The following is a 121,896-nucleotide window of genomic DNA, read 5'->3' as shown; positions in this document are numbered from 1 at the left end:
TAAATTGTCCTGCTTAGAGGGGGGCAACTCTTGGGCGAGGGTCGTGTGCTACCTCCGGAGGTAGCGTTCGAGACGTGAGAAAATTTGCAGCTTTACATTAGTTTTATTGCTGTAATCTCAGAATGTTTAATACCTCTCGAGAATCTCCTTAAATCTCCTGAAACATTTTAGTCTACTGTATGTGGAGGCTATCCCCCTCTTTTTCAGTCAGAGCTTTTCATTATACCATACCTTAGACATAGGCCCATGTAGCTTTACCTTCTAATAATTACTTTTATACCCTTGTCGAACAGGATATTTATTGGCTATTCATAAGATGTTTAGTATTTTAATTGAATCATGCCAAAAATGTTGATCAATGCCACATGAGATACAATCACCCAGACTGATGGCTGGATTTCATTTATGAATGAACCCCTGTTCAATTTGGTGCAAAGTAATCAGTTATATAATATGGGAACCTGAACAATGATTTGGATTTGGAGAGCTTATTGACATTAGTAGAGGAAAAGTTAATGAAAGCAAGTTATTCATTCTTAAGTTGCTTGCTTAGTAAATGTTACAGGCATCCATTTCCACTACCTGTACATAATAAATACATATTTTTTGTGTCTTGAGTGCATGATTAAATACATCCGTTTAAAAATCTGGAGAAATCTGGAGAGAAATGTATTACTGCAGTGACTGCAAAACTAGAACGCAAGATAATGTAAAAAATAAAGACCATGGAGAAAACGGCCAGCATTTGGTTTTCAGTGATAATTTAATTATACAAAGGTTCATTCAAACATACAGAAAAAGGGCTTTCAATTCTTTGCTCTGACTTTGTCTCATAAATGTGCTGCTGTAGAACTCTAGCACCAAGTCATCCATTCACCACTCTGACCCCTGAAAACTTCAAAGAAAGAAAAATCTACCATACCAACAAAAAAAAGCAAACGTATCACTCATTACTACATACATGACATCCAATTGTAAATGAAAGATAAAAATGGGGATGTGTCCCAAATGGTATTGTACCCTATTCCCTATATAGTAAGGGAACTATAAAAGGGAATTGGGGGCGATTTGAAACGCAACCAGGGAGATTAGAGGGGAGTGTATTCATTTGTTTTTAAGACGTTTGTCATTACCATGCTTCATAAAGTTTCAAGAGCACATGCAATTGATCCAAGATATTTCCAAATGCTGTTACCTAGGCAGATCAACCATGACAAGAGGTGTGGTTCTGGACAATGATACTGCTGTGACATTTTCATAGTACACAGTCATCCCTGGGGCGTAAAATGAGTGTGCTGTTGTTTGTTGTCCTACTCCCCCCTATGTAAAGTGAATATTTGAAAAAGGTAATCTCGGTAGCCAGGTTGTCAAAGTCTTCACTAGTTGCAGATGGAAATATAACAAATACAAGATGAAAAGTAATGTAGCCTTCCAGGCATGAAATTGAAGCATAAAGACAACTGGCCATAGTAAAAGAAGCGATAGTTAACTACTCAGTGCATAGAGATTAACCAGTTAGTGCAAGTAACTTAAAAGGTCTTGAACAGTCAAAATCATGTTTTTCATGAAATTGAATGATATTTGGATGAAACCAGATCAAGGTACGATGACCAAAGTATGAAAAATGACTGTTGCTTTTACAATGATAAAGTTTGATCATAAAGTTACTGGTCCGCTCCCCCATGTCAAACACTTGGATTCATTATTAAGAGGACATCACTAACTCTAATTTTAATACACTAATGGTAACATGATACTGTCTTCCATAATTTAAAAATAGGTACCACCTTCAAACCAACATCGGCAAAAGTGTGTTTGGAGGGGCTTAGTTTATATAGCTAGATAGCTACTCTACTGGTGCCAACATTTTACTGTAGGGTGTCAGCAAATATAATTAAAAGTCTACCCTAATCATCTGTGGAAAAGACACATGTTTCCCCATTCATCTGTGTCTGGTGTTACTGGCTAGCTAGGTCTTCACCCAGCATGGAACAAAAGAGGGGGAAGGGTCATTTAAAACGCCAACACAGTTGTCAAGCCAACACATCCGTCATTGCTGCTGTGAACCCCATCACAAGAGACATGCCAAAACAAATATCATTGATGCAATTTCAATGTGGTTCGATTTGCTTTATGTATCACCAAGTTAGCTTGAGATAATTGTATTGCAAAGCCGATCACTGCATCCAAGTCGCTTGACATAGGCATTGGGAAGAGCTGTCAGTCAAGGCTAGTTGTCGGTCATGAATAAAAAGCACCCTGCCCACTCAGCCTGTCTTTTCAAACTTCCTGGTAGTTAGCCATGAGAGAAAAAGTACTTTTCAGAATAACTGCTCAGAACCCTTCACACATTCTTCACATAGACTTTTGAGGGAGTAATGAATTGACTGCTGGTACAAACAAATACTTTAACAAACGAGTTGTTTAACATTTTAATGTCTGAGCAAGAGGAGACTAATTGTGAATTCAGAATTTTCTCTCAACAGTTTATTCCAAAGCCCAGGATCATTAGCAAAACATTAATCAAGCTGTGCCTTTGTCAAAGCAAATAAAGATCTTTGGGCAAAATAAGCAAAGATGCTTCAAAACAACATAGCTCTACATTCTGCAAATACATTCAACTCAAGACAATAAAAGCCAGAAACGTCATGGCTTTGCAACGTGGACTTTTGCAATCTTACAGAACAAATGAAAACAAATTGAACCTACAGGGTGCTGATACAAATCTACTTTCCATGTATTGACCCTGATATAGAGGATCCTTTGAGTAAATGTTAGTTAATGTTTTTTGTGTTTTGTTTTTACAGGACTGGGCAACTCCAATTTTGATAAAGAACTCCCTCTAGTGGATAGATATACTGTAGCTCAACTTTCAGAGTAACATAATCAAAGTGAAGCTACAGCAAATAGTGAACAGGAAATGCATGTGAATGAGCTGTTCTTCATTTGATGTTACCAGAAAACATCAACAACAATACATGCATATCAGGCTGCTGAATTTGTGGAATTACTCTCCTGTCCCTGAAAAGTATACACTGTGAAATTAGGATAAAAAAGTAAGAAGAGAACAGATTATATATTTTTAAGTCAGTTTAGGAACTAGAGGATCAGTACGCAAAATAAATGGCTTTTCCTCCCTAATCTGTCTCTTTCAGGTTGCACAACACACGCAAACACACACATCCACGCAAACAGACACACACTACTCCTTTCATCACGGTAGTCTCAACTGCATTCAGACACGACAACTAAAATCAAAAAATAAAGATCAGAAAAAAAAACTTCTCATCGCTTTTAAAAAGATTTGTAGCACTCTCATTTTTAACTTAGCATTCACACATGCATACACTGGATGTGGGATGTTGTTGGTTGAGTCGTTTGCTGGGACAGAACAGAGCAGCTATGTCTTCTGGTTTCTGTTTGTTTTGTGGTAAAGTGGAGGTGGGACTTTGCATAAGTGTTTATATGAATCTCAGGATACTCCACCAGCCACAGGTAATCCTCCCTCATTAGTTGATGTGAATCCAGGAACACAGTGCTGCCTGGCTGTGACGATGTTTCCCATGTCTTAGGACTGCCCAAAAGGATAGGGTCCGTGAATACCCTGTGGGGGAAAATAAAGAAACATCTTGTGGATATAGAAAAATATTAATAAATACAAAGTTTTGGTTATACTGATGAACTATAGTATATTAAACATTGAAGTGTATCCCTAAGAAGTTTATTGTTGCTCCATATAGGCCTTACCTGGCTATAAGTCACTACTGATAAGTTGCTTTGGAGACCGTTTGTTGCTATATTCACAGAGTTTTGTGACAGTCCATTTTGCTCTTGCTGCATTTGGTCCGGACCACCCTCCCAGGTGTCCGCGGGGTCCTTGAGACCGCTGTCGTCACGGTGACTGTTTTCGTTGCCACCGGCGTGTTTCTGTGGAGAGGCGAAGGGGTTGTAGTCTCCCTCCACGTTGCGGGCAGGCTGGGTGTTAAACTCAGCCTGGAAGGAAGACAGCTGCTGCGTCACACCCAGGAGGCCTCCCACCTCCACGCTGAGGATCACCCAGATCATATCTACAGTGGGGAGAGAAGAATGTTAACACTCCACCGGGGGAAAGGTTTTAGAAAACTACACCTAGTAGAAGCATTAGACCTTCAATGTATTCAAGTGATGAAAGCATTGCCTTTGGTGGATTCAACCTTAGACTGCGGTAACACGTTACATCAAGGTATACTTTCTAGAGGATGTGAAAAAGGTTTGAGTGGTTTAAACAAATACATTTATAGGTGGTTTATTAAATCGGTGCTAAACAGTTATAACAGTTGACTGCTAAATAAAGTTTCTCACCCCCATAGAAGAGTCCTGTGGCTGTGCTCATCCTCCACTGGCCCTGGTACATGCCAGGAGCCGCTGGGCTACGCATCTGCACACTGACATCAGCCATCTCCTGGGGGTCTAATGAGCGCACCATCACCATGTTCACATGACCAAATTGGTCCCCTCCAACATACTTCAGACATACCCCGGGGGGCCATGACTCTGCTCCTGTGAGAGACAAACAAACAAATTACACATGATGAAATTGATAAACCATTACCTCAATTGCCAGCCGCAGTAACGATCAGTAGCTTGTTAGGTTGTGATTTTAGTCACAGCGCCTAAAGGGTCTTTTCACTTCAACCAACCTGTGTTCTGTATCCTCCACGTCTTAGTGAAGGGCGTGTCAGGGGGAACAGACTCCCCCTCACCGATCGTCACATCCCCAACAAAAGACATGCATGGTGCATTGATGTTGGGGCTTTCAAAGTCATAGTAGGCTCCGATGGCTGCTTGTAAGTTCCTATGAGAGACGTAAAAATGGGGGAAAGAAATGGATATCAGTTAGTAGAACACAACTATCCCTGTTTTGGTGCAAAGGGTGGAGGTTGAAAAGAGGGGGAAATCAAGCAAATATATCATATTTAAAATAAAGGAAGGCTTGTTTGAAGAAAACTTAACCCGTTACACACATACCCCTATACGGGTTGAAAGTGGCAGATTTGGGAATATAAGTGCCTGAATTCAGCCTGGTCCCAGAGACTAGACGTAACATAGTAAACCCGGTAGACTAAAAGTATACTGGACAAAAATATAAAACACAACAATTTCAACGATTTTACTGAGTTACAGTTCAAATAAGGAAATCAGTCAATTGAAACAAATTCATTAGGCCCTAATCTATGGATTTCACATGACTGGGAATACAGATATGTATCTGTTGGTCACAGATTTTTTTTAAACACAAAAAAAAGAGGGGCGTGGATCTGAAAAACAGTTTGTATTTGGTGTGACCACCATTTGCCTCATGCAGCGAGACACATTTCCTTCACAGAGTTGATTAGGCTGTTGATTGTGGCTTGTGGAATGTTGTCCCACTCCTCCTCAATGGCTAGAAGGCCAACATCCCGGAGTCGCCTCTTCACTGTTGATGTCGAGACTGGTGTTTTGCGGGTACTATATAATGAAGCTACCAGTTGAGTACTTTTGAGGAGTCCGTTTCTCAAACTAGACTCCCTAATGTACTTGTCCTCTTGCTCAGTTGTGCACCGGGGCCTCCCACTCCTTTTTCTATTCTGGTTTGAGACAGTTTGCGCTGTTCTGTGAAGGGAGTAGTACACAGCGTTGTATGAGATCTTCAGTTTCTTGGCAATTTCTCGCATGGAATAGCCTTCATTTCTCAGAACAAGAATAGACTGACGAGTTTCAGAAGAAAGTTCTTTGTTTCTGTCCATTTTGAGCCTGTAATCGAACCCACAAATGTCGATGCTCCAGATACTCAACAAGTCAAAAGGCCAGTTTTATCGCTTCTTTAAAACCAGAACAACAGTTTTCAGCTGTGCTAATTGCAAAAGGGTTTTCTAATGACCAATTAGCCTTTTATATATGCGTATATATGTATGTATATGTTTTTGCTTTGTCATTATAGGGTATTGTGTGTAAATTGATGAAAATATATATATACACACACACACATATATATATATATATACATATACACACACACATACATACATATATACACACACATACATACATACATACACACACACACACATATATACACACACACACACACACACACATACACACACACATACACACACACACACACACACACACACACACACATACACACACACACACACACACACACACACACACACACACACACACACACACACACACACACACACACACACACACACACACACACACACACACACACACACACACACACACACACACACACACACACACACACACACACAGAGAGAGAGAGATTTTTTAAAATATAATTTCTTCGCTTCAGGCCCCCCTCATGCTCAAGGCAAAAAACATATGTCTGTTTAAGCAAGGGATATTGGCCTTTTTCATCAATTTACACACAATACCCTATAATGACAAAGCAAAAACATATACATACATATATACACATATATATATGTCAATATATATATGTAAGTCAATGTATTGGAGGGGCCATCACAAATCCCTGATCTTAATCCCATAGAACATTTTTGGCTAGAACTGAAAAAGTGTGCATGAGAAAGGAGGCCTACAAACCTGACTCAGTTACACCAGCTCTGTCAGGGGGAATGAGCCAAAATCCCCCCAACTTATTGTGGGAAGCTTGTGGAAGGCTACCCGAAAGATTTTGACCCAAGTTAAACAATTTAAAAGGAAATTAATATGTAAATATGCTTTTCTTGTTTTAGTTCCTAAAACGGCACAGCTAAGAGAGCTAAAAAAGAAAAGAACCTCATAGTTGAATACTCTTTGATTCACAAGTGCATTGAAATTACTCAGGAACTGTGCACACTTTGGGAGAGGTGTGTGGCCATTTGGACACCAGTTAGTCCTCTCACTCAAACCTTTGTAATTTTTTTGTCTTGCGTTGCACAGTTTTGTTTTTGCGTCTTTTACAGTCGGTTTTGTACACCAGCTTCAAACAGCTGAAAATACAACATTTTTGGTTATTGAAAATATATATTTCACAGCGGTTAAGATGGCACAATGATTCTCTACACATTGCTTGTTTTGTCATATAAACTGAAATTAGTCAAACTATCCATATTTTTGCAACTATGAAATGGCAGAACGATTTCTGCATATTGCAACTTTAATCTACAGACTAAACCCTGTCTTAAATTTTAATAAGACCCCTTGAAGTACATAAAAAAATATTTGATGAAAAACGTAAAATTTGGCCTACTGCTATTAGCCCATACAAACACATTGAATAGTAAATTCACAACATTTAACAGATGTCCCCCCCCCCCCAAAAAAAAAAAAATTCTAAAAAGGAAGTTTATCTGAAAGATAAGAAAGATCAGCTTTGAATGTATTATTATTATTATTTCTACATGTATTTAATATTGGCACTAAAAACACTCTTCATATATACACTTTCATTCATTTTTTAAAACTGGTACCGGGGGGACTTCAGACGACTTTTGTGATGCCTATGGGCGTCCTAGAGCAAAACATGTACAGTACTAGTCAAAAATGTGGACACACCTACTCATTCCAGGGTTTCTCTTTATTTTGACTATTTTCTACCTTAACAGTGAAGACATCAAAACTATTAAATAACACATGGAATCATGTAGTGACCAAATATTAAGTGTTAAACATCAAAATATATTTAATATTTGAGATTCTTCAAAGTAGCCACTCTTTACCTTGATGACAGCTATGCACACTCTTGGCATTCTCACAATCAGCTTCACCTGGAATGCTTTTCCAACAGTCTTGAAGGAGTTCCCACATATGCTGAGCACTTGTTGGCTGCTTTTCTTTTTCCATGGTTCACGATGGGAACCACACATGCGGTGATCATCCGTTCACCTACTCTGCGTCTCACAAAGACACGGCAGTTGGAACAAAAAATCTCACATTTGGAATCATCAAAACAAAAAGGGCAGATTTCCACCGGTCCAATGTCCATTGCTCGTGTTTCTTGGCACAAGGAAGTCTCTTGTTCTTATTGGTGTCCTTTAGTAGTGGTTTCTTAAACTGCAATTTGACCATGAAGGAAGGCCTGATTCACGCAGTCTCCCCTGAACAGTTGATTTTGAGATGTGTCTGTTACTTGAACTCTATGAAGCATTTATTTGGGCTGCAATCTGACGTGCAATTAACTCTAATGAATTTGTCCTCTGCAGCAGAGGTAACTCTGGATCTTTCTTTTCTTTGGCGGTCCTCACGAGAGTCAGTTTCATCATAGCGCTTGATGGTTTTGGCGACTGCACTTGAAGAAACTTTCAAAGTTCTTGACATTTTCCAGATTGACTGACCATGTCTAAAAGTAAAGTATTTTACCATATAGGGCTATCTTCTGTATGCCACCTCAACTGATTGTCTCAAATGCATTAAGAAATTCCACAAATGAACTTTTAAGAAGGCACACCTGTTAATTGAAATGCATTCCAGGTGACTACCTCATGAAGCTGTTTCAGAGAATGCCAAGAGTGTGCAATGCTGTCATCAAGGCAAAAAGGTTACTACTTTGAAGAATCTAAGACATATTTTGATTTGTTTAACACTTTCTTTGGTTACTACATGATTCCATGTGTTATTTAATAGTTTTGATTGTAGAATAAAAGTGAAGACATCAATGTAGAAAATATAAAAATAAAGAAAAACCCTTGAATGAGTAGGTGTCCAAACTTTTGACTGGTACTGTACGTGTTTGTGAGAGTCTCGCCTTTGCACAGAGGTGTATTAGTGTGTAGCCCAAACTGTTCGGACACTACAGACAGATGCTTGGGACTCTACAATGGAGCCAAGCCAAGCCCACTGTACAGTGGAGCCAAGCCCACTGTAGAGCAAAACTGAGAACACCATCGTGTTAGTGAGAGTCAAATCAAATGTATTTATATAGCCCTGCTTACATCAGCTGATATATCAAAGTGCTGTACAGAAACCCAGCCTAAAGCAATGCAGGTGCAGAAGGACGGTGGATAGGAAATACTCCCTAGAAAGGCCCAAACCTAGGAAGAAACCTAGAGAGGAACCAGGCTATAAGGGGTAGCCAGTCCTCTTCTGGCTGTGCCGGGTGGAGATTATAACAGAACATGCCAAGATGTTCAAATGCTCATAAATGACCAGCATGGTCAAATAATAATTTATTTGATTAATTTTTTATTTAATTTTACCTTTATTTAACTAGGCAAGTCAGTTAAGAACAAATTCTTATTTTCAATGACGGCCTAGGAACAGTGGGTTAACTGCCTGGTCAGGGGCAGAACGGCAGATTTGTACCTTGTCAGCTCGGGGGTTTGAACTTACAACCTTCCGGTTACTAGTCCAACTACCTACTACTAGTCCAACTCTCTAACCACTAGGCTACCCTGCCGCCCCAATAATAATCACAGTAGTTGTTGAGGGTGCAACAAGTCAGCACCTCAGGAGTAAATGTCAGTTGGCTTTTCATAGCCGATCATTGAGAGTATCTCTACTGCTCCTGCAGTCTCTAGAGAGTTGAAAACAGTAGGTCTGGGACAGGTAGCACGTCCGGTGAACAGGTCAGGGTTCCATAGTCACAGGCAGAACAGTTGAAACAGTCATCTTTCCATAGAGAGGTTTTTCTAGGCCAAACCATTCGGACGCTACAGACGATTTAGTGAGAAGACTGATTTCCGGGATGTCTCATGGTCTGACAAACACCACTCTAGCTGTCACCTTTCACCGCAGATGCGCAGACGATCATTGAGAGTATCTCTACTGAGACACATCCAATGCAAAAAACGATATATCTAGTTTAAACTGATGGATTTTTAAATGGGGACTGTTTTATTATGCAGGGGCATGGACATCGACTATAGGGGGGTTTTAAAGGACCAATCTTGAGGAACTGGCCAAAAACAGAGTGCGTGGAGATGATTTATGAATAACCTATGCTCCTCATGGAATAAAATGGTTTAAGTCAAGTCAGTAAGTCAAAGGTGCAATCTTGTGCCTTTAATTTAAAATTTCCACTGCCGTGGTAACTTGTATTTCTTCTTGGATCCCTCCCCCTGACACACTCTGATAAGGACAGGGAGCCAAGCCCACTGAAGCCAAGTCCACTGATCCACCACCCCTAAAGGCTTTTACTAACTAACAAGCTGGTCAACAGGAATTACATTCTCTGAGAAGGTTTTTTAGTCCCTTTCAAAATGTTCCTTGCTCATACAATTTGGCCAGATGTATTTTAGTGGACATTGACCTTTAGAATTATGCATGTTCCTCAGAGCAACACTACAGAAATGCTGCAAGCTGAATGTACAGCAATATAACTACTGTCATATGTGAGTGCAGCAGTTCCACATTTTAGACAGTGCAAATACATAGTCTCACGTGATTGCAAATCAAGGCCTTCGAATGCCCATTTGCCACGATGCAGTAGTATGTTGTTAGTTAACTAGCCATAGTCAATAGCGACGCAAAACTGTACAAATGTAATAGTCAATGAATGGGGTTATAACGTTCACAACCATGGAAGATAAACTGTCCAGTAACATTATTAAGGACGAACGACTGCGAAATATGATGCGTTTTGTGTAAATAGTTGCATTAATAAACAAATTGTGAAACGTTTCCACGGCAGAACACTGCTGTGTGAGGGCAAACCTTCCACCTGCAACATTGCTGCATGTGAAACTTGAACTGCACAGCATGCTGACTGCAGCACGTGCCCATGATCTAAAGGAGGATCTTGGAACCATAGAGATCCTATTCAAGTACTATGTCATAACCCCTCAAAGTTCCAGAATGGTATGAAAATGGAAGCCATTGTGGTGGTCAGGGAGAAATCCAAACCAGTCTAATTGGAATGAATGGCAGTAGAGGCATTGGAGATGCATTTCCTGCTTTACTTACGCAGGAAAATAAAGGCATGTGATAGAGTGTGTGCAATATAATTATTGTCACCCTAAAATAATTGTATAAACTATTTATAGGTCTAACTTTGACATCTAAAATATATGTAGATAGACCATAAATGGAGTAATCCTTAAGGTCCAAGGAAGATATATATTATTTTCAAAGGTAGACTGGCTCTGGCAGAAAACACTCAAATCTAAATGTGAAACGATTCTCAATTGTGATACGGTTCAAGAAACAAAACCCCATACTTTCATATCACATAAATATAATTTCACAAATGCTAAATATACACTTACAGTTCACGGTCGTAACCGGCTTTATCACAGTTGCAACCAACATTATTTTTCAGGAAAACAGGTTTCTAGTGGCCTTCTGTTACACACAGGTGTTCGGAGCATGCTAGATAATTAGTCATCACAGGTGGTCCCTCTGTCTTCCGTAAACATGCGCTGTAACATGGGGATATGGCCATGTGGGAACACTAACTCTATAAAGTGGTGTATCAATTTAAACTTTTGAAAATTATTTATTGCTGATATGAAAGGTCCTTATGCTTCCAAATGATCAGAACAAGCCGCGGCTCTTAACAAAACTCCTCTGTACAGAAGACGTCTTCATCCAATGACTCCTCTAGTGTCTAAGCCTGGGGGAGGGTTCCACTTAACTAACATATGGAATTGTTTTAAGATGGCGACACCAAAGATCATTTTGCTATTTGATTTTGACACCTTAGGTATAAAAAAATAAAACATTTATGAAATACTGAATTTGGCCTTATTGCTATTAGCCCATAGAAATGCATTGAACAACAGATTAATACGTGGAAAAATAGCTAGTCCCAAGAAATATTAAAAAAGGAAGTTGTCTGTCCTTTATCTGAAAGATAAGAAAGACCAGGAAACTACTTTAAAAAATGTATACATATTTAACCCGCTTTTTTTAGGCACTAAACTACCATATATACTTCCATTATTTTTCTTGTATAGGGCTATCTTCAGGCGAGTCTTGTGGGTGTCTTTGAGCAACCGACATGAACGTCTTCATGAAAACTCCTTTCCATAGATGGGTCATAATAGTTTGTAGGCTAAACTATTATGTTGTGTTATCATATTTTGCCTACTCCAATGTTTGTAGAATGCATAGTGGCATTTGAAAAAGGGAATCCGGAGACACTACTGGGCACAAGGGACATTTAAATGTAGTTGTAGATGCATGATACATTTGGAATTCCATGATCAGAACTCTATAATTAGAATACTAAAGCTGCATGAACTGTCAAGTCTAGACACAGCCTTAAATCAACAATATGTAACTTTTTGGGCAACTACCAAATTCACATAAAAAAGTGGGTTATAGATCTGTCATTCTCATTGAAAGCAAGTCCAAGAAGCGGAAGATCTGTTCCATGTACGCTATTTCTATGCCACCCATTCTTAAGTTTAGTTTTTGGGGGTATTTTACTTTTGGCTATGAGCACCAGTTTCAAACAGCTGAATTGAAAAAAAAAAATGTTGGTTATGAAAAAATATTTCACAGCGGTTTAAATGATACAATGATTCTCTACATAGTGACTGGTTCTTTTGTTACATATACTGAAATTTGGCTAACTATTAGCATTTTAGCAACCAGGAAATGGCAGAGCAATTTCTGCATATTACACCTTTAAACTGGCTGGCTAACAAACATGCTGTGCATATAACAATAAGATAGTGTAAAACAATGAATTTTATCACAGCACTGGCAGACCATGGCTGATCTATACTCTCCCTAACCACCTGATCTTTTATACTGTCATAATAACAAATCATGCATTGAACCTTATTGTGACCTAGGTCATAATAACAATGATGTTCCTTCTAGTACTCTAATTCTATGCTTGGAACCTTGTTGGGACCCAGGCCGTGGTCTTGTGATGCCTGGACACTTTCATGTGGAAATAAATGTATTGCTGAAAAAGAAAATCAGAGTGGACAAACAAGCCTCATTGGTTGTATTTGCCTAGCTAGATATGATGACTACTCTTGCTAAAGATGCGTTAATTCAACGTTACCTCAATACCCTCTCCAGACATTATAATTAGTCTGACGGTAACATAGCTGTACAAAATAAAGATATGCAATTTACACGTTCCACAATAACGTTATAGAATGATCGTTAATAGACCCACACCTGTCAATGATTTTTCATTGAAGGAAGGACTATCCTGGCTGTAGCTAATTAGCCAGTTAGCTAGCTAGCAATCCAAATGACAATCCGATTAATTACATTTTACATCTAAGAATAGACGCAAAAAATAATATTTTTTGCTCGTTGAATTGTAAATAAAAAAGAAAATCACAAACAAATTGTTGGCTGACTATCCGTCATACAGCTAACTAACTAGCTCAATCCTCTACCTAGCTATCTAAGTTAGCATTAGCAAACACAGAGAGGCCACAAGTCCCCGAGCTCACCAATTGGTCATGTCCAGGAAGAAGGCGCATCCAGCGGGGTTCAGTTGAAACCCAAGCAGTCTCTGAAACTCGGCTATGAGGATGTCTTTATCAGTGGTGCCCATGCAGCTGAATTTCTGCATAAGCTCCGGGTCCAGATCCAATTCCATGCCCTCCATTGCGGATTTCCCTGACAAGGGACAGGGTACCTTTCCTAATTTAGTCCGAGGCCTCAACCTGTCATAAAAAAACTAAACAACAACCCAAATGCGCATGACAGTGACAAATCTACGACTGATGCCGCGTTCAAACCAACAGGGAACTCGGAAATCTCCGAGGTCAGTGAGTTCAAAACAACCGGGAACTCGGGGAAAAAACGAGCTCCTACTGGGATTTTTGTTTATTTAAAACGGTCATCAAACTCGGAATTCCACATCGGGGACTTGGGCCTCTTTCTATCGCTCAGACTTTCCGACCTGAAGATCACTGATGTCATGTTTTGACCTCGTATTTTGCCGAATTCCTAATTGCTTTGAACGCGGCATAATGGTGCGTTCAAGACAACTGAGAATTCCGAACAAACAAGACTTCAAATCATGACGTCAGTGATTTTCACGTCGGAAAGTCGAAACTCTACGAAGGTTCCCGAGTTGGAATTCTCCGAGTTGGAATTCTCCGAGTTGGAATTCTCCGAGTTGGAATTCTCCGAGTTGGAATTTTCCGAGTTGGAATTTTCCGAGTTGGAATTTTCCGAGTTGGAATTCCGAGTTGGATGACCGTTCAAAATATGTTTCCCAGTTGGAGCTCGTTTTTCCCCCCAGAGATCCCAGTTACCGTGAACGAATTGCATTTGGAAGTCGGATATTTCCGAGTTTCCAGTTGTTTTGATCGCAGCATACGTCAACCCATGGCCAATTCACGAGGGTCGATGTAGCGACATAATCTGCCAACTCGGAGGTCACACCTAAAACGGTCAACTATTTGTTTTAGTTTTCGCAATAGATCAATTAATCTGTAATTAAGCTGCAACCATCAAACAACAGGTGGTGAACACAACAGATAAACGCTATATTTTGTCATCGAGTCCGCGCTGCGCCAGCTCAGGCCGACCCTCTTGAACTAAACCACGGTTGGCGTTTCAGGTCGCCTACATTGCAGACGTGTTGCGCATTATCATATCTCAGAATAACTTTTTGCACTACAAAATGATTTCTTATGAATGCATACAGTACTCACAATGTAATGCCAAATGGTCAATTCAGAAATGTGTCATACAATTTATAAGACATTGATTCTCAGATTCTGTACCCGAATTTGTATTATCTGCAATACCGATAGTGGAGGGAGGTGGCGCTGCAGTTATTATGCGGACCCTAACGAGGACGCGTCTCCTCTCATCTTAAAGCAGTCGTTGTTTACTTAGACTTCCGGTAAAGGGAAAGGGGTTTTCAACGTTTGGTGTAAGCTAGGCTGATCGAAATGCCGAAGTAAGTGTTTTATCTTGTGTCTCTCAGTTGCATATTTAATCTATTTTGAAGATATTTTACCTTAATGAACACTGGACATGTATATCTAATGGAAGTTAGTTAGCTAATTCAATCGGCTTCAGCCAGAGCTTCAACCCTATTGGCTGTGAAGGAAGTGTAGCATCATTCATAGCGTTCCTGGTTTGCTCCCTGATCTTACATTGATTTGGTTTTATTATGACAGCTGAAGTATATACTCTGGTTTTGCCTACACTGATCAAGTTGATCTAGTGCTCAATGTCTGTTTATCCATCAGGTTTTATTGTGACTACTGTGACACTTACCTAACTCATGACTCGGTAAGTCTGCACAACATTGGTAGTAGAAGTGTTTACTGATTGCATGTGGTTGATTCTGTCTTGAAGCCGCATATGATGAGTTTCTTCTCTAGCCTTACTGTATATTCAGATTGTTGCAAGGTCAACATTGTGTCCAGTGTACATTGATGACTGTAATGTGTTTGGTAGCCCTCTGTGAGGAAAACACACTGCAGTGGCCGCAAACACAAAGAAAATGTAAAAGACTATTACCAGAAATGGATGGAAGAACAAGCACAGAGCCTCATTGACAAAACAAGTGAGTAACACAAGAAAAATACATACTTTGACCTGTCTTTGTTACCTTGACGTGTTTCGGCCACGATAACCATCCTAGGTGAAAAGGGGCCGGAGGGCTAATATGTCAGGTGTTCTAACACATTTTGTTTCTCTTAGCTGCTGCCTTCCAACAAGGGAAGATGCCCCCAACACCATTCCCAGGAGCCCCACCTCCAGGGGGTGCCATGATCCCTCCACCAAACCTCCGTAAGTGCACAAGTGCCATGTAACTTTTCTGCGAAAAGCACATCCAGGCTCGACCAAATTCCTCAGTTGGAGAGTAAATCTTACCACTCGTTTACAAAAATGACATAATATACAAATATTTTTGCTACTAATAAAGGTCTGAGTTACCTAGTAGTGGTTGTTGTTAATGATGTTTTACGAATAGATGGCCCACCACGTCCAGGGATGCTACCAACACCGCAGATGGGTGGTCCTCCAATGATGCCCATGATGGGTGGAATGGGACCACCCCCACCTGGAATGATGGGTGGTCCAGGTAGGATAACCTCAAACTGTTATTTCTGTAATGTACAGTGCATTCAGAAAGTAGTCAGACCCCTTGACTTTTTCCAACATTTTGTTATGTTACAGCCTTATTATAAAATCTATTAAATAAAACATTTTTCTCAGCAATCTACACACAATACCTCATAATGGCGAAGCTAAAATGGAAATATCACATTTGCATAAGTATTCAGACCCTTTACTCAGTACTTTGTTGAAGCAACTTCGGCAGCGATTACAGCCTCGAGTCTTATTGGGTATGACGCTACAAGCTTGGCACACCTGTATTCTTCTCTTCAGATCCTTTCAAGCTCTGCCAGGTTGGATGGCGAGCATCGCGGCACAGCTATTTTCAGGTCTCTCCAGAGATGTTACATCGGGTTTTAGTCCTGGCTCTGGCTGGGCCACTTGAGGACATTGAGACTTGTCCCGAAGCCACTCCTGCATTGTCTTCGCTGTCTGCTTAGGGTCGTTGTCTTGTTGGAAGGTGAACATTTGCCCCAGTCTGAGATCCTGAGCACTCTGGAGCAGGTTTTCATCAAGGATCTCTCTGTATTTTGCTCCGTTCATTTTTGCCTCAAACCTGACTACTCTCCCAGTCCCTGCCTCTGATAAACATCCCCACAGCATGCTTCACCCTACGGTGAAGGAATGGCTTCCATCTGGCAACTTTACCATAAAGGCCTGATTGGTGGAGTGCTGCAGAGATGGTGGTCTTTCTTGAAGGTTCTCCCATCTCCACAGAGAAACTCTGGAGCTCTGTCAGTGACCATCGGGTTCTTTGTCACCTCACTGACCAAAGCCCGTCTCCCCCAATTGCTCAATTTGGTAGGGCGGCCAGCTCTAGGAGAAGTCTTGGTGGTTCCAAACTGCTTCCATTTAAGAATGATGGAGGCCACTGTGTTCTTTGGGACCTTCAATGCTGCAGAAATGTTTTGGTACCCTTCCCCAGATCTGTGCAATCCTGTCTCATGGCTTGGGTTTTTTTCTCTGACGTGCTGTCAACTGTGGGACCTTCTATACAGTACCAGTCAAAAGTTAGGAGACACCTACTCATTCAAGGGTTTTTCTTTATTTTTACTATTTTCTACATTGTAGAATAATAGTGAAGACATAAAAACTATGAAATAAAACATGGAATCATGTAGTAACCAAAAAAAGTGTTAATCATATCAAAATACATTTTACATATGAGATTCTTCAAAGTAGCCACCCTTTGCCTTGATGACAGCTTCGCACATTCTTGGCATTCTCTGAACCAGCTTCATGAGGTAGTCACCTGGAATGCATTTCAATTAACAGGTGTGCCTGGTTAATTTGTGGAATTTCTTTCCTTAATACATTTGAGCCAAATCAGTTGTTGTGACAAGGTAGGGGTGGTATACAGAAGATAGCCCTATTTGGTAAAAGACCAAGTCCATATTATGGAAAGAACAGCTGAAATAAGCAAAGAGAAATGACAGTCATCATTACTTTAAGACATGAAGGTCAGTCAATGCAGAAAATGTCAAGAACTTTGAAAGTTTCTAAAAGTGCAGTCGCAAAAACCATCAAGCGCTATGAAGAAGCTGCCTCTCATGACGACCGCCACAGGAAAGGAAGACCCAGAGTTAGCTCTGCTGTATAGGATACTTCATTAGGTTGGTAACTCTCAAATTGCAGCCCAAATAAATGCTTCCGAGTTCAAGTAACAGACACATCTCAAAATCGACTGTTCAGAGGAGACTGCGTGAATCAGGCCTTCCTTCATGGTCAAATTGCTGCAAGGAAACCACTACTAAAGGACACCAATAAGAAGAGACTTGCTTGGGCCAAGAAACACAAGCAATGGACATTAGACCGGTGGAAATTTGTCCTTTTGGTCTGAGTCCAAATGTGAGATTTTTGGTTCCAACCGCCGTGTCTTTGTGAGATGCAGATTAGGTGAACGGATGATCTTTGCATGTGTGGTTCCCACTGTGAAGCATGGAAGAGGTGGTGTTGGGGTGCTTTGTTGGTGATTTATTTAGAATTCAAGGCACACTGAACCAACATGGCTACCACAGCATTCTGCAGCGAAATACCATCCCATCTGGTTTGCGCTTAGTGGGACGATCTGTTTGTTTTTCAACAGCCTGGGGCTAGGCTGTGTAAGGGCTATTTGACCAAGAAGAATAGTGATGGAGTGCTGCATCAGATGACCTGGCCTCCACAATCACCAGACCTCAACCCAATTGAGATAGTTTGGGATGAGTTGGACTGCAGAGTGAAGGAAAAGCAGCCAAGAAGTGCTCAGCATGTGTGCGAACTCCTTCAAGAATGTTAGAATATAATTCCTGATGAAGCTGGTTGAGAGACTGCCAAGCGTATGCAAAGTTGCCATCAAGGCAAAGGATAGCTTCTTTGAAAAATCTAAAATAAATAAAAATATAACTTTTTGGGGGGGTTCATGATTCCATGTGTTATTTCATAGTTTTGATGTCTTTACTATTCATTTGACATTGTAGAAAATAGTAAGAATAAAGGAAAACCCTTGAATGAGTAGGTGTCCAAACTTTTGACTGGTAGTGTAGACAGATGTGTGCCTTTTCCAAATCATGTCCAATCAATGGGGCGGCAGGGTAGCCTAGTGGTTAGAGCGTTGGACTAGTAACCGAAAGGTTGCAAGTTCGAATCACCGAGCTGACAAGGTACAAATCTGTCGTTCTGCCCCTGAACAGGTAGTTAACCCACTGTTCCTGGGCCATCATTGAAAATAAGAATTTGTTCTTAACTGATTTGCCTAGTAAAATAAAGGTAAAATAAAAATTGAATTTACCACAGGTGAACTCCAAGTTGTAGAAAAATCTTAAGGATGATTAATGAAACAGGAAGCACCTGAGCACAATTTCAAGTCTCATAGCAAAGAGTCTGAATACTTATGTAAATAGGGTATTTGTTTTTTATTTTTAATACATTTGCAAACATTTCTAAAATCCTGTTTTCGCATTGTCATTATGGGGTATTGTGTGTAGAATGAGGGAAAACAATTATTTAATACATTTTAGAATAAGGCTGTAACATTACAACATTTGGGAAAAAGTCGAGGGTTCTGCATAATTTCTGAATGCACTGTACATACATAAACTCAAACAAGTGACGAATGTGCTTCGGAGTTTGCCAGTATTGAGAAAACATACCATCTAAAACCAAAATACTATCATCTGATAACAGGAATGACTCAAACCATAACCTGTAAATGCTTTCTTTCCTTCATTCTCAGGTATGCGACCTCCAATGGGTGGCCGAATGCAGATGATGCCTGGACATCACATGATGCGACCTCCCGGTCATCCAATGATGATGCGGCCAATGATGGCACGGCCAGACCGATAAACTCTCCCCTCCTCCCTCAAACACACACTGTGGGTTTGTTCCACATGATCACTAAATCTTAGGTTCTCACTTCTCCCCTAAAGTAATTTGATTAGGGAAATCTATGGTTGATTAAGTTGGTCTAAAGCATTTAATGAAGTCGCTGACAAGTGCCAAGGTCCCTTATATTTAGCCACTTGATCGTAGAAACATTGTTAATTTTATGTCAAACTACCAAGTAGATTTGAAGGTGCGTAAGAGATTCCGTGGAACTAACCTTTTGGCAAATCCCTCCCCACTCTACATCTGTCTCTAGGACTTAACTTTACATAATACTTTTGGTCATCTTGCCTTTGCTGTCCTCCCACCCATTTTCCCTGGATGGATTTCATTTTTATTATGCTACAGCTTTTATAATAATCCCCTCTGCTTATTCCAATTTTCCCTGCCCATCCTTGTTAGTTTGGTGTCTTGGCACATGCTAAAGACAAAACAGGAACATATGAGGAGGTTGTTGAATGTGTTTTTGTCATTCACATAGAGGTGTATTAAGGTCTGTTTTTAGTTGGCAGTACCATTCGGATGAAGCATTGTATCAACTGTTTTTAAAAAAAATTTTTAAAACAATTTTTATGAGCTGATGCTATTGACTGTGCATTTATTTTATGACGGTCTATTAAACGAAAATGATAACTTATTTGTCTGGTCGATAAGGTTTTCCGTCTCTTTGAACAGTTATATTTTATATATTTTGCTGTTTGTTATAAATTCAGCAGATGGCACTATAACGCAATATCTTATGGGAAAAATACAATTACACAAATTACCCATGGTGAATAAGGGTAGTTTTTCATTTCGCTGAAGATGAGGTGGAGTGGAATGTGAACAGAATATGTCTATACGCTAGCTAGCTACAAATAAATAGTTTAGCTAGGTTATTCTCACCAACACCGCAATGGCAGGAATAATCAAAAAGCAAATATTGAAACATTTGTCCAGGTAAGAAAGATTGCTAGCTTGGCTTGACTAACGTTAGCTAGCCATCTGCTTTATGGGCCAGCTTGGTGTAATACTAGGTAGGCATGTAAAACAAAAGATGTCCAGATAGAAGGATATTCATGATTTGTTACATAGCCCACTAGTTGTGTTTTGTGTTGGATAAATCCGCTGGCAATCTCTCAAGCTAGTAGTGCAACACCAAGCAAAGCTGATGCTTAGTCTCGCGTGCGAACAGACGTTTTCGCGGAATATTTTATTCATGTCAGTCACCTTACATAATGAACCAATACTGCCGACTGTAAATAAACGAATCCAGCATGTTACCATTTCTCAAGAGTGTGACTGTGTAATAGAGCATGAATGGACTGGAACCTATTATATTTAACGTTACCTTCAAGTGTTATGCTTGGACCTCATCACCGTCAGTCATGTAACAGACATGCAGACTTTTCAGGACCGGCCAGCAGTGAGTGTCTATGGACAGGACAGCAGTCATTTATAGGCACAGTATAAGCTCCTGAATGGGGCTTAAACAATTGTGTACAAAATGTTTTTTTAAAATTATTTTAGAAAAGATTACCGAGTTCCGGACCTGTAGTTACAGCCATGAGTGGAGCCACTCCGTATTGAGAACAATGAAGCTCAGGTGGCTTCAGGACTATTCATAAATTCCTGTCCCTCGTTAGAGTCAGGTTATGAGAGCAATTGCTGACTGGGTGTCATTTCAAGTCAGCGATGAACGGCCATCAGCCCTTCCTTCAGTGTAATTTGTCCTCACTTACAGTGGTTTGAATAACTTGGCGTTACACCTCACAAGGATCTCACCATGAGATCATGAGAATTAAAATCAGTTGGTGTGCCTGCCTGCTGGAGTGTAGTGCTGCTGTGCTATTTTGAGAAGATGGTCCAATTTTGGGCTTTTGTTGACAGATGAGGATGTGAATTTTACATGTTTGTGTACTCCCGTTATTTCTCTCTCTTGTACTCAAATAATAAGAAAATAGGTGTGTCTTGACCACCATTTGCCTCATGCAGCGCGACACATCTCCTTCTCATAGAGTTAATCAGGCTGTTGATTTTGGGCTGTGGAATGTTATCCCACTCTTCAATGGCTGTGTGAAGTTGCTGGATATTGGATGGAACTGGAATACACTGTCATACACGTTGATCCTGAGCATCTCAAACATGCTCAATGAGGGACATGTCTAGTGAGTATGCAGGCCATGGAAGAACTGGGACATTTTCAGCTTCCAGGAATTATGTAGGGATCCTTGACATGGGGTTGTGCAATATCATGCTGAAACATGAAGTGATAGTGGCGGATGAATGACACGACAATGGACCTCGGGATCCCATCACGGCATCTCTGCATTCAAATTGCCATCGATAAAATGCAATTGTGTTCATTGTCCATAGCTTATGCCTGCCCATACCATACCCCACTGCGCTGCTCTACCTTCTTAAAAGCATTATCAACAAGACAGGTCCTACAGGTTCTAGTTTTGTCACACCATCCAGGGAAAATGCAGCAGCTACTCTTTCTGGGGTCTGGCATAATTAAGGCAGTTATACAATTTAAAAAACATTACAATACATTCATAACATATTTCACAACACACTAATTGAAGTGTGTGTCCTCAGGCCCCTATTCCACCACATATCAACAACACAAAATCTATGTGTGTGTGTATAGTGCCTATGTTATTGTGTGTGTATGCATGTGTCTGTGCCTGTTTGTGTTGCTTCACAGTACCCGCTGTTCCATAAGGTGTATTTTTATCTGTTTTGTAATATCTGATTCTACTGCTTGCATCTGTTACCTGATGTGGAATAGAGTTCCATGTACAGTCGTGGCCAAAAGTTTTGAGAATGACACAAATATAAATGTTCACATAGTCTGCTGCCTCAGTTTGTATGATGGCAATTTGCATATACTCCAGAATGTTATGAAGAGTGATCAGATGAATTGCAATTAATTGCAAAGTCCCTCTTTGCAATGCAAATGAACTGAATCCCCCAAAAACATTTCCACTGCATTTCAGCCCTGCCACAAAAGGACCAGCTGACATCATGTCAGTGATTCTCTCATTAACACAGGTGTGAGTGTTGATGAGGAGAAGGCTGGAGATCACTCTGTCATGCTGTTTGAGTTCAAATAAAAAATCAAATTGAATTATATAGCCCTTCTTACATCAACTGATGACACAAATTGCCGTACAAAAACCCAGCCTAAAACCCCAAACAGCAAGCAATGCAGGTATAGAAGTACAGACTGAAGGCTTCAAAAGGAGGGTGGTGCTTGGAATCATTGTTCTTCCTCTGTCAACCATGGTTACCTGCAAGGAAACACGTGCCGTCATCATTGCTTTGCACAAAAAGGGCTTCACAGGCAAGGATATTGCTGCCAGTAAGATTGCACCTAAATCAACCATTTATCGCATCATCAAGAACTTCAAGGAGAGCAGTTAAATTGTTGTGAAGAAGGTTTCAGGACGCCCAAGAAAGTCCAGTAAGTGCCAGGACCGTCTCCTAAATTTGATTCAGCTGCGGGATCGGGGCTCCACCAGTACAGAGCTTGCTCAGGAATGGCAGCAGGCAGGTGTGAGTGCTAGAGGTTGACAGATTTATGATTTTTCAATGCCGATACCGATTATTGGAGGACTAAAAAAAAAAGCTGATTCCGATGAATTAAATATATATTTTATTTGTATTTTAATAATGACAATTACAACAATACTGAATTAACACTTATTTCAACTTAATATAATACATCAATAAAATCAATTTATAATAATAATAATAATATATGCCATTTAGCAGACGCTTTTATCCAAAGCGACTTACAGTCATGTGTGCATACATTCTACGTATGGGTGGTCCCGGGGATCGAACCCACTACCCTGGCGTTACAAGCACCATGCTCTACCAACTGAGCTACACAGGACAGGACCCAAATAAATAATGAAACCTGTTCAATTTGGTTTAAATAATGCAAAAACAAAGTGTTGGAGAAGAAATTAAAAGTGCAATATGTGCCATGTAAAAAAAACTAACTTTTAAGTTCCTTGCTCAGAACATGAGAACATATGAAAGCTGGTGATTCCTTTTAACAAGAGTCTTCAATATTCCAAGGTAAGAGGTCTTTGGTTGAAGTTAATATAGTATTTATTGGACTATTTCTCTCTATACCATTTTGTATTTCATATACCTTTGACTATTGGATGTTTTTATAGGCACTTTAGTATTGCCAGTGTAACAGTATAGCTTCCGTTCCTCTCCTTGCCCCTACCTGGGCTCGAACCAGGAACACATCGACAACAGCCACCCTCGAAACATCGTTACCCATCGCTCCACAAAAGTCGCGGCCCTTGCAGGGCAAGGGGAACAACTACTTCAAGGTCTCAGAGCGAGTGACGTCACCGATTGAAACGCTATCAGTGCGCACCCCGCTAACTAGCTAGCCATTTCACATCAGTTACACCAGCGTAATCTCGGGAGTTGATAGGCTTGAAGTCATAAACATCTCAATGCTTGAAGCACAGCGAAGAGCTGCTAGCAAATGTTTGAATGAATGCTTGCGAGCCTACTGCTGCCTACCACCGCTCAGTCAGACTGCTCTATCAAATTTCAGACTTAATTATAACATATACTAACACACAAATACGAGCCTTAGTTTCTGTATTTGACCATATTAATGACCTATCATTTTGAAAATAAAACGTTTATTCTTTCAATGAAATACGGAACCGTTCCGTATTTTAACTAATGGGTGGCATCCATAAGTCTAAATATTCCTGTTACATTGCACAACCTTCAATGTTATGTAATAATTACGTAACATTCTGGCAAATTCGTTTGCAACGAGCCAGGAGGCCCAAACTGTTGCATTTACCCTGACTTTGCGTGCAATGAACGCAAGAGAAGTGACACAATTTCCTGCTAACCTGGATTTCTTTTAACTAAATATGCAGGTTTAAAAATATGTACTTTTGTGTATTGAATTCAAGAAAGACATTGATGTTTATGGTAAGGTACATTCGTGCAACGATTGTGCTTTTTTTTCTCGCAAATACGCTTTTGATAAGTCATCCCCTGTTTGGCGAAGTTCGTCTTCACACAGTTCGCAACGAGCCAGGTGGCCCAAAATGCTGCATATAGCAAGAGAAATGACTGCACAGAACGCAAGAGAAATGACACAATTTCCCTAGTTAAAAGAAATGCATGTTAGCAGGAAAAATGAACTAAATATGCAGGTTTAAAAAATATATATTTGTGTATTGATTTTAAGAAAGGCGTTGATGTTTATGGTTAGGTACACATTGGTGCAACGACAGTGCTTTTTCGCGAATGCACTTGTTAAATAACAGTTTGGCGAAGTAGGCTATGATTCAATGATAAATTAACAGGCACCGCATCGATTATATGCAACGCAGGACAAGCTAGATAACTACACATGGTTGATGATATTACTAGTTTAACTAGTGATTATGTTAAGATTGATTGTTTTTTAAGATACGTTAAATAGCACCTTACCTTGGCTCCTTGCTGCACTTGCATAACAGGTAGTCAGCCTGCCATGCAGTCTCCTCGTGGAGTGCAATGTAATCAGCCATAATCGGTGTCCAACAATGGAGATTACCGATTGTTATGAAAACTTGAAATCGGCTCTAATTAATCGGTCGACCTCTTGTGAGTGCATCTGCACGCACAGTGAGGCAAATACTTTGAGGATGGCCTGGTGTCAAGAAGAGCAGCAAAGAAGCCACTTCTCTCCAGGAAAACATCAAGGACAGACTGATATTCTGCAAAAGGTACAGGGATTGGACTGCTGAGAAGTGGGGTAAAGTCATTTTCTCTGATGAATCCCCTTTCCGATTGTTTGGGGCATTTGTAAAAAGCTTGTCTGGAGAAGACAAGGTGAGCACTACCATCAGTCCTATGTCATGCCAACAGTAAAGCATCCTGAGACCATTCATGTGTGGGGTTGCTTCTCAGCCAAGGGAGTGGGCTCACTCACAATTATGCCTAAGAACACAGCCATGAATAAAGTATGGTACCAGCACATCCTCCGAGAGCAACTTCTCCCAACCATCCAGGAAGAGTTTGGTGATGAACAATGCCTTTTCCAGCATGATGGAGCACCTTGCCATAAGGCAAAAGTGATAACTAAGTGGCTTGGGGAACAAAACATCAATATTTTGGGTCCATGGCCAGGAAACTCCCCAGACCTTAATCCCATTGAGAACTTGTGGTCAATCCTCAAGAGGCGGGTGGACAAACAAAACCCCACAAATTCTGACAAACTCCAAGCATTGATTATGCAAGAATGGGCTGCCATCAGTCAGGGTGTGGCCCAAAAGTTAATTGACAGCATGCCAGGGCGGATTGCAGAGGTCTTGGAAAAAAAGGGTCAACACTGCAAATATTGACTCTTTGCGTCAACTTCATGTAATTGTCAATTAAAGCCTTTGACACTCATGAAATGCTTGTAATTATACTCCAGACTTCCATAGTAACATCTGACAAAAATATTTAGAGACACTGAAGCAGCAAACTTTGTGGAAGTTAATATTTGTGTCATTCTCAAAAGTTTTGGCCACGACTGTTGTCATGGCTCTATGTAGTACTGTGCACCTCCTATAGTCTGTTCTGGATATGGGGACTGTGAAGAGACCTCTGGTGGCATGTCTTGTGGGGTATATTTACATTTACATTTACATTTAAGTCATTTATATATATGAGTGTTTGAGATTTGTGGTAGTTGTTTAAACAGACAGCTCGGTGCTTTCAACATGTCAATACCGCTCACAAATACTAGTGGTGAAGTCGATCTCTCCTCCACTTTGAGCCAGGATAGATTGACATTAAAGTCTGCTCTCTGTGTACATCCAAGGGCTAGCCATGCAGCCCTGTTCTGAGCCAATTGCAGTTTTACTAAGTCCCTCCTTGTAGCACCTGACCACATGTCTGAACAGTTGTCCAGGTACGACAAAACTAGAGCCTGTAGGACCTGCCTTGTTGATAGTGCAGTTAAGAAGGTAGAGGAGCGCTTTATTATGGACAGACTTCTCCCCATCTTAGCATTGTATTGTCCCTAATACAATGATTTTAGATTGAAATATTTAGGACTAACTTATTCCTTGCCACCCATTCTGAATCTGAGGCTCTTTGCTAAGTGACATTACTCAATGCCAGTGGCATGTCGTTAATAAAGTTTGAAAAAAGTAAGGGGCCTAGACAGCTGCCCTGGGGAATTCCTGAATCTACCTGGATAATGTTGCAGAGGCTTCCATTAAAGAACACCCTCTGTGTTCTGTTAAACAGGTAACTCTTTATCCACAATAAAGCAGGGGATGTAGAGCCATAACACATGAGTTTTTCCAGCAGTAGACTCAGATCGATAATGTCAAAAGCAGCGCTAAAGTCTAACAAAACAGCCCTCACATTCTTTTTATCATCAATTTCTCTCAGCCAATCATCAGTCATTTGTGTAAGTGCTGTGCTTGTTGAATGTCCTTCCCTATAAGCGTCTTGAAAGTATTTTGTTAATTTGTTTACTGTAAAATAGCATTGTATCTGATCAAAGACAATTTTTCCCAGAATTTTACTAAGGGTTGATATAACAGTCTGATTTTTGAGCCAGTAAATGGGGCTTTACTATTCGTAGGTAGTGGAATTACTTTTGCTTCCCTCCAGGCATGAGGGCACACACTTTCTAGTAGGCTTAAATTGAAGATATGGCAAATAGGAGTGGCACTATCATCTGCTATTATCCTCAGTAATTTTCCATCAAAGATGTCAAGTCCTCGGTAGTTTGTCATTGTTGATAGACAACAATAATTTTCACCTCTTCCACACTCACTTTACATAATTCAAAATTACAATTTTTGTCTTTCATAATTTGGTCAGATATACTTGGATGTGTAGTGTCAGCGTTTGTTGCTGGTATGTCATGCTTAAGTTTGCTAGTCTTGCCAATGAAAAAAATCATTAAAGTACTTGGCAATATCAGTCAGTTGGAGGCGGCTCATGGTAGAGAAATTTAACATTCAGTTCTCTGGTGACAGCTACGGTGGAGATTGCTGCAGTTAGCATGCCAATTGCACGCTCCCTCAAAGCTTGCAAGCTCACTAACAGGGATGTAAACCGATGTGTGCACATAATGTGAGAGAAATAAGCTTTTTGTGCATATGGAACATTTCTTGGATCTTTTATTTCAGCTCATGAAACATGGGACCAACACTTTACTTGTTGAGTTCATATTTTTGTTCAGTACATGTTTAGGAGGGGGTTATAGCGTAGCCTAACCAATTCTAAATGGCACTAGCAGTTCGCAAAGTAGCTTAAGCTGATTTGTTTCAAAACTGCAGCTCGTTGTTGGAACACATTTTCTTACTTCAGTCAACCAGTCCATTTTGTAAAAAAAAAAAAAGAAGTAATTTCGCAAGGAATGTAGCTTGTGTATCCCATCAGTTAGATACGTTTTTATATGCATTTATTTATGTAGGCCTAACGGGAGCTTGTGTGCACTCAGCATGCGTGTGGAGCGAGCGTTCAGAACGCAATTGAGTGAATGAGACACTGAGGGGAAAGGGAATTTAGGGAGAAGAACAGTGTGATGCTTGGAATAAATTAGAGACGGTTACACATACTGTCGTGGTTGTGTGTATCAGACAATAGCCATAGGGAAGGCTAGGCTGCATCCCACTTATTGAAGCTACTACGTAGGCTTACAAAGTCATCTGTCTTTAAATGTAGCCTACGGTTGCACACCTTTTGCATTTAGAGTTACGTAGAAGCGTCAATCTTTTGTTTGCAGCAATACCGGTTTAGGTCTAACTCTGACAGTTCTCTCTCTTCTTGCATGCCTGGCAATTACTCTCACTCTGTCAGTAAGGGCAGGGTTTTTGTGGTGAAATTAGTTGAGATCTCACTCTGCTCCGCTGTATGGGGCAAAGGCTAAGAGGCATTGGCCTAACTCCAGTATGTCAGTTTGACACATGTTTTGCTTTGCTCTGTTGCTCCAATTGTGGTGACTGTTAAATAAATCATATTGTTCACTAGATAGGAGGTAACAGAGCAAATTCACAAGGGCATTGAGAGCATACTGTAGCCTCAATTGCATTCTGACAAATGGTAAATATCCTAACCTTTTTTCCCTGTTATGGGACAAAATTAGAATTATGGCTTATTCGTTGATTTTGTCTTTGGTAATTAGGCTGAAGAGCTCCGGGTCTTCTATCCAACTGACGCTTCTCCCTCCTTGTACTATGACATTCGGCTATCATTATCAACACTGACTATCAGCTGTGGAACACCATTGCCTAAGTCAAGACCTGCAACCCTACATTTTGTTTTGTTTTTCAAGCTTCTTTGAGATTCTCATTGTAACGAAAAGCGGGAAATAAAATACATCTGTTATTGGTGATTGTATTCAGCCTTTGGTTTGGCTTAGGGCTTTATTTCGCCAGAGACACAATATTGCTTTGGATTGTAGCTTCTTCAAGACTGCGAGTGCATTAGTATGACACATGGTCTGCATTAGGTATGACTGTTTCATTCCCCCTCCTTGCATAAACTATAATAAGGACTTGTCAGAAAACATAACTCTCTTGGAGTGTTAGCACACGAGAAACTGTGCTAGAATAGAATAGCTAGCCTTGCCGTTTCAGTGCTGCAAGTGTTTGGAAGATGCAGACATCATGTTTGAGTTTGTCCTCTAGGTCAGTTCCATGTTACCCACTCAGCAACTCCCTGGCCCTGCGGAACTGCCCAACCCAGTCAGCTGTCTTGTGGCACTGTTTTGTTGGCCAAACCGAGTGGTCAACATCAGTGCTCAATTCTGTTATGTCCAATTTCCACCCAATCCATTCCTTAACTCTCACTCAATCATGGTCTTTCTCTGGGAAGAATGACAGAATCAAAATCACCAGGCTCTACCAAGCGCTGGACACATCACCGTTAGTGACAGGCTCTGTTACTGATATGACCGGGTGCCCTGTTTTGGTTGTGCATATCATATAAAATATTGGCCTAAAATTGACCAAATCTAGGCCCTATGTTGTGGCAAAAGATCGGTAGAAAGGGATATGACAAGTGTTAAACCTTGGCTATATCAAAATGTTGCTTTTTTTTGACCACTCCACGTTCCTCAGCAATTTTCCTTGTCTTCAACCCCATTGGACATGAGACTATTGAAAACACTGACTAGCACTGTACTGAAACCGGCTAAACAGCATCCTTTCCAGCTCCTCATGAGTTGTTCTGGAGTATTTCGATTTTGAGAAGAGGGAGGATTGACATACTTCCCTGGATTTTACATGGGGCCTGTGAGCAACAAGCATCAAGTGAAACACTCGAGTTGTGTTCAAAGCTTAACCCTCAGGTAGTTTGTGTGGACTTCATGGTGGACTCCCACACACTGTAGTACTAATGGTTAATGGGGTGCTCAGCAGTGTGTGACTGGTTGGCTTCCCTCTGTTTGAGAGAATGCCCTGAAGTCGACGTCTATTATGAAGGGATTTGAGAGACTAGTTAAGGAAAATATCTCCTCCATCTTACCTGACACCCTAGATCCACAACAATTTGCATACCACCCCAACAGATTAATTGATGACGCAATAGCCATTGCACTGCACACTGCCCTAACCCACCTGGACATACCTATCTAAGAATGCTGTTCATCGACTACAGCTCAGCCTTCAACACCATAGTGCCCCGCCAAGCTCATCACTAAGCTCAGGGTCCTGGGTCTGAACCCCTCCATGTGAAACTGGGTCCTGAACTTCCTGACGGGCTGACCCCAGGTGGTGAAGGTAGGCAACACCTCTGCCACGCTGATCCTCAACACGGTAGCCCCACAGGAGTGCATGCTCAGCCCCCTCCTGTACTTCCTGTTCACCCATGACGGCGTAGCCATGCACATCTCCAACTCAATCATCAACTTTGCTGACGACATTGTTGGCCTGATTACCAACAACGATGAGACGGCTTACAGGGAGGAGGTGAGAGCCCTGGCAGAGTGGTGCCAGGAAAATAACCTCTCCTTCAATGTCAACAAAAGGAAGGAGCTGATTGTGGACTACAGGAGACAGCAGAGAGAGCACGCCAAAAGCTCCCAAGTTCTTTTGCGTGGACTTCACTGAGGACCTGAAATTATCCCATCACACCTACAGTGTGGTGAAGAAGGCACAACAGCGCCTCTTCAACCTCAGGAAGCTGAAGAAATTTTACTTGGCCCCTAAGACCCTCACAAACTTATACAAATCCACCATTGAGAGCATTCTGTCCGGATGTATCATCGCCTGGTATGGCATTTGCATTGTCCTCAACCGCAGAGCTCCCCAGAGAGTGGTGCGGTCAGCTGCTAAACTGTGTACGCAGCCATTAAAATTTGAGTTAGCATAGGATCTCTGCAGGCTATGAGCACATCTGTGAGTGATCACTGTCCATGATGTGCCTTGATCCTGGTTGATGGACAAGGGAAGCTCACTTTGCTATGATGACAGCTCACTTTGGAACTAAAACCTGGTTTTACGCAGCATATTTCATACTGACTGGTGGATGGCTTGAAACCTTTTTAAAAATATTTTTTAAAATCAAAGACATATCACTTTTCCAGGATACATTTTGTTCTGCCTTTCATTCATAGCCAGGCCATTATGTGTTGAATAAGCCCTCGAATTGTTGTACCTCAAAACAATGCTAATCCCCAAAACACTGCTGTGGCCTAGTTTTAATGAATACCCTGATGGTTTGTATGGTGTTCGACTACAGCCTATTTATTCTTTTCACCGGAATACATTAAAATGCACGGCATTGTTAAAAGGGTTGGATCCCCAGCTAGGACGTGTTGGAGGCTGTGTTTTGAATACCTTTTTTTCCCTCTTCTCATTATTGATCTGGGTTCATGTACATCAAAGCTACTGAGAGTGCAGGCTTTTGTCCAGCCCTGCTATAAAGGATGGAACAAAATCATGCATACCCAGTAGCTCTAATATAATAATATAATTTATTCAACTTTTAAAGTGCTATTCATTAGATAAAGAAATCTCAAAGCGCTGTAAAGCAACAACAAAAAGCAAGATATTTAAAAACAAGATCATTAATCATCATGTGTAGCTCAAGAGACTGAAGTTTGAGAAAGTTCATGGCTTGATTGAGGTCAGCGGAGGGAGGAGGTAGTCAAAGGGGAGACGTGTAGGGTAACAGTCTATTTTCAGACATGGACATTTCATTATGGGTTGCTAAAGTGGTCTTGTGGAATGAAAGTAGGCCTTTAACCTAATAAAAACAGTTCTGTAAGAATGGGGTTTGTGCAGTAGGCCTAATGCATTATCACAGTTTATTGACTATATGCCTGGCGTGCCAATATTGTTCTTCTCGGACCATGTTTATTATATTTCAAAATTCAAGCTTTGATTACAAAATATATCAGTTGGTGTAGCACTTGCGAGGCACAGATGAGCATAAATTGCAATAATGTGCTTTTTTATTTTACTGGACTGCTGGTACCTGCATCTGATGGTCATCAAATCAAATCAAATGTATTTATATAGCCCTTCGTACATCAGCTGATATCTCAAAGTGCTGTACAGAAACCCAGCCTAAAACCCCAAACAGCAAGCAATGCAGGTGTAGAAGCACGGTGGCTAGGAAAAACTCCCTAGAAAGGTCAAAACCTAGGAAGAAACCTAGAGGAACCAGGCTATGTGGGGTGGCCAGTCCTCTTCTGGCTGTGCCGGGTGGAGATAACAGAACATGGCCAAGATGTTCAAATGTTCATAAATGACCAGCATGGTCGAATAATAACAAGGCAGAACAGTTGAAACTGGAGCAGCAGCACAGTCAGGTGGACTGGGGACAGCAAGGAGTCATCATGTCAGGTCGTCCTGGGGCACGGTCCTTGGGCTCAGGTCCTCAGAAAGAGAGAAAGAAAGAGAGAATTAGAGAGAGCATATGTGGGGTGGCCAGTCCTCTTCTGGCTGTGCCGGGTGGAGATTATAACAGAACATGGCCAAGATGTTCAAATGTTCATAAATGACCAGCATGGTCAAATAATAGTAAGGCAGAACAGTTGAAACTGGAGCAGCAGCATGGCCAGGTGGACTGGGGACAGCAAGGAGTCATCATGTCAGGTAGTCCTGGGGCATGGTCCTAGGGCTCAGGTCCTCCGAGAGAGAGAAAGAAAGGAGAGAATTAGAGAACGCACACTTAGATTCACACAGGACACCGAATAGGACAGGAGAAGTACTCCAGATATAACAAACTGACCCTAGCCCCCGACACAAACTACTGCAGCATAAATACTGGAGGCTGGGACAGGAGGGGTCAGGAGACACTGTCATGGTGCTTTCAAGACAACTGGGAACACAGAAAAAAACAAGGTCAAATCATGACGTCAGTGATCTACAGATCGGCATGTCGGAGCTCTAGAAAGATGCCAGAGTTTCCGACTCTCATGGTCCCTGTTCTGTCCTTCCTTACCTCCGGTGAGACTGACCAGAGAGAGGGGACACCGTCTTCCACCTGATGGCAAAACTCAAGTCGCACCGCATCTGCCTCTTGCATAAATTCCTGTTGTTCCTATGACCAGAGAAAGTGAAAAATTCCTCCAAGTTAAAATAAACATAATAATAAAAGCACATGGCTATCGATACACTTAGCTACTCATTCATTGTAGCTTCAGCACGAGTGGAAATAGGGATTTTATAATAGTGTTGAATTTAAACACTGATAGTGCTGAATAAAACAATTCAACATGAGCGCACTCATAAAAACAGCATCTCTTTGCTGTATTCTTTGGCAATCTGTCTGTGGTCATGGTTTTAAAAGTTAATAAATCTTACGTAGGCTAGTATTAAACTGCTGTGGCCAGGGTCGTGGATGCTTCGTAGGTGATTTGGATGATTGGCCAGCGCACTTTAGCCAATTAAATGGATTTTCATTTCGATTTCATTTAACTTTTTTGGGATAGGGGGCAGTATTCGGAAGTTAGGATGACTGAGGTGCCCAAAGTAAACTGCCTGTTACTCAGGCCGAGAAGCTAGGATATGCATATAATTGGTAGATTTGTATAGAAAACACCAAAGTTTCCAAAACTGTTAAAATAATGTCTGAGTATAACAGAACTGATATGGTACGCGAAAAACTGAGGAAAATCCATCCAGGAAGTGGGATATTTTTGATCTGGGTACTTTTATATTGAATGCCTATACAGTATGTAATGGGTTAGGACCCAGATTGCAGTTCCTATGGCTTCGACTATATGTCAACAGTCTTTAGACATTGTTTCAGGCTTGTTTTCGGAATAATGTTTTGTAAGTGGACTGTAGAATGAAGCAGAGCTGGTTTGCGCGCGTGACCGATTGCGCGCTCTTCGTTGTATTTCCTTTCTATTGAATACGTTATTGTCCAGTTGAAATATTATAGATTATTTAGACAATAGACAACCTGAAGATTAATTATAAACATTGTTTGACATGTTTCGACGAACTTTACTGGTACTATTAGGATGTATTCGTCTGCACGTTGTGACCGCCTTTGAGCCATGGATTACTGAACAAAACGCGCCAACAAAATAAAGAGGGACTTTATCGAACTAAACAAACATTTATTGTTTAACAGGGACTCTTGTGACTGCAACCAGATGAAGATCAAAGGGAAGTGATTAATTTTATCGATATTTCTGACTTTCGTGACTCCTCTACTTGGCTTGAAAATGTTTGTATGCTTTTGTAAGCAGGGCGCTGTCCTCAGATAATCGCATGGTATGCTTTCGCCGTAAAGCCTTTTTGAAATTTGACACAGCGGCTGGATTAACAAGAAGTTCATCTTTAAGCCGATGTATAACACTTGTATCTTTTATGAATGTTTATAATGAGTATTTCTGTATTTTGAATTTGGTGCGCTGCAATTTCACCGGATGTTGTCATGGTGGGTCGCTAGCGGAACGCCTATCCCTATAACAAAATAGTCCAAACTGGTGAAGTGAAATGAGAAAAAAAAAATCTAAAAAATAAAACACGGAAAAGTGGTGTGTGCATATGCATTTACCCCCTTTGCTATGAAGCCCCTAAATAAGATCTGGTGCAACCAATTACCTTCAAAGTCATATAATTAATGAAATAGATTGCACACAGGTGGACTTTAAGTGTCACATCATCCGCCACATGATCTCAGTATATATTCTGTTCTGAAAGGCCCCAGAGTCTGCAACACCACTAAACAAGGGGCACCACCAAGCAAGCGGCACCATGAAGACCAAGGAACTCTCCAAACAGGTCAGGGACAAAGTTGTGGAGAAGTAAAGCAATGATGATGACATGTGTTTCCTTGCAGGTAACCATGGTTGACCGAGGAAGAACAATGATTCCAAGCACCATCTTCCTTTTGAAGCTTTCAGTTTGTACTTCTACACCTGCATTGCTTGCTGTTTGGGGTTTTAGGCTGGGTTTCTGTACGGCATTTTGTGGCATCAGCTGATGTAAGAAGGGTTATATAATTAAATTGGATTTGATTTGTTATTTGAACTCAGTCAATATGACAGAGTGATCTCCAGCCTTATCATCGTCAATATTCACACCTGTGTTAATGAGAATCACAGACATGATGTCAGCTGGTCCTTTTGTGGCAGGGCTGAAATGCAGTGGAAATGTTTTTTTGGGGGGATTCAGTTCATGGCAAAGAGGGACTTTGCAATTAATTGCAATTCATCTGATCACTCTTCATAACATTCTGGAGTATATGCAAATTGCCATCATACAAATTGAGGCAGCAGACTTTGAAAATTAATATTTGTGTCATTCTCAAAACTTTTATCATGGGAGAGTGGAAGGGAGTGTAATGTGGCCAAATGTTTTTATTCATGTAGGTTACGCTGTTCTGCAAAATCATCCTGTTGTCCCCCATTTGGGTATTTTACATTACATACATTTACATTTAAGTCATTTAGCAGACGCTCTTATCCAGAGCGACTTACAAATTGGTGCATTCACCCTATGACATCCAGTGGAACAGTCACTTTACAATAGTGCATCTAAAACTTAAGGGGGGGTGAGAGGGATTACTTATCCTATCCTAGGTATTCCTTAAAGAGGTGGGGTTTCAGGTGTCTCCGGAAGGTGGTGATTGACTCCGCTGTCCTGGCGTCGTGAGGGAGTTTGTTCCACCATTGGGGGGCCAGGGCAGCGAACAGTTTTGACTGGGCTGAGCGGGAGCTGTACTTCCTCAGTGGTAGGGAGGCGAGCAGGCCAGAGGTGGATGAACGCAGTGCCCTTGTTTGGGTGTAGGGCCTGATCAGAGCCTGGAGGTACTGAGGTGCCGTTCCCCTCACAGCTCCGTAGGCAAGCACCATGGTCTTGTAGCGGATGCGAGCTTCAACTGGAAGCCAGTGGAGAGAACGGAGGAGCGGGGTGACGTGAGAGAACTTGGGAAGGTTGAACACCAGACGGGCTGCGGCGTTCTGGATGAGTTGAAGGGGTTTAATGGCACAGGCAGGGAGCCCAGCCAACAGCGAGTTGCAGTAATCCAGACGGGAGATGACAAGTGCCTGGATTAGGACCTGCTCCGCTTCCTGTGTGAGGCAGGGTCGTACTCTGCGGATGTTGTAGAGCATGAACCTACAGGAACGGGCCACCGCCTTGATGTTGGTTGAGAACGACAGGGTGTTGTCCAGGATCACGCCAAGGTTCTTGGCGCTCTGGGAGGAGGACACAATGGAGTTGTCAACCGTGATGGCGAGATCATGGAACGGGCAGTCCTTCCCCGGGAGGAAGAGCAGCTCCGTCTTGCCGAGGTTCAGCTTGAGGTGGTGATCCGTCATCCACACTGATATGTCTGCCAGACATGCAGAGATGCGATTCGCCACCTGGTCATCAGAAGGGGGAAAGGAGAAGATTAATTGTGTGTCGTCTGCATAGCAATGATAAGAGAGACCATGTGAGGTTATGACAGAGCCAAGTGACTTGGTGTATAGCGAGAATAGGAGAGGGCCAAGAACAGAGCCCTGGGGGACACCAGTGGTGAGAGCGCGTGGTGAGGAGACAGATTCTCGCCACGCCACCTGGTAGGAGCGACCTGTCAGGTAGGACGCAATCCAAGCGTGGGCCGCGCCGGAGATGCCCAACTCGGAGAGGGTGGAGAGGAGGATCTGATGGTTCACAGTATCGAAGGCAGCCGATAGATCTATAAGGATGAGAGCAGAGGAGAGAGAGTTAGCTTTAGCAGTGCGGAGCGCCTCTGTGATACAGAGGAGAGCAGTCTCAGTTGAATGACTAGTCTTGAAACCTGACTGATTTGGATCAAGAAGGTCATTCAGAGAGAGATAGCGGGAGAGCTGGCCAAGGACGGCACGTTCAAGAGTTTTGGAGAGAAAAGAAAGAAGGGATACTGGTCTGTAATTGTTGACATCGGAGGGATCGAGTGTAGGTTTTTTCAGAAGGGGTGCAACTCTCGCTCTCTTGAAGACGGAAGGGACGTAGCCAGCGGTCAGGGATGAGTTGATGAGCGAGGTGAGGTAAGGGAGAAGGTCTCCGGAAATGGTCTGGAGAAGAGAGGAGGGGATAGGGTCAAGCGGGCAGGTTGTTGGGCGGCCGGCCGTCACAAGACGCGAGATTTCATCTGGAGAGAGAGGGGAGAAAGAGGTCAGAGCACAGGGTAGGGCAGTGTGAGCAGAACCAGCGGTGTCGTTAGCAAACCAGGATCGGATGTCGTCGACCTTCTTTTCAAAATGGTTGACGAAGTCATCTGCAGAGAGGGAGGAGGGGGGGGAGGGGGAGGAGGATTCAGGAGGGAGGAGAAGGTGGCAAAGAGCTTCCTAGGGTTAGAGGCAGATGCTTGGAATTTAGCGTGGTAGAAAGTGGCTTTAGCAGCAGAGACAGAGGAGGAAAATGTAGAGAGGAGGGAGTGAAAGGATGCCAGGTCCGCAGGGAGGCGAGTTTTCCTCCATTTCCGCTCGGCTGCCCGGAGCCCTGTTCTGTGAGCTTGCAATGAGTCATCGAGCCACGGAGCGGGAGGTGAGGACCGAGTCGGCCTGGAGGATAGGGGACATAGAGAGTCAAGGGATGCAGAGAGGGAGGAGAGGAAGGTTGAGGAGGCAGAATCAGGAGATAGGTGGGAGAAGGTTTGAGCGGAGGGAAGAGATGATAGGATGGAAGAGGAGAGAGTAGCGGGGGAGAGAGAGCGAAGGTTGGGACGGCGCGATACCATCCGAGTAGGGGCAGTGTGGGAGGTGTTGGATGAGAGCGAGAGGGAAAAGGATACAAGGTAGTGGTCGGAGACTTGGAGGGGAGTTGCAATGAGGTTAGTGGAAGAACAGCATCTAGTAAAGATGAGGTCGAGCGTATTGCCTGCCTTGTGAGTAGGGGGAAGGTGAGAGGGTGAGGTCAAAAGGAGAGGAGTGGAAAGAAGGAGGCAGAGAGGAATGAGTCAAAGGTAGACGTGGGGAGGTTAAAGTCGCCCAGAACTGTGAGAGGTGAGCCGTCCTCAGGAAAGGAGCTTATCAAGGCATCAAGCTCATTGATGAACTCTCCGAGGAACCTGGAGGGCGATAAATGATAAGGATGTTAAGCTTGAAAGGGCTAGTAACTGTGACAGCATGGAATTCAAAGGAGGCGATAGACAGATGGGTAAGGGGAGAAAGAGAGAATGACCACTTGGGAGAGATGAGGATCCCGGTGCCACCACCCCGCTGACCAGACGCTCTCGGTGTGTGCGAGAACACGTGGGCGGACGAAGAGAGAGCAGTAGGAGTAGCAGTGTTGTCTGTGGTGATCCATGTTTCCGTCAGTGCCAAGAAGTCGAGGGACTGGAGGGAGGCATAGGCTGAGATGAACTCTGCCTTGTTGACCGCAGATTGGCAGTTCCAGAGGCTACCGGAGACCTGGAACTCCACGTGGGTCGTGCGCGCTGGGACCACCAGAGTAGGGTGGCCGCGGCCACGCGGTGTGGAGCGTTTGTATGGTCTGTGCAGAGAGGAGAGAACAGAGATAAACAGACACATAGTTGACAGGCTACAGAAGAGGCTACGCTAATGCAAAGGAGATTGGAATGACAAGTGGACTACACGTCTCGAATGTTCAGAAAGTTAAGCTACGTAGCAAGAATCTTATTGACTAAAATGATTAAAATGATACAGTACTGCTGAAGTAGGCCAGCTGGCAGTGGGTGCGTTGTTGACACTACACTAATCAAGTCGTTCCGTTGAGTGTAATAGTTTCTGCAGTGTTGCTATTCGGGGGCTAGCTGGCTAGCTAGCAGTGTTGTTTACGTTACGTTGCGTTGCGTTAAAAGAACGACAATAGCTGGCTAGCTAACCTAGAAAATCGCTCTAGACTACACAATTATCTTTGATACAAAGACGGCTATGTAGCTAGCTATGTAGCTAGCTACGATCAAACAAATCAAACCGTTGTACTGTAATGAAATGAAGTGAAAATGTGATACTACCTGTGAATGCGACCGGGTTGTGAGTCAATTCGGTAGACGTTGGCTAGCTGTTGGCTAGCTGTTGGCTAGCTAGCAGAGTCTCCTACGTTAAGGACGACAAATAGCTGGCTAGCTAACCTCGGTAAATTAAGATAATCACTCTAAGACTACACACTCTAAACCTAAACAACACAATTATCTTGGATACGATGATACGAAGACAGCAAAGACAGCTATGTAGCTAGCTAACACTACACTAATCAATTCGTTCAGTTGAGTGTAATAGTTTCTCCAGTGCAGCTAATCAGTGGACGTTAGCTAGCTGGGTAGTGAAGACTACGTTAGGACGGCGAAATACGATAATTACGCAATTATCTTTGATACAAAGACGGCTATGTAGCTAGCTGAGAAGAAATTGCTAAGATTAGACAAATCAAACCGTTGTGCTATAATGAAATATAATGAAAAAGTTATACTACCCGCGGGAGCGGAGTGCAGATGCGACCACTCGCTCCAACCGGAACCGGGGGCAGATGTGGACACACTTGAGCCGACCCCAAAACATGTCCGAGGAGAGATCGAATCGTCGGGTTGGGTCTGTATCTGACCCAAATGGATTCAAGATATAAACAAAATGCAGCTTTATTGCCGCACAATCCAGGTAAATTGTTTTGACTAGCCTGGCAGTGAACTTTACACCAGAAAATGCATGTATCTAAAATAGGCTAATTGATTTGTGATCTGTAGTTCGATATTGAATATTTGAGTAGGATGATTTGTTTAGGATCAACGCCAGACTGAGAGCAGCGAATAGTTGTATCCTAATATTTTGTAGGTCTATTCTTTTACTGAGCAACATTACAATATAGCATATTTAACTGTTTTTATCAGCACTGATTTAAACTAAAGGTAGGATATAGTCTGACCAGAAAGCTCAAAATCAATTCAGAAAGTATTCACACCCATTGACTTTTACCACTTTTGTTTTTACAGCCTGAATTTTAAAATTAATTATATAGAGATTCTGTGCCACTGATTTACTAAACACTATACCCCATAATGTCAAAGTGGAATTATGTTTTTAGAAATGTTCACAAATTCATTCAAATGAAAAGCTGAAGTATTTTGAGTCAAGAAGAGGGAAGATAATAAAAGTTGACAGAAGTAAGAAAAGGTAGACCTACTAATTAGTGTTTTTACTGATATTAAGTTTGTTTATGAATTATTAAGTGATTCAAACACGGAATTATTTTGATTTAATCAGTAACGAAATTACAGAAATCAGTAATGGAATTATTGCAATTGGCTACAATGGGAAATCCATAGTAGTCACAAACCACAGTTGGGTGACCTGCTACTGTCATATCTTCCACTGGCATACTGTTATGTTCAGCTCATAACAGTTTTCTTTCTGTCTTCTTGTGGTAAAAGCAAGGCTGTAAAAACAGTCTAGACAACCCTTCACTCCCCCTTGCTCTCTCTGTCGCTCTTTCTCTTCTCTCACTCTTCTCGCTGTCCAGTTAATGTCACCTCTCCCGACTCTTACTGACACCTACCATGACACCTACCCTCTTAACATTTACTCCAACAAGCATCCTTTCCCACAGAACCAATCAGAGGTTTGTTTCACAAGTTTGGACAGCACAATTCAGTACAGGAGAGTACAGAACAGTAAAGGAAACAAAAGTTGAATACAGTAGCGCACACGAGTAAAGTACAGTATAATGTACTTTACTGAACATATTTACTGTACTGTGCTCTACTGGGATGTCCAGATCTCAGACACAGATGGCTATGATTGGTTTAAATTTGGTCTGGTCCGGGCCAACCAAATGTGGTCGTGTTTACGGGCGGAGCTCATTAGAATAATATCCAGTGTTTAGAAAAATACACAAATATGCAAAATAAGGATATTGTATATTTGTACCTATTCAGGATACATCACCATGAAGAGAATTCCATTCATATTCATAATTATGCATTTGTGTATAGTACAGATCAGGGACCCATAATGACCCATAATGTAATTCCGTTCATGGCATAGCTGACACCCCATTCTTTCTGCAGACATCTTTGAATCAGAATTCAGAGCAGATATGTAACCGTTTCTGGAAAATGCGGTCGCATAAAAAACCTGAGGGAGATTTTACTTCAATTCTGTTCCCAAACTTTGCATCTGCACAGTTCTTCCAGTAAATGTGTTAATTGTATGGTTTGTTAAACTTTGAAATCAATGGTTTTTGTTTGGCATACATTTTAAAGTGAGAAATCTGTCAAAGCATGATTTAATTTCCGTGGAATTGCCCTACAGCTGACGACTGATAACAGGCATGTTCCTGTGCTGGCCGGCTAATTAAAATATTGTTGGACTTCGGTTTATGCTCTGTTATACTGGTATCTCAGCTTTCCAAATGTAGCCCTCTCATTAATAAAGTCAGGCTGTTGGAACTTGCTATATACCAAAGGCTGCACTTGGCTTATTAGGCTACTGGACGAGCCCCTGACATCATTTTGAACCAGTGTTTCACTTGTCTCAGTAGCATTACAATATGTTAACCAGACAATGGACTGGTGAGTCAGACCTCTCGTGTATTGGCATTTATCTCTGTTACCACCAGTCAAAACCCAAGCAACACCAGCCTTTGTGTTGGGGTCTGAAATGTCAGGTTTTAGTTTTAATGAGTGTGCAATAAAAGGTCATAATTGTCAGTCATGGTGAGTGTGGTAGATTGGAACACTTAACTGGTCTGTTTGTTGCCACATACTGGTAATCATAGTTTCAGAAAACGTTACAGCTAGCCTACTCCTCACCACTGCCGTTTCACTGTGTGGTTTTGCTCTGGCAAATGGCTCAGCAGTTAATTTGAATCTGTAGTGGAGCGTAAGGTCAATGAAGCCAGATGGAGAGCTATGGTGGGACTCTGGCCAAGACACTGACTGTTACTACAGCCTGGGATTCAATTAGACCTACAGCATGAACCTCACAATTACATCTCACTGCCAAAAGCCGACCGTGGTCAGACTAGCATCTCATTTCAATCAGTGTCTCACATAGCTTCCTAAACCTTGTAAACCACACAAACATATGTAGAAATTGGTGAACGCAGCAATATGTCTGGTTTACGTCACACACGCAACACACATCTCAGTGGTTTCCTTAACTAACCTCTCTCCCATTCCTTTGTATGAAGGTTCACCAAGAACCTGTCCCCAGACAAGATCAACCTCAGCACGCTGAAGGGCGAGGGTCAGCTGTCCAACCTGGAGCTGGATGAGGAGGTGCTGCAGAACATGCTGGACCTTCCCACCTGGTTGGCTGTCACCCGGGTCTACTGCAACAAGGCTGCAATCAGGGTGAGACAACTGTTCTTCTGATAATAAACCATGTCAAATCCACATCAATCATTCCCTAGGGCTGTGGCGGTCATGACATTTTGCCATTTTGTGGCGGTTATTGTCATGCAAAATACTGCCAGTCTCACTGTAATTGACCATTACTTAACATAAACACGTTTAGAATCTCCAGGCCTCCACACTAGATGTCAACCGATTATGATTTTTCAATGCCGATACCGATTATTGGAGGATCAAAAAAAAGCAGATTAAATCAACCGATTTTTATATATGTGCGTGTAATTAATGACAACAACAATAACTTTTATTTTAACTTAATATAATACATAAATAGAATCTATTTAGTCTCAAATAAATAGTGCAAAAACAGTGTTGGAGAACAAAGTAAAAGTGCAATATGTGCCATGCAAAAAAAGCTAGAGTTTAAGTTCCTTGCTCAGAACATAAAAGCTGGTGGTTCCTTTTAACATGAGTCTTCAATATTCCCAGGTAAGAAGTTTTAGGTTGTAGTTATTATATGACTATTTCTCTCTATACCATTTGTATTTCATATACCTTTGACTATTGGATGTTCTAATAGGCACTTTAGTATTGCCAGCCTAATCTTGGGAGTTGATAGGCTTGAAGTCATTAACAGCGCTGTGCATCCCAGCATTGCTAAGTGCTGCTATTTGAATGAATGCTTATGACCCTGCTGCTGCCTTCCACCGCTCAATCAGACTGCTATCAAATCATATACTTAATTATAACATAGTAAACACACAGAAAAGAGAAAAGGCAAAGCAGGAAAAACCGCTGGTAGGCTTGGACATACAAGACAAACTGGCACAGAGAGACAGGAAACACAGGGATAAATACACTGGGGAAAACAAGCGACAACTGGAAGGGGTGGAGACAATAACGAGGACAGGTGAAACAGATCAGCGTGTGACAATCCACCCAGGGGCGCCACCTGGCGTCCTACCTTGGTGGTCCAGGGTGTCGGCGGTGAAAGTTGGCGATGAGAGCTGGATCCAGGATGTCTCTAGCAGGAGCCCAGCACCTCTCCACCGGGGCAAAACCCTCCCAGTCAACCAGGTACTGCTCCGTGGTCACCTAGGAGACATCTCACCCTGTATGCCGGGGGGGGGGACAGAGGACAAAATAACTGAGACACTGGTTTAATTCTAGACACAGGGTGAATATGGAGGGTACGGGGTAGCAAGAGATCGACAGCAGTGGAACTCAGGTGATGGGAAAGGGACCAATAAAATGGGGGCACAGTTTGCGGAACTTTACCCGAAGGGGCAGGTCCCGTGTGGACAGCCATGCCATCTGCCCAATGCGGTAGCGGGGAGCTGGGATCCAGCGACGGTCCGCTTGTTGACGATACCTGGAGTTGGTCTGTGGAGGCTCGAGCACTTCGAAAGGGGAGAGTCCCATGTCAGAACTGGGGAGAGTGTTCTGGGCATACTCCACCCAGACCAGTTGACGGCTCCAGGTACGGTTGATTGAGACCAGGCACCTTAAGGTGGTGTCCAGGTCTTGGTTGGCTCCTCCAACTGACCGTCAGTTCGGGGATGGAATCCGGATGACAGGCTGGCCGACGACCCAGTGCAGAATGTCTTCCGGAACTGAAACGAGAACCCCGATCGGAGACCATGTCTACCGGGAGTCCATGGATCTGGAAGACATGCTGCACCATAAGCTGGGCCTCCTCCTTGGCAGAAGGTAGTTTGGGGAGAGGGATGGGCAGCCTTGGAGAACTGGTCGACTACCGTCAGAATGACAGTGTTGCCATCAGACGGAGGGAGCCCAGTGACAAAGTCCAGAGATATGAGACCAGGGACGATGAGGAACCGGTAGTGGCTGCAGGAGGCCTGAAGGAGCTTGCCGTGGTGTCTTGTCTTGAGCCTACACTGTGCATGCGCTGACAAAGGCAGAGAGACGTCAGGGACCATTATGGGCCACCAGAAATGTTGTTGAAGGCAGGCTAGTGTATGACAGGTCAGCCTGGAGGAATGAGCCCATTCCAGGACCTGGGACCGGACTGGATTAGGGACAAACAGACGGTCAGCCGGCTCCCCCCTTCCGGTCCAGGCTGGGAGCGTTGTGCCTCACGGACCAGGTTCTTAATAACCCAATCCACAGTGGCAGCAAGGCATGAGGTAGGGAGAATGGTTTCAGAGGTCAAGGGTGTGGCAGAGGAACTGTATAGACGGGAGGGCGTCAGGCTTCACATTCTTAGACCCTGGGCGGTAGGAGATGTCGAAGTTAAATATGGTGAACAGGAGGGCCCACCGGGCCTGCCTCGAGTTGAGGCGCTTAGCTGTACGGAGATTTTCCAGGTTATGGTTTGTCTAGATCAGGAAAGGCTGTTCTGCTCCTTCCAGCCAGTGCCTCCACTCTTCCAACACCGTCTTCATCTCCTGGAGTTCTCGGTTGCCAACATTGTAGTTTCTTTCAGCAGGATTGAGACGATGGGACAGGAAGGCACAGGGATGAAGCTTCTGGTCCTGGGCAGATCGCTGGGACAGGATAGCCCCCACTCCAACATCTGAAGCATCAACTTCCACCACAAATTGACGCGAGGGCTCAGGATGGATGAGGATGGGTGCTGTTGTGAACCGATGCTTCAGGTCCACAAAGGCTTTGTCGGCAGGTGGAGACAAACATATATCATTGCATGCGTGACAGAAGAGCACAATATGTACAAAAAATATTTTTACCATGCTCTTGACACTCCTCAGCTCGGCAAAAAAAAACTATAAGAATGATGGTGGGGCGGCCAGTGGCACTGTATCCCCCTACTGCGGATTCAATCTTTAAGGTCATAATTTGCGGGCCAAAGGAAGATTAACGTGAAAGCAGTAAAGCACTGCCAGGCAAAACCTATGGTGAGCGGTTTGACAAGACCATGTTATTGTGGTTTCACCGTGTAGCCTTTAGCTCCATCAATGAAAGCCACAGAGGGCATAAGCTACCCATGCTCCCTGGTAGCAGTCCAGAGATAAGCAGCACTGTTATCTGATAACACTGAGATCAGTGCACATGTCTCTAGACCCACTGCTATCTCAAGATAACAGAGTGAGAAACAGCGTGGAAGAACACAAAAGGTCAGAGGCTAGCAACAGCACCAGCCACAGCCCTGAATAGCCTGTTTCCGGAGATGTGGACTAGATCCGAGGAGATGAGCTCTGTGTGGGTTGCATCTGTAGGGCCCTGGTGTCCCTTTTATCTTCAGTATTACTAGTTTGAAGCCAGTCTCGGTCAGATATTAGTCTGTAAGGAGAGGTCTTACTTGTGTTTCTTGGTGTAAGCTCTCTTTTGCACAGTGAATGATAAACATTCCAGTAGAACAGTGCTGAGGAAAGTGTTTGTGCATGACTGGTCCCTGCTGTTTTGTCTCCCTTAGATACAGTGGACAAAGTTGAAGACCAGCCCTATTTGCCTGGTATGAATTCTGCCCTTTGTTCTATTTCCTCCATCAGTTTGTTGACTTTCCTCTTTTTCTTTCTCTCGCTCTCCATCTGTCCCTCTCCCTTTCTTTCTCTTGTAACAGATTGTATTGGTTTCATGTTGTTATACTGCTATCAGGGTGTGGCCTCAGGCTGTAGCCTACAATGTTGACCCATGGTATCCTTGCAGTTCCTGGACAAAGTAGAAGTGGAGATGAGAACGTGTGAGGAGCCCCGCGCCCCAAATGGCCCCTCCCCTATTGCCATCACTGCTGGCCAGAGGTACGCCTTATCTGTTCTCTGTTTGGAAACTTTTGAGGGATTTTACTGTTCATGCTCTTTACCAGTGAAAGGATAGGTACATAGTTATCTGCAATTGTTCATATGTTGTTAGTAATAATGTGATAAAGTCTACATTCTCATCAAATGTTCTATTCCTATGTCTTTCTGCAGTGAGTATGGCTTTGCTGAGAAGGTGGTGGAGGGTATGTCAGTCATCATCAACTCTATCACCATCAAGGTGCAGTCCCGTGCCTTCCACGCCTCCTTCGAGCTCTGGCAGCTCCAGGGTAACAGTCTCAACCCCAAATGGCAGAAGACTGACCTTCGCTACACCCGCATCACGGACCCAAAAAGAGGAGAGGTACGCTCATATGATTGAATTAACACGGTTATATTGCATTTATGTAAATACCCCCCCCCTGTGTTCACCTTCCTTCCTGTCAAGCCACAGTATATATTGTACAGCATGTCCAGATTACATGATACCTAGAGAGGAACCAGGCTATGTGGGGTGGCCAGTCCTCTTCTGGATGTGCCGGGTGGAGATTATAACAGAACATGGCCAAGATGTTCAAATGTTCATAAATGACAAGCATGGTCGAATAGTAATAAGGCAGAACAGTTGAAACTGGAGCAGCAGCACGGTCAGGTGGACTGGGGACAGCAAGGAGTCATCATGTCAGGTAGTCCTGGGGCATGGTCCTAGGGCTCAGGTCCTCAGAGAGAGAGAAAGAAAGAGAGAAGGAGAGAATTAGAGAACGCACACTTAGATTCACACAGGACACCGAATAGGACAGGAGAAGTACTCCAGATATAACAAACTGACCCTAGCCCCCCAACACATAAACTACTGCAGCATAAATACTGGAGGCTGAGACAGGAGGGGTCAGGAGACACCGTGGCCCCATCCGAGGACACCCCCGGACAGGGCCAAACAGGAAGGATAAAACCCCACCCACTTTTCCAAAGCACAGCTCCCATACCACAGTTAGTACAACATGTCCAGGTTACATGGTACAGCATGTCCAGGTTACATGGTACAGCATGTCCATGTTATATGGTACAGCATGTCCAGGTTACATGGTACAGTTAGTACAGCATATCCAGGTTACATGGTACAGTTAGTACCGCATGTCCGGGTTACATGTTACAGTTAGTACAGCATATCTAGGTTACATGGTACAGTTAGTACAGCATGTCCAGGTTACATGGTACAGTTAGCACATCATGTCCAGGTAACATGGTACAGTTAGTACATCATGTCCAGGTAACATGGTACAGCATGTCCAGGTTACATGGTACAGCATGTCCAGGTTACATGGTACAGCATGTCCAGGTTACATGGTACAGTTAGTACAGCATGTCCAGGTTACATGGTACAGTTAGTACAGCATGTCCAGGTTACATGGTACAGTTAGTACAGCATGTCCAGGTTACATGGTACAGTTAGTACAGCATGTCCAGGTTACATGGTACAGTTAGTACAGCATGTCCAGGTTACATGGTACAGTTAGCACATCATGTCCAGGTAACATGGTACAGTTAGCACAGTGTCCAGGTACATGGTAAAGCATGTCCAGGTTAACATGGTACAGCATGTCCAGGTTACATGGTACAGCATGTCCAGGTTACATGGTACAGCATGTCCAGGTTACATGGTACATCATGTCCAGGTTACATGGTACAGTTAGTACAGCATGTCCAGGTTACATGGTACAGTTAGTACAGCATGTCCAGGTTACATGGTACAGTTAGTACAGCATGTCCAGGTTACATGGTACAGCATGTCCAGGTTACATGGTACAGTTAGTACAGCATGTCCAGGTTACATGGTACAGCATGTCCAGGTTACATGGTACAGTTAGTACAGCATGTCCATGTTACATGGTACAGTTAGTACAGCATATCTAGGTTACATGGTACAGTTAGTACAGCATGTCCAGGTTACACGGTACAGTTAGTACAGCATGTTCAGGTTACATGGTACTGTTAGTACAGCATGTCCAGGTTACATGGTACAGTTAGTACAGCATGTCCAGGTTACATGGTACAGTTAGTACATCATGTCCAAGTAACATGGTACAGTTAGCACAGTATGTCCAGGTTACATGGTAAAGCATGTCCAGGTTACATGGTACAGTTAGTACAGCATGTCCAGGTTACATGGTACAGTTAGTACAGCATATCTAGGTTACATGGTACAGTTAGTACATCATGTCCAGGTTACATGGTACAGTTAGTACAGCATGTCCAGGTAACATGGTACAGTTAGTACAGCATGTCCAGGTTACATGGTACAGTTAGTACAGCATGTCCAGTTTACATGGTACAGCATGTCCAGGTTTCATGGTACAGTTAGTACAGCATGTCCAGGTTACATGGTACAGCATGTCCAGGTTACATGGGACAGTTAGTACAGCATGTCCATGTTACATGGTACAGTTAGTACAGCATGTCCAGGTTACATGGCACAGTTAGTACAGCATGTCCAGGTTACATGGTACAGTTAGTACAGCATGTCCAGGTTACATGGTACAGCATGTCCAGGTTACATGGTACAGTTAGTACAGCATGTCCAGGTTACATGGTACAGTTAGTACAGCATGTCCAGGTTACATGGTACAGTTAGTACAGCATGTCCAGGTTACATGGTACAGTTAGTACAGCATGTCCAGGTTACATGGTCCAATGTTGTTAAGTACAGCATGTCCAGGTTACATGGTACAGCATGTCCAGGTTACATGGTACAGTTAGTACAGCATGTCCAGGTTACGTGATACAGTTAGTACAGCATGTCCAGGTTACACAGGTACATGTCCAGGTTATAAATGCACCTGCACTGTGATAGTCTCAGAGGTCCGTTAAAAGCGCAGAGAGCATGGTACAGCTAGTACAGCATGTCCAGGTTACATGGTACAGTTAGTACAGCATATCCAGGTTACATGGTACAGTTAGTACAGCATGTCCAGGTTACATGGTACAGCATGTCCAGGTTACATGGTACAGTTAGTACAGCATGTCCAGGTTACATGGTACAGCATGTCCAGGTTACATGGTACAGTTAGTACAGCATGTCCAGGTTACACGGTACAGTTAGTACAGCATGTCCAGGTTACACGGTACAGTTAGTACAGCATATCTAGGTTACATGGTACAGTTAGTATAGCATGTCCAGGTTACACAATAAAGTTAGTATATCATGACCAGGTTACACGGTACAGTTATATTTTTTTGCCCCTCTAAATGAGATCCCGTAATCAAGTTATCAGGAAATGCATATGCGTAAGCCTCAGAGATTACCTCTTTTACATGGTCTCCCTGTTTGTCTCGTAAAGACAAAGATTGTTTGGCCAGTTTACTTCAGGCTCCTCCTACACACTGGTTCCCTAATATGTATATTGTGTCTGTCTGTCCAACCTCCCAGGTGTTGACGTTTAAGGAGATCAACTGGCAGAGTCTGCGTATCGAGGCTGATGCCATAGAGAGTGAGGACCAGGACCTGAACAGTACCCCACTACGCCTCATCACCAACCAGGGACGCATCCGCATTGCCTTGAAGCGCAGGGTAAGACTGGGCCATGGGGGTGGGGTTTTCTTGATGTGACTTTTCCCCAACAACTTCCCCATGTTACAGTTTCTGAAATGCAACCATTCTCATGGTGTATCATACGTACAGTGCCTTGCGAAAGTATTCGGCCCCCTTGAACTTTGCGACCTTTTGCCACATTTCAGGCTTCAAACATAAAGATATAAAGCTGTATTTTTTTGTGAAGAATCAACAACAAGTGGGACACAATCATGAAGTGGAGACGACATTTATTGATATTTCAAACTTTTTTAACAAATCAAAAACTGAAAAATTGGGTGTGAAAGAATCCACGCGAAACGCCTCTCGTTCCAGTTACTGGAGGCAGCAAGAGTGCGAAACTCTATAGAGTAAAATTATTCAGCCCCTTTACTTTCAGTGCAGCAAACTCTCCTCCAGATAGTTCAGTGAGGATCTCTGAATGATCCAATGTTGACCTAAATGACTAATGATGATAAATACAATCCACCTGTGTGTAATCAAGTCTCCGTATAAATGCACCTGCACTGTGATAGTCTCAGAGGTCCGTTAAAAGCGCAGAGAGCATCTTGAAGAACAAGGAACACACCAGGTCACTGGGTCCATTCTTGGTCGGATCCTGTTATGTGAATGAGGACCCAAAAGTTTCAAAACAGAGTCTTTATTCCAGTAAAGGAAATTTGGACAAATACAAAAACAAAGATTTCCACTCGTAGTGAAGCAGACTTTAAACATCCCAAGGCACCGAGCACTGTGCACCTAATATCTGAAATGGAAGGAGTATCAGACCAGCACGGTGAACAAATCTAGGATCCGAAGACCTAGGGACTCTAATCCCAAGATCTAAACTTTCAGCTGGAAGCAGGACAAGGAGAAGACTGAAAAAGGAACGAACCTCAGAGATGACAAGCCAAAACATGACAAAGGCCCATGATCACTCTGGATGAACTGCAGAGATCTACAGCTGAGGTGGGAGACTCTGTCCATAGGACAACAATCAGTCGTATATTGCACATATCTGGCCTTTATGGAAGAGTGGCAAGAAGAAAGCCATTTCTTAAAGATATCCATAAAAAGTGTTGTTTAAAGTTTGCCACAAGCCACCTGGGAGACACACCAAACATGTGGAAGAAGGTGCTCTGGTCAGATGAAACCAAAATTGAACTTTTTGGCAACAATGCAAAACGTTATGTTTGGCTTAAAAGCAACACAGCTCATCACCCTGAACACACCATCCCCACTGTCAAACATGGTGGTGGCAGCATCATGGTTTGGGCCTGCTTTTCTTCAGCAGGGACAGGGAAGGTGGTTAAAATTGATGGGAAGATGGATGGAGCCAAATACAGGACCATTCTGGAAGAAAACCTGATGGAGTCTGCAAAAGACCTGAGACTGGGACGGAGATTTGTCTTCCAACAAGACAATGATCCAAAACATAAAGCAAAATCTACAATGGAATGGTTCAAAAATAAACATATCCATGTGTTAGAATGGCCAAGTCAAAGTCCAGACCTGAATCCAATTGAGAATCTGTGGAAAGAACTGAAAACTGCTGTTCACAAATGCTCTCCATCCAACCTCACTGAGCTCAAGCTGTTTTGCAAGGAGGAATGGGAAAAAATTTCAGTCTCTCGATGTGCAAAACTGATAGACACATACCCCAAGCGACTTATAGCTGTAATCGCAGCAAAAGGTGGCGCTACAAAGTATTAACTTAAGGGGGCTGAATAATTTTGCACGCCCAATTTTTCAATTTTTCGATTTGTTAAAAAAGTTTGAAATATCCAATCAATGTCGTTCCACTTCATGATTGTGTCCCACTTGTTGTTGATTCTTCACAAAAAAATACAGTTTTATATCTTTATGTTTGAAGCCTGAAATGTGGCAAAAGGTCACAAAGTTCAAGGGGGCCAAATACTGTCGCAAGGCACTGTAAATAAACAAACAACATTGTGTCATTGACTAAGCAGTAAAATGATTGTCTTATGATGACTAACCAGGTTTCTCCTCTGTTTAATCATACCCCAGCTGAAGGACTGTAACGTGCTGGCCTCTAAACTACTCTTCATCCTGGATGACCTGCTGTGGGTGCTGACGGACTCTCAGCTCAAAGCTGTCATCCACTACGCCAAGTCCCTGAGCGAGGCTATGGAGAAGTCTGCCCAGCAGAGGAAGAGCTTGGCCGCAAAGTCCCTACAAGTACCATCATTCTGCCTTCCACTTATGTGTTAGAAACAGTACAGAGTCTGCAGCCCACACTTATATTGTACTGCAGTTCAAGTCTAACTATATTACTGAACTGCTGTCTATCTACTCACTCAAACATTTTGTATAGATATTATAATAGCCTGTGTACTAATTGCAGTCATATTGTTGATATTATTCTCTCTGTGTTAGACTGCACCACCTTCCCCTGGTATACACGCTCTATCGACAAACCCTCCACCCTCTCCCAGTGGTGGAGTCCCCAGTACCCTGGACCAGTACTTTGATCAACACGATGTCAAAGAGTCCTCCTACCACACCTTCATCTCTCGTCTAGACCTGCACATATGCAACGACATTTCCTCAGCAGACCCCGGTTAGTCCCACAGACACCCCAAAGATATGTCATGCACAGAGTTAGACTATAACCTATGCCCCTCAAACTCATCTCTGGACCTTGAAGCCAGTTCTACTGTGTGTTTTCATTGTTTCCCTCTAATCAGGGACTGATTTTGAACTGGGACACCAGGTGGGTACAATTAATTATCAGGTAGAACAGAAAACCAGCAGGCTCCAGACCTCGTAGGTTAAGAGTTGAATAGCCCTAACCTATGACCTTTGTAGCTTTTCTGCCTGAAGTGATCTTATCTCTCATTTCTGGTTGTCTTTAATTTAGCCAATTAGTGGGTGAAAACACGCTTTGGTAATGAAATTGCATTTCCTATTGTTATAAAATAAAAATGTGATGCTGCTTCTCGCAGCGACTTTTTAGGATTTTACACGGTGGTGTGGTCAAATCAAACTTTATTTGTCACATGCGCTTACTACAACAAGTGTAGACTTTACAGTGAAATGCTTACTTACAAGCCCTTAACCAACACTGCAGTTCAAGAAGAAGAAAATATTTACCAAGTAGACTAAAATAAAAAGTAATAATAAAAAGTAACACAATAAGAATAACAATAATGAGGCTATTTACAGGGGGCACCGGTACTGAGTCAGTATGCGGGGGTACAGGCTAGTTGAGGTAATCTGTACATGTAGGTGGGGGCAAAGTGACTATGCATAGGTAACAAACAAACAGCAAGTCGCAGCAGTGTACAAAAGGGAGGGGGGTCAATGTAAATTGTCTGGTGGCGATTTAATGAATTGTTCTGCAGTCTTACGGCTTAGCGGTGGAAGCTGTTGAGAAGCATTTTGATCCTAGACTTGGCACTTGGGTACTGGTGGTCTTCTGCAAATTTGTTTCCACGGGTGGCAAAAAGCTAAATTAACATGAAACAAGCTGAATTAAATGCAAAACGCTTTGAAAATAAACAGCTTGCAGTATGTTCAGTGCGCCGCTGACATTTCAGAGAGACGCTCGTTTTTAAGAGATATCTATATAGGGAAAGCGAATACTAAAATATTAAAATACTGAATTTCATTTCTCTAAATCAATAACGGTCTTACCTCTATATTCTTTTATGTCCTCCGGATTGGATAAGATGATGAATTCAACGGTGAGCCTGTCAGTTTGCCTTATTTCTCTCACAGCATCCAGCCTAGCTGCCCTTTTCCAGATTGTTGACCACTTTTTTTTCTCTGGCCTCCATTGATTTAGTCACCCTAATATTGGCCATCCTGCTAGGGTAAAAAAAAACTCCAATAACCTTTGAACAGATTATGATAGAGCAGGGATTCCCAAACTTTTTTGGGAACCCCTGCTCGAATGCGGCATTAATGCGCAGAGGGAGACGGCAGGGTATTCCCTTTGAGTCAGGAACCAAAACTCCTCCGTAGTGACCCGTGAATGCATTGTCTGCAGCATTTGGTCACATCACAGCTCGACCAGCTGTTCGATTTCACTTACCGGCATGTCAACTGAGCCAGGATCACAGTCAAACGGATTGGGTAGTAGGTCCCAAAGTGTTCTTCCAAGCGTTGGATGTGAAACCACTTGTTTGGGACACTCACTGATGCTGTTTTCTGTTATTTTCTTTTCAATACAGAAAGTCAACCAAGTCTGTATTTTTTACATCCTTTGTGAATGACAACAGTTCCTCTCTCAATGTGAAAAATGTTTCAAACACTCCCCCTGGATAACCACTAAGCCTCGGTTTGAAATAGGAGACACATTCATAACTAGAGTGCAGAGGCCTGCCCGCCGTCCCGGCATAGAGCCTCATCTGTGCAAAAGCCCACCATTCGACCCCATATGGAATCTGTTTTTCGTCAATATAGCCACGCAGCACACTGAACATCCCCTATGCCGTTTCATGCTCGGGAATCGTAAGACAGAACATTATGTCCTCATGAATAGCTTCCCCCAACATGTATAGCAAACAAGTCAATGCATGGGCATCTCTGCCCTCACAGCTGATGGCCATTTGGAGAGCATAATCTCTCCGTATCCCAGTCTGCTGTCCCCACATGCTTCAAGATGGCCACCATTATTAATGTACCCAAGAAAGCTAAGGTAACTGAACTAAATTATGATCTCCCTGTAGCACTCACTTCTGTCATCATGAAGTGCTTTGAGAGACTAGTCAAGGATCATATCACCTCTACCTTATCTTACCTTACCTTACCTTACCTCTACTAGACCCACTTCAGTTTGCTTATTGCCCCAATAGATCCAAAAACGATGCCATCGCACTGCACAATGCCCTATCATATCTGGACTAGAGGAATACCTATGTAAGAATGCTGTTGATTGACTATAGCTCGGCATTTAACACCATAGTACCATCCAAGCACATCATCAGTACTCCCTGTTCACCCATGATTGCGTGGCCACGCACGCCTCCAACTCAATCAAGTTTGCAGACGACACAACAGTAGTAGGCTTGATTACTCACAATGACGAGACAGCCTACAGGGTGGAGGCTCTGGGAGTGTGGTGCCAGGAAAATTACCTCTCACTCAACGTCAACAAAACAAAGGGGATGATCGTAGACTTCAGGAAACAGCAGAGGGAGCAACCCCCTATCCACATCGACGGAACCACAGTGGAGGTGGAAAGCTTCAAGTTTCTACACATCACTGACAAACTGTAATGGTCCAACCACAAATACAGTGTGGCGAAGAAGGCGCAACAGCGCCTCTTCAACCTCAGGAGGCTGAAGAAATTTGTCGAGGCACCTAATTTTGGAGAAATGTCCTCTGGTCTGATGAAATAAAAATAGAACTGTTTGGCCATAATGACCATCGCTATGTTTGGAGGAAAAAGGGGGAGGCTTGCAAGCCGAAGAACACAATCCCAACCGCGAAGCATGGGGGTGGCAGCATCATGTTGTGGGGGTGTTTTGCTGCAGGAAGGACTGGTGTACTTCACAAAATTGATGGCATCATGAGGGAGGAAATGATGTGGATATATTGAAGCAACAGCTCAAGACATTGGTCAGGAAGTTAAAGCTTGGTCGCAAATGGGTCTTCCAAATGGACAATGACCCCAAGAATACTTCCGAAGTAGTGGCAAAATTGGACAACAAAGTCAAGGTATTGGAGTGGCCATCACAAAGCCCTGACTTCAACCCCATAGAAAATGTGTGGGCAGAACTGAAAAAGCGTGTGCGAGCAAGGAGGCCTACTCAGTTACACCAGCTCTGTCAGGAGGAATGGGCCAAAATTCAACCAACTTATTGTGGGAAGCTTATGGAAGGCGACCTGAAACATTTGACCCAAGATAAACAATTATAAGGCAATGCTACCAAATACTAATTGAGTATATGTAAACTTCTGACCCACTGGGAATGTGATGAAAGAAATAAAAGCTTAACTAAATCACTCTCTACTATTATTCTGACATTTCACATCTTAAAATAAAGTGATTATCCTAACTGACCTAAAACAGGGAATTTTTACTGGGATTAAATGTCAGGACTAAAATGTATTTAAATGTATTTGGCTGTAAGGTGTATGTAAACTTCCATCTTCAACTGTACATAGACTTTAAATCACTGGCCACTTTAATAAATGGAACACTAGTCACTTTAATAATGTTTACATATTTTGCATTTCTCATCTCATATGTATATACTATATTCTATTCTACGGTGTCTTAGTTTATTCCGCTCTGACATTGCTCGTCCATATATTTATATATTCTTAATTCCATTCCTTTACTTAGATTTATGTGTGTTGTTGTGAAATGGTTAGATATGACTTGTTAAATATTACTGCACTGTACTGTTGGAGCTTCAAACACAAGCATTTCTCCACTCCCGCAATAACATCTGCTAAACATGTGTACGTGACTGATACATTTTGATTTGATTTGATCAACGTCTCTGTAATAATGTATAGCGGGTATAGCCATTCACTGTGGGAATGATTCAAGTGCAACGGTCAGGAGCGGCCTTTTCCATTGATCTAAGGGGCTCTCTCGTTTAATTTTATCTTTTAGATTTTAAGAATTTTCATTTAGATTTTTAAGGTTAACCACATTACAATGATTTTGAGATACAAAGACGATGTTTATATATTTTTATTCTTCGGGATTTTGAAAATTCTCCCGCGATCCCATTTTTTGGTTTTCTTAGAGGAGTATTTGCACAAAAATCCACCCTCTAATTATGGTCTTGATGATGAAAGTTTGTGGTCAGAGTTGTCAGAGGTGAACAAAGCTTTTGACCTCTGACTTCTCATGTCACACAGATGAGCCTCCTCCTCCATGCCCCCATGGTGCAATGCAGCTGACCTTCCGCAAGCTTGGTTTTGACTACTACCCCATCCACAGGCCTGGTGAGTGTCGTTCCCCCGATCGGTCAAGAGACTTGTGCTACTATTTGTTATAATTAGAGCTCACGTTTATTCACTGCTGTCCACCACATTCTTTGTTAGTGCTCCCACTGAAATATCAACCTACATTCAGACTTCTAGTAAACCTCCTCTCCATTAATTCATGCGAACTAATAGCCTTTTTGTACATAGTCCCCCCATTTTAAGGGACCAAAAGTATTGGGACAAATTAACTTATGTGTATTAAAGTAGTCAAAAGTTAAGTATTAATACTCATATTCATAGCACACAATGACTGCATCAATCTTGTGACTCATACATTTGTTGGAAACATTTGCTATTTGTTTTGGTTATAATCCTGAATGAATCGTGAATAATGATGAGTGAGAAAGTTAGACGCACACATATCATACACCCCCCCAACAAAAAAATACTAACCTACCCTGTTATTGTAATGTTGAGAGGTTAGCATGTCTTGGGTGTATGATATTTGTGCGTCTAATTCAGGCTTATCCGTAATCATTGTAACATGATTCCTAGTATATGAAACCTCAACCTTCTATTAAGCCTCCTCTCCATTCATTCATGCAAACTAATAGCCTGGATGGCGAAGGATGCCCATTGCTATTATTCTCAGTGGAATTATTTGACTGTAGAATGTGGAGCACCTCAATTCCTTCTCGAACTCTCCACATCACTTCATCGGAACTACTGGTCTGTTACACAATTATGGAAAACACATTTTAAGGGAGATTGGATTGGTTTGCTTGAGCAAGCATGCTAAATCCCAGATCAAATAGTAAAAAACAAAGCTTTGGAAAAAAATACTTTAAGTTGATGTATATAACTGGGATGTTATATACAGGTGAATATATTTTTATTAGGGTGAGGGATGGAATCTTTTCAACAATAACCCTGGTGATGCAGTGAACCCTATTGTATAACCTTAATGTATGACTTTGTATGATATGACCTGCAGGTGATGGCTGTCGGCATTGGGAGCGTCACTGTGGGGCGATGGATGCCCGGGCCCAGTGGGCTGGTATACTACTGCAGGAGTTCCAGAGGAGGGTGGACGCATCAGGGATCCCTGGGCCAGACTCTAAGGTCCCCAATCAGGCCAAGGACTTCCCTGCCAAGAGGACCCAGGGTGAGACTTACTACAACACACTGCCAGGTCCTCTTACTGTAGTAGGAATCTACAAAAGTATGTGGACACCCCTTCAAATTAGTGGATTCGGCTATTTCGGCCACACCCGTTGCTGACTGGTGTATAAAATCGACCACACAGCCATGCAATCTCCATAGATAAACATTGGCAGTAGAATGGCTTTACTGAAGAGCTCAGTGACTTTCAATGTGGCACTGTCATAGGATGCCACCTTTCCAACAAGTCAATTGGTCACATTTCTGCCCTGCTAGAGCTGCCCCGGTCAACTGTCAACTGTAAGTGTTGTTATTGTGAAGTAGAAACATCTAGGAGCAACAATGGCTCAGCCGTGACATGGTAGGCCACATAAGCTCACAGAACGGGACCCCAAGTACTGATACATGTAGGGCATAAAATTGTCTGTCCTCGGTTGCAACACTCACTACCGAGTTCCAAACTGCCTCTGGAAGCAAATTTGGGTTTGGCGGATGCCAGAAGAACACTACCTGTCCGAATGCATAGTGCCAACCGTAAAGTATGGTGGAGGAGGTATAATGGTCTGGGGCTGTTTGTTATGGTTCGGGCTAGGCCCCTTAGTTACAGCGAAGGGAAATCTTAACGCTACAGCATACAATGACATTCTAGATAATTCTGCTCTTCCAACTTTGTGGCAACAGTTTGGGGTAGGCCCTTTTCTATTTCAGCATGAAAAGTCCATACAGAAATGGTTTCTCAAGATCGGTGTGGAAGAACTTGACTGGCCTACAAAGAGCCCTGACCTCAACTCCATCGAACACCTTTGGGATGAATTGGAACGCCGACTGCGAGCCAGGCCTAATCGCCAAACATCAGTGCCCGACCTCACTAATGTTCTTGTGACTGAATGAAAGCAAGTCCCTGCAGCAATGTTCCAACATCTAGTGGAAAGCCTTCTCGGAAGAGTGGTGGCTGTTATAGCAGCACAGGGGGGGACCAACTCCATATTAATGCCCATGATTTTGGAATGAGATGCTCAACGAGCAAGTGCCCACATGCTTTTGGTAATGTAGTGTACCTAGTGATGAGAATAAATTGTTATTTTCAAGTCACGGATACTGACGCTAAAAGCTTGACTTATGATATACACAGATGGACAACCCAACCCCAAGGCCAGCCCTCCTGAAAGGGAGCAGATCTCCAAGAGGACCTCAATAGCACAACCTCTCCCGTTGAATCCTCTTAAGAGGCTCCGCTCCAGCTGTGTGGTGGTACGAATGGATGACCTGGATATACATCAGGTGAGACAGGACTACCTATGTACATCTCTCCGTTAGGCTTCCTCTGACATTGTTTTCTGTAATGGTGGCAGTCAAAGTATGCTATTCATTCTAAAAGGCTATCAATGGCAAGGACAGAAGACATGGAATGCAGCTGGTTGCACAGAATCGAGACATGTTGAAGACAGGAAAGCCATGTGAAGAAAATGAAATACTCTCTATGCACTTACATTAATTCCTAACCTGGTAATGTAGTCTTAGTTATATCATAGTAAGAGGGGAAACCCTTTTCTCCTCACCACGCTTGAGTGCCCTAAAGCTTGTCAGCTGTGATGTAGAAAAACCCCTGCCAACACAAATAGAGCTAAGCAGTTCCTACTTTCACAGCCATAGAGGAAATCAGATATAATATGCAGCAAGCCATGATAAGGGGTATTTTGGGCTTGAGTTGGTGGTAATTCCCCTTTTCTCTGTAAATAATCAAAAATGTAAGACCTTTTGTAGTTTCATTTCATGAGATGGGATATGCAGTGAGCACCAGAGGTATTGGGACAGTGACAGTGTTTTGTTGTTTTGGCTCTGTACTCCAGCACTTTGGATTTGAAAGGATACACTGACTGAGGTTAAAGTGCAGACTGTCAGCTTTAATTTGAGGGTTTACTATTTTCATCCATATCGGGTGAACCGTTTAATAATTACAGCACTTTTGGTACATAGTCCTCCCATTTTAGGGGACCAAAAGTATTGGGACAAATTCACTTGTGTGTATTAAAGTAGTCAAAAGTTAAGTATTTGGTCCCGTATTCATAGCTTGCAATGATTACATCAAGCTTGTGACTACAAATTTGTTGGATGCATTTGCTGTATGTTTTGGTTGTGTGTTTTATTTATTGTGCCCAATATAAATTAATGATAAATAATGTATTTTGTCATTTCATTCACTTTTATTGTAAATAAGAATATAATATGTTTCTTAACACTTCTACATTGTTGTAGATGCCACCATGATTACGGATAATCCTGAATGAATCGTGAATAATAATGAGTGAGAAAGTTAGACGTAGAAATATCATACTCCCAATACATGCTAACCTTTCACCATTACAATAACAGGGGAGGTTAGCATACCTCTAAGACATGCTAACCTTTCACCATTACAATAATAGGGGAGGTTAGCATACCTCTAAGACATGCTAACCTCTCACCATTACAATAACAGGGGAGGTTAGCATTTTTGGGGGTATGACATTTATGGGTCTGTAACTTTCACCCTTATAATTTTTCTCGATTCATTCAGGATTATCCGTAACCATGGTGGCATCCACATTAATGTAGAAGTGTATAGAAACTACTTTAATACACATATGTGAATTTGTTCAATACTTTTGGTCCCCTAAAATGGGAGGACTATGTACAAAAAGTGCTGTCATTTCTAAACGGGGAAAATACCCTCAAATTAAAGCTGACAGTCTGCACTTTAACCTCAGTCATTGTATAATTTCATCCACAGAGCCAAAACAACAACAAAATTGGTCACTGTCCCAATATATTTGGAGCTTACTGTAGTTAATACTGCATTAAGTTCCTTTTACACTACTTTCACTCTGACCGTCAGAAAACTCATCATTACTTTTAAGTTTTTGTGTGAGAAAAGCACTTCAGAAATCAAATTCACATGAATCATTATTACCATCCCTTACCCTCACACAGGTGTCTACAGGGGGATGCCACAGCAAGAAGACCCCGTCCTTAATATCCTGTAACCGCAAGGCCCTGAACCTAGCAGACAATATACCAGCCATCCACCTGCAATTCACAGAGTATTACTTCCCTGACAACCCCGGTTTGCCTGGTATGAGCTAACCATACACTGTTGTGTGTGTTTATTGCAAACTGCTATTTAGTCATTATCCTAGTAAATGATTCAAACTGTAGTTTCTTGCTGATCCTCCAATTCAATATTCAGTTCTCTTCTGGTGAAAGAAACAAACCATGAGAATATTATCTTACAACTGAAAATATGTCCCCCTCTCCACCCCACTCTCCTTCCCCAGTACCCAATACTAACCTATATGCCCAACTGAACGGCCTACAGCTGTGCCTGGACCCAGCCAGTCTGCTGTGGGTCAACCTGTTCTCTAGGGGCCTGCTGCGTACCCTGGAGCAGGTCAAAGCCTTCTACCACCTCCATGACAGCAACAAGGCAGAGGAGCACATGGACATCCACATGGACGCAGCTCAGATCAAGGTGAGACTGGTTGAATAAACCCAGACCAAGCTGTCAGAATAGAGTTGCATCATTGCAGTCAGTGTCCCTTTTGGCAGCAGATTATTACAGCTCATTACACAACTTTAGGTCATTTCAAGTGTTTCCAGTGTTGTTCAACCTTCCAGATGTTTGCCCTTAGGGACTTTTGTGTAGAAACACTGTTCTTTTTGGTAATGAGTATGCAGTTTTGTAATGCTTCTGGCTTTCGTCTCCAGTTCTCTGCAATGAAATGGAAAGGGCCCATTTTAAACTTTGGTGTTGATGTTATTACTGGGTTAGTTGTCAGGAGATGACTGTGTTCCTGTTTCTGTGCCTCCTCCCTGTCTGTCTGCAGCTGATCATTCCCCTGGAGTCGTCGATCATGGACCACCAGGACCGGCCCCAGTCCCTAAGCACCACCGTTCCCCAGATGGTCCTCAGCAACACACGCCACTCCCCCCACGGCACCCGGGCCGACCTCCACTCCACCTACAGCAGCTTCTCCACCTGCCACTTCTTCCAGTCAACTCCCCCTTGCTCCTTCCCCCGAGACCAGAGCTCCTTCCTTCCCCTACCCTCTGCCTTCCTCCAGCACTCCCTGGAGATGGAGACCCTGTCCCTCTCTGAGAGGAGGCCCCTAAGGCCCAAGGATGTCTGGTTCTTCAGCTTGTCCCGTCTGTCCATGAGCTTCGAGGGGGCGCGGAAAAGCAACAGGGGCAGAGCTCACCCCTTCGTGGAGCCTTTCACCATTTCTGTGTGGATGTGTCGTCCGTCTGCGTTTAAGGTCAGTTCCCTAGTCTCCTCCCCCAATGAACCAGCTCCTGTTGATCCCAACCATAAAACCCCAGAACAGCAGGAAAACCACCTCCCGCCCAACCTGGAACACAACCAGGACAGTCGACAGGAGGTTGCAGTGGCTTCTATCCACTTCCTGGCCCAGGCCATCACACCGGTCAAAGTGTGGCTCAACCACTACCAGTATGTTGCCCTGTTGCGGATGAAGGACACCCTGGCCAGGCTGGGGCACGAGCTGGGCCGGGACACCAGGGACTCTAAGCAGGCCAGGGGCCAGGAGGCTGACCCCCCTACGGTGTGCCTAGCCCTCCTAATGGACTCAGTGGAGCTGGGGCTCCTGCTACCACCTGCAGCCACGGAGCCAGAGGAGGCCCACACCCCAGGGTCTGAAAGCCCCAGCCTGACAGACTCCGATCTCTCCCCCACTCACCAGGCTACTTCACCAGGCCCTCTGGAGGACAGTGGGATAGGAAACACCACTGCCACCATCAACAGCTCTCCTCCCCTTGAGCAGGAGGTGGATGGTGTAGTAGAGGAGGCCAGCGAGGCAGTGGAGGTCATGGAGAGGGAGATGGCCCAGGGGGATGGCAGTGGTCCTGTTCTCTCTCCTCCCTTCTCCCCTGAACACCATCACTCCCTCCTGTCCCGGGACCCCTCTACCTTCAGCCTGGAGGGAGAGCTGTCCACTGCCCTCACCTCCACCAAGGACGTCACCAAAGATGCCTTTAGTGCCTCCCTGGACCTGACTAAAGGGGCGTTCTCCATCACAAAAGATGCCTTCAGCTTCATGAGTCGAGGGTCGGGGATGAGCAAACTGTTCAATCCACAGGCGAAGTAGGTTTCCCAGCATGCTCTCCTGCTGTGCTGTTGTCATTACACACTATATGGTTCAGCTCTTCCAGGTCCATATTGTAAACTGTATGGATGTGGTTTTACTGGTGTGAATGAACATACAGGCTGTTGACCCTAACTCACCCTCCGTTTCTGTTTGTGTAGGGAGCAGCGCCCTGAGGAGGGGTCCCCCATAGCCAGCCTGCGGCTCCAGTCCATGAACCAGTCTCTCTCGCAGCACTCATTTGACAGTGCTATCCTGGACGGCAGCCTGCCCAACGACCACCTCTCAGTGGAAAACGATGCCAGTGAGAACTTTGTCATCCTCATGGATGGTAACTCCCCACAATATCATCAGTCACTTCAAAACCATCCAAACTCTACAACACACATGCGTATTGTATCAAGAGAATACAGAACATTTAAAAATAAAGATATACTATCTATCTAGTAAGATGATTTAAAAACAATAATCTTGAATCCCACTGGACAATAGAGTTTTGTCCCTGTGTGTTCTGTTGTGGTTTCAGACTCAGGGGTAGTGTCCATGATGCGACCCAATGGTACCCCGGGGCCCAGTGGAGGCAGTCCTGCCCTGGGGACAGAGGGGGGGTCCTCAGCTGACCTGAGCAGCTCCCTGTCCCAGAGCATTGAGGACATCACACAGGACACAGTGGGTCTATTTACATACATACACTGTCCAGTGTGACATTACAGAGGCATTGTCAGCACTTCCACTGTATAGGCTCAGCAATCATACTGTATTTGTAAGCTGAGCAAAGCAGAATTGTTATTGTGATTAACTGATTGTGCTGTGGTGTGCTGTGCTGTGCAGACCTCTGTGTTGTTGCTGGTGCTCAGTGGGATGGCCTGTGTGGCAGACCTGAAGGGAGAGGACCTGGTGGTGGCAGTGGAGGCCCAGGATCTCATCCTAAGACAGATGGGCAACGTCAGGGTCTCTGACCTGCTGACTGAACTGATGCCAGGTAACTGCAAGCTACGGATGGAACTATGCTTTTATCCATTCTGGATGACTTCCTGTGGCAGATTTGGATAATAATCCAGCGTAAAAACACTGCCTCTGTCAGTCATCGAAAATGAAGTAGAACTTAACTACCTAAAGACCCTGCACCTTACTGAGCATCAGTCACACTCAACATCTGTGTCAACACACTGGCTCTCAATTTCAAATTTCGATGTCCTCCCAACTCACTCATGCTCTTCGATTCCCTGTCAAACACCTGTTATATCCACTCACAAAAATAAAAACTACACCTTATGGGACAACGCAGACTGTGAAGAGACACACAGGCACACACACTTGCAAATTCACACAGTGGCTAGCACACGCACTCTACACGCACGTACATTTTAATATTGAATATATTGTAGTGTTATACATTTTGTATTGTAGAAATGTAGTGGTGTAATGATGTTAGATTATGTACTGTTTTATATGATTCGTTTTTGTGTGTGATGTGTGTCTTAATGTGCTTAGACCCCAGGAAGAGAGCAGCTAATGGGCATCCATAATAAACACAAATACATACTCATATTGTGATATAATCACTCCTGTAATCACCTCACTCTCCCAGTGTAACTACTAAAGACTCTCAATGCTACTTTTAGACCACTCTGCATCCATAATACCCATTCTCTGACTACACAACACACCATTTTTTACATGATGCCCGTAGTGCCTGGTGGGTCTACCGTTGGCCACAGGCAAGGCTGCAGGGCAGTTCCCGTGGTGGGCATACGGATGGAGATGGGTCCTTCTGCAGCGCGGCATGGTTCTCTGTCTGGGTTGGTGGGTCACCTGGAGCTGGGTGTGCGAGACTGTCAGGTGGATCTGTTGGTTTCTACCCTGGCCACCTTGGGGCCCTTCCTGGAGGATGAGCTCAGTGCTGACATCCAACCCATTAAGATCCGGCTGGAAAACGTCACTATCACTCTGAAGGTCAGCTGGTAACGGAGACTATGGAACTCTGTTGGGGTCAGATAATGTTATTTGATGTGTAGCCTGTTTTTATACGTGGTAAGATCCCAACAGCGTTCCATAGGATACAGATTGAATAAATGACAGTTAGCCTGCCATCCATGCAATGGACTTAACCAGTGTTTTCCCCTCCTGTTTAGGATGATGGTCCCAAGGTCTACCCCACGGCCCCCCAGCCCCAACCTGTCACCTTTACCGTAGACCAGGTGGTTGTGGAGCGATCTGATGACGGCATTTTGAGAATCAAAGGTGATTGGGGGAGAGGAGACGGACCTGTCTTTGAATATTACAATGATTTTGTCTCTCGCTGCTTGAATGACATTGAATAACAGGAGTAATCTTTATTTCTAAATATGTATTGTCTTGTCTTGCAGGTGTTGAAGGCACAGTCCCAAGAGACTCAGCAGGTGGTGCTGTGGTATGTTTGGAGAAGCCAGACTGTTGGACAGAACGAAAACTGTCGCAGATCACGGTAGATCTCTACACCCACTCACACTGGCTCACCAGGATCAGTAAGGATTAGGCTAGTTTGAACCATCATGTAAAATGAAAGCGTAGCATACATAAAGTGATTATTCACGATAGCACAGTCCCGACAATAGTTGCATTGTACTTATGGTTTTTAACCTTAAATGTGTGTGAAACGGTTGATATAAAATCGCATGTACTCACAGGGCTTAAATGGAATACTTTTAAGTTACATTTTGGATGATTAGATAAAGATAAGGCCAGACAGTTGTAGTACTCTTGTTCTTGTCTGGTTCTCTTGTTAAGGCTAAGAGGGGCCAAATCAGGGTAGCAATTACAGCTGAAGAGATTTAGCATACTTGCCCTGGCAAAGAAACTTTATTTAGAAGTGAAAAGCAATAAAGACAACAACCTTTTCCCTTCAGAATACTTTCCTGGAGTCGCAGCTATCGGAAGCTCAGTTGGCCCTCTCTCAAGCCCTCACTGACCGAGAGCGTCTCCTCTTGGAAGTCAGGAAGTATGACCCCATGTTTGACCTGTGACCGCTTTACTTCCCCGGCCAGCAGAGGGCAATATACTGGCACTACATCAATAAGGGAGTAAAGGAACTGATAGAAATGTCTGGACAAAATTAGCTGTCTGAACCCAGGCATATGACAATTTCTAAAGAACAGTGGAATCCACCCTGATGGTTCCAAAGGTCACGCTCTTGTAAATGAATTGCACAAACAAACAGTGTGTCACTTCCAGAGAACACATAGGGGGCCCCTGTAGAAAACAGGTGTCCTACTGTAGTCACTCTTTACACACTGACGGGTATTGCTGTACATTTAAAGCGATTTACACCTAGTTTGAATTTAAACCACCATAGAGAATAGTTGACTCATTGTTGTGCTGCACCTCACTGGCCATCTATCTTTAGTAAATATTTTATTTGAAGAACACGTGCCAAAATTAGTCTACTATGCAGTCTTCTATGCAGAGAACTGTCAGTTTAGTAGTGTTAAGATTCCATTGATGTTGTTTCCTGTACACATCTTTCAATGTCAGGCATGCCCTGTGAAGACCACTAGAGCTCTAGGAATGTTGGTGTGTGGGTTTACAAACACCCACCAAGCTGCAACTATAAAACTGTTCGCTATTGTAAAGTAGATCCTGTTCATAGTTGTACATAACTGTACGTCTGTATAGTTAGTAGCTGGTATTTTAGATGCATTCATGTAACGTTGTTTAGGATGATTGTGTATTAAATAGAAGTGGGGAAGGGAAAGAAAACCACTGACTTAAAGCAGTACTGCACTGTAAACATGGAGCTCCTGTCTGTGGGATCACCAGACACACCTCCGCATAGCTATCCTTTTGAAAGGTTGTGTATCTGAGAAGGGGAAAGCTCTCTCCACACTGTTCTCAGATACCAGGTCAAAATGTTCCCGTCTTATTTTTCTTGCATAAAAAAAAAAAAAACGTATATGAACGGTAAAACTAAATTTGGTGGTTGAATGTTCAGATGACACATGCTTTCTGATCTTTTGAGGACAGTTAAGACAATGGTTATGGTACATTAACTGGTTTAGTTTGTTACTTGAGAGGTGTACCCTGCACTCAGACAGGTATTAGTTGATCTCCTTTACTCACCCATCTGCATGGAGAAACACCATCTAGGTATATACTAATACCTACATTTACATTACATTTAAGTCATTTAGCAGACGCTCTTATCCAGAGAGACTTACAAATTGGTGCATTCACCTTATGACATCCAGTGGAACAGTCACTTTACAATAGTGCATCTAAATCTTAAAGGGGGGGGGGTGAGAGGGATTACTTATCCTATCCTAGGTATTCCTTAAAGAGGTGGGGTTTCAGGTGTCTCCGGAAGGTGGTGATTGACTCCGCTGTCCTGGCGTCGTGATACCTCACTGACCATCCACAGAATTATACTTCAATAAGTCCTTCTGCTATCCCTAACTTTTAGATACAGGGGAGTGGATTGGGGTATATTCATCTAAGGTTAGAAGCCCCTGTTTTGGATCCCAGTGTGGATGAAATGTAGTGTTATTATTTTGATATGAACTGTTACAGGCAGTCATGAATATTTACTTTTTGCAGCTATTTTAAATCATTTTTGATAAGACAGTCTTGCTACTAGCCATCTCAACAAACACATCAGATCAAAGAATACATAGAGATACTGCATCTTAATTGCATATATACACACAAAATATGTATAATGCTAATGCTTTTATCTATACTAAAACTGACAGGTGCACTAATGCCAATTTGTTGTATTCTACCCATTGGGTACCTTTCTATTACTATGGAACACCTGTGAAGCCTTTGTACAAATTGGAGTTATATTATTTAATGTGGTTATATAATTAGATTTTTGTTAGTAATTATAGGATATCTAATGTGGAGTTGACAAAGTTTATTATTTCTTTGTCTCGGAAGATTGGTACTTAAGAGGAGAGACATTGGGTTAACGTTACTTAGATCAAAGTCACACTCAGCAAAACAAGTGTGAATAGGGAGAAAGTCAATTGTGTCAAGAAGAGACTTGTGTATGTGGTATGGTGCTAACAAGTTAACTAACCCTTGGTTGAGCTTTTAGCATCATTCTCCACTCTCTTCTGAGTGGAACTGCGAGACCTCTGGTGGCCATAATAATCTACCACAGTACCAAGCCTCTGGGCTTGTTTCTCTGGTTGCCTTCTGATTCATGTATGAATGATAGTGTTACATTCTGATTGAGAGATGTAGCATGAAGCAAAGGATGAATTATGTTGTACCCATAGCCTGAGAATGGTTTTAAGCAATTATTATTATTTTTTTAATGTAAAAGTGAAAATGCCTAAGGTTAACAAATGAACTTGTCTAATGTGTCAGTTTTTTCCCTCGTCATGCATGTTTGTATTTGAACATTCCCTAAAGGTCACATTCAGTGTAACAATAGTGATAGTAGTGATTCCGTTACGAATAACATCAACAACTCTCAGAAAATACATACTGCTACCCAATTGTTTTTTTGATTGTAGATATTTGCTTTTAGTTTTTTTTTTGCATGGCCTTGGCTGTAGCTAGGTTTCCATCCAATTGGCGACAGATTTTCATGTGAATATTCTATAATCCGCATTAAAACAATATGTCCATGTTCCCATCAGAGTCGTTTTCATCATATTGATTTGTTGCGGTTAAAGGTTGTGCGCGATGTAGTGCACGTAAAAATAACTTTGCGGTTAAATTCCCATTCAGGGCTCGACCCACCCAGTGTATAATTAAGAACAACAAGCGATGTAGGCGAAACAGACAGGGTAGGCTTAGATACTTGAGAACATTTTGTCTCAAAATGTATTTATTTTTAAACATAAATACATTTGCACAATTAGCATAGACATGAGATTGGTCAAAACAAGACATGGTATCAATAACATTATAAACTGGATGGTTCGAGCCCTGAATGACGATTGGCTGAAAGTACCGTTTACCACGGGTTTGACAAAACATTTATTTTTACTGCGCTAATTGCGTTGGTAACCAGTTTATAATAGCAATACGCCACCTCAGGGGGTTGTGGTATATGGCCAATATACCACGGCTAAGAGCTATTTGATCAAATAGAAGTTTCGCAATGATTACGTTGTTAGGAGTCTACTGATAGAAGTAGGATTCGTGACAACCCGGTAACTTTGAGAAAAAAACACTTTTATAGTTTGTGTTTGGTCTTCACAAACTACCACAGCTTCAAAGCAAACACCGCCCATTTCTAAAATATATATTTTTAAAATGTGATTTTAAATGTAACCCCAGCCACACTGCTAACCGTATGCCTAACCTTAAATTAAGACCAAAAAGCACGTTTTTGTTGATTTATTTTCACGTAGCCTATTTTGACTTTGTGCCTGTGACGATAACTAGTGGAAACCGATGTGCATGTATCTGCACGCTCATTGGCTAGAATGGTCCCACCAACTGCCTTCCATTTTTGAAGACGTTTCATTGTTTGAGCAGCCACTAGAGTATCTGGTCAATATAATGGATAATCTGTGATACGAGACACATTTGATTTCCCACATAGCTAGCAACAATGACAAGAGGCTGCCATCTGACATTTCAGAATCATAATGCACGACTTCCTGCCATATCGATGCGCGCACATTTTCTTGACGTTGTCAGCCAATCCGTCTAAACCTGGTTATTGTAAGTGATGTGGAAGGAAAGCTGCAGTTGTATGACTGACTCAAATCCATGCTCACCCCCTCCCTAGAACAACTCTGTAAACCCTCTCCATCCGCAGCAGGGTGACCACTCAGCCCCCAGCCAGCTTCCTCTTCACACACGGGGCAGCCTGTCAAGTTACACTTCTTCTGCCCCTTCAACTGATCTGGGTTACCATGACAACAGCCCGGAGCCAGCCAAATAGTGCCATGCATGAGGGGGTGGGCCTGGCATACTCTGTCCCTTTAGTTATTAGAATGACTTTGCAAGAATATAGTATTCTCATTGTTGTGGAAGGAGTGAGTGTGTACATGTAAAAATCAAATGGATTATTATTTTGCTCTGTGGATTATTTGCACTTTTAAGTGTGGTACATTAACTGGAAATTGCACTTTCTTAGTGTGACAGTGAGAATCATCCCAGAGAAGATAATGTCCTGATACATTTGTTGAGACCCTCTTGACTGTGTTTTGTCAAATTTGTGTAACATTTGCTTAGAATTCCTCACCCAAGATGTTTTAATGTCATTCAATAATACTTATGTAAACTTGGTTCTGTGAACCAAATTAGTATGTGAGAATTTTTCTAAGTGATAAAATATTGACGCAACCTTTATTTGTGTGCCGTCTATTCTCCTAGTGTAGGGTGGTGACTGATCTTTACACAGTATGGTTTTTACACATTTATTGGTCAGAGTGCAGGCTTGAGGTTAGTGTCCTATAACATGCACACACACAAACTCAATTTACGAGACTACCTGTCATTAATGAGAAGATAATACATTTTATTTATTGAAATATGTCAGCTACTGACCCAAATTTGGTTTTAAAACAATTTTTCCATGAGGCACTAGAAGGGACCAATTTTGGATACATTCTTTCAGCTTTATGCTTCAGCTCAAATAATAAAGCGTCACATATACAAACACTAAGTTGATCTAATATTTTCATCCAACGTTCTATTATTGACAAGTATATCCAAGAAATACCCTCAACTAACACAGGTTGACTTTGGAGTCGGACTATTCCTGACAGCAGTATACTGCATTTGCCTTCATGGCCAGACATTCTCCATGCCAGTGGACATTGGAATAGAGAGAATGAACATGATAAAGTGGTGTAAGTTGCCACCATCTGAAAGGTGGAATTACATCCCTACTTGGCTCTGTCAGTCTATAATCAGCAAGGCATGAGTGGCTCAGTGGAAGAGAATGTTATTGTGCTTTATATTGGGGATCTGCTCTGTTCTTTAGCCTCCCTCATGTGCTTGGGCTGCAGGGGAGGCATGTCTCCCCTCTTCTCACACATATCCACAGCTGCCAAACAGAAGAACGTAGAGTAGTCAAAAATGCCTCAGTCTTTGTTGGTGGAGATGCAAGACAATCAAGAACTCATCTGGTCAATATTGACCCAGCGATGTCCTTTACTCACCTTCCACTATTTCTCCAGCAAATACCGGACATGGCGATAACCACATTTTGAGAGACTGAGGATCCTGTGATGGACTGTATCAGCTGTATCAACCAGGTAAAGATAAACATATGTTGAAATACAGCATACATGCATCAGTGAATTTTCTTATTGAAATTGAACAGATTCTGATGAAGTCTTACATAAAACTGCCTAAAGGTCTTACCTTCTTTATAGCAGCTTTAAGGAAGGCAGATCGTCTGTACATCTCATAGCAGTTAAAGCTGCTCCTCAGACAATGAGAGACAAACCCTGGACAACACAGGGGAAAATGTTCATGTACGAATTCTTGCAACAAATATGTTGTTGTGCAGTTACCACAAACGCTTTGTTAATACAATGTAGAATATATGAACCTTACCGCATCTTCTGTATGTCATCCTCGTCAACCTTTTGGCACCTCTCCGTTTTCTTCTCAGGCTCCAATTTCAGCTTTTTGGAAGCAGGGTGACCTGCGGTTCCCTCATCCTCATCTCCAGTCATAGAGTCCTTCAGCAGGTCATGCAAAGTAAACAGGATTGTAGGGAAGATGTAACAAATAATAACTATATATTGAGTCAGGCTAGTGAGCTCTGTTGTGAGGTTGTTGTAGGGTTCCAGTACTTTGGGGGGCAATTTGTTTCTATATCATGACACTCTTTATAAGTTATAGTTATTAAGTTATAGTTATTCCAACAACACACTTAATTGATTGTGAGGATGGATCTTCAGTGTCTGCATCCGAGGTCACGGGTACTTCTAAAGTGTCTTCGGTTTTAGGGCTTTCTCCAGCAGCCAATGATATCTTAGAGTTGGATTCAGTCTTTATCAGAGCCGGGTCTGCCATAGCTCATTTGAAATCTTACCACACAAATCGAACTTATAATTATGCAACAGTCAAAGCGGCAATGGTCGAGTCCAGAAACAAACTAGTTAGCTGCTAGCAAAATAATTACTTCACAGCTAACGTTAACTACGCTCACTTACTAGCCTCGTGGAACTCAGTATATCTCATTTATTGACGGTTAGCTGCTTTAGTAAAATACCAGCAAAAGCGCGAAAGAAAAATGTTTTGAATTTAGAACATTCGCGGTCGGAAGCTACTGCTCAAATCCACTTCCTTTTCCCGGGTCGTCACTATAGCCACAAAATCATAAACCCCGCCCATTTCTAAAATGTATTTATTAAACCTAACCTTAATCACACTGCTAACCTTACGCCTAACTCTAACCTTAAATTAAAACCAAAAACCACATTTCTATTTTCAAGATTTGTTACGATATAGCCAATTTGGACATTGTGCTTGTGGTAACTAGTGACAACTCCTTTCCAACTTCATTGGTCTTTATTGAGAGAATACTGAAAACAATGTGCGACTTTGTTTATAGTTGTCTTTTCTCTGTCAGTTGAGTAAAGATACACACACAGTTATATTTTGTCCAGTGCTTTAGTTGAGTACTTCCATTCAACTAGTCATAATGCTTGGCTTGTCAATGGGAAATAAAATACTATGCTTTTTTTCAGATGATGCTCTGGCTAAATGTAATTTGGTAATCGAAGTTAAATTATATCAATATGTCAATAGCCTCCATTATTAAATGGAATATACATTGAACTCTGGCACCCACATATATTTTGTGTTTAACGATCCTACAGTTTTTTTAAGGAGAGAAAAAGGATGCCAACATAGTTGATTATTGCATGTACAACCATGTGCACATGTACAGTGTACTTACTGTGCACTTACTGTATTTAGTACAAAGATATATTTTGTGCATATTGGTATAGAATAATCACAAATGAGAAATTACGAAAAAGAATGACTGATCGACGTCAGCTTAGGGCCAGTTTCGAGGAAGTGACGCGCGCATGAGACTGGGCGAAGGAAGTTTGCTCCGTGGTACTGAACGAAACTTTTCCCCGGAGCTACAGTGGGAGATCAGAACAATCCTGGAGAATTGTGTTGCCGGGAGAGTGATCCAGTCGTGCAGGGAACCATTGTTTTCCTCAGTACGCCTGTGAGATTGGTAGAGGACCGCAAAGGATTTTTTTCTCCCGTGTTCTATCCCCCTACTCTATCCGAGATGGGGAAGGAGCAGGAACTCCTAGAGGCGGCGCGCACTGGAAATCTTGCCGCTGTGGAAAAGCTTCTTTCTGGGAAACGACAATCGACTGGAAGTGGCAGTGGATCATCGGGGACTGGTGGAAGCAGCAATATCAGTGGTCACAATGCTTCTCACCCGCTGTCCAGCCTTCTCAGGTAGGGGAGATCAGTGGATGAATGGGAGGCAGAGCGCGAGATGTTCGGAACAGGAACGTCGGTGCATGGGCACGTTGTAAACGGCACAGCCACGTTCAGTAAACAACCTCCCGGAGTAATCAGTTTATTGTATTTCGGTTGCAATAACAGCAGCAGCTATTAATTTGTTAGTTTGCAGTGTACCCTTGCTTCGCCATGTTTAATAACATGTTCACGTAGCCATGCACGCGCAATGAAGTGCCTCTTTGTTAGATGATCGTCAGTGAAAAATAAATAAATGTAATGCAACATAAAACTCGTTACATATTCAAGATATTCATATGTAGTAGATTGCAACCTCGAGTCGTCATTTGTTTGTGTGTGAACCTAACTACTCACATGCTTTTTGGTTTGTCTAGACATTTTGGAACGTTGAGAAAAATAGTCTACGAACGCCCTAGCATAATTATAAAAATGTTTATTTTATTGTCACAGGTGCAGTGAAATGTGTTGTTCTATACAGGGTCAGCCATAGTATTACGGAATTAGGGTTAAGTAAGTGCCTTTGTCAAGGGCACATCGACAGATTTGTGGTATGGTCGACTCTGTATTTAATTCTGGGACATTTCGGTTACTGGCCCAACTCTAACCAATAGGCTACATGCCTATTAATGTTTGACGCCAGACCCATTCATTTTCGTATGCCACGGTGAAATTCGTTTACATAAACCAAGAAAAACGCAATAAAACAGGATCTGTGAGTAAAATGGGTCATGATTCTTCCCCCTACATTTTGTTGCACCATGTCATCCCGAAACTTGTCTCTACTAGCAGGTGGAAGGAATTGAGTTTGTCGGTGGACTGGGCAGTTAGTTAGTTGCATGCTCTCTTTTTTACTTTTTACTTTTTTTACTTAAAAAAACAACTTCAGTCTGTCTTGCTCAAGGTTATTAAATTAATAACACATATTTGTTGTTTTTGGGATTAGATAGATGGAGTGCACTTGGAATGCCCACTGAGAGTAGTGAGAAATAATGTCAGAGAGACTATTTTTGGTGACACTTGCTCTACAGCCCTTTTAGGTAAAGGTTGCAGGAGAAATGGGAGGAAGGGAATACACAATGACCTAGGCTATTAGTAATTGCCCTGGGACCAGTGGTGCCCTTTGTGTATTCCGTAACATAACTCAAGGTGCATTTTAAAGAGGCCATTGTTGTTATGTTATGGTGCGTACTTGGTCAACAAGAGAAGGGCAGTGTGCTGTTGGGGTAGTGGAAGAACATGTTGAGAACATATTTCTCTTGAGGTCTATGCCACAATACACATGCCCAACGAGAGAGGTTTTCCATTATTTCCTGTTTTAAACACTAGGACTAGATAAACCACTTGAAATTAGAATGCTGGCCACACACAGGTGCATAGCAGCCTTGTCAATCAACCTCCTAAAAGCCTCATCGAGGTGCATACGTCCCATGGCTGAGACAAGTGTTGGCTAAAAGCCCCTAGGTGATGCGTCGCTGTGCTACTCATGACAGGCTGTACACTACACTGAATGTACTCTAGCTAATTACATGAAACCCTCTTAATCGGAAATCCAATTCAGGGATGTCGGGATGCATTCAAGGCTGCCTCCATCCCTGCTTGTCTGTTACAGATCTGTGGGTGGGCAGGAAATGATGAGCCCATTGTATAAAATTAAATTGTATTTATCACATGCGCCAAATGCAACTGGTGTAGACTTTACAGTAAAATGCTTGCTTATGAACCTTTTCCAACGATGCAGAGTCAAAAAATATAAATAAATAAAAGTAAATAATGAGGAATAAAATAAAATGTACAAGAATGAAGCTATATATAGGGAGTACCAGTACCAGATCAATGTGCAGAGGTATTTGAGGCAGATATGTACATGAAGACGGGTAAAAGAGTAAAATAAAGAACAAAGTAGCAGCAGCAAATTATGAGTGTAAAAGAGTGTGAGGTTGTGGTGTCGGTATGCCTGTGTGTTATGTGTGTGAACGTGTGAGGGAGTGACACTGTAGTGTGTGTGTGCATATCAAGTCTAGTGAGTGTGCTTAGAGTCAGTGCAAGAGTGTGAGTGCCGATTGTTCGGGTACCATTATTGACTATTTAGCAGTCTGGCAATTTAGGGGTCTTATGGCTTGGGGGTAGAAGCTGTGCCGATGCTCCAATACTGTTTGCCGGATGGTAGTAGAGTGAACAGTCTATGGCTTGAGTAGATGGAATCTTTGGCAATTCGTCAGGCCTTCCTCTGACACCGCCTGATTGTAGAGGTCCTGGATGGCAGGGAGCTCAGCCGTAGTGATCTGCTGGGCTCACCACACCACCTCTGTATTACTTTGCAGTCAAGGGCAGTGCAGTTGCCATACCAAGTGGTGATGCAGCCAGTCAAGATGCTCTCGATGGTGCAGCTGTAGAAGTGTTTGAGGATTTGAAGGCCCATGCCAAGTCTTTTCAAATTCCTGTAAGGGTAGAGGTGCTGCCATGCTCTCTTCAAGACTGTGCAGGTATGTGTGTGGACCCTGTTAAGTCCTTAGGGATGTGGACTCCAAGGAACTTGAAGCTCCCTGGTCTAGCTCACCTAATCAATGGCTGGCAACCAACCTCTTAGATAATGTTTGTCTAGCACTCGTTGGAAATAAATAAACTGATGGTCTATAGACTGTGAATATCCCCAGCCTAGTAATATCCACTTCTGAAGATCTATGAGATCTTTAGCTTTTCAAATATACTGTTAGCATTGCCTCTGTTTATATATGAGCTATACGGAAATATGGACATGTAGCCTATGCTTACCCCCAAGTGGCCCAGGGGGAGATTTTCTATTGTTTGTGACATTTGATTTAGCGCATGTAATGAAAATTACAATACGTTTAGGGCACGTGTCAAACACTTTCCATGGAATGCCGAGAGTCTGCGGGTTTTCGCTCCACCCTTGTACTTGATTGATGAATTGAGGTCACTAATTAGGAAGGAAATCTCCTTACCTGGTTGTCTAGGTCTTAATTGATGACCAAAAACCCGCGGACATTCTGCCCTCCGTCAAATGAGTTTGACCCCCCCCCCCCGGTTTAGGAGCATCTGTGAAATTACCATACTGATTCAGACATCGGTTCAATAGAGTTCTTTCACTAAAGACGGTTGGCCTGTGTTGTGTGCAGCTTGCTCGGCTTATTTTCATGGTGGAAAATAAGTGATCTTTAGGCCTAGGCCCACATCTGTGCCTGTTCAACTTTCATGTTGAACTACGTCACCTGCAAAATGTGGTTGTTGTTCCAACTAATGTAGAAATTTGACATTGAGCAATATTATTTCCAGAAAATCCATATAGGTTGTTGTTACACTGACATCTGTTAGCACAGGCACAGCATAGGTAGTTGGCCTTCTTTGCACAATGCATGTAACATGATTTGTATTCACACAGTATCTGTCAGCATTGGTGATGGTGTGTTGTATTTATGCAGAATTTTTGCCATTCTTCCTATGGAATGGAGTACATGTTGAGACTTGTGGTGTTTTCGTAGCCAGGCAGGAGCACAGCTTTTCCTCTGCAGAATGTCTGCTCTTCCTGAACACCTGAATGGAAGATGCAATTGAACACACACTGAGCCCTTCATGTTCAGAACCCCCACATGTGCTTTGTGTTACTCTGAAACAGAAAGAGAAATGGATGGAATGACACTGGATAGCATTCCCCACAGCTATCCTAGTGAGAGACGGGGAGCCCAAGGCGTCAACATTACCTTCTCAGCATCAATACTAACCTTCCCGACTGAAAAGCAGCAGACTGACGCCTGATAAGACTTTCCTGTTTACCAGGGTTGGGTTCAATGACATGCCATCTGCCAGTCAATGCCAGCACATGTGGTATTCAGTTGACAAGTTGAATATCAATTCACTTCCTGAATTGACTTCCATTTAAATATAATTTACCTCTGTTATTTTAGATTGCTTATATGGCCTTTTTACTGCCGCGGTGCAAACCTCTCTGCAATAGCCTAGGCCCTATCACATGTTCTTTGTGTCAATGGATGTGTTTTATTCCAGTGGCTCAAGATCAACAAAGAAGCAGAAGTGCTGAAGCACTGTGTCATACATTCACTTCAAGCTATGCCTTTACAAATAGTGTACTGTACACTTAATGCAATGTACTGCCCACATCTCACTCTGGCCCCATGATCCGTGTCGATCCTGGAGGTCCACTGGAAGAGCTCCTCTCTGGCACTTCCGGTCCCAGGTTGTCCAAACAACCCCAGCTGCTGGTTTCCAGTCCTGGAGGCAGAGGTAAATGGAGCCCATGGCAGGAGAGAGAGAGAGAGAGAGAGAGAGAGAGAGAGAGAGAGAGAGAGAGAGAGAGAGAGAGAGAGAGAGAGAGAGAGAGAGAGAGAGAGAGAGAGAGAGAGAGAGAGAGAGAGAGAGAGAGAGAGAGAGAGAGAGAGAGAGAGAGAGAGAGAGAGAGAGAGAGAGAGAGAGAGAGAGAGAGAGAGAGAGAGAGAGAGAGAGAGAGAGAGAGAGAGAGAGAGAGAGAGAGAGAGAGAGAGAGAGAGAGAGAGAGAGAGAGAGAGAGAGAGAGAGAGAGAGAGAGAGAGAGAGAGAGAGAGAGAGCCTGGCCTGCCCAGCCCATTGGGGGGAAATTAACAGAGGAATGTGTGGAGCAGCACTGAGTGAACTGACACTCAGAGTTTAGCCAGATGAAGGGTTGTGTGTTGTCTCCTAAATTCACAGCCAGCTCCTTTGTCCCATTGACACAGCACAGAGAGGATCCCTTTTCATATTTATCAGGCCCCAGGGAACAGTTTGGGCTTTTTCTAGACTAAGTGTCCTAATGGAAAAAGAGAGCTTTCAGTGCAGTGGTACAACATACCTTTTTAAATGCATTCCCTTTTCTCCAAATTCACTATTTTAATAGTACTGTAGGTCCTCAGTCAAGAAAGCTGAATATACTTTGGCTATTTTGTAGCTAGATACTGTGGCAGTCGTGATTAGTTCGTTCAAGTAGGCCAACTGAAATGTAAGCTTGCGTTTAGCTTCTGTCACCATTTGTGAAATGTCATTGTGGGGAAGTGGTCAAGGGACAGGACCTTTTGCCAGATGAGGTTTTAGGAAGTTTGAATTAAGTTCTTGCCCTGAGTGACCCAGAGTGTAGGCTACATACACACTGAGGCCCTAAGTTCTGCAGGTTTGTTGGTCTTGTTTTGCTAAAATATGCATTAAAAAACACATTTGAAGAAATATGTAGCCTAGACAGAGTTTACAGAGTACAGACGTCAGATGGGTCCTAACCAGTAACCACAGAGGAAGGTACTGGGAGGAAAGATGTGTGTGCCAGCCAGGCTCAGCTCTTCTGCTTAAATCCGAGTGGTGATTATAATAAGCCCCAAGCTGCAATTGTGCAACAACGGTCACAGAAAGTGAATTGTGCTTCCACTCAAATCTTCTTGCATGTAAGGTTTCTGGTCGGTCCCTGTGTAGTTGGACCACCCTTGTGAAAATGTAACTTGCTAGCTAACAGCTCGAGACCAAATAGCCAATGCCTTGTTAGCACATTCTTTTTTTAGCTTAGTCCAGGGGTTTTCAAACTTTTCTTGCCTAGGGACACCCACACAGGCAAACCGGCAACCCAGGGACCGGACCCCCTCATGTTAGCCCAAAAATAAATGTCTTATCAGGTGAATAATAATGGCAAGTAGAAGTAATGCATTTTTAAATGGATAGATTTGGTAGAAAGTTTCATTGTTTTAACTTCCCCACAGTTCTTTGGAAGAGGAAGTGTAAACTCTAACATAGCCTATTAGCTAGAAAGGTATCTTGGCGGCGGAGAGAATTTTGCTGTTGTAATGCATGTTTTCTGCAATTCTACAAATGTTTCCACTGAGAGCCAATCTAGCAGTTTTAAAGTCAACTAACTGAAATTCTATGCGTTTTGCCATGACTAATGCTGTGTTCCTCTGCTCAAACATTATAACAACATCAATAGGTATGTGCCCTGGATCCCTGTTTTTAAAATAAATAAAAAATCCAGTTCTCGGAGTGTCTAGCTTATGTTTTATTGTTCTCAAAGATGGTATTATTAAAAAGTCTATATAGTTCAAAATATTTTGTGCGTGCTTTCTATCTGGTTTTGGTCATTTAAGTTGACGCTGAAACTGTTTTTCCATCCCGAAAATTAATATTTAGACGCCCGGCCCGCCTAAGAATTTTCTATAAAGAAAAATAACCTGTAATTAGCTCTAAAGACTGTAATTTCCACCATATTAAAGGTATGGATTGATATTTTGGCAATGAAGCTATTTATCTACTTCCCCAGAGGTGGATGAACAGGAACAGCTAGCATGCTAACTGTTGCTGTAGACTTCGAGTCATTGTGCTAACGCTATTTAGCATTGGCTTTTGAACCATCCTCCAACCTCCTTCATACAGGATGCAGAAAATTGTGCCAAAAATGGTATCATGTTGTAGCTTGCGATATTCATTTAAAAAAAATTCAACCAAAGAATATAAATAAATAAATATAAATAAATCGTTTTTTTAACAACAACAGAAGTGCTTGCAATGGAACGATGCACATATTTAATGAAACAAAGCCATTTGGTTTCTCTGTTATGCATGCATGCATGTTCTGTCCTTCATTTAGCATGACTGGTTTGTCCACTTTGTGCAATTGACTGTTCATATCTGTCCGTAGCAGGGAAACAGAGCAAAGGGTGTCGTGATAAGTAATCACGCAGTCATTTCAGCCACTCAAGAGACCATGGTGTCTCCACAGACCATAGAGCTCTCTGCAGGAATCACTTATGCATTCCTAGAATCTGTCTGTAGTGTAATGTTAACAGCAATGTGACACTACCCACCCAGTCATGTGGTGAACCAGGAAGAGAATGCTAATTAAATGGTAGTTCAGTAGAATGCCTGGCACCCAGGTAGTGTCTCCAGTAGCTAAGAGCTAAGTTAGAAGTTTGGTTAACAGCATGCTGTGAGTGTCACGTTCAGGGGATGGAAGGGTGATCTCTGAACTTCTTTTTGGTTCCATCTAGGAGAAAGATGTGGTAGCTGTAAAATCTAACACCCATGTGTTGGCATTCCTAAAGTATTTGAATTTGGGATGACAGTCTGAATGTGAGGCCATGTAAGATTTACAATCAACATGTTTGTCTTGTCAGAAAAATCTGGAGAAAGCAGTAGGCTAATAGAGGTAGGTGGCGGGCCTCCTTTACACATGATGAATTCCACAGATGTGGGGGTGAAGCCAGAGAGATGCTTCTGTGAAGAGGCCTCACTTGGCCCTGCCATGTGACAGTGGCAGATTATCATTGCTGTAAGCTATAAAAAAATAGTTACACGTAGAATAATAGTGAAGACATCAAAACTATGAAATAACATATGGAATCATGTAGTAACCAAAAAAGTGTTAAACAAATCAAAATATATTTTATATTTGAGATTCTTCAAGGTAGCCACCCTGTGCCTTGATGACAGCTTTGCACACTCTTGGCATTCTCAACCAGCTTCACCTGGAATGCTTTCCCAAATGTCTTGAAGGAGTTCCCACATATGCTGAGCACTTATTGGCTGATTTTCCTTCACTCTGTGGTCCAACTCATTCCAAACCATCTCAATTGGGTTGAGGTTGGGTGATTGTGGAGGCCAGGTCATCTGATGCAGTACTCAATCACTCTCCTTTTGGTCAAATAGCCCTTACACAGCCTGGATGTGTGTTTGGCTGTTCTTCCTGTTGAAAAATAAATTATAGTTGTTTACAGACACAGATTATTTCACTTATAAATTCACTATCACAATTCCAGTGGGTCAGAAGTTTACATACACTAAGTTGACTGTGCCTTTAAACAGCTTGGAAAATTCCAGAAAAGTCATGGCTTTAGAAGCTTCTGATAGACTAATACACATCATTTGAGTCAATTGGAGGTCTACCTGTGGATGTATTTCAAGGCCTACCTTCAAACTCACCGCCTCTTTGCTTGACATCACGTGAAAATCAAAAGAAATCAGCCAAGACCTCAAAGAAAATTGTAAACCTCCACAAGTCCGGTTCATCCTTAGGGCAATTTCCAAACGCCTGAAGCTACCATGTTCATCGGTACAAACAATTGTACGCAAGTATAAACACCATGGGACCAACACCATGCAGGCGTCATATCGCTCAGGAAGGAGATGCGTTCTGTGTCCTAGAGATGAACGTACTTTGGTGCGAAAAGTGCAAATCAATCCCAGAACAACAGCAAAGGACCGTGTGAAGATTCTGGCGGAAACGGGTACAAAAGTATCTATATCCACAGTTAAACGAGTCCTATATCGACATAACCTGATAGGCTGCTCAGCAAGGAAGAAGCCATTGCTCCAAAACCACCATAAAAAAAGCCAGACTACAGTTTGCAACTGCACATGGGGACAAAGATCATACCTTTTGGAGAACTGTCCTCTGGTTTGATGAAACAAAGATAGAACTGTTTGGCCATAATGACCATTGTTTTGGAGGAAAAATTAGGAGGTTTGCAAGCCGAAGAACACCATCCCAACCGTGAAGCACAGGGGTGGCGGCATCATGTTGTGGGGGTGCTTTTCTGCAAGAGGGACTGGTGCACTTCACAAAATAGATGGCATCATGAGGAAAGACAGTTATGTGGATATATTGAAGCATCTCTAGACATCAGTCAGGAAGTTAACCTGTTGATCCTACCCCCTACTTTTTCGAACATTCTGTTAAAAATTGCGCAACATTTCAGCGCCCTGCTACTCATGCCAGGAATATAGTATATGCATATGATTAGTATGTGTGGATAGAAAACACTCACACGTTTCTAAAACTGGTTAAATCACGGCTGTGACTATAACAGAACGTGCGTTTCATCGAAAAGCGCAGGAAGATCTGATCACTGAAAACTGGAAAATATATCAATGCGCCACTTGAATGTATTGTTGAATAGAAACCACATTACCTGGAGCCGAGGTTGCAATACCTACAGCTTCCACACGATGTCAACAGTCTTGTCATTTGCCTAGGATTTGTTTCTTGGTCAAACGAACAATAGACAGCCCATTTCTTCCGGTCTCCAACAGGATATTTTGGTTGAGATTTATCCGGACATTATTTCTAGACGTAGAGCTATAGAATATACATCACCCCGTTATCAATTTGCTCGATTATTAACGTTTACTAATACTTAAAGTTGCATTACAAAAGTATTTCGAAGTGTTTTGTGAAAGTTTATCGTCAACTTAAAAAAAAAAAAAAATGACGTTGCGTTATAAAACGCTGTTTTTTCCCTTGATCACACAGTCTTCATAGATCGATATCTAGGCTATATATGGACCGATTTAATCGAAAAAAAGATCCAATAGTGATGTTTATGGGACATCTAGGAGTGCCAACAAAGAAGATTGTCAAAGGTAATGAATGTTTTATATTTTATTTGTGCGGTTTGAGCGACGATTATGCTAATTATTTTGTTTACGTCCCCTGCGGGTCTTTAGGGGTGTTGCATGCTATCAGATAATAGCTTCTCATGCTTTCGCTGAAAAGCATTTAAAAAATCTGACTTGTTGGCTGGATTCACAATGAGTGTAGCTTTAATTCAGTACCCTGCATGTGTGTTTTAATGAACGTTTGAGTTTTAACGAGTGCTATTAGCATTTAGCATAGTGCATTTGCATTTCCAGATGTCTAGATGGGACGCATCTGTGTGTCGGGTAGAGGTAAGAGGTTAAAGCTTGGTCTTCCAAACGGACAATGACCCAAAGCATACTTCCAAAGTTGTGGCAAGTTAGCTTAAGGATAACAAAGTCAAGGTATTGGAGTGGCCATCACAAAGCCTCAATTCCATAGAAAATGTGTGGGCAGAACTGAAAAGGTGTGTGCGAGCAAGGAGGCCTACAAACCTGACTCAGTTACACCAGCTCTGTCAGGAGGAATGGGCCAAAATTCACCCAACTTATTGTGGGAAGCTCGTGGAAGGCTACCTGAAACGTTTGACCCAAGTTAAACAATTTAAAGGCAATTCTACCAAATGCTAATTGAGTATATGTAAACTTCTGACCCACTGGGAATGTGATGAAAGAAATAAAAACTGAAATAAATCATTTTCTCTACTATTATTCTAACATTTCACATTCTTAAAATAAAGTGGTGATCCTAACTGACCTAAGACGGGGACCTTCTACTAGGATTAAGTGTCAGGAATTGTGAAAAACTGAGTTTAAATGTATTTGGCTAAGGTGTATGTAAACTTCTGACTTCAACTGCAGGTTGTTTCACTGCATAACTTTGATTGTGCTCACTGTTCATCTTTCAAAAAAACAAAGAATAGGACTGTATGTAAGAAACAGGCTAGCTTAAGTCCTTGCCTTAAAATGAACATCTTTGTGGACTGGGGGCCTAAACAGAATAGAACCCTCCCCCAATTGGGTTATCAAATTAGATTTTGCGATTTGGGTGGGTAGTTTCCAGAAAGACAATTACACAAAACTTTTAAGTCTCAACTGTTCCATTGTTATTTTCTCTGCCCAAAATGAGAAGGCAGAAATGGAAGCTAATCTTGACAAGAAACCTACAGCGCATTAGTTCCAGATAAGAACTTGGATCCCGACAGAAACCAGTGTTATTTATAGGTTCCCACTGCGGTTACTGTGTTAAAACAAACAGAAAAGGGACCCGCTTCTCGACTGTGAGTCTGGTATTTCACTAGAGAAACAGACACCTCTAATGAACTCTCCACTATGATGTGTTTGTTTGAATGACCCTTCTTCCACCCAACACAGTGAATAACCTCAGTGGCACTGGAGGACAAAATGTGTGTCCTCCTGATATGAGAGACAGAGTTTTGTGAGGCGTAATGTGTCCATTAGTATTTGATAAAGTCTGTTTATAACTAGTTCCAGAGACATACAGTAACACTTTCATCCAGGCGTGTTTCTGAGCCCAGGCAATAAGGGAGCTCCTGCCCCAGAAGTTATGGTCTCCCTGGCCTGGTGTCTTTCCCTCTGTCTCCTTCTCCCTCCCTGCTTCTCTCAGCGGTCTCCTGCCCACCTGCTGGGACCCCAGCCAATCCCCAGACTTCAAACATGTTTTACTTGAAGTCAGGAGAGAGAAATAATTGTCCTCAATAAAATGTACACAGGCCACCAATTTTAAGCCCTAGCACGTATTAACTTCTGCTTTGCTGACATTTTCTTGCTTTTCCAAGCTCAGTCTCATTTATTTTATTTGAGGAAGTCTGTTTTATATTATGAAATGTCAGTGCTAAAATGGTTGTCTTGAACAAACCAAGCTAATCTGTATTCTCCAGAGTCTATTTGCACTTCCCACTATCATATTGATGTGAACATTGATGGATAGATACACTGTTATTCGAGCAGGTTTCTTCAGTGTTCTGGATGACAGGATGTTGACTGGTGGAAGACATTTATTTTTTATTTGCCACTTCCTGATCTGTTGGGAAATCATGTCCTCTTTCAATTAAATTCAATTCAAGGGCTTTATTGGCATGGGAAACATATGTTAACATTGCCAATGCAAGTGAAGTAGATCATAAGAAAAGTGAAATAAACAATACAAATAAACAGGAAAAATTACACTCACAGAAGTTCCAAAATAATAAAGACATTTCATATGTCTATGTACAGTGTTGTAACGATGTGCAAATAGTTAAAGTTAAAAAAAGGGGAAATAAATTAACATAAATATGGGTTGTATTTACAATGGTATTTCTTCTTCACAGGTTGCCATTTTCTTGTGGAAACAGGTCACAAATCTTGCTGTTATGATAGCACACTGGTATTTCACCCAGTAGATATGGGAGTTTATCAAAATTGGGTTTGTTTTCAAATTCTTTGTGGATCTGTTTCTACTGCTTTCTCTCCACCTCTCTTTTTCTCTCTCCCCACACCTCTCTGTGCATACAACATACAGTGGGGCAAAAAAGTATTTAGTCAGCCACCAATTGTGCAAGTTCTCCCACTTAAAAAGATGAGAGGCCTGTAATTTTCATCATAGGTACACTTCAACTATGACTGACAAAAAACATCCAGAAAATCACATTGTAGGATTTTTAATACATTTATTTGCAAATTATGGTGGAAAATAAGTATTTGGTCAATAACAAAAGTTCATCTCAATACTTTGTTATATACCCTTTGTTGGCAATGACAGAGGTCAAACGTTTTCTGTAAGTCTTCACACGGTTTTCACACACTGTTGCTGGTATTTTGGCCCATTCCTCTAGAGCAGTGATGTTTTGGGGCTGTTGCTGGGCAACATGGACTTTCAACTCCCTCCAAAGATTTTCTATGGGGTTGAGATCTGGAGACTGGCTAGGCCACTCCAGGACCTTGAAATGCTTCTTATGAAGCCACTCCTTCGTTGCCCAGGCGGTGTGTTTGGGATCATTGTCATGCTGAAAGACCCAGTCATGTTTCATCTTCAATGCCCTTGCTGATGGAAGGAGGTTTTCACTCAAAATCTCATGATACATGGCCCCATTCATTATTTCCTTTACACTAATCAGTCGTCCTGGTCCCTTTGCAGAAAAACAGCCCCAAAGCATGATGTTTCCACCCCCATGCTTCACAGTATGTATGGTGTTCTTTGGATGCAACTCAGTATTCTTTGTCCTCCAAACACGAAGAGTTGAGCTTTTACCAAAAAGTTATATTTTGGTTTCATCTGACCATATGACATTCTCCCAATCTTCTTCTGGATCATCCAAATGCTCTCTAGCAAACTTCAGACAGGCCTGGACACGTACTGGCTTAAGCAGGGGGACGCGTCGGGCACTGCAGGATTTGAGTCCCTGGAGGCGTAGTGTGTTACTGATGGTAGGCTTTGTTACTTTGGTCCCAGCTCTCTGCAGGTCATTCACTAGGTCCCCCCATGTGGTTCTGGGATTTTTTCTCACCGTTTTTGTGATCATTTTGACCCCACAGGGTGAGATCTTGCGTGGAGCCCCAGATCGAGGGAGATTATCAGTGGTCTTGTATGTCTTCCATTTCCTAATAATTGCTCCCACAGTTGATTTCTTCAAACCAAGCTGCTTACCTATTGCAGATTCAGTCTTCCCAGCCTGGTGCAGGTCTACAATTTTGTTTCTGGTGTTCTTTGACAGCTCTTTGGTTTTAGCCATAGTGGAGTTTGGAGTGTGACTGTTTGAGGTTGTGGACAGGTGTCTTTTATACTGATAACAAGTTCAAACAGGTGCCATTAATACAGGTAATGAGTGGAGGACAGAGGAGCCTCTTAAATAAGAGGCTGGTCTGTGAGAGCCAGAAATCTTGCTTGTTTGTAGGTGACCAAATACTTATTTTCCACCATAATTTGCAAATAAATTCATAAAAAATCCTACAATGTGATTTTCTGGATTTGTTTTCTCATTTTGTCTGTCATAGTTGAAGTGTACCTATGATGAAAATTACAGGCCTCTTTCATCTCTTTAAGTGGGAGAACTTGCACAATTGGTGGCTGACTAAATACTTTTTTGCCCCACTGTACATCTTATGTGGTGTCTGTGGCCAACATCTAGCAGAGCAGAGAGGAAACACAGAGATGCATGAGGAGAAACCTTGGGTCCTTGGCATCACTGGGATTTGCTGCTGCCTGGTTCGTACGGGTGGATTGTAGCTGAAACTAAACAGCAGCTTGCTATTTCAAATAAAATGCCGGTAGAGGATATAGCAGGGGTCTCTAACAGGTTGACCGCCACCCACCTATCAGTAGCTCATCAAACTATTCTAAAAATACATGCAAATTTCACGTTCCACCGCGAACTATCATAAACAAGTATCAGACACCGCAAGCTCCCAGCTACTATATCATCAACTCAACATTGCAGTTAACACAGGAGTGGCATACTTTTTTCACCTTTATTTAACAAGGCAAGTCGGTTAAGAAATAATTCTTATTTTCAATGACGGCCTAGGAACAATGGGTTAACTGCCCTGTTCAGGAGTAGAATGACAGATTTTTACCTTGTCAGCTCGGGGATTCGATCTAGCAACCTTTTGGTTTCTAGTCCAATGCTCTAACCACTAGGCTACCTGCCACCCCAATGTCAACGTAGGCTTACTGTACAGTATTGTATATGATTTGTATCAATTATTCTGTACTACAGCAGTACAGAACCATCGCTAGATTGGCACATTAGATGTCACACTCAACAACCAATTGGTTCTACACTTTAAAAAATATAATGTATTTTGATGTGATTTAAGCATTGATATGGACTCAAAACATCTAATTTAGTTGTTTCTCTATGAACAATTTGTAATTTTGAGTGAAAAACAAAAAATCTAAAACCAGGAAAAATAAAACTGGGAACCTAATGTGGATAAATATAAAACAGAATTTGGGGAAATTCACCTGGTTTTATAGGGCCCCCTTTTAGTGTTGTTTCTTAACCATTATTTGAGCAGGTCCAGTGCATTCGGAAAGTATTCAGACCCCTTCATTTTCCCCCTCATTTTGTTACATTACAGCTTTATTCTTAAATGAATTGTTTTCCTCATCAATTTACACACAATAACCCATAATGACAAAGTTAAAACAGGCTTTTAAAACTATAAGCAAATATGACACTCAAAATTTAACTCTGGTGCATCCTGTTTCCATTGATCATCCTTGATGTTTCTACAACTTGATTGGAGTCCACCTCTGGTAAATTCAATTGATTGAACATAATTTGGAAAGGCACACACCTGTCTATATAAGGTCACACAGTTGACCGTTCATGTCAGAGCAAAAACCAAGCCATGAGGTTGAAGGAATTGTCTGCAGAGCTCAGAGACCGGATTGTGTCAAGGCACAGATCCTGGGACAGGTACCAAAACATTTCTGCAGCATTGAAGGTGTTTTTCAGCGGCAGGGATTGGGAGACTCGTCAGGATCGAGGGAAAAATGAACGGAGCAAAGTACAGAGAGATTCTTGACGAAAATCTGCCTCAGAGCACTCAGGACCTCCGACTGGGTGAAGGTTCACCTTCCAACAGGACAAAGACCCCAAGCACACAGCCAAGACAACGCAGGAGTGGCTTCGGGACAAGTCTCTGAATGTCCTTGAGTGGCCCAGCCAGAGCCCGGACTTGAACCCGATCTAACATCTCTGGAGAGACCTGAAAATAACTCGGCAGAGACGTTCCCCAGCACTACTTTCTATTTTACACTAAAAACTCGGGGAAAGTTTGCAGGGGAGAAAAGTCGAATGTGCCTTTTTTGAAAGCTAGAGAGAAATAAATAGCTTGCGACACTTTTTAAAAACTTTTTTAGTAGCACTCATTCTAGAAAAGGTTGGAGACCCCTGGGATATAGCATAGAGGGTGAGATTGGCAGGGCTGTGTAGTTACTGCCATGGCTTCTGTTGGGAAATCAGTGTGGGGTAAATGCCAGCCTGTTTGAGGGAAATGCTGAAAGAATTATTTTCTCACACCATCTGATCCTCCTCGTCTTTCAAATTCTGTATCTTTCTTTTCCATCTCTTTGGCACCAGTGTGTCTTCTTTTGGCCCATTAACATGCTCTGCTGTCAGAGCGGCGTGTGGCGTAAGCAGTTTATCCTCACCTCCTGCTGCATCACAGATGCTGTGTGAAACAGACGCTCACTGAGAGCTGTTCATGTGCTATGAAGACTCAATCATGCTACACAGCCATACACACAGGCTGAAATGATGGTAAAAAATATTCTGAATTAACAACTAGCTAAAGCTGTCAACTAACTGATTGCTAATGAGCTAAACCTGACAGGCTGCCACTGTCCATTTATTTTACTAGGCAAGTCAGTTAAGAACAAATTCTTATTTTCAATGACGGCCTAGTGGGTTAACTGCCTGTTCAGGGGCAGAACGACAGATTTGTACCTTGTCAGCTCGGGGATTCGAACTTGCAACCTTTCGATTACTAGTACAACGCTCTAACCACTAGGCTACCCTGAAGCCCCGTCCACAACTATTATATGCAGGGATTTTGCTCCTACTCCCTATCGACTGTAAGGTGTTGGTTACTATTTCTAGGCCAAGGGTGTCTCTCTTGTCAAAATATATTTTCTTTACCTCTAAAAAACTACTTGTGAGGGAATTTAGGACTGCTTGTTAAGTGAGAGCTTTGTTCGCTCTTGCTCTGGACGTTTCTTTTCTGTATGCAATATTGCGGTAAAGAAATGTGTGCTTTCCAGGATAAATTGTATGTTCCATCTATAAGGACCAATGACCACCAATATGTGAAGTTCATAGGAGCATGTCAAATGAAAGCTAATAGTCACTATATTTTTGAGAAATTAAGGCATATTTAAAATGTTCTACCATTTTTGCTCCTACAAATTTGGAATAAGCAAAGGTTTCTGTTTTTTGTCACACAGATGGAATAGATGTCTTTAGAAAACATCTACCAGAGAAGGTATTACAAATACATAAAAACATACTTGGATGCAATGTTGCCGCAATTTTTGGGGGCACTTAGCGATTTCAGGTCTGCTGAGTGTAAACTTGAACATTGTAAAAATTCTGTGATAACTTCCGACGAGTTTACCTTGAACACTGAGGCTGTACTTACTTTATGTTATTTTTAACAGTGGTCTAGTATTCTACTCTGGCTATTTGATCTTAATGTAGGCCTACAAGAGTGGCCTCCTATCAAAAACAATGGAGCAAATGCATCCCATAACATTTTAACATGGAAATACAGTGACAAGAAAAAGTATGTGAACCCTTTGGAATTATCTGGATTTCTGCATAAATTGGTCATAAAATTTGACCTGATCTTCATCTAAGTCACAACAATAGACGAACACAGTCTGCTTAAACGAATAACACACAAACTATTATACGTTTTCATGTCTTTATTGAACACCCCGTGTAAACATTCACAGTGTATGGTGGAAAGGTATGTGATCCCTTGGATTTAATAACTGGTTGACCCTCCTTTGACAGCAATAAACTCAACCAAATGTTTTTGGCAGTCAGACAGCCTTACATTCTCCTGCAAAATGTCTTGATAAACTTGAATTAATTTTTCCATCGATGATAGCAAGCTGTCCAGGTCCTGAGGCTGCAAAGCAGCCCCAAACCATGGCGCCGTGCCTTCTTTCCTCCACACATGGTGTTGTGTGTTCCTTCATTCAACTCAACTGTAGTTTCATCTGTCCACAGAATATTTTGCCAGAAGCGCTGTGGAACATCCAGGTGCTCTTTTGGTAACTTCAGACGTGCAGCAATGGTTTTTTTTGGACAGCAGGTGCTTCTTCCGTGGTGTCCTCCAATGAACACCATTCTCGTTTAGTGTTTTACGTATCGTAGACTCGTCAACAGAGATGTTAGCATGTTCCAGAGATTTCTGTAAGTCTTTAGCTGACACTAGGATTCTTCTTAACCTCATTGAGCATTCTGCACTGTGCTCTTGTAGTTATCTTTGCTGGTTGGCTAGGAGAGTAGCAACCGTGCTGAACTTTCTCCATTTATAGGCAATTTGTCATACTGTGGACTGATGAACATCAAGGCTTTTAGAGATACTTTTGTAACCCTTTCCAGCTTTATGCAAGTCAACAGTTCTTAATCTTAGGTCTTCTGAGATCTCTTTTGTTCGAGGCATGGTTCACATCAGGCAATGCTTCTTGTGAATAGCAAACTCACATTTTGTGTGTGTTTTTTTATAGGGCAGGGCAGTTGTAACCAACATCTCCAATCTCGTCTCATTGATTGGACTCCAGGTTAGCTGACTCTGGACTCCAATTAGCTTTTGGAGGAGTCATTAGCCTAGGGGTTCACATACTTTTTCCAACCTGCACTGTGACTGTTTAAATGATGTGTCCAAAATAGACAAGAAAAATACAGTCATTTGTGTGTTATTAGTTTAAGCAGACTGTGTTTGTCTATTGCTGTGACTAAGATGAAGATCGGATCACATTTTGACAAATGTATGCAGAAATCCAGGTAATTCCAAAGGGTCCACATACTTTTCTCCCCACTGTAGCTGTTCTGTCATTCAGCCTACAGTAGCAGCCAATGTGTGGTTTTCAATGTAGCCTACATTCCATGAGACGTTTGAAAAAAAAACATGTAGAGCTTGACATTAACCTGTTTATCCACTTGTCCTTTAGAGAATGACTCCCTAGTGGTACAGTGGTCTAAGGCACTGCATCTCAGTGAAAGAGGCGTCATTACAGTCCCTGGTTTGAATCCAGGCTGTATCACATCCGGACTTTATTGGGAGTCCCATAGGGCAGAGCACAATTGGCCCAGCGTCGTCTGGGTTTGGCTGGGGTAGGCCATCACTGTAAATCAGTTTTGGGTGATTTCTGTGGCCAAAAATGCTTGATTTTTGCTGCAGCTTTTCTGAAATTCTGCGATACATTTTGCAATGTTGTTTTTTTCACGTTAATTTCATATAAAGCAATACAAAGTCGTATGTGCTCAGTTTTAGGACGATTTTATGCAGAATACATAATACAAAAACAATTAAACATTCACTCACTCACACACACCTCTCCTCTCCATCAGGCTTGTGGCTTTCTATAAATATGAGATGCACCTCCCATATGCACCTCCCATTCCTACTCTCTCTCTCCCTCTCACAACAAAAAAACCCAAATAGATTCAAAGCTGATCACTTTCAATTTGAGGGTTGATATTTCTTTCGCATAAATTGTCTTCAAAATACTTGAATGTGATTCGTTAGGAAGATAAAGCACAGAAAACGTAAAAACAGATATGTATTTTTATAACGGTATTACAATGCTTTTGTGATCTGTATTAGGTTTTACAGAGTTTAAAACGGCAAATCTGACAGACTGGGAAGAGCAGAGTGCCGACCACCAAGTTTAGCAGAGTAAACGTTTGAGTAAAACACCACTCACCTTGATTCTTTCACAGCTTGCCACAGTCTTCCCTGCTACTACTTCAGTCATGGTGATCTGCAGCTGCTGTGGGAACTGTTCTCACATTCTCATGTGCTTTGCTGATTCCAAGTGACTGTTGAATGTCGACCTTCTCATGTTTCCAAAATCATTTGGCTAATTGTTTAGCTGTTATTTTTGTTGGCAAATGAGATTGATTTCTGTTCATTGTACTGCCTGTCGGCCATCAACAATCACACATCTTCACACGAGAATACGCTGACAGGTCAGGGGGGAGAAACCTTTTTGATGTGTGGTTGGATTGGGCCATTTTGCACAGTAACAGTGCAGTAATTCGTCAATATTACGAACTCCCTTTTGATTGAACCCTTTTATGCACTAAAAGTGCAGGATTGGTCAAAATTGCGAGCTCTCATAATATGTGCTCATTGGTTGATTCTGCATTGAATTATTATTATTAGGAACTGTTAAATAAGAATTTGTTAACTAACTTGCCTAGTTTTAAATAAAGATAAAATAAAAAAAGGTGACTGAAAATGTTGTTGTGGTGTTTGATGCAAGAAACTACTTCACAAAATAAAATGCATCATTATTCCCATACCATTATTACAGAGAATTAGACAAGTCAAGCTACCCTCTGCCTATTGGCTACTTAGCTTCTTCAAGCCTGTCTCAAAATACAGCACTGCCCCTTTAAGACAAGAAAAGCTATTTACCTGATGCACCTTTTAAAGATGGCTAGAAATGCACATGTTTTTTGCTCTTGTAGGAAGCAATCTCTCCCCCATTCCTGACTACACATTATCTATTATTATACCTGTGCTAATAAGGTCGGTACATGTAGCTCTCGCTTTGATCTGAAAACAAGCACATCTACTCATGACCACTCATGCTGCATACACAGTCCAGTTCAAAGTGAATGGCACAGATCCATATATGGCAATGCTATATTTGCATATAGGCCTACTGCAGCTCAGATTGGTTATGGCGCATTGGTCTGTGTAGAGTATGGACCGGAGTCCTGCCTGTCAATGCAATAGAATCCTACTCCGATGCAAACAAATCTCTTAGTTAGTTTTGCATAATAAGTCTTGCATGGTTTGTTTTGTTTCGGTATGTTGCATTAATTCGATCAGCTTAGAGACAACATTGCTTACATGCCTTCTGTAAGTTTAAGAAACATTTCCTTCTGCTTCACAATTCCGTTACTTTTGGTCATGTAGTGTGTTTGTTTTTAGTACGTCGAACATCTCATTCCAAAAATCATGGGCATTAATATGGAGTTGGTCCCTCATTTGCTGCTATAACAGCCTCCACTCTTCTAGTTAGGCTTTCCACTAGATGTCGGAACATTGCTGTGGGGACTTGCTTCCATTCAGCTACGATCATTAGTGAGGTTGGGTACTGATATGGAGCGATTAAGCCTGGCTCGCAATCGGCATTCCAATTCATCCCAAAGGTGTTCGATGGGGTTGAGCTAAGGGCTCTGTGCAGGCAGTTAAGTTCTTCCACACTGATCTCGACAAACCATTTCTGTATGGACATCGCTTTGTGCATGTGGGCATTTTCATGCTGAAACAGGAAAGGGCCTTCCCCAAACTGTTGCCACGATGTTGTAAGCACAGAATTGTCTAGAATGACATTGTATGCCGTAGTGTTAAGCTTTCCCTTCGCTGGAACTAAGTAGCACTGGTGCTCCCAACTTTAAAAAGTTAGAAGCACAATAACATTTAGGAGCACCAGGAAATATTAATCTTTTTAAATTAATTTGTATGTAGCCTATATGAGTTCTAGGTATTTATGAAGTATGTTGTACCCTAAAAACACGTGTCCCTGTATAGGCACTAAATGTTGATACAAAAACCTGTCATTGAAATTGCAAAGTCATCGATGGAACATAAGGTTTCTATATTCTGTAAAAGCACTATTACATTACATTTGATCCCTAAAAAAAATAAACAATATGAATTTCAAACCTAAGATATGTAAAGTACTTTTGAGCGTTCAGGACGTTTGGCATTCTGAAACAATGGACTTTGACGTCAGTAGGGGTAACCAGTCAAGCAACTAAAACATACACATACTGAGTGTACAAAATATTACAAACACCTCTTTCCATGACATAAACTGACCAGGTGAAAGCTATGATCCCTTATTGACGTCACCTGTTAAATCCACTTCAATCAGTGTAGATGAAGGGGAGGAGGCGGGTTAAAGAAGGGTTTTTAAGCCTTGAGACCATTGAGACATGGATTGTGCATGTGTGCCACTCAGAGCATGAATGGGCAACAGAAAAGATTTGTGCCTTTTGAATGGTGTATGATAGTAGGCCAGGCGCACCAGTTTGAGTGTGTAAAGAACTGCAACGCTGCTGGGTTTTTTCACATTCAATAGTTTCCTGTGTGTATCAAGAATGGCCTTTGGGTGGTGGACCATTCAGCCAACTTGAGACAACTGTGGGAAGCATTGGTGTCAACATGGGCCAGTATCACTGTGGAAAGCTTTCGACACCTTGTAGTCCAAGCTGTGATGAATTGAGGCTGATCTGAGGGCAAAGGGGGTTTCAACTCAATATTAGGATGGTTAATGTTTTGTACACTAAGTGAATAGGTAGGCCATAGAAATAACCAGGAAAAGGGTGAATATTAATATGGAATCAACAGTCCATTGCCTAATACCAGAATTTAAGATGGCCCTACCTATTCATTAATATACAGTGCATTTGGAAAGTAGTCAGACCCCTTGACTTTTTCCACATTTTGTTACGTTACAGCCTTATTCTAAAATTGATTAAATCGTTGTTTCCCCTCATCAATCTACACACAATACCCCATAATGACAAAGCAATATTAGGATATATAAATGTTTTGCTAATTTATCAAATAAAATGTATCATATTTACATAAGTATTCAGACCCTTTACTCAGTACTTTGTTGAAGCACCTTTGGCAGCGATTACAGCCTTACAAATCTTCTTGGTTATGACGCTACAAGCTTGTCAAACCTGTATTTGGGGAGTTTCTCTCATTCTTCTCTGCAGATCCTCTCAAGCTCTGTCAGGTTGGATGGGGAGCGTATCTGATAGTGATGGGGGGGGGAGTAGATAGTGTTACATATCAGAATCAGTGGTGCCTGGCGCTGCTGATCCTGATATCTTTTACTATATATCGTATTGTTTTGACAATATTTGCAGTATTATTAGTTGGCTGTACCTGCACCAAAACACCAGTATTTTTCCTTAATAGCTTGTTCTCCATCTTTTTAAATAGGGAGAAAATTTGTTTTCAGTACTTTTATTTCCATGACTAATCAAAACTTTTTTTTCTTAAACTCTCATTTGTCTCTTTGTTAAGGGAAATACATTTCACAGCGTGGTTTAGATCACATATGTCAGAGTCAAGGCCCGCGGGCCACATCCGGCCCGCGAGAAGGTTTTTTACGGCCCCTGGGATGATCTTGATTTATTATTAGAACCGGCCCGCAGACCGCAGCAAGCCGACAGCCCGCAGATCTTTTACACGCACCAATACTACATTTCCCACAATGCAACGGTGACGCACCGAGCAGTAGGCTGCTTCATTTCAATATTTATTGGCACAGCAGTTGTCAGCATCACAGTAAAATTAACTTTCAGATACCCATCAAAAATGGCAAAACGGAAGGTGGACACTGAGAACCGGGGTTTCAAACAAGGTGGGAGTCGGAGTATTTGTTCACGGAGGTAGCTGGAAAACCTGTGTGTCTTCTGTGTGGAGAAAGTGTGGCGGTACTGAAAGAGTATAATCTGAGACGACATTATGAAACGAAACACGCGGACAAAAACAAGAATATGGACATGGAACAAAGGCTACAAAAGGCAGAGGAATTAAAACGAGGCCTCAAATCTCGACAGGCTCTGTTCAAAAAGCCAAATCACAAGGCCAGGCTGCTGTCAAGGCCAGTTTTATTTTGGCAGAAGAGATCGCTAAATCAGCCCGGCCATTTACGGAGGGGGATTTCATCAAAAACTGCATGATTAAAGTTTGTGACGAAGTTTGCCCAGAAAAAAGGCAACTCTTTTTAAATGTGAGTCTGAGCAGAAACACCATTGCCGAGAGAGTAGACCAGTTGTCCATCAATCTAAAAGAGCAGCTTGTGAAAAAGGGAAAAGATTTCATTGCATATTCCTTGGCTGTGGATGAGAGCACCGACATTTCTGACATTGCCCAGTTGTCAATTTTCATCCGCGGAGTGGACTCCAGCCTAAGCGTGACAGAGGAGTTTTTGGCTTTACGTCCTATGCATGGCACAACTACGGGGCATGATTTGTATGAAGAGGTGTCAAGATGTGTAAATGAGATGGAGCTGCCTTGGGAAAAACTCGTGGGTTTGACAACCGACGGAGCACCTGCGATGTGTGGACACAGGAGCGGACTGGTGGAGAAGATACGGGAAAAGATGCAAGAGGAAAACGCGACAGGTGAGCTGACAGCTTATCATTGTATCATACACCAGGAAGCGTTGTGCGGTAAAGCCTTGAAAATGGAGCATGTAATGAGCATCATCACGCGCACAGTTAACTTTATCAGAGCCAAAGGTTTGAATCACCGCCAGTTCAAGGCATTTCTGACGGAGTTAGAAACGGAGCATGGTGATTTGCCTTATCACACAGAGGTGCGATGGCTAAGCCAGGGAAAGGTGCTTCAAAGATGTTTCGAGCTTCGTGAGGAGATTTGTCTGTTCTTGGACAGCAAAGGGAAAGACACAACACAACTCCGAGACGAAATGTTTCTGTGTGAAATGGCTTTTCTGCAATGAACTTGCAGCTGCAGGGTCGGGATCGTGTCATCTCTGATATGTACAGTACAGTGAAGGCATTTAAAACCAAACTGACTCTGTGGGAGACGCAGATGCGGAAAGAAAATTTGAGCCACTTTCCCAGCTGCCAGACCATGAAAGAGAAGCTCTCTACCAGTGCGTTCCCGAGCGCACAGTTGGCTGATAAAATAGGTATGCTTGCCGCTGACTTTCGACGCCGATTTGCTGACTTTGAAGCACAAAAAAGCAGGTTGGAACTGCTCGGTAACCCATTTGCTGTTGACGTGGAAAGCTCACCACCAAACCTCCAAATGGAGTTGATTGACCTCCAATGCAATGATGCACTGAGGGCAAAATATGCGGCAGTGGGTGCTGCAGAGTTCGCCCGTTTCCTCCCCGACACAATGCCCCAGCTGCGCATCCAGGCTGCTCAAACGTTGCCTATGTTTGGCAGCACATACCTGTGTGAACAACTGTTTTCTTTGATGAACTTGAACAAAACATCACACAGAAGTCGACTTACTGCTGAACACCTCCACTCAATTCTGAGGATTTCCTCAGCTCAGAGCCTTACCCCGAACATTGATGAACTTGTGGAAAAGATGGGACACCACCAAGTATCACCCTCAACCTCAAACAAGTGAACATTACTGTGCAATCACATATTTAGAGTTTTTACTCAGTTCAAGTTTAAAAGTTAAAGTTTAATATTTGTTTTCACTGCATGTTACTTCTCCTTAAACAAAGTGTTGTTTTTGATTAATAGATTTTTGCACTTTATTTTATTGTATTTCAATCCAATTATATTTTAAAAATATTTCAGTTGAGTGGATGATAGAAAATTGCTATTATTGTTTTTTTCTTTGAAGTAAATTTAGCCCACTTTTGCTAAAATAGAAAATATAGGCTACTGATGGTGCCTTGAATACCGGTTTCTTTCATTTAATGTTCATGTTATGGGGATTTTTATATAAAGGAAATTTGTCTTTTGTGTCTGTTGAAAATTAAAGATTACTGACAGAGCCATAAGAAAATATTGCTTTATTTATCTGATCATATTGGAATATATTTGTTAGGTTTTCAGTAGGTTCAATTAGGTTCACTAGACTATATGCGTCATTTAAAAAATTTTCAATGAACATTCGAACAGTCCGGCCCTCGGCTTGTAGCTAAATTTTTTATTTGGCCCTCCGTCCATTTGACTTTGACACCCCTGATGGTACAATGATTCTGTTGTAAGTCGCTCTGGATAAGAGCGTCTGCTAAATGACTTAAATGTAATGTAATGTACACTACATTTGCTTGTTTTGTCTCAAACTGAAATTAGGCAAACTTCATTTTGCAATCAGGAATAGCGATGGGTATCATTAAGATTTTAACGGTATTACTACTCTTACCGATACTGCTTATCGATCATGTACTTTACCGGTATTACTACTCTTACCGATACTGCTTATTGATCATGTACTTTACCGGTATTACTACTCTTACCGGTACTGCTTATCGATCATGTACTTTAACGGTATTACTACTCTTACTGATACTGATTATCGATCATGTACTTTAACGGTATTACTACTCTTACAGATACTGATTATCGATCATGTACTTTAACGGTATTACTACTCTTACCGATACTGCTTATCGATCATGTACTTTACCGGTATTACTACTCTTACCGATACTGCTTATTGATCATGTACTTTACCGGTATTACTACTCTTACCGGTACTGCTTATCGATCATGTACTTTAACGGTATTACTACTCTTACTGATACTGATTATCGATCATGTACTTTAACGGTATTACTACTCTTACAGATACTGATTATCGATCATGTACTTTAACGGTATTACTACTCTTACCGGTACTGCTTATCGATCATGTACTTTAACGGTATTACTACTCTTACCGATACTGCTTATCGATCATGTACTTTAACGGTATTACTGCTCTTACCGGTACTGCTTATCGATCATGTACTTTAACGGTATTACTGCTCTTACCGATACTGCTTATCGATCATGTACTTTAACGGTATTACTACTCTTACCGGTACTGCTTATCGATCATGTACTTTAACGGTATTACTAGTCTTACCGGTACTGCTTATCGATCATGTACTTTAACGGTATTACTACTCTTGCAGATACTGCTTATCGATCATGTACCTTTAAGGGTATTCTTATTGGTTCTTTTATTTTTTACAAAACAAAACAAATTAAGAACAGAATCAACATTGCTTTATTTTCTGAAATGTAAAATAAACAATTATTTACAGCAAAAGAAACAGCAATGTTTTGAACAAATCACTATTATAGACTCAGATGTTGTGATGTTGGAAATGTAAAACAAATTAAATAAACAAATTTTCCTACAAATGAAAAGACAGTGGTATGGAGCAACACGGTTGGGGCACGCAGGTAGGCTGTAAAAGAAAAGACAGTGGTATGGAGCAACACGGGTGGGGCACGCAGGTAGGCTGTAAAAGAAAAGACAGTGGTATAGAGCAACACGGGTGGGGCACGCAGGTAGGCTGTAAAAGAAAAGACAGTGGTATGGAGCAACATGGGTGGGGCACGCAGGTAGGCTGTAAAAGAAAAGACAGTGGTATGGAGCAACACGGGTGGGGCACGCAGGTAGGCTGTAAAAGAAAAGACAGTGGTATGGAGCAACACAGGTGGGGCGCGCAGGTAGGCTGTAAAAGAAAAGACAGTGGTATGGAGCAACACAGGTGGGGCACGCAGGTAGGCTGTAAAAGAAAAGACAGTGGTATAGAGCAACACGGGTGGGGCGCGCAGGTAGGCTGTAAAAGAAAAGACAGTGGTATAGAGCAACACGGGTGGGGCACGCAGGTAGGCTGTAAAAGAAAAGACAGTGGTATAGAGCAACACGGGTGGGGCACGCAGGTAGGCTGTAAAAGAAAAGACAGTGGTATAGAGCAACACGGGTGGGGCACGCAGGTAGGCTGTAAAAGAAAAGACAGTGGTATAGAGCAACACGGGTGGGGCACGCAGGTAGGCTGTAAAAGAAAAGACAGTGTTATAGAGCAACACGGGTGGGGCACGCAGGTAGGCTGTAAAAGAAAAGACAGTGGTATAGAGCAACACGGGTGGGGCACGCAGGTAGGCTGTAAAAGAAAAGACAGTGGTATAGAGCAACACGGGTGGGGCACGCAGGTAGGCTGTAAAAGAAAAGACAGTGGTATGGAGCAACACGGGTGGGGCACGCAGGTAGGCTGTAAAAGAAAAGACAGTGGTATAGAGCAACACGGGTGGGGCACGCAGGTAGGCTGTAAAAGAAAAGACAGTGGTATAGAGCAACACTGGTGGGGCACGCAGGTAGGCTGTAAAAGAAAAGACAGTGGTATAGAGCAACACTGGTGGGGCACGCAGGTAGGCTGTAAAAGAAAAGACAGTGGTATAGAGCAACACTGGTGGGGCACGCAGGTAGGCTGTAAAAGAAAAGACAGTGGTATAGAGCAACACTGGTGGGGCACGCAGGTAGGCTGTAAAAGAAAAGACAGTGGTATAGAGCAACACTGGTGGGGCACGCAGGTAGGCTGTAAAAGAAAAGACAGTGGTATAGAGCAACACGGGTGGGGCATGCAGGTAGGCTGTAAAAGAAAAGACAGTGGTATAGAGCAACACTGGTGGGGCACGCAGGTAGGCTGTAAAAGAAAAGACAGTGGTATGGAGCAACACGGTTGGGGCACGCAGGTAGGCTGTAAAAGAAAAGACAGTGGTATGGAGCAACACGGGTGGGGCACGCAGGTAGGCTGTAAAAGAAAAGACAGTGGTATAGAGCAACACTGGTGGGGCACGCAGGTAGGCTGTAAAAGAAAAGACAGTGGTATGGAGCAACACGGGTGGGGCACGCAGGTAGGCTGTAAAAGAAAAGACAGTGGTATAGAGCAACACGGGTGGGGCATGCAGGTAGGCTGTAAAAGAAAAGACAGTGGTATAGAGCAACACTGGTGGGGCACGCAGGTAGGCTGTAAAAGAAAAGACAGTGGTATAGAGCAACACGGGTGGGGCACGCAGGTAGGCTGTAAAAGAAAAGACAGTGGTATAGAGCAACACGGGTGGGGCACGCAGGTAGGCTGTAAAAGAAAAGACAGTGGTATAGAGCAACACGGGTGGGGCACGCAGGTAGGCTGTAAAAGAAAAGACAGTGGTATAGAGCAACACGGGTGGGGCACGCAGGTAGGCTGTAAAAGAAAAGACAGTGGTATGGAGCAACACGGGTGGGGCACGCAGGTAGGCTGTAAAAGAAAAGACAGTGGTATAGAGCAACACGGGTGGGGCACGCAGGTAGGCTGTAAAAGAAAAGACAGTGGTATAGAGCAACACTGGTGGGGCACGCAGGTAGGCTGTAAAAGAAAAGACAGTGGTATAGAGCAACACTGGTGGGGCACGCAGGTAGGCTGTAAAAGAAAAGACAGTGGTATAGAGCAACACTGGTGGGGCACGCAGGTAGGCTGTAAAAGAAAAGACAGTGGTATAGAGCAACACTGGTGGGGCACAGGTAGGCTGTAAAAGAAAAGACAGTGGTATAGAGCAACACGGGTGGGGCATGCAGGTAGGCTGTAAAAGAAAAGACAGTGGTATAGAGCAACACTGGTGGGGCACGCAGGTAGGCTGTAAAAGAAAAGACAGTGGTATGGAGCAACACGGTTGGGGCACGCAGGTAGGCTGTAAAAGAAAAGACAGTGGTATAGAGCAACACTGGTGGGGCACGCAGGTAGGCTGTAAAAGAAAAGACAGTGGTATAGAGCAACACGGGTGGGGCATGCAGGTAGGCTGTAAAAGAAAAGACAGTGGTATAGAGCAACACTGGTGGGGCACGCAGGTAGGCTGTAAAAGAAAAGACAGTGGTATGGAGCAACACGGTTGGGGCACGCAGGTAGGCTGTAAAAGAAAAGACAGTGGTATGGAGCAACACGGGTGGGGCACGCAGGTAGGCTGTAAAAGAAAAGACAGTGGTATAGAGCAACACTGGTGGGGCACGCAGGTAGGCTGTAAAAGAAAAGACAGTGGTATGGAGCAACACGGGTGGGGCACGCAGGTAGGCTGTAAAAGAAAAGACAGTGGTATAGAGCAACACGGGTGGGGCATGCAGGTAGGCTGTAAAAGAAAAGACAGTGGTATAGAGCAACACTGGTGGGGCACGCAGGTAGGCTGTAAAAGAAAAGACAGTGGTATAGAGCAACACTGGTGGGGCATGCAGGTAGGCTGTAAAAGAAAAGACAGTGGTATAGAGCAACACTGGTGGGGCACGCAGGTAGGCTGTAAAAGAAAAGACAGTGGTATAGAGCAACACGGGTGGGGCATGCAGGTAGGCTGTAAAAGAAAAGACAGTGGTATAGAGCAACACTGGTGGGGCACGCAGGTAGGCTGTAAAAGAAAAGACAGTGGTATAGAGCAACACGGGTGGGGCACGCAGGTAGGCTGTAAAAGAAAAGACAGTGGTATAGAGCAACACTGGTGGGGCACGCAGGTAGGCTGTAAAAGAAAAGACAGTGGTATAGAGCAACACTGGTGGGGCACGCAGGTAGGCTGTAAAAGAAAAGACAGTGGTATAGAGCAACACTGGTGGGGCACGCAGGTAGGCTGTAAAAGAAAAGACAGTGGTATAGAGCAACACTGGTGGGGCACGCAGGTAGGCTGTAAAAGAAAAGACAGTGGTATAGAGCAACACTGGTGGGGCACGCAGGTAGGCTGTAAAAGAAAAGACAGTGGTATAGAGCAACACGGGTGGGGCATGCAGGTAGGCTGTAAAAGAAAAGACAGTGGTATAGAGCAACACTGGTGGGGCACGCAGGTAGGCTGTAAAAGAAAAGACAGTGGTATGGAGCAACACGGTTGGGGCACGCAGGTAGGCTGTAAAAGAAAAGACAGTGGTATGGAGCAACACGGGTGGGGCACGCAGGTAGGCTGTAAAAGAAAAGACAGTGGTATGGAGCAACACTGGTGGGGCACGCAGGTAGGCTGTAAAAGAAAAGACAGTGGTATGGAGCAACACGGGTGGGGCACGCTGTAGGACAGTGGTAGGCTGTAAAAGAAAAGACAGTGGTATAGAGCAACACGGGTGGGGCATGCAGGTAGGCTGTAAAAGAAAAGACAGTGGTATAGAGCAACACTGGTGGGGCACGCAGGTAGGCTGTAAAAGAAAAGACAGTGGTATAGAGCAACACGGGTGGGGCACGCAGGTAGGCTGTAAAAGAAAAGACAGTGGTATAGAGCAACACTGGTGGGGCACGCAGGTAGGCTGTAAAAGAAAAGACAGTGGTATAGAGCAACACTGGTGGGGCACGCAGGTAGGCTGTAAAAGAAAAGACAGTGGTATAGAGCAACACTGGTGGGGCACGCAGGTAGGCTGTAAAAGAAAAGACAGTGGTATAGAGCAACACTGGTGGGGCACGCAGGTAGGCTGTAAAAGAAAAGACAGTGGTATAGAGCAACACGGGTGGGGCATGCAGGTAGGCTGTAAAAGAAAAGACAGTGGTATAGAGCAACACTGGTGGGGCACGCAGGTAGGCTGTAAAAGAAAAGACAGTGGTATGGAGCAACACGGTTGGGGCACGCAGGTAGGCTGTAAAAGAAAAGACAGTGGTATGGAGCAACACGGGTGGGGCACGCAGGTAGGCTGTAAAAGAAAAGACAGTGGTATAGAGCAACACTGGTGGGGCACGCAGGTAGGCTGTAAAAGAAAAGACAGTGGTATGGAGCAACACGGGTGGGGCACGCAGGTAGGCTGTAAAAGAAAAGACAGTGGTATAGAGCAACACGGGTGGGGCATGCAGGTAGGCTGTAAAAGAAAAGACAGTGGTATAGAGCAACACTGGTGGGGCACGCAGGTAGGCTGTAAAAGAAAAGACAGTGGTATAGAGCAACACGGGTGGGGCACGCAGGTAGGCTGTAAAAGAAAAGACAGTGGTATAGAGCAACACGGGTGGGGCACGCAGGTAGGCTGTAAAAGAAAAGACAGTGGTATAGAGCAACACGGGTGGGGCACGCAGGTAGGCTGTAAAAGAAAAGACAGTGGTATAGAGCAACACGGGTGGGGCACGCAGGTAGGCTGTAAAAGAAAAGACAGTGGTATGGAGCAACACGGGTGGGGCACGCAGGTAGGCTGTAAAAGAAAAGACAGTGGTATAGAGCAACACGGGTGGGGCACGCAGGTAGGCTGTAAAAGAAAAGACAGTGGTATAGAGCAACACTGGTGGGGCACGCAGGTAGGCTGTAAAAGAAAAGACAGTGGTATAGAGCAACACTGGTGGGGCACGCAGGTAGGCTGTAAAAGAAAAGACAGTGGTATAGAGCAACACTGGTGGGGCACGCAGGTAGGCTGTAAAAGAAAAGACAGTGGTATAGAGCAACACTGGTGGGGCACGCAGGTAGGCTGTAAAAGAAAAGACAGTGGTATAGAGCAACACTGGTGGGGCACGCAGGTAGGCTGTAAAAGAAGACAGTGGTATAGAGCAACACGGGTGGGGCATGCAGGTAGGCTGTAAAAGAAAAGACAGTGGTATAGAGCAACACTGGTGGGGCACGCAGGTAGGCTGTAAAAGAAAAGACAGTGGTAACACGGAGCAACAGGTAGGCTGTAAAAGAAAAGACAGTGGTATGGAGCAACACGTAGGGCTGTAAAAGAAAAGACAGTGGTATGGAGCAACACGGTATAGTGGGGCACGCAGGTAGGCTGTAAAAGAAAAGACAGTGGTATAGAGCAACACTGGTGGGGCATGCAGGTAGGCTGTAAAAGAAAAGACAGTGGTATAGAGCAACACTGGTGGGGCACGCAGGTAGGCTGTAAAAGAAAAGACAGTGGTATAGAGCAACACTGGTGGGGCATGCAGGTAGGCTGTAAAAGAAAAGACAGTGGTATAGAGCAACACTGGTGGGGCACGCAGGTAGGCTGTAAAAGAAAAGACAGTGGTATAGAGCAACACGGGTGGGGCACGCAGGTAGGCTGTAAAAGAAAAGACAGTGGTATAGAGCAACACTGGTGGGGCACGCAGGTAGGCTGTAAAAGAAAAGACAGTGGTATAGAGCAACACTGGTGGGGCACGCAGGTAGGCTGTAAAAGAAAAGACAGTGGTATAGAGCAACACTGGTGGGGCACGCAGGTAGGCTGTAAAAGAAAAGACAGTGGTATAGAGCAACACTGGTGGGGCACGCAGGTAGGCTGTAAAAGAAAAGACAGTGGTATAGAGCAACACTGGTGGGGCACGCAGGTAGGCTGTAAAAGAAAAGACAGTGGTATAGAGCAACACGGGTGGGGCATGCAGGTAGGCTGTAAAAGAAAAGACAGTGGTATAGAGCAACACTGGTGGGGCACGCAGGTAGGCTGTAAAAGAAAAGACAGTGGTATGGAGCAACACGGTTGGGGCACGCAGGTAGGCTGTAAAAGAAAAGACAGTGGTATGGAGCAACACGGGTGGGGCACGCAGGTAGGCTGTAAAAGAAAAGACAGTGGTATAGAGCAACACTGGTGGGGCACGCAGGTAGGCTGTAAAAGAAAAGACAGTGGTATGGAGCAACACGGGTGGGGCACGCAGGTAGGCTGTAAAAGAAAAGACAGTGGTATAGAGCAACACGGGTGGGGCATGCAGGTAGGCTGTAAAAGAAAAGACAGTGGTATAGAGCAACACTGGTGGGGCACGCAGGTAGGCTGTAAAAGAAAAGACAGTGGTATAGAGCAACACGGGTGGGGCACGCAGGTAGGCTGTAAAAGAAAAGACAGTGGTATAGAGCAACACGGGTGGGGCACGCAGGTAGGCTGTAAAAGAAAAGACAGTGGTATAGAGCAACACGGGTGGGGCACGCAGGTAGGCTGTAAAAGAAAAGACAGTGGTATAGAGCAACACGGGTGGGGCACGCAGGTAGGCTGTAAAAGAAAAGACAGTGGTATGGAGCAACACGGGTGGGGCACGCAGGTAGGCTGTAAAAGAAAAGACAGTGGTATAGAGCAACACGGGTGGGGCACGCAGGTAGGCTGTAAAAGAAAAGACAGTGGTATAGAGCAACACTGGTGGGGCACGCAGGTAGGCTGTAAAAGAAAAGACAGTGGTATAGAGCAACACTGGTGGGGCACGCAGGTAGGCTGTAAAAGAAAAGACAGTGGTATAGAGCAACACTGGTGGGGCACGCAGGTAGGCTGTAAAAGAAAAGACAGTGGTATAGAGCAACACTGGTGGGGCACGCAGGTAGGCTGTAAAAGAAAAGACAGTGGTATAGAGCAACACTGGTGGGGCACGCAGGTAGGCTGTAAAAGAAAAGACAGTGGTATAGAGCAACACGGGTGGGGCATGCAGGTAGGCTGTAAAAGAAAAGACAGTGGTATAGAGCAACACTGGTGGGGCACGCAGGTAGGCTGTAAAAGAAAAGACAGTGGTATGGAGCAACACGGTTGGGGCACGCAGGTAGGCTGTAAAAGAAAAGACAGTGGTATGGAGCAACACGGGTGGGGCACGCAGGTAGGCTGTAAAAGAAAAGACAGTGGTATAGAGCAACACTGGTGGGGCACGCAGGTAGGCTGTAAAAGAAAAGACAGTGGTATGGAGCAACACGGGTGGGGCACGCAGGTAGGCTGTAAAAGAAAAGACAGTGGTATAGAGCAACACGGGTGGGGCATGCAGGTAGGCTGTAAAAGAAAAGACAGTGGTATAGAGCAACACTGGTGGGGCACGCAGGTAGGCTGTAAAAGAAAAGACAGTGGTATAGAGCAACACTGGTGGGGCATGCAGGTAGGCTGTAAAAGAAAAGACAGTGGTATAGAGCAACACTGGTGGGGCACGCAGGTAGGCTGTAAAAGAAAAGACAGTGGTATAGAGCAACACGGGTGGGGCACGCAGGTAGGCTGTAAAAGAAAAGACAGTGGTATAGAGCAACACTGGTGGGGCACGCAGGTAGGCTGTAAAAGAAAAGACAGTGGTATAGAGCAACACGGGTGGGGCACGCAGGTAGGCTGTAAAAGAAAAGACAGTGGTATGGAGCAACACGGGTGGGGCACGCAGGTAGGCTGTAAAAGAAAAGACAGTGGTATAGAGCAACACGGGTGGGGCACGCAGGTAGGCTGTAAAAGAAAAGACAGTGGTATAGAGCAACACGGGTGGGGCACGCAGGTAGGCTGTAAAAGAAAAGACAGTGGTATAGAGCAACACGGGTGGGGCACGCAGGTAGGCTGTAAAAGAAAAGACAGTGGTATAGAGCAACACTGGTGGGGCACGCAGGTAGGCTGTAAAAGAAAAGACAGTGGTATGGAGCAACACGGGTGGGGCACGCAGGTAGGCTGTAAAAGAAAAGACAGTGGTATAGAGCAACACTGGTGGGGCACGCAGGTAGGCTGTAAAAGAAAAGACAGTGGTATGGAGCAACACGGGTGGGGCACGCAGGTAGGCTGTAAAAGAAAAGACAGTGGTATAGAGCAACACGGGTGGGGCACGCAGGTAGGCTGTAAAAGAAAAGACAGTGGTATAGAGCAACACGGGTGGGGCATGCAGGTAGGCTGTAAAAGAAAAGACAGTGGTATAGAGCAACACGGGTGGGGCACGCAGGTAGGCTGTAAAAGAAAAGACAGTGGTATAGAGCAACACTGGTGGGGCACGCAGGTAGGCTGTAAAAGAAAAGACAGTGGTATAGAGCAACACTGGTGGGGCACGCAGGTAGGCTGTAAAAGAAAAGACAGTGGTATAGAGCAACACGGGTGGGGCACGCAGGTAGGCTGTAAAAGAAAAGACAGTGGTATAGAGTAACACGGGTGGGGCACGCAGGTAGGCTGTAAAAGAAAAGACAGTGGTATAGAGCAACACGGGTGGGGCACGCAGGTAGGCTGTAAAAGAAAAGACAGTGGTATAGAGTAACACGGGTGGGGCACGCAGGTAGGCTGTAAAAGGACAAACAGTTCTTAACAGTTCCTCTGGAGAAAGATCAACATATTTGTCTTCTCCGGCAGAAGTCGGAACCTCTCCTGGCTTATTGTGTTCCCTGCAGTCGAAAATACCATCTCGCTAGGGGTGGAGGAGGCTTGAGCACAGAGGTAGCTTGTTGCAATGTTTGTGAGGAGGGGCAGAGTAGCTCTCTTCTCCCACCACCACATCACAGGTTCTTCAGCCATGGGGATGGGAGGCAGGCCTTTGTAGAGCTCCACTTCTAGGTCAACACGCTCGCTGAGGGTGAGGGACGAGGTGTCCTGTTGGATCGTCAACCTCAACCCCCTGTCGTCCTCTGAGAACAGGTCCTCCAAGGCACTCCTTGTTTTGTACAATGGAGGGACTGTCTCCTCCATTTCCTATCTTTCTCCTTCAGACTCCTCCTCCTGTTGCTGGTGCTCTGTGTCTGTCTGCTCCGGCTCCTCTGACAGCCCTGGTGTTGCTCCTGTCACATTGGCCTCAACAGTTGCCACCTGGGACAGGCTGAGGAAGGTGTCACTCACCGGCCTCCCTTTAAATCTGGGATCCATTGCTGTGGCTGCATGCAGGAAAGCTTGAAAGTCCTCAACCTGATAGCTCTCGGAGAGGTTCTCCCACACCTTTGATTGTTGCCACAGATTTTGCATCTTCATGCCTCACAGTGAAGCAAGTGCTCTTCCAGTTTTTGGAGGATGGGTATGATCTGTCCACAGGTGGCCTTTTGTCCACATGACACACACAGTATGGCTGTATAGAGGATTCCCATGAGCTGGACAAACTCCTCAGCCTTATGGAAGTCCTTGTCCTTCGGACGGCCCAGATTGTCCTGCACCATCGTGGGTCCAAGGCTGCTGCTTGGATGGCTGGATACTGCTCCATGAATCTCTCTATCATTAGATAGAGTTCCATCTGGTCCTGACATCAAGGATGAGTGAGTGTTGCAGAAGGCCTGAAACAACAACAACAACAACAACAAACATTTAATTACCGCACACTGGAATATTGAATTAAATAGTTAAATGTGGGAATTTCAAAATAATACTTTAATAGATTGAACTGGCTTCTTACCAAGGAGCTGCTGCTTTTCCTTCAATACTGTTTTGGACATGGAGGATCTCTTGAACCACACGACCAGCTCTGATTCGGGCTGCCCATTTATCAATGGAAGTCATTTTGTACATTTTCTGCACTGCCAGATTCAGTGTGTGTACAAAGCATCCTATTTTTAGGATGTGTAGCCTCTTGATGGCAACATCCATATTGCCAGCATTATCAACAGTCACAGCTATAATCTTGCTTGGCTTGATCTCAAACTCTTCCAGAATGTCTGAGATCTCATCTGCCACTACTTCGCCAGTTGTGATTTGTACACTGCCCTGGTGTGGAGGACCTTCTGTTTTACACTGCCCTGATGTGGAGGACCTTCTGTTTTACACTGTCCTGGTGTGTAGGACCTTCTGTTGTACACTGTCCTGGTGTGTAGGACCTTCTGTTGTACACTGCCCTGGTTTGGATGACCTTCTGTTTTACACTGCCCTGATGTGGAGGACCTTCTGTTGTACACTGCCCTGGTGTGGAGGGCCTTCTGTTTTACACTGCCCTGGTGTGGAGGGCCTTCTGTTTTACACTGTCCTGGTGTGTAGGACCTTCTGTTGTACACTGCCCTGGTTTGGATGACCTTCTGTTTTACACTGCCCTGATGTGGAGGACCTTCTGTTGTACACTGCCCTGGTGTGGAGGGCCTTCTGTTTTACACTGTCCTGGTGTGTAGGACCTTCTGTTGTACACTGCCCTGGTTTGGATGACCTTCTGTTTTACACTGCCCTGATGTGGAGGACCTTCTGTTGTACACTGCCCTGGTGTGGAGGGCCTTCTGTTTTACACTGCCCTGGTGTGTAGGACCTTCTGTTGTACACTGCCCTGGTGTGGAGGGCCTTCTGTTTTACACTGTCCTGGTGTGTAGGACCTTCTGTTGTACACTGCCCTGGTTTGGATGACCTTCTGTTTTACACTGCCCTGATGTGGAGGACCTTCTGTTGTACACTGCCCTGGTGTGGAGGGCCTTCTGTTTTACACTGCCCTGGTGTGTAGGACCTTCTGTTGTACACTGCCCTGGTGTGGAGGGCCTTCTGTTTTACACTGCCCTGGTGTGTAGGACCTTCTGTTGTACACTGCCCTGGCTTGGATGACCTTCTGTTTTACACTGCCCTGATGTGGAGGACCTTCTGTTGTACACTGCCCTGGTGTGGAGGGCCTTCTGTTTTACACTGCCCTGGTGTGGAGGGCCTTCTGTTTTACACTGCCCTGGTGTGTAGGACCTTCTGTTGTACACTGCCCTGGTTTGGATGACCTTCTGTTTTACACTGCCCTGATGTGGAGGACCTTCTGTTGTACACTGCCCTGGTGTGGAGGGCCTTCTGTTTTACACTGCCCTGGTGTGGAGGGCCTTCTGTTTTACACTGTCCTGGTGTGTAGGACCTTCTGTTGTACACTGCCCTGGTGTGGAGGGCCTTCTGTTTTACACTGCCCTGGTGTGTAGGACCTTCTGTTGTACACTGCCCTGGCTTGGATGACCTTCTGTTTTACACTGCCCTGGTGTGGAGGACCTTCTGTTTTACACTGCCCTGGTGTGGATGACCTTCTGTTTTACACTGCCCTGGCTTGGATGACCTTCTGTTTTACACTGCCCTGGTTTGGATGACCTTCTGTTTTACACTGCCCTGGTGTGGAGGACCTTCTGTTTTACACTGTCCTGGTGTGAAGGACCTTCTGTTTTACACTGCCCTGATGAGGAGGACCTTCTGTTGTACACTGCCCTGGTGTGGAGGACCTTCTGTTTTACACTGCCCTGATGAGGAGGACCTTCTGTTGTACACTGCCCTGGTGTGAAGGACCTTCTGTTTTACACTGCCCTGATGAGGAGGACCTTCTGTTGTACACTGCCCTGGTGTGGAGGACCTTCTGTTTTACACTGCCCTGGCTTCGGTAGTGCACCTTAACAGTGAGAAAGTGGTCCTGACAGAGGCTGGTCCATCCGTCTGATGTGATGGCCAGCTTTGGCACGTCCTTCAGCCTAGGTGTCACATTGGTCTTTTCTACACCATACCAGGTAGGAATGAATGTGTTATAGGTAACTCCTGGAGGGAGGGTATATTTGGGGTTGAGTGCCTTGCTCATCTCCCTACAGTAAAAAAAATGTTTTCATGTGTTGAATTATCATTATTGTGTATTGTATTGTGGAGTGATGGGACTAACATACAACCCTTTTATACTACTATATCCTAAAAATGTATACAGCTCAGTATATACTGACAGACTGTTACCTAAAGCCCTTGGACTCCACTGTTGCAAAGGAGTGTAGACCTTTCACTATGAACTTGGTCACGGCTGGGTGGCACTCATTCACCCTCTCCTCAGTCATCCTCCCACTAGCTGCCATTGTGAAGGGGCTTTGGGCTTGTCTTTGGCTTGGACCAGCGGTATTTCAGGGAGGAATGGGTTGGGTTCACTGTGGTTGCAACTTTAACAAAAAAGTAGCGTAATCTTTAAATGGGTGAACACACCCATAGCTAAACAATCAGCTGGCTTATGGTTCCTTTTGATCAGGAACCCATGTTCTCTGAATTGGGTTAACTCTGTGTGTGGTCTCTAGGCTGCTAGCATACATACCTGACATAGATCGGGCAACGAGAGATGAGCCACGCAGTCGAAATCTGTGCGCTTTCGATAGATGTTCGGACAGATTGCTTGTGTTTCCGCCCTTACAAGAAAAAGTCTTGTTGCACTTGTGGCAACGAGAAATGTCAGCATCGACTCTGGTGGCTCTTTTGAATGTTTAGTTCGCTCTGCCATCGTTACTAATTAAGAGCAGGATTTGTGTGTGTGTGACACAGGCTCCCCGCCAGAGAGACCTCTCTTCTGGATTGGGTATAGTGAAAATGCATCAAAGACAAATGTCTTCATCTTATTGCAAATTAGAAATGGTTGGTGAGATAAAATGTGCAAGATAACGTTTATGTAGCCATAATAAATAGGACATTTATTTTCTTAAGTTCTCCAGTACGGAAAGCAGAACCAATAATGTCAGAGCTTATCGATACTACGGTCTTTCATTATTTAACCCCTGGGCCCGTTTTAATACCGGGTTTCAGTACCCATCCCTAATCAGCACTAATTTGAATGCATCTTTAACTTTATTAGCAGTAAGCCTATGGTTTAAGTTGTGGAAAATGTGTGCACCATAGCCATGGCGCTCAGTGGTCCCATCGTCGCTCGCTCTATCGTTCACTCCGCTCTATCGCTGTGCTGGACTGACCCTTCAATAATGGCTTGAATATTAATAGGTTAGTCTGAGGAGTTTTTTCAAATTTAAATGCGGAGGCCATTTTCTCTAGTGCACTCGGGAACAACAGTACAGGGAAGCCTAATCATTACAACAATTATTATAGGTGATGTTTTTTATACATAGTTGCACTGGTGCTCCTAATATAAAACGGCAAGTTGCACAGCAAAATATTTAGTAACATATGCGACTAAAATGGTCACACTTTAGAGCCCTGTGTGAGGGGGGTCAGTGCGTGACTTTTGATCATTTCTTGGGGTTTTACTAATTGGTAGGAAGACGTTTGGTCCAAATCGAATGTTACGTACTATTATTATCTGAATTGAGGAAAATTTAAATGGCTAATTTTGGCTGCAATCAATTAGCTTAATTTCTTCCAAGATAACATTTTATTTCAACAAAATGTTTCAGTAATGCCGATCACCTGTTTCTAACCACAGAAACAGTTTCAGAGCAATCTGAGATGGTGGGTGTCACGGCTTGTTGAAATGACATGGAACGACTCAGCCCTGACATGCGCAGTTGTCAGTCTTACCTCACGCTGCTGTACGCTACAGCTCTGACATCATTAAGTCAATGTGATTCAGTATAATCCACTGTGGGAGCTAGGACATTGGCATGTAGAGATGTGCCGGTCTCTCTCATGGGGACTGGAGACTGTACAGTACAGGTAGTGGACACTGAGAGGCTTGCTGAGCTACTGTTTGGCAAATGGCGCATCTGGTCTCAATGCCCGACCAGCAGCCATCCCTCCGCTTAATTAAGCCCAATTGCCCTGGCAGTGCCCCCGCTATGCGCCAGGCACCACTGGACAGCCTGCCCTTGTACTGCTGCACCACTAATCCCTAGCTGTGTGGTCGCACTGCTTAATTGGCCTGAGGACAAATCTGTTTATTTGACACTGGGGGCTCAGCCTCACCTGGTCTTTCCACCCAGCGGCACAGCAATCAGGTCCTTAAAGTCCCAGGACTGCTGCTTTCCCCTTCCACTGCTCCACTTCACCTTGCCATGTAGTAATACTGTTGAAATGGAGTTGTTTTGACATAGCTACTAACTTGGAAACCACAGGGTTGTTTGGCTCATAGTACTGTAGATGCTGCCGTAGTGGATCCGAAAGAGACAAAGACAAATGGCAAGAAGAGGGCAGCAACAGAGGCTAAAAAGGGATTTCCGTCAGAGGTTTTGGGAGAGTGACACAGAGGATAAAGGCAGAGAATGGGGTCCGTGAAGACTTCTTGGTCATCCATGAGTAGCTTCATCAGTCTTCTCCTTAAACACAAAGAATGTAAGAGAGAGTGAGAGGAATGGTATTATTATAATTTGTCCTTTTACTGGCCAAGCTTTGTGCAACGCGGCATTAAAGCCCCCAGAATCTCTTTCAGACTTCATCCTCATCAAGCTGATATTCCCTCAGGGATATTAGGGATTAGCTCTTTCCTTTCAAAGAGGAATTCTTAAGTCAGTTGCCATGCATCATACCCCTCCCCACTCCAACCAAATCAACTCCATTTTGTCCCCCCCGCCTTGCTTCTTTAAGCTCTGACTGTCCCTCAGTCCAGTTGGTTCTGAATCGCTCTAGCTATAAGGGGATGAAGTGTATTGTCAAGTGCCACTAGCACTGACTCATACCCCTGTTAAGATGCTCAGGGGAGGTGGTGAGCCTTACACTTCGAGGTGCGGTCGAAGGGCCTCTTTCTGCCACATTTTAGGCTATATTTCAAACTGCTTCCAGTCAGTGTCTGTCCTGCATTCTATAACAGCCTTTCATGCTTGGAGTCAGACCTTGCATATACTGTATGTAATCATGCAGGCAGCACAACAAGACCAGAGCATTTTTCTAATTTGGTTATTCATTTTTTGCAGTAATCTGTTATATCAAATATTTTATTATCTGGGACAGCAACTAGCGAGCTGACATTTGAGTTTTTTCTCCCGCTAGGTTTTTGTGCGTATTATGTTCAGTGGGCATGAAACTGGAAATGTGCAAGTCCAGTGTTCTGTGCAGTACTCCTCACTACTTAGCTGAGGTGCTTGGGGGTGCTGGTCTGGAGGGATTTGCGTTGGATCTCTAGGGGATTTCCTTCCCCTTGGCAGAAGAATATACTTCCCCACTATACGTGCCTTCAGAAAGTATTCACACGCCTTGACTTTTTACACATTTTTGTGTTACAGCCTTAATTTACAATGGGATAAATGTAGATTTTTTTTTTGTCACTGTCCTACACTCAATACCCCGTAATGTCAAAGTGAAATTATGTTTTTAGAAATGATGCCTGGTCCTATTTAGTCAACTGGTCAATTATTTGGTCGATAGGCTGTTGGTCGACCGAGATTTGATTATTCCAGCAGTCGCAAATATATATATATTTTTTTATGGAACACGAGACACCCGTCTGATTCACGCCTGTCACAGTGGACTAATCCATTGCGGAGGCCACGTGTATGGCACACTAGTATTACCAGTAGTACATTTACTGTTCTAATCTACAATGTTTGTTTGGTTAAGGTAATTTCTCTTAATGCATTCAATATATTATTATTACAGTCTTTTTTACCGTTCTCATTGTCTGAATGGACACGTTGTTTGCGGACCGCACAACCTAGGCTACGCTTGTGTGGCAACATTGTAAAATAGGCCTTCCTGATTTACTTCTTATACCTTGCGCAAATAGTCTACAGCTATTTCTTTCTGGAGCTTGGGGAAACTCTGAGTGCCCAGAATATTTTATACAATGTTGCAAGTTTGCTAGCAAGAGCTTCATGCCGACCATGTTGATAGTTGATGCAATGTTTCACGTTCCTTGCAGAGAGGCCATGCATAGCCAATGTGATTTATGGGATATTTATTTTTATCAATATATTTTCTACCTGCAGGCTGCAATGTTTTTATTTGTTGGATTTATGTCGGCTATTTTAGCCTACATAGTTGGTAATGGCAATAGAAGTTACTTTTAGAATTTTTATAAACCACATGATGATGATTTTGAGATACTAATACTTTATTATAAATTAAATGAAACTTCCACGAAAATGTGCACATGAAAAACATAACTGGCACGCAGATCGGTAGAAATTGTGAGATAATTTGGCACTCCAAATGGAAAAGGTTGCTGACCCGTAGTGTAGCCTATTACTGGCAGCTTCAGGAGCATAACGGCAGAATCTGCAAAGGCCAGCAGCAAGGGGGAGGAGGAGGGTCGGGAACAGGTTTTTTCTTCTGGTTATCTTGATTTCTTTCTCCCTCTTGATTCATTTGAGTGTCTTAATCTCAGTGTGCTTAAAGCATAATAACAACTCATTAGCCTACATATAGGCTAGTTAATATTTTAAAAACACATAGGGTGTGTAAATATATGGGAAAATACACATTTTTAAAATGTCTACCAATCCATTGTTTGAAAGAACAGTCGACTCTTGGTTGACCAACATTTTCTTTAGTCGTGGACAGCCCTATTAGAAATGTTTATACATTTAAAATTTTAAGCTGAAATGTCTTGAGCGATTAAGTATTCAACCCCTTTGTTATAGTAAGCCTAAATAATTTTATGAGTAAAAATGTGCTTAACAAGTCACATAATAAGTTGCATGTCGCTCTGTATGAAATAACTGTTTAACAGAATTTTTTGAATGACTACATCATCTCTCTACTCCACACATATGTAAGGTCCCTCCAGTATAGCAATGAATTTCAAAAACAGTTTAAACCACAAAGACCAGTAAGGTTTTCCAATGCCTAGCAAATAAGGGCACCTATTGGTAGATGAAATAAAAATACATTGAATACCCCTTTGATCATTGTGAGATTATTAATTACACTTTGGATGGTGTATCAATACACTCTGTCACTACAAAGATACAGGCTTCCTTCCTAACGCCGTTGCCGGAGAAATAGGAAACCACTCAGGCCAAAGGTGACTTTAATACAGAGTTTAATGGCTGTGGTAGGAGATCAAAAACATTGTAGTTACTCCACAATACTAACCACTGATGGAGTGAAAAGAAGGAAGCCTGTATAGAATAAAAAATACTCTGTTTGCAATAAGCCACTAAAGTAATACTGTCCTGAATACAAAGTTTTATAGTTGGGGCAAATCCAATACAACACATCAGTCAGTACCACGCCATATTTTCAAGCATAATGGTGGCTGCATCATGTTTTGTGTGTGCTTGTAATCATTAAGGATTTGGGAGTTTTTCAGGATAAAAAAAATAAACTAAATGGAGCTAAGCACAGGCAAGATCCTAGAGGAAAACCAAACACTGGGGATGAATTCACCTTTCAGCAGGACAATAACACAATCTACATTGGAGTTGCATACCAAGAAGACTGTGAATGTCCCTGACTGGCTGAGTTACAGTTTTGACTTAAATCTACTTGATAATCTATGGCAAGACCTGAAATGGTTGTTTAGTAATGATCAACAAAACATTTGACAAAGCTTGAATAATTTTTAAAATAATAGTGGGCAAATGTTACACAACCCAGATGTGGAACGCTCTTAGAGACTTACCCCGAAAAAGTCACACTTTTTTTAGCTGCCAAAGATACTTATACAATGTATTGACTCATGGGTGTGAATACTTATGTAAAGGGGATTTCTGTATTTCATTTCCAAAAATATACAACTTTCTCTCAACATGTTTTCACTTTGTTATTATGGGGTATTGTGTGTAGATGGTTGAAAAATGCATGTCATACGTTTTGAGTTCAGGCTGTAACACAACACAATGTGGAATAAGTCAAGGGGTTTGAATACTTTCTGAAATCCCTCTATATCCTCCTTGCTCCCTCTGCTAGTATAGCACTAGCCTGTGCCGCAGACTGTGCCACTGATATCTTCCTCTCCTGCTGACTGTGAGATGCTTGTAGCAGGCCTATAGGTCCATACATGCCTGCAATTGGGGTTGATTAGGCAATGGTAAGGACTGCTGATGTAACACTATAGAGGGAAGGGCTCATCTAAAGATTCTCTACTTCCTGGTGCAGAGCTTCGGCCTGTATTGTTCTGGAGGATAGAATGGAGAGACACTTATTTAATGAGGCTTCTTCGGCTGCGTTGTTGCAGACTCCTCTCAGAGTTATTATGGGATATTTATTTTAGGGAGCAAAAGCGACAGTTACAGCCAAGTGACAAACACGAGAGAGGCTCGTTGCCAGAGCGATGCCAGTGTGGAGCTGTGAAGGGATGAAGGGGGGCTTCCTGTTGTCCGTGCCCTCCTACTGCCTTGTGCCCCCCTCCTCTCCACAGGCAATGGTCATGTCATCAATGTTGTCACCATCATCGCCCCATTCGTAAGACCTTTCTGAGATTAAGCATCATGTCAGCACTGTAAAGTGTGTGTTGCGTGTCCTCAGTTACTTTTTCAGGTTATGTGCGCATGTATGATATGGATTAATGTTGTGTGAACTCTGTTTCCCTTTTAATCTGGGTCAAATGTTAGATTAAACGTTAGTGTGGTGCAGCAGCAGCAGCATCATCATCATCATCATCCCTACTCTTGATACAATCCCTCTCTAGGTTCCACTTCAGCGTGCTGTCTTCTTGTGAGCCATCTCCTTCTCATTTCTCTTCATGTGAGCCATCCCATCTCTCCTCTCACTCAGACCATTGTTTTTCCAGTGCTGTGCTGGAATGTTCTTTTCACATGGTTCATTTAGAATGTTCTCACTGTGCAGTCACATCCCAGTGGTACTGTAGGCCCGATTTTGGCACGGCATTCTATCCTCCCAGGACCCTGGCTTCCATTTGCCTGTTTAACTACTCTCTCTGTCTCTCTATCCACTGATTAAAAGAAACAAACCATCTCAGCTGACAGCTGAGTTCAGTTTTAAGTGGATGACAGATCTACAGCTATATACCATTTAAGCCTGTATATCCCCTAGCCCAGACCCTTCAATAGAAGCTCTCTAACCACATTTGATGCAGTGGCGGGGGACAAAGTGATCAAAGGGTGGGTTGATAATGCCGTTAATGGACTAATTATGCACATACCGAAATGAGGTCATTTTCAGATTGTGTTGCACAAATATTGGATAACTGGCTATTCCACTGCACTGAGGCTGAACAGAGATGTTTTATAATGATATAGTAGTGTTTTCCAGGGCTATGTAGGTAATGACTGAATTATGACTGATACTATGTTCCTTCCTGATAGGCCTATGTTTGCTTTAGGCACTCATGAGGAACTCGGTATGGTTTGCACTTGTATGTTTGTTGATGTAAAGGGGGCTTTGTGGGTGTGGCTGGGCTATGTGCTTGGTGGACACTGACCTGTGACACCAACCTGGCTGCCCTCCTGCTGTGTTAGTTTTTGTGTGTACATACTGTACCAACCCCCTCCCTCCTCCACTGCCGAGTGCTGCTGGCTTGGCCCATGCTTCCTCATTCCTTTCCCTCTCCCTCAGTACTGTGGTACAATTCCTTAGGGAGCGCCTCCTACCTGGGTTTAATCTGGACTGGGCTGAGCTAGGCTGTGAACTAGAGGTCGACCAATTAATCGGAATGGCCGATTTAATTAGGGGCGATTTCAAGTTTTCATAACAATTGGAAATCTTTTTTTTTTTTTTACACCTTTATTTAATCTTTATTTAACGAGGCAAGTCGTTCAGGGGCAGAACGACAGATTTTCTTGCAAATTTACAGTTAACTAGTCCAACGCTATAACCACCTGCCTCTTGTTGCACTCCACAAGGAGACTGCCTGTTACGCAAATGCAGTAAGCCAAGGTAAGTTGCTAGCTAGCATTAAACTTATCTTATAAAAAAACAAACAATCAATCATAATCACTAGTTAACTCCACATGGTTGATCATATTACTAGTTTATCTAGTGTGTCCTGCGTTGCATATAATCTGACTGAGCATACAAGTGTTTGACTGAGCGGTGGTAGGCAGCCGCAGGGTCGTAAGTATTCATACAAACAGCACTTTCGTGCGTTTTGCCAGCAGCTCTTCGTTGTGCATCAAGCGTTGCGCTGTTTATGACTTCAAGCCCATCAACTCCCGAGATGATACTGGTGTAACCGATGTGAAATGGCTGGCTAGTTAGCGAGGTGCGCGCTAATAGCGTTTCAAACGTCTCTCGCTCTGAGACTTGGAGTGGTTGTTCCCCTTGCTCTGCATGGGTAACGATGCTTCGAGGGTGGCTGTTGTCGTTGTGTTGCTGGTTCGAGCCCAGGGAGGAGCGAGGAGAGGGACGGAAGTTATACTGTTACACTGGCAATACTAACGTGCCTATAAGAACATCCAATAGTCAAAGGTTAATGAAATACAAATGGTATAGAGGGAAATAGTCCTATAATTCCTATAATAACTACAACCTAAAACTTCTTACCTGGGAATATTGAAGACTCATGTTAAAAGGAACCACCAGCTTTCATATGTTCTCATGTTCTGAGCAAGGAACTTAAATGTTAGCTATCTTGCATGGCACATATTGGACTTTTACGTTCTTCTCCAACACTTTGCTTTTGCATTATTTAAACCAAATTGAACATGTTTCATTATTTATTTGAGGCTAAATTGATTTTATTGATGTATTATATTAAGATAAAATAAGTGTTCATTCAGTATTGTTGTAATTGTCATTATTACAAATACATTTAAAAAATCGGCCGATTTAATCCGTATCCGCTTTTTTTGGTCCTCCAATAATCGGTATCGGCGTTGAAAAATCATAATCGGTCGACCTCTACTGTGAACCACGGCACACAACAATACAGCCTAGGCCTGGGACTTCATCAGTTTTGTTCAGCCACACCCACCTAGTATTCCTAGCCCTGTATAGGCCCTCCCTCTGGCTGTGTGGGAATACACTCAGATCTCATTCAGCGGGGAGATAACATTGTGGATCGTACAGGTGACTGGCAAAATAAAGGAACCACTAACATCGTGTCTTCATAGGGCATTGGGCCGCCAGAACAGCTTCAATGCGCCTTGGCATAGATTCTACAAGTGTCTGGAACTGTTTTGGAGGAATGCCACACCAATCTTCCACGAGAAATTCCATGTTTTAGTGTTTTGTTGATGGTGGTGGAAAATGCTGTCTCAGGCGCCACTCCAGAATCTCTCTTAAATGTTTAATTGGGTTGATCTGGTAACTGAGAAACACACACACACTCTTTAAACCCCCTATGCTCCTTTGAGACCCCTCTTTCAAAGTCACTGAGACCTCTTCTTCTAGCAGTGGTAGACAAAAATATCAAATTTACATAAGCATTCACACTCCTGAGTCAATGCATGTTAGAATCACCTTATGCTGTGATTACAGCTGTGAGTCTTTCTGGGTAAGTCTCTAAGAACTTTGTATTTATTTTCCCATTCTTTAAAACGTTATTCGTGCTCTGTCAAATTGGTTGTCGATCATTGCAAGACAACCATTTTCAAGTCTTGCCATGAGTCAAAACTGCAACTCGGACACTCACTGTCTTATTGATAAGCAACTCCAGTGTAGATTTGGCTTTGTGTTTTAGGTTCTTGTCCTGCTGATAGGTGAATTCATCTCCCAGTGTCTGGTGGAAAGCAGACTGAACAAGGTTTTCCTCTAGGATTTTGCCTGTGCTTAGCTCTGTTTTGGAATGATTTTTATCCTGAAAAACTCCCCATTCCTGAAAGGAGTAATTAAGCTCTTCCCTCACCTGAATTATACAGTGACCTTTGTTACATGATCTAATGTTCCCTCTTTCTCTCCACAGTATCTGGAGGGGTCCTAATGTAAACTGTGTGGACAGCACTGGATACACTCCTCTACACCACGCTGCCCTAAATGGACACAGGTCGGTCTATAGCGAGTCCTGTTCTTTTGTCATGGGAGTTTAGATTGATTGCCATTGGTGTGAGTTGGGGCCACCCTTTTATTTTATTTATTTGACCTTTATTTAACCAGGCAAGTCAGTTAAGAACAAATTCTTATTTTCAATGACGGCCTGGGAACAGTGGGTTAACTGCCTGTTCAGGGGCAGAACGACAGATTTGTACCATGTCAGCTCGGGGGTTTGAACTCGCAACCTTCCGGTTACTAGTCCAACGCTCTAACCACTAGGCTACGCTGAAATGCAGGGCTTGAGATTAGCTTTTTTTTTTTTCACTGGTCCATTGGGCAAGTAGGACAGATTAAAAATATATATATTTAAAAAAAATGTTTTTACTTGTCTGAAAGCTCACTTGTCCAACAATGTAAAACAAATCTGTAACACCATGGGCCAAAACGGTGACTGAAAAAAATTGTTTCAGCAAGGAACTGTTGGTTGTTGGTCTCTAATCCCATGTATTGTATATCCTGCCGTTGTGGCCTTGAGCAAGTCACCCCACAAAGTAAAATACTGTGCGAATAGGCTACTGTATAAAATGTATGTTGTCAACTCTTCATCTGGAAAGCTACTGGGTCTGCAGGCTTTTGACCCAACCCTGCTTAAACATACCCGAGTCAGCTTATCAAGGTGAGCTTATCGAGTCAGCTTATCAAGGTGAGTTTATCGAGTCAGTTTATCAAGGTGAGTTTATTGAGTCAGCTTATCAAGGTGAGTTTATTGAGTCAGCTTATCAAGGTGAGCTTATCGAGTCAGTTTATCAAGGTGAGCTTATCGAGTCAGCTTATCAAGGTGAGCTTATCGAGTCAGCTTATCAAGGTGAGTTTATTGAGTCAGCTTATCAAGGTGAGTTTATCGAGTCAGCTTATCAAGGTGAGTTTGAGTCAGCTTATCGAGTCAGCTTATCAAGGTGAGTTTATCGAGTCAGCTTATCAAGGTGAGTTTATTGAGTCAGCTTATCAAGGTGAGTTTATTGAGTCAGTTTATCAAGGTGAGCTTATCGAGTCAGCTTATCAAGGTGAGTTTATTGAGTCAGCTTATCAAGGTGAGTTTATTGAGTCAGCTTGTCAAGGTGAGCTTATCGAGTCAGCTTGTCAAGGTGAGCTTATTGAGTCAGCTTATCAAGGTGAGCTTATCGAGTCAGTTTATCAAGGTGAGCTTATCGAGTCAGCTTATCAAGGGACTCTTAAGCAGGTGATTCTTTACAATGTGTTAGTGCAGGGCTGGAGC

General features: G+C 43.0%; 4 protein-coding genes and 1 pseudogene across 15 annotated transcripts in view; 3 read left to right on the top strand and 2 right to left on the bottom strand.

Annotated features, from left to right (window-relative positions):
* Positions 1–744: 744 nt before the first annotated feature.
* Positions 745–13,861, bottom strand: LOC124045871 (protein ILRUN-like). The gene is made up of 5 exons (XM_046365631.1): positions 13,356–13,861; positions 4,680–4,834; positions 4,342–4,539; positions 3,748–4,067; positions 745–3,604 (listed from the first exon to the last, which is right to left on the bottom strand). Exons 1-5 carry the CDS (start codon positions 13,511–13,513, stop codon positions 3,569–3,571), a joined length of 867 nt encoding a protein of 288 aa, XP_046221587.1. The 5' UTR covers positions 13,514–13,861; the 3' UTR covers positions 745–3,568.
* Positions 13,862–14,217: 356 nt separating this feature from the next.
* Positions 14,218–19,940, top strand: LOC124045875 (U1 small nuclear ribonucleoprotein C-like). The gene is made up of 6 exons (XM_046365635.1): positions 14,218–14,821; positions 15,117–15,159; positions 15,328–15,436; positions 15,574–15,663; positions 15,848–15,958; positions 19,208–19,940. Exons 1-6 carry the CDS (start codon positions 14,814–14,816, stop codon positions 19,318–19,320), a joined length of 474 nt encoding a protein of 157 aa, XP_046221591.1. The 5' UTR covers positions 14,218–14,813; the 3' UTR covers positions 19,321–19,940.
* Positions 19,941–20,140: 200 nt separating this feature from the next.
* LOC124045866 (UHRF1-binding protein 1-like) lies at positions 20,141–66,821 on the top strand. The gene is made up of 21 exons (XM_046365612.1): positions 20,141–20,298; positions 41,916–42,078; positions 45,473–45,511; positions 45,706–45,797; positions 45,969–46,158; positions 49,222–49,362; positions 51,391–51,561; positions 51,760–51,943; positions 56,206–56,292; positions 57,269–57,439; positions 58,568–58,716; positions 60,406–60,547; positions 60,750–60,943; positions 61,299–62,572; positions 62,735–62,904; positions 63,100–63,242; positions 63,405–63,555; positions 64,267–64,529; positions 64,709–64,817; positions 64,943–65,040; positions 65,462–66,821. Exons 1-21 carry the CDS (start codon positions 20,255–20,257, stop codon positions 65,576–65,578), a joined length of 4,092 nt encoding a protein of 1,363 aa, XP_046221568.1. The 5' UTR covers positions 20,141–20,254; the 3' UTR covers positions 65,579–66,821.
* Positions 66,822–68,319: 1,498 nt separating this feature from the next.
* LOC124045877 lies at positions 68,320–71,821 on the bottom strand (annotated as a pseudogene). Its single transcript, XR_006840912.1, has 4 exons — positions 71,082–71,821; positions 70,887–70,972; positions 70,682–70,764; positions 68,320–70,566 (listed from the first exon to the last, which is right to left on the bottom strand). The product of XR_006840912.1 is annotated as a transcription initiation factor TFIID subunit 11-like (transcript).
* A 724-nt stretch (positions 71,822–72,545) lies between these two features.
* The window catches only part of LOC124045867 (ankyrin repeat and SAM domain-containing protein 1A-like), a 189,225-nt gene continuing 139,874 nt past the window's right edge, over positions 72,546–121,896 (top strand). For all 11 annotated transcript variants that reach the window (XM_046365621.1, XM_046365619.1, XM_046365617.1 and 8 more), the window contains exons 1-2: positions 72,546–72,959; positions 120,553–120,633. In XM_046365621.1, coding sequence (XP_046221577.1) covers positions 72,784–72,959; positions 120,553–120,633 — 257 coding nt within the window. In that variant the 5' untranslated portion in view covers positions 72,546–72,783. The remainder of the gene's footprint in view (positions 72,960–120,552; positions 120,634–121,896) is intronic.

Source organism: Oncorhynchus gorbuscha, linkage group LG10, assembly GCF_021184085.1.
Source record: "Oncorhynchus gorbuscha isolate QuinsamMale2020 ecotype Even-year linkage group LG10, OgorEven_v1.0, whole genome shotgun sequence".
NCBI lineage: Eukaryota > Metazoa > Chordata > Actinopteri > Salmoniformes > Salmonidae > Oncorhynchus > Oncorhynchus gorbuscha.
Note: the sequence above shows the minus strand (reverse complement) of the source record. Positions and strands in the feature narration are given on the sequence as shown.

What these genes read in the sequence shown, in the direction of transcription:
- LOC124045866 (XM_046365612.1), top strand. Translation starts at nt 20,255, where the DNA reads ATGGCAGGAATAATCAAAAAGCAAATATTGAAACATTTGTCCAG. An exon ending in CTACCCCATCCACAGGCCTG is followed by an intron (nt 56,293 to 57,268) that starts GTGAGTGTCGTT and finishes TATGACCTGCAG; the next exon opens with GTGATGGCTGTCGGCATTGG. An exon ending in AGGACATCACACAGGACACA is followed by an intron (nt 63,243 to 63,404) that starts GTGGGTCTATTT and finishes TGTGCTGTGCAG; the next exon opens with ACCTCTGTGTTGTTGCTGGT.
- LOC124045875 (XM_046365635.1), top strand. An exon ending in CTTACCTAACTCATGACTCG is followed by an intron (nt 15,160 to 15,327) that starts GTAAGTCTGCAC and finishes TGTGTTTGGTAG; the next exon opens with CCCTCTGTGAGGAAAACACA. An exon ending in GATCCCTCCACCAAACCTCC is followed by an intron (nt 15,664 to 15,847) that starts GTAAGTGCACAA and finishes TTTTACGAATAG; the next exon opens with ATGGCCCACCACGTCCAGGG.
- LOC124045871 (XM_046365631.1), bottom strand. Translation starts at nt 13,513, where the DNA reads ATGGAGGGCATGGAATTGGATCTGGACCCGGAGCTTATGCAGAAATTC. An exon ending in TTCCTGGACATGACCAATTG is followed by an intron (nt 4,835 to 13,355) that starts GTGAGCTCGGGG and finishes CGTCTCTCATAG; the next exon opens with GAACTTACAAGCAGCCATCG. An exon ending in CACAGGACTCTTCTATGGGG is followed by an intron (nt 4,068 to 4,341) that starts GTGAGAAACTTT and finishes TCCCCACTGTAG; the next exon opens with ATATGATCTGGGTGATCCTC.